This window comes from Rutilus rutilus (assembly GCF_951802725.1).
Source record: "Rutilus rutilus genome assembly, chromosome: 23".
Lineage (NCBI taxonomy): Eukaryota > Metazoa > Chordata > Actinopteri > Cypriniformes > Leuciscidae > Rutilus > Rutilus rutilus.
Window position 1 is genome coordinate 9,220,965 of NC_140233.1, and position 144,179 is coordinate 9,365,143.

Below are 144,179 nucleotides of genomic sequence, written 5' to 3' on the forward strand. Positions count from 1 at the left end.
GAGTAGGAACAGGCTCTTGGCCACAGAAAGTTCAGGGGTTAAAAGTGCATATTTTCTGTTTTTGTTATGCACTTTCAACTACAAAGCCACTAACAGATTCATCTGACTCACAACTGTCTCACCTTTGGGTCAAGGCATGTCCAGATGAGGCCTGTCATGCCCGATGTCTGGCTCTTCAATCTCCCAGAAGCCTCTGTGAGGTCACAGTTTCATTTTAGTTGTCAACTTTGTATTTTCCACCCACTTTTGTTTCTAATTTTAACTGGGATGGAACATCAGTACTTTGCAGAACACCAAGTTCAGTTGAGTCAACAAATGCCCACGCATTTTTATTTTTGCAGGGGGTGCGAAGCTAAACAATGATCCTGAGAAAGTAAAAAGTAAAAAAAAAAAACATACACAGAGACGATTTATTATTCAAAGATAATTCCCCCTTTGTGAGCTTATCCTCAGAGTTTGTCGGGGCACGCTGTGGCCTGCAAAAAAAGATGCATATTTGGAAAGTACAGGGATACAAATGTCAAACGCTGGAGGTGGGGGCGACACAAGCGCTCAGGTCTTTCACTTCAGCAGGAGGGCCCTATGGACATTGAGCACACAATCTGGTCAGAGGGTGGCATCGATCACAGTGACAGTCCCTGCCACTTGTAACGTCGGAAATAACAACTCTTTCAAAACATTGCAGTGGGGGGTCACGGCCCTGTGTCGGACGTGGGAAAGTCATCTTTGACAAGCTCCGGAAAATCTGTTTTGAACACAAAGCCTTCAAAGGGCAATTTGCTTTGATTCTTCCACTTTTTTTTACTTTTTTTTTTTTACTATCTTTAGATTTAATAGACGATCCATTCCTTTCATGGTGTTTTTTATTCCATGTCAGGTGATGGGAGAAGACAAATGGACAGAAGCTTTTCGCTGTATTCTAATATGCCTTCCCATAGATTTTCTTATATGGAGAAATATGAACTGACCCTCACAGACCACAGGCATACAATCTATTGAAAGTCAGCCTTTGTGTGAACAGTGAAAGCTATCCGTACCTTTGTCAGAAAACCTGACTTCAGAGTGAAGACATCAGAGCTTCTGTTCAGTGGCATTGGTAGAGAGAAATATGGTAGAGAGTTTATTAATGATTGTGTCATTTGGAGCGTCTCAAAATTTTCAGAGCAAGTGCCACTTCAGATCAAATCAGAACTCAATTTACGATGTTTGCACATATGGGGCCCTATTTTAATAATCTAAGCACATGGTCTAAACTAAAGCGACCGGCGCCAGGGCGTGTCCGAATCCACTTTTGCTCTGCGCCCTCGGCTCATGGTCTAAAAGAGTTGTCCCTATTCTCTTAATGAGTAATGGGTGTGTTTAACACTCGCACCATGGCGGATTCCCTATTTACATGGTGGAAATTTGCAAGTGGAAAGACTGAAGAATGCGACTCCAGAGAGCAAACGGATATGCTCGTGCTAAAGCAGACCATCTACGGGACAAGCCGGATTCCACCATATCTTTATGTACACAATATTAATCTTTTACATTGTAATCCTTTTATTTTTTATATTTGGCATGTTTGTGTGCTGCTGCACGTCCCTGTGTGTGTAATAAGCAGAGTGTGCACGCGTTGTGGACCCGCACACTTAAAAATATTGCACCATTGACTTTAGACCAGGTTTCAGTTGGTCAGTGACTCTGTCTATTTCAGTTGCTTCGAAATAGCAACGCGCCAACAATGCGCCTGCCCTGAACACACCTCGTTTTCAGACCTGCACGCCCATGGGCGCGCAAATGGGCGCAAATTCATTTGCTATTTAAAAAACTTGGCGCAGGACGTGAAAATGATAACTGCGTCGGGCTGAAACTAGCAAAAAAACACTTGCCTCGCACCTGGCACTGCATCGCGCTGGGTGTATGATAGGGCCCATGAAATGTGTAAAATAAAAGTGCAAATAACAATGACTTTTAAACCAAGAAGCTCTACAATACCTGAAGAAAAGCTATCAAATGGCTGGAAGGATGTGATTTGAAGCCTGCCATCTTTGTTCATGGGCACTCAGTTCTGGATTCAAATGTTCAACCTAAAAATAGTTTAATTATAGTTCAGTCAGGATCACTCTGTTAGATTAAGGTTAGTTGTAGAGGCTCTAAACTATAGTTTATTGGCTGCAGGCTTTGCTCTGAAGGGTTTAGCTTCCAAGCTGTCCACGAGCACTCGCTGAGGTTTGAACCCCCCGACTCCTAAGGCAATTAACCAGAAAATGAATAAGCAACAGTTACATAAATCCACACGGTAGTAATACAAGTAATGGGTTTGCACAAGGTTGAGCAACAATGAGCTGAATAGATAGATCTCTGTGAACAAGCAACTTAACTATCACAAGCTTGCATAAGTAGGAGTTGGGGATGGAGGATGGGTGAACGCATACCTGTCCTACAATTTGCATAAAAATATGTGGATGGAAACATAGCTACTGAGACGCACAAGTACATAAAGAGCAGTCTCTATCAAAAAATACAAGATTTTGACTCTTGGATGTCAGAGGTCACTGCTTAGATGATGAGAACTTCAAATCAGGGAAAAATGTACATGATTTTCATAAGAAATGATGTCCATCTTTCAGCACCAACAAATTGCCATTTTAAAGTTATTCGCCTGCCAGATTGAACATCGGTACTAAATATGCAATCAAAAGTAACACTAATCTATTGAAAGGCTGCAGGAGCTAGCATCAATAGTTCTGTATTACATAAATGCATGTTGACTTGACCCTGCAATGTTGGAGGTGACACGGAGATCATTACATTAGTGGATTAACAGGCCAGGGCTTATCCTCTAGCCCCCTTCACAGGACTCCTGTCATTTAGAGGACGACGCCTCCGAAAACTCATTACCCAATTCAATATGCAAATGATTCGATTTTCACAGAAACCCAGTTTTCCAGGATTACTTTGCCAACCCCCCTGAGGCCTGCGTCTAAGACTCAATTCTGTTGCTCAGCGAATCGATAGCGCCGTGCCAGAGTCAGCACATGTCGGAACTTCTAATGCACCGGGGGAGAGAGCCACCAAAAGTTCTTGCCTTGACGCAAAAGAAACCTGTCACTGCCCTGACTTTATGTGCAGGACTGCATTTACCACAGAGGCTGAACCGGCTGTCCTTAAGCTTCTTGCATCTATGATACATTACAGCCAGATGTCAATTTATGGTTTGGGCCAATTAAATTAAATTGACTGTTGGACACCTGGAGGAATGTTTTTATGTTCTTAGAGAAGCCAAAAGTGCTTTAACACGATGATTATTAATACATGGAAATCAGAAGTAAAAGGGTTTGGCTTCAGGTTGTGAAAGTGAGCAAATAAAGGATGGTCTTTAATTGCTACTACAAAAAGTATATATAGCTATACAGTATATAGAGTACAGCAGTATACAGTATATATAGTATACCTTAATATATACAGTATATATTATTATAAAAAAAAATTGAATAAAATATTTGTTCATATATTGTCCAGTGCATCACAAAAATATTATTTCGCATCACAGAATGTACCTCACCCTTTTCCTGAGAAAGAAAGCATTTTATATTTTGTGTTTTATGTTTCAGGACTGGGAAAACCCACGAGGCAATCAATGTATCTTTCTCTGAGCAGCTAATTTATCTCTGGCAAAACATTCGGGAGATTCCACTGAAACATATGGAGATAGACAGAGGTGGCAGTGACAGATACTATATGGGAACCATTTAGAGCCCAGGAGTTCCCAATGCTTTGTAAATTTGTTTTTACTGTAGGTTTGCTGTTTTGTCCTTGAGATGACAAACATTTTCAGAATGATCCCTTTTAGAGTAAGATCCTACTGTGATGTTCCAAAGAGATTCCCCAAAGAGACAGCTAGTATACTGGGCTCACCTTATAATGGTAGTTTCTCTTCCTTTTAAAACTCAAACCTAACAACAGCAATCCTAATGACATACAATTGTCCATGCGTACTGATAAAAAGGTTTTATCCACACTCTCGCAAACCAAATGGTTCTTTTCAGAATTTTATTAGCACTGTCCTTTAGACCTAGATTGCTTTGATTTGCCAAGCATAATGTGGACTTGTCAATTGTAATGATTGAGACAAGTGTTGTTTACAGGCTGTAACTGTGAACATTTTACCATTATTATGAATCAAAATCCAGTTTATATTGAGAATTCGAGTGAAATCATATCTGTAGGGTTGATAAATATCTCATGCTTCCAAAGGCGAATGTCAATTAAAACATATCTAAAGGGGCCTGAAAACTGGATTTTTCCATAAATCTGTTCTATTTTCAGGCAAAGTTGGCATAATTGTCACGAGCAATTTGCCGCTGCATTGAAACAATATGCAAAATTCTGAAGTCGTCGTTGAAGCAAGACGCATTGTTCAATAAAATCATCAATCGCTATACTCTCTAATTTGCCTGTGATTAAGGAGCAAAATTAATTATCTCATTATAATAGCTGATGATCAACGTCCTAGCAGTAAAACGTCTAATGGCAAAGTGATTACTTGTGACATATTTTCCCATCTGAAGCTATTTGTCCTGTATCCTTTAGAGGGAACGCAAGTGATCAATACCATTTACCATGCAGGTCTGGTTACGCTATGGACCACACACTCATGCTAAAATGCCCGCTAAAGTCCATGCAGATATTTCATTTTCTCATGCCCTTTGTGTAATTTATAATACTCACTTTCTAGACCTAATGTTGTTTGAGAGCCGGGTGGCAAAATAGAGACAAATGGAGGGTTGGGAACATTAAAAGAAACGAATTAATAGCACAGAGGAATTGAAACTTGTAATATTGGGGGTTGAGAGCAAATTTATTATGGCACAAATCTGGGGCAGGGAAGGAGTGCCAAAAGTGAATAGGAATCAAGGAAATAAAGCCTAGGTTCAGCGCTCTCAAGTCAGACGAAACAAAGTGAATACTAATCACCTTGAGTGCCTCTCTGTGTAAATGGGAGCTATAACTCCGGTTTAGTTGCAAGCTGCCTTCTCGTGTTAATTGCTAATTATGTAGAGTTAGCGACAGAGACCCTCCATTTAAGGAAGGTCTGAAAAGACGAGCGAACTTGGTCTGATGAGTACAAATGGCTGCGAATGCCAAGGATTTGTGCTTTTGAATACTAAACCGCAAATATAAAGTAAATGGGTGGATCTTTAATTAGAGAGACTTGAACTATTGAAAAATCTCGTTTCATGTTTCATGTCATGTGAATGTTTTAACACATTAAAAAGTCCATTGGTTATTTGTCATTAAGATTACATGTGTATGATATCAGTCGTGCATGACGGACATTCTACACACGTGTTGATCGTAATGACATTTTTTTATTTTTGGAGAAAAAGTTGAATAACATATTTAACTTTATATAGTTAATACAAATAATATTTATAATAATTAAGTCGTAAAATTAGTGACATTTCTGATGTTTAAACTAGGACTCTCCTCGCCTGGAAGAGATTTACATGATTAAAAATATTTTCTCTCGTTCTAAAATGCTAGGTAATGACAGCATTTCTTTGTTTTAAAAAACTGGACCGGACATGCATATCAAAAACAAATTCTAAGTGGAAATTTGAAACCTCCTCATTTTAACACTTTTCACTTATTATAGAGGGGAACGTTAAAAATTCTGGAGAGGAGACAATCCCTAAAAATAGAAATGTTTGCATATGTAACATTTAAACGTTCTTAAAAATGAGGGGAAAAGTCATTAAAAAGATGCAAAAAGTTATATACAGGCATGGTCAGAATTATTGGCACCCTTGGTAAATATGATCAAAGATGGCTGTAAAAATAAATCTGCATTGTTTATCCTTTTGATCTTGCGCTAAACAATCAAACCTTTCATTGAAGTAAAACAATTGAAAGCGGGGGAAAAATTAACATTATGAAATAAATGTTTTGGCACCCCCTAAAAATATCTCTTTAAAATGCCTGGTGTGACGGTAATGGCAGCATATTTCTAAAATATATATGCAAAATTTGAGCTCTTAGTAAGGTTTTTGTCTCCTAAACTGAGAACTATTTCCCTCTAGGAATAAAGTTACATTCAGCTCCGTTTTGCACATTTTATCATATTTAAATCCATTATGTATAATTCCATGAATTTCCCTGTCAGTCAGAATGGAAAATCAGGACACATGTTCTTTACTGCCGGAGCGCCTTCTTTCGCCATTCTGCAAAATGGGCTAGCAGCTCTTTTCACATTATCTGAGCTTTTTTTGTAACAGTTGAGTAAGTGTTCTCACTTACACGGAGGCCTGGATTCAGCAGTTTTTCCAAATGCCAGGCATAATTTTTTTTTTTTTGTCACAATTTCATATTTGAGGAAATGGCAAGGCTCACACCATGGTACATGCAAGAGAAATATATATGTATGAATGTACAGTATTAACTGGACATTTTCTAAGTGAAAATTAGAAACCTCCTGCTTTTAACACTTACATTTTAGAGGGGAAAGATTCTGGAGAGGAGACAACCCCTAAAAACTGATTTTTTTTTTTTTTTACATATGTAGCATTTAAAACTTTCTTAAAAATGAGGAAAAAGTCATTAAAAAGATGTGAAAGTATATAGTAAACTACCATCTTCTCTAAAAGTAGACTAAAACATTAAGCATTTTGAAAATAATACTATAGGGAACAGAAAAGTTCACCTAATTGAGGAATCACCCAAATATAACCATACCCGAGCAAATGCTGGGATATATTCAATTCCAATCTTTCATTAAACAACCATCTGCAGGAGAAAATGCTGAATAAACAACATAATTGGATCATAACCAGCGTTTATCAGGTTATTTAGTTTTACCGCAATCGTTTCGTGTCATTATCATGGGCTCCGGTGGACTGAAGTTCACTGGAAGGACAAATACCTGAACCACATCTACCGATAGTGAAAGATGGAGACCAATCTTTGAAGAAGCTGTGATGAATAATGTCCTGTTGACTGTGTGGATGGAAAGACAAACACATTGGATTGCAATTAAAACACTATTGATCGTGGTTTCTGTGGGGTCTGGAGGAAAGTCAAGCCGATAAAGGCGTTTCTTAAAAGCTGCTATTAGAATAACAATGTATAATTGTGGATAAGAAATGATCAAATGACTAAATGGATGAAATATCACAATTTACTAATCGATCACAACGCAAAGAGGAACATTTGACAACTGAAAAATGAAAACTGTTATCATATGCTCACTTTCATGTTGTTCTAACGTTTTCTATACAATAGAAGTGAATAGGAACAGACACAGTTGAGCCTAACCTAACCCTAACAATAAAGCATCATTAGATATGGTAAATGTAGTCCTTATGAACCACACTGTATGTGTGATGCACAAACTAAACAGTCTAATAAAGGCTCATTTTCATGTGTATTCTGGAATGTAGTGAACTTGGCGTACAAAACAAACATATCACTCCATCTTCATCCAGCCACATGACAGGTCTTTAAGCAAGCCGCGATAGCTGTGTAACTCAAATATAATTACATTAGCTGAGCCACAGGGACAATCACCGGAACCATGTTTCAGCGGGTTTGTGTAATGAGAAATATTGGAATGTTTACTTAACTTCCTTGATTTGGGCAATGATCACTGACAGCAGCGCTTTAGCACTGTCTGCAGCAAATATGACTAATAGCAGATGCTCTATCTAGCAGATGGAAGCATGATTTAGTTGTGATAAAAAGCTAATTCAGGCTGAAGGTATATGTTTATAAAGTGTTTTTTTAAAGAATTCCCCATCACACAGTGTAAAGATTTTTAAAATTTTATTAGATTACACACCACAGATCATTTTTTTGTTGTTGAGTGAGACACTATTTTGATAGACAGAAGAGCGATACATTTAAAAAATACTTTTTTCAGAGAAACAGTCTATACAAGAAACAGAACAAACATGTAACACATTTATGTAATTTATTATAGGCCTATTGGGCTAGTTCTAGTTCTTGTACCTGTGTTCTTTGTTCCAATTTTCCCGCCACTTGTTAGTTTCCTTGGTTACTGATTGTGTTACGCACCTGTTTCAGTTTCTGTTGATTAGCGTCCTTTGTTTATTTAAGCTTTCAGTTCTCTCAGTTCTTTGTTCGGTGTTAATCGTCTTTTGTGCTTGTGTTGCTAAACCTTTTCAAAGTGATGTCCTGTGTGTTTCTTTATTTGTATTATATAATTAAAGACTTTTTTTGTTTGCTACTCCATCGTTGTGTTCTTTACTACAGCCACTATACCTGACAATACTAATATAATACACAAAAACTAACAGTTTTAAAAGGGGTGTGTAGACTTTATTTCCACTGTGATGTCCGGATAGGATATTTGTTTTAATGACTCTACAAGTTTGATTAAATTTAAAGCATCAAAATATGAGGGAAGAACAAAATTATATATATATATATATATATATATATATATATATATATATATTGACTACAACACGATCAGTTATAAATATTTTGTTGGTTCTCTCATTTTTGCATGTGTTCACAATTTCTTTGTATAACAGCCTGGGCAAAGATTGATTGCGTTATCACAATTAAAACAATTGACCCCAAGCACAACTGCTTACATATTTTTTACATTTTTTTAAATTAGATTTTAATAAAGGTTGAAAATGTAAATTTTCCTGGGCCGGACATTACTGTTAGTCACTAATGTAGATGAAAAATAAACAAAAGACAAAAAAATCCCCCAAAAACTTTCAACTTTTCTTATTCCCTGGAGGGAAACATTGAACCCTCGCACTTCCAATGACACTTCCCCCAAACATACACACCACTGAGCTTTACAAGAGCGGATGCTTGTCGTGGAGGAATGGTCTAAATCTCAGAAGTGAGGAGCGTTCGCCAAGCTCCTGCCATTTCTCATTGATGTGCGAGAAAAGTGTGGACGTGTCATTCCTACCGTACTGACACGAAGGATGTCAGTCCCCTGACACTGAAGTGTGGAGTCATTATTGGAAAGGTCACTCTCCCTCAGATCCGTCTTTAACCTAGACTGTCGACTTCCAATCCTTTAAGCTGTTTGGTTAAAGTTAATTAGTTTGTTTCGGGAATCTAGCTGCTGTCTAGTTTGGTATTTACAGTTTTTCTTTGACGTCTTTTTGAAGTGCTAACCGGCCGTTTCCCTTTTTTACCCTGTCCCTGCAGTGGCATCGTGAAAAGGACATTACATTCCCAAATGGTTTGTCTTTGACTAAGAGGGGCTGACATTTGGCACAATATTAAAAATCCCATAAAATCGACACAGAGTCTTAAATTCTCACTCAAAGTCTTAAATGACTTTTTGGGGGCTGCTGAAGGCGCGATAAAAATCTGGAGCTCATAATCAGAAAATTACCTGATGGACAAGAAATGTCTTTTAGCTTGAATTATCGGCCTCATTTTCATGATGTGACTGCTTATCTGATGCCCCAATGATGCTGACTATAGAGTGCAAACTTCAACTGGAAAAATGTCAATTAAAAAAAGTAGGATGATTTATATGTCATATATATATATATATATATATATATATGACGAACGGACAGACAGACAGACAGACAGACAGATAGATAGATAGATAGATAGATAGATGGATGGATGGATAGATAGACGGATGGATAGATGGATAGATGGATAGATGGATAGATAGATAGATAGATAGATAGATAGATAGATAGATAGATAGATAGATAGATAGATAGATAGATAGATAGATAGATAGATAGATAGATAGATAGATAGATAGATAGATAGATAGATAGATAGATGGATGGATGGATGGATGGATAGACGGATAGATAGATAGATAGATAGATAGATAGATAGATAGATAGATAGATAGATAGATAGATAGATAGATAGATAGATAGATAGATAGATAGATAGATAGATAGATAGATAGATAGACGGATGGACGGATGGACGGATGGATGGATGGATGACGGATGGATAGATAGATAGATAGATAGATAGATAGATAGATAGATAGATAGATAGATAGATAGATAGATAGATAGATAGATAGATAGATAGATAGATAGATAGATAGATAGATAGATAGATAGATAGATAGATAGATAGATAGATAGATAGATAGATAGATAGATAGATAGATAGATGGATAGATAGATAGATAGATAGTTCCCACAGGACAGGGATATGACAAACAATGTTGTTTTGGTGGTGGAACTGTGCTTGCTATTAAATCATAATTTTGCACAACTGTTTGATTTATCGTTTGTTCGGTTGTAAAATAAAAACCAGAAAAAATATTGAGTGAGAGTCAGACATGAAAAAGTATCGATAGTTGTCATTAATTCAGAGAGGAGTTCATCTCAGAGTACTGAGTTTTTCATTACTGTGGTGAGCTTTTACACATCTTACCATTGTGGAGTTCAGACTTGGAGAGCATAAGGAAAGCCGGAAAAAAAGACACAAAAATAAAATAAAGCACTCGTGGGCTGGGATTTGACACTGAAATAATGAACTAATAAACCTTTATTGACTTTGGAGTTCTAAAATGTCAAACATCATGGTTTGTAATGAAACTTATTAGACAGTATAAGTACAGTATGATGTGTCAAACCGCATAATTTAAAATAAAATGAAGGGTGTTGAAAGCTTGACACTTGAGCTGTCTAAAGCAACTAGACTATACAAACATAGGTTAGATCCATACATCTCTTAAAAAATAAAGCCGTATGAGACGTATTTTGAGTGAGGACAGGCAATATGACATATGAGGGGTGTATTTTCATTACGAGTTACTGTAATCTGCAGTCTTCGCAATTGTGACCCGTGCCAAATGCATCATAAGTAATGTGCAAAGCAATCATGCTCTAGGAGCGAGTATGTAAATGGCTTTATAGCTTTACAAAAGATATATTGCTACTGTTCAGCCATGAGGAAAAATTTAATTGTTAAGTAAACAATTACGGAAGTCAGTGTTAACTCAATCTTGAATGTACCTCTCTAGCAAATAGTCACTCATGTGATTTAGTTTAAGGACCCTGAATTTAATTACCACTCTCTGTCCGTTATCTCCATATTTTAATTTAATTAGCAGCCTGCTGAACAAAACCAAAATAAAAAGCACTCAACTCATTAAGAGGGGAACAGCAGTTATATCACAGGAGTATGAGAACGTGCTCCTTCATGTCTCCAGTCAAATTCCCCATTGCTCTTTTTGGAAAAAATGAAGGGGAAAAAAAAACCGTGATGATACCTGCATGATGCATTAGCTTTTATGAAGAGGCCGTGTGCTGTTAAACATTAGGTGTTTGTAAATTTAAATAAAAATGAAGAGAACGATTTGCATGGCTTTTTATGAGCTGAGTGTATTTACTTAAAGGTGAACTAAGTAACTTTTTTTACCTTAACTGAACAGCTTCGGAGTCATTGGAATGGTTATATTACTTATTTCGGGTTGAATGGTGGTCGTTTCGCACCCCCCTGGTGCCCGTGAGCGGAAAATACGCACTTGCAACTTTGGGGCGGCCGGCAAGTCTCGCGTGATATCAGGTCTCGCGATGTAAACAATTGCTTTACGGCCAAAAGAAATCTGCTAAAATGCCGTCATTATTGCGCTCCCTCACGCTGTTCGAACCCGAATGAAGAAGACGTTTTAAAGAATGTCCCATCTGCTTTGATGTCGTTGATCTACTAGCCTCTGGTGTCTGAGAATAGCCAACGAGTTTTTACAACAGTGTTGTCAAATATCTATTCCGAAGCTGTGGGGGGAGCTCTAGAGAGAAACCTGCGAGCAAAAAGCGAGAATACAGCGAAGAAATCCCGAAGTTACTGAATGCAGCTTTAATTAGTCTGAATTTAAATTCTTGACTCAACTTAAAATGTCAAGTTGCCATGACTTAAAATCTGTCATCATTATAACGATTACACATTAAATAACTAAAGTTGCATCAGCTTATAGCTCTATGTAATTTCCCTTTATTTACATGGTTCTAAATTGTTGATGTACTTTTTCATAAAAAAAATAAGCAATACAATTATATAAAATATTTTATAATTTTCCATCCAATAAATAACTATACATATTTCCTTTCTTCCCAAACATTAAATGTACTTTTCAGATTTTTTGATCGGATCGGACCGAACCGTGATGCCAGACAGAAAGATAAATACATGTTAGTTTTGTGATATATAAAAGTTATATATAAAAAGGAATAATAATATTAAAGGTACACTATCCTTATTAAAGAATAAAAATACTATATGTTGTTCACAGCGTGGATTTCCCTGAGCAAATCAAATTGTAGATAATCAAATGTAAAGTCTGGCATGCACAATGGTGGCGCCGGATGTAACAATGTCTCAAGAAGGTAAGTACAAAATTGCATGAAAGTGTGTTCGAAGTCATGTTCAAGTTAGCAAGGGCATCTTATTTTGCCTCATTTGTCGGTGTGTATGTGTGCCGATCTGAGTGGCGTTTGTTTGGGAAATGCTTAATTTATATTTCTCCCACTGCCAAGCAAGCACTTTAGTCAGTGACATGGCAGACCTGTTCCTCCGCTTCCCGCTGACCCTGTCTGCCTTGATCACCGCAGGCTTCCACTGTCTACCTGCTCTGTCTCCTGGGCATGGGCTATTTCAGTTCAGCTGACAGCAAGACCATTCGGCATGGGGTCTCCCTTGAATGTTTGTTTCACAAAACAAGCCTGCCGTTAAAAAACAGAAATCAAGCATAAATCATGATTGATTCAATATGCAAACAATCTGTGAGCAAGCAGGTTACGTACTTGCAGAAATAACTGAGGTATTGGAAACCAATACAGAACCTGGTGTCAACGTTAAAATGCTTTGCCTTTTTTAACACTAGTAAAACTCACCCAAACCCCAACTTACATGGCAAGGATGATGGGGCAGAATCAGGTTGGGCATTTTGTCCGCGTTCCCCTGGAAACAGTGACACAGAATGAGAACAGTGTTCAGAATGCCAGAAGCTTTACCTCCATAATGCACTGCTTTTCTTCACCAAACATACACACCTGCTCAAGAAAAAGAAAAACTTGCCAGGGAAGCTTTCCCAAAACAGCCTTGCTTTCATGCTTTTTCAACTTTATTTCAATTTCAACCCTAGTTTACAATGGTATATGTTGTAAAACTGTTGTTATACAAATGGTAATCAATCCACACACACAAAAAAACATGGTTACTACACTTTTACTATAGTAAAACCATGGTTATTTTTGGTAGGGAAGATGGAGTGTGATTCTATAAGGCTCCGTTCACACTGCAAGCCTCAATTCTGAGTTATTGCTCAGATCTGATTTTTTGTTTGTTTGGCTGTTCCCATTATTATTATTTTTTAAATGTGGCCAGTATCAGATTCAAGTGTGAACCGGTTACGATCCTCAACCCATGCACAAAAGAACAATAACAAAGATGGCACGTCGCAAGTCATACTGAAGTCAGCATGATGTGCCATGGAAACCAGCAAATTTGTGCGCATGCGATAAGTGGGACGCAGACAAGGATGAGGAGAAAGAGAGGAAAGTTTTTCTTGCACAGTTTTGCTTGTGTAGAGCTGTCACTGTAATACCTGCTTCCGAAAAAAACTTAGGCTGCTGACTTGTCTCGCTGCTTTATCAGGCATTGACTTCGCAGGCAAAGTTTGCGCACAAATGCACCTCACAAAATTGATTTCAGACAGACTTAACGGTTTGTCAGGAATGTCAGGAAACATAACGGTTTAATAATCTACAGCAAAACAGAGAGAGCTTTGGTGAGAATTAAGCAAATATTTAATTACTACAATGGTAATAGCAATAGCAATGACATCAGAAAACGTTGGTCAAAAACGTACATTTACACACAAACTGACGACCAGACGCAACTTTCAGACGCCATCTTTGTTTTTTAGCTCAACTGTCACAGATAGGAAAGCACAGGATTGTGGGATATCAAAGGCAGCGAAGGATACATCTATGCTGCCTTCAAAAATCCATCAGATGAAGGTATCTCAGGAGACAGGAAAGTGAAGCTAACATTGGATTTGGATGTGCCTTGATGACTTCCTACATTAGAATGGATCCTCCGAAGGCAGCATTTTGAAGACAGCTCACTTTCTCTCTACTGACTAACTTCACTGCTGTCTTCCATAGTCATATCCATACTTCAAATTCAAATTAACACTGTACATTGGGCTGTATTTTTACAGACTTTCTTAGTGTTTTTCTGTAGCGTCATAATATTTAAATGTTAGACTGCATTGCGCATGCAGCCAAAGTCCCTTTCAGGCAAGTCATTTCACTCGGCGGCCATCTTTGAAACGCCTCTCGGGCAGCTATTTCAGTCATGCAAGTAGAACTCCTATCTATTTGAATGGGGAAACATCAAATTCTCCAAAGCTGTTCGCAAAGCTTATGATTACATTTTTATATTTGAAACAACTGACAACAACTGTCTCATGAAGTCATGACAAAAATACAGCTATATTTTGAAAATAATTTTTCAGGCTGGACCAGCCAATGCGCATGTGCAGTCATGAACGCAAGAGCACAAAACTCAGAACACTGACCTCTACTTTTCTATGGCAACCAGAGCTTCTAATGGCAGCTGCAGTGACGCAACTTCCCCAGTTGGTGATTGGCTCTTTTACTTAGAAGGCGGGACTTATTCCGCCATATTGCATGTTGCACTTTCTCCCATATTAACAAGAGTCAAAAACATCTTTGTTGCAGCTTTATAGTCGAATCAATGTGAAAATGGATTCACTTTAGTGAATCAGTTTTAGACCCTACACATAAATGAATTGGGTTAAAAATATGATTCATTGATTCACGTCTCTACGTAAAAGTCTCTGAAGCTTTTTGCATGTTAAATAGCAAAATATTAACAGTGTTGTCATGATGTAACTAATCAAGTAGTTTTCAGGCTAATTCAGTTTGTGATTTGTGACTGTCATTTACAGTTGTTTTGTGATCTAGTTCAATGTTAACACTTTACAATAAAGTTTCATTTGTTAATATTAGTTAATGTATTAACTGAGATGAACTAACCATGAGCAATCCATTTGTTACTGTCTTTTATAACGTTAGTTAATACAAATACAGCTGTTCATTGTGCATGTTCACTTTTGATTTTAATAATGTATTAGTAAATGTTGAAATTAACATTAACAAAAAATAATAATAAATGCTGTAGTTCATTATTTGTTCATGTTAACTAATGTAATGTAGTTAAGTAATGAAACCTTTTTGCAAAGTATTACCAGTTCAACCGATTCAATGTGAAAAGATATGACTCAGAAGAATGGTTTACATGACAATGATGTACCAAAAACTGAAAAAATGTCCTTTGTGTTTTTCACGTACAGACGACAACATTGTCAAAACGATCCCGTTCTCACAGATCTGCGAAGATTACAAAAACGTTGTGTTATTCATGCTAGGCCAGTAGATGGCGATGTCAAAAGCATCCCTTTTTCGTCACTTTCTGACATTCGTCAATATCCGACGCACAAAGCACCCTTTAGCGTCCATATGAGACGCATAACCCTACCACATACCTAAACCTACCCATAACCGAAGCGTCTCATATTGACGCTAAGGGTGCTTTGTGCGTCGGATATTGACGAACTTTCGAAAGCGTCAGTTACATGACGCCTAAACCTACCCATAACCGAAGCGTCACATATGGACGCTAAAGGGTGCTTTGTGCGTCGGATATTGAAGCATGGTTGAAAGTGACGCTTTGGGGTGAGAATGTGTTGCGAAACACTGACTATAGACTAGAACATATAATATGCATCTACATGACGTCACCGTTTTCACAAATTCGCGATAGTGTAGTTTACACAGAGACGATAACAATATCGTTTTCAAAAACTTGCACTTTGAATCCCGTGTTTAAAGGTTTGTGTTTTCAGGCCCCCAAAGCACTTTTGTCGTGTAAATGAATTATGAACGGTTAAAACACATACAAAGTTTTTAGATGAAAACGGTGTCACATAAACAGCCCCTGATTTGTTCACTATCAAGGGCTTTAAAATTGAGTAACAACTTGTAGAAAGAATTTCCCCCGCAATTTTTCTGCTATTTTTTACAGTCTCATTTCTAAGAAAAAAATAATAATAATCTAAATTAAGAGAAAATCTATGACTTTCCCATTTACTTGATTATGATTACGATGACAGATCAGGCACTTACCGCAGCATACGGTAAACCTGGCAATGAGGCAGGCATGAGACAGGAAAACTTAATTCATAGAGGAGATGGAGTGCAATATCTGTTGCCCTTACATCAACCTGTCAGAGAAACTTAAAGTGATGGACTCTTTATTCTCAAAAAGGCTCTGTTAACTTCAGTCAGCAAATATGGCAGTGACCAGCCTGGCTTTCAGCCTAATGTACCCAACTGTAGTAGATCCCTCCTCCAAATACTTCCAGGCATAAAACCTCCTTCAGCATTATTTATGACCTGCTAACATTATTTACGGTGAAGATTTTTGTGTAAAATGTCTGGATTTTCATAGAAATTATACACTAAAGCCCTTCAAAAACACCTTGAGAGCTTAGAGACACATCAGTGTATCTGCCAACGGCAAATGTCAAATTCACATGAAAAATATAAGAATTCTCAATTTTATGTTTTGACTTTAATCAAGGATGTACTGACTCCATGTGTACTCATAACAAACCAGACGGTGTAGCACTACCTGGCTTGTTTGTTAAAGCGAATGCTTTTAAAGGTGCAAGGCAGCTTCACTTCAAAAGAAAGAGGGAAAAAGTCAGTCCACATTTTATTCCCTCTCAACTGAAGTACAAGTGGGATGGAGTGTGGTCTTTTCTACTCTAGCTATATTTGGTCAATGTTATTAATAAACTTGATTAAGGAGCATCTTGAAACTCGAGTCTGCAAAGAATTGGCCGCCGTTGCATCATCTATATCGAACCAGTAGTAGCTTATATTACCACAGGAGGTATAAATAATGCTTTTGAGAGTATGTGCTTCTTTAGCGACCTGTATTCTACCTTCTGCCGTTTGACTTTCTTTCTTCCGAACACAAAAAGAGATGTTTAGCAGAGTGTTCATGCTGCTTTTTTCCATACAATGAAAGTGAATGGTGACCAGGGGCTGCATTTGTGCTTTAGGCAATTAAGAAAATGGGTGGTAAACTGTGGCAACTGTGATCTCAATAAATAAATAATGACTCTTACATGACACTAGCTAGGGTGCTGGTGTATACATTTGTTAAGCTGCTCTGGAACTGCGCGTTTGAAGGTCACGGTTTAAGAGGTGAATTTTGCTCTTTGGTATCATTCATTAATCTGAGCTGCTACCAAGAAGGAAAATGAATCTTTGTGATAAATGCTAGAAGGGGACGCTCAGGTGTGTGCTGTGACTAGGAAATAAAGCCAGAGGTATATTTTCACACTGATTCCACTGAAAGTTCGGAAGGGGAAAAAAAATAGGAATGTGAATTAAACATGTTGGCCCCTGAACATACAGTGTGTAAATTCTGCAATAAAATGTTACATCCAAAAACAGCTACTCTGATCGCTATTGGGGTTTTTTATTTGGGGAGATGCTGTCTTGGAACACTTTACACTTGTAAAAATGAAGGTTCTTTATGGCATCAGTGGATCCATGAAGAACCTTTAACGTCCATGGAAACTTTTGATTGCACAAACGGTTCTTTATAATTGAAAATGGTTCTTTAGACTGTTCTTCACCAAGAAAAAAAAAGGTTATTTTAAGAAGTGTTCACTAAAAGGTTCTTTGGGGAACCAAAAATGGTTCTTCAATGCCATCACTGTGGAACCCCCCTTTTGGAACCTTGATTTTTAAGAGTGTATCGCTCATGGTTTTCTATATATTTTAAAATGTAATGTATTGTGTTCCTGTGATGGCCAATCTGAATTTTCCGCATTATTACTCCCGTCGTCAGTGTCACATGATCATTTAGAAATCATTCTAATATGCTGATTTTCTGCTCAAGAAATAATTAATAATTAATTTGTGCTGCTCAATATTTTTTTGTAGAAACCATGATATATATTTTTTTCAGGATTCTTTGATGAATTCTTTATGAATAAAAGTATCAATTATTTTGGTTTACACCAAGAGGCAAAGCAGATATCTTGTTTATGCATTCAAATCTAAATGCATTATTATGGAAGACAGTACTGCAAGTTTACTACAATGTCCTGAAAACAAAAACATAGATATACTATAAATAACATTAATAGAAAAACTAATAAATAATAGTGTCAGCAACAGCAATAATACCGCTAGTACAAATTCAGAAGCTGTGTGCACAGTACATGCTGTGGTTTTATCTAAGAGATTTCTGATACACGCATTGTTCCCAGTAGTCTGTAAAAGTAATTTAGAATATGTTAGATCTCCTCCAAACCACACAGATATAGCGTGATATGTTTCATTGTATCGCTTTGTGTTAGCAATTCAATCTTCACCCATTAGACATGAGGAAACATCCCTATTTTGAATTCGTAGGTGTGATTTGAGACGGAGCCAAAGCAGTTGAGCTAAAGAAATTCCTTAGGGGTTAGAGAGGAAACCGGTTAGGAACTGTGGGATCGTGAGTCGCAGCGAGGCCGGTTTATCTCTCGATGTCTGCAGGAGTCATTTGAAACATAGTCGGGGGTGTTTAGTTTTTATCAATAAATGAAATTGTTTACTCTCAGAGTCACACATTAGAGCTTTCTGGCGTCCCGGCTTGTGTAGCTCTCATTCAAAGTGATCTGGGAGAGAGCAGGAAGCAGAAAAGCAAACATTAAAGAGCAAGGCCGTCCAAAGTCATCTTAACGGGTCTTTGAAAGCATCTGGTTGGACATATTTTATTTGAGAGCAAGTAGATTATTTATCAGTGTGAATTGTTCATGAATAAAAGTTATTTTTGCTCGACTGGTAGAGTTGGGTGTAAGCAACACCAAGGTCGTGGGTTTTATTCCCTGCAACACACTTGTGAAAAAAAGTGTGATTTTGTGCATTTATTGGTCATAAAATTAGCTTTAAAGGGTTGATGAACTGAGAAATCAAATTTTCCTTGAGCTTTTGACAAATAAGAGGTCATCATACTAGAATATCCTGTAAGTTTCAGAGCTGAAAACGTCCTTGTTAGTCCAATAAAAGCTTTTATTCACACCAGGCACAGCGAACAACAGGTTTTTCAAAGTGGCCTATATTAATAGCCTATTGCTTATTCATTTTTATGTTTTTGAATGTAAAAACCAAGCGAACGTCATAAGTTGACCTAAATTAAGAAAGCCAGGTCATGACCTCTTTAAAATCTAAGGGGGGAATATTGAAGGTACATCACCATTTAACACATTTGCCATTCATGGAAGAAGCCACTGATGTCTGAAAAACATTCTGCTTGTTTGAAGTCAAAAAAAAAAAGAAAAAAAAAGCACCTGGATGTTACACGGAGCTACTGGCAAAACATTCCAAATTTGAAACCAGTTGAGTTGTTTGGGGAAACACACGCGGCTACAGTATGTGTGGAGAAAAGAAAAGCAGGGGCCATCAAGGTTTGGGGCTGTTTTGTTGCCTCAAGGCCTGGACAACTAACATCAACAAAAATGATTTCTAAAAAATGAGTTTATCATGGTATATTGCAGGAAAAGTAAATCTGTATGCCAGTTGAAGCTCAACAGAGTTTGGGCCAGTGCTGTTGCTGTTAACTAAAACTAAAACAATTAAAAAAAATGTTTTTCCGTTTATAATAAACAAATAAATCAAATTAAATAAAATGAAATATTAAATGAAAACCCTGAATGTTGCCTTTGGGGCCAACTGAAATAAATAAGCTGAAGTTGGAGTACTAAAAGGACTAAACCTGTAATAATAATAATAATAAACAGAAATAGAAATATAAAAAAAATATAAAACTAATAAAAAATGACAAATGCATAGAACAACATCATTCAAACTTAAACAATTTTTTTTAGCTAATTTAAAACATTAATAATAGTATATATAACACTGGGTTGGGACTTTGAATCTATACTGTATATATTGACAAATTGACTGACCTCAAAAGAGCGATTCACAAAGACATTCAATGGACTTTCATAAACCTTTGCTTTTTTTCTTCTACTGTATGTTGCTGCATATATGGAAGAGTGCAATTAAAAAATAAATAAATAAATAAATAAATTACTTGGAAAAATAACTTTTAAAACTATTTAAAATGTCATAGATTATGTTTAAAAAATGTAGGTAAATGTAATAATACACTGTAAAAAATGTCTAACCTCCCTAACTCAAAATTTACTAGTGACTGATAACATCTAAATTTTTCAATTGGCCCAAGTGAAAATCTGTAAATTTATGTTTATAAACTAAAAATTTAGATGTTATCAGTCACTAAAAAATTTTGAGTTAGGGAGGTTAGAATTTTTTTACAGTGTAATAATAATATTTTCGGAAATTTAAATGCAGTACTAACATTATAATGATTATACTTTACAATAATAATAATAAATTCACTGCATAGTAGTTTAACACAATGTAAATGTAAGCAAATGCATAAAACCCCTCTGCACAGAATTTCTATAACCAAAACATTTAAGATTGTCCCTGCCACCAAATCCAACCACATTTGCCTATTTTGCTAATAACGTTCTAATTAATTTCGGATTAATTAACAGTTGAGGAACATATTGGCTCTGTGCGCACAACAATGATATATTAAGTTACTGCAATTACGCGGGGTCCTTGCTGTCCCGTCACATCTGCTCGCGGATCGTCTGATCTAAACATCTTAAGACACTGACAGCTCACAGTGTACAACTTTTGTACTCTTTATCCCAGACTGTGCAAAGGTGTAAAATGACTCATCAAAGACGTCACACCTGTCTTTTTTTTTTGTCTGTCTACCCTTTTTAGAGCTGAACTGCATACAGCCTCCCGCAGACATTCCTGTGGACCGGTTCTCCAGGGAAGCGCATGATACAGGCAAAGTAAAGTTCACAGAAGCCCTAGAGGAGCCACCTGTAGGATGTTTTATGCTAATTCGAGCCATGTCGGACAAACGCTTTCTCTCTCTGCCCTCCTGAGGGAGATGGCAGACATCATCACTGCCTATCACGGGCGCTCTGAGAACTCTTTGCTTTGTGCTGCTGTTGGGCTACTTCTAACACAGCGTGAACCAAATCACAAACCTTTTTTTGCCAGAAATAACTTTTACTGTCATAACTTTTATTGACTGACAGTCTGTCACTCTGTGCATTAGTGGTAGGGATTTTTCAGCGACTCTCATCTGCAGGTTTTACCATTATGCCAGTAGGTGGAGACAGGTGTCTGCGCTTATTCATTGAATCATTAATTCGACCAATTCATTCAAAAACACTGATTCATTCGAGAACAAAACAGCTTACTTTTAAGAGCAAGTCACTGAGTCATTTACTCAACCGGTTGTGTATACCGCTAGATCAAGACAAAGTTAGTTCGCTCAGCAGCCATCTTTGTAGGATCTCCACGCTGCTACTCAGCTAAAAGGAAACTTTGGCCAACGTTCTGGCAAGGGTCTCTTTCAAGTTATGAACACGTTCTTCCATTAGTAACATTAGACTGTTGGTCTTTAATGACGTCCTCAAAACATATAAACAGTTCAAGAAATGAAAGCTTTAGCGTAAGTTCTGTCAGAAAGAAATTGTTATGTCACCTTCTCATCTAACCAATCGGATCTAATACTCATAGTATAGATCGGTACTTACACATGTCCTAGTTCGCAGATGCTGACGCCATCATTCACCTCCATTCTCCCCACCACCACCAGGATGGTCCCTTCCCATACCTCCCGGGGGGTCGACTGCACCCCTGCCTTCATCTTCAGGCAGGATATGCAGATTCCGTTACCCTCGGATTGCGAGCTATACGGACCGGGCCTAGGCCAAAGAACTTTATAAAACAGTATTTGCTTGCTGGGCTGTTAATACATTTATGCTTTGCTATGTGATTTTGCCTCCTGAGTCTTTCTGGTAGCAATGTTTTAGTTGGACATTCATCTAACATGGTTAGCACACAAAAAAGAAATTGCAAAGTGCAATCCGATTCGTGAACAAATACTTTAATGTGCCAGTGCTTTTTATAAAATTCGACCTCACTCGTACGAATTTGTATGATTTTTGCTAAAACTTACATATTTTACGAGTTGCCCAATTCGTATGAATTCATACGAATGACCTACCCCTGACCCCACCCGTAAACCCCGCCCCTACACATCACTGGGGTTTTGACAAACCGTACGAATTGGTCGTGAGATAGCATTGATATATATATATATATATACAGTTGTAATCGAAATTATATGACAACAAGTGAACCGTGAAAAATAAAAATCCCAAAAATATAATAGCCTACATATATATTAAGGGCTGTCAATGTTAACACATGCAATTCATTCAAAATCCTTAAGGCATAGGCTAAATGGATTGTTGTCGTGTAGTAAAATCGTCCTATTATACAGAAGCAGGTGCAGCTGTGTCAGTATAGATCTCAGCTGCATAAGCCATGATATTAATGTAGCACATGTCTGTCTGGATCAGCGAGGCCTCCCAGCGCCATAATCCCTTCATCTGTTCTGAGAACATACCTACTCCCTGAAAACATCATTTCCACCTGAGAGAAGACGCATATAAATTGATAATGGGATTCCACACAGCAAACATGCACTTTATCTCCTTCAATGACGAGCTCCAGCATACGGGAGAACATGGGAACATTCATTATTTCAATGTCCAGCTTGCTAGCGCTTTAGATCCTTATTAATAATACGGGTTAAGAGAGTGCTATATTTCAATTACCCTTCTCATCTGCTCAGTCATAGAGATGTAAACAGTAGGACGCTGTGCAGATCTTTGAGTTCTGTGCAAATGAATAATAGAGTACCCAGAGCGGTATTTTCTGAAAGTAAATGAAAAAATTCAGTCACTTTTAATGTGGCACCTTAGTATTTTTCATAGTTTAAACTGCCTGAGGTTGCCCTCCATTTGACTGTGGTTTAATTTCTTTTTGGATATAATAGCTCAAACATATGCTCATTGTTTGTTCATTATAATTAAGCCTTTTTTGTTGTTTTTCTTTCATTCATTTAAGTTCTCTGGATGCTTCGGCATTTTAATGCTTCATTAGCTAAATGATTGACACCATGGTATTTGAACAGACTGTTTCAGCTAATCCTAGAAGGAATCTTCAGAATGATTCAGACCGGTAACTCCAGTTTGTGATTCTTTTCAGACAGTCATTTGTTTGTTGGATCACTCACATATAAAATAGAGCCCTATGATTCTAAATGATGCTGAAAATACAGATGGAATCACGGAACTCAGTCATTGTTTGGTATTTATTGTCATTAAAGTACTGAACCTCCTAAGTACATCAGAGTACAGCGAGAGTTAATCGAAAGCAAATGAAGCCGTCTGCTCTCTAATCACTCTCACTGTACTTTGATGTCATACACCGATCGCTTCAAGTCAAACACACCTAAATTCTTAAAGTCCCAATGAAATCAAAATGGAAGTTTTTGGGCTTTTAGTATGAATATAGCCTTAAGGTTATCTAAGATAGTGCTCAAAAACAATGACATTAGAAGATATAAGTGTTGAAAATGCACAGTATCTCACTTCTGCCAAATATGGATCAACGATTTTGATGACATCACTCTTCACTTCAGCTTCTCATCAGATTTTCAATTGCTCTCTGGAATCTGAAGCTCCGCCCCCTACGCCATAAAAAGACGCTGAAGCTGCGGCTGAAATCAGTCACTTGTTCACACGATTACTATGTTCTATATGGTGAATGACAGATAGTGCACTATATAGAGGATAGGGAATGATTCAGTGCGGATAGTACCGATCGGATCTTGCGCGCGAGTCGGCACAGACCGTATCAGACCCGTATGTTTTCTACACAGAATGCTATTTTGAAGTGATGGAGCAGATTAGGAGGAGAAATGGTTAGACAGACTAGGAATTAGTAACAGCACTGACGCGTAGAAGAGATAACACAGGTGCCATGCACCAACATAAATTTCACACTCTTCAAACTTTCATATTAGGTTTCAGTTTCATATAGTTTCATATTAAATCTAAAAGGGGAATCTATTAGACTGTGGCTGTCAAATGCGACTTTGCAACAGCTCTGGCCGAGCTGTGATATGAACGAAACGATATTTGCTATTTAAAAAAACGGGAGGAGCTGCTCGATATGTCCCACTCTGTCTTCCTGTTTCAGTGGAAATTATAGTGGCTTTCGCACCAGGTAGGAACTTAGTTCTAGGAGCTAGCCACCAGGGTGGTTCCCCGAGAACTAATGGTTCCCTTAGGAACATTTTCCCGGTTGCATTCGCACCGCCAACTCTGAAGTGACGGAAGCTGCGCTTGTTTTTGTGACTTTTATTTTGACGGCGCGGCGGACCTTTATTTTGACAGCGCTGAGAACGCCAGAGCCTGAGCTCACAGTGCTCGCATTCTTATTAGTTCCTATTGTGCTGGTTTAGACACTACTCTGAAGTAGGAGCTAAATTACCCTCCAAAAGGACTTCCTGGAACTAAAATCGTTCCTAGTTCCTGCGGTGAGAACACGCCAAAATACGGGAACTTCCACCAATAGTTCTAGGAACTATGAAAAGGATCCTCTGGTGCGAAAGCTCCTTATGTCAACACATTGAATAATGCTGTGCATTTCAAGGCACTTCAGTGGGCCTTTATATAATGAATCTTTGTAAAATTAATCTTATGAAAGCATTTTGACTAGTATGCTACAGGGAAGTACAAAAGCACTCTTCATGCAGAGAGTGGTTTAAAGTTCTGAAAAGCGTAGTTTCTCCCATTACAAGGGGAGCCATTCTTTTCTTCATCGTCACTATGATTCTTTATGGAACATTGCAGTATCTTCATTCATTGTTTGGTTTCACCTGTAATAAAGATATTGGATGCTAGCATAGATAGAGTAGGCTCCAAGAACTCACGGCTGGGCCTAGTACCCTTATGGCACTGACCGTATAAAACTAATTAGCTGATGCATTTAATTCCGTCAGAGTCCATGGTGTAATCTATCAAGCTTGGGGGAGACAAACAAAATACACTACTCATGCAAATTAAACTCACAAGAGCTCTGGGCAAATCACTTTATTCTCTTATTCATTTATGTCTTTCCAGCCCCCTATCATGAAAATCTCTTCCTCACTTCGCCGCCTATAATAAGCACAGGGGGAAGGTGCTGATTCAATGCTCTGCAATGAAGAATAGATCAGACATGCTTTGATATTCCCTGTGAAATATATCGACTTTTATGGCCCCCTCAGAGTGAATTCCGTGCCATCTGGTAAATGCAGTCGGCCAGGGTATTCTGTCGCCACGAAGGCAATAAATGCCCCGCTCAGAGTCATGTAATGTAATGTATGAAGTGCAGTTAGTCGTCCTCCTCTCTCGTGTGGCCGTGTGCGGTGTGAAGCTCGTCCTGATTGGTTATCCCGTTGTAATAGGCTAAAATGGAATTTGGCAAAGATTACATACTGTACTAGTTTGCTTGTTTCACAAGTCAAAACAGCATTTGCATAATTGTTGCAGGTTGGGAAATAGCAAAGAAATTGGGATTGAATGATTTTAGGCTGTTTAAATCTTTTTTTTTTTTTGTTGTTGAAATAAATTCATACAAGCTGAATCCATGCTGTTTATGAAGTCTTATCCGTAGGTTTTCAAAAGAAGCCTCCTGGAGATGCACAGCATGTTGGGAGGCTTTCTTAAAGTGGTTGTTTGGTCATGACAGAATATCAGATCCCTTTATTAAAGCAATAAGATATGAAAGTCTAAGTGTTACAGCGATTTTAGTTGAAGTCATAATGACATCAAAATTGACATTTCTTATTTAATATAGATTATTGCAGTATTTATTATAAATGATATATCCCAGCATCATATTGTTATTATTATTTTTAAATTCATGTGCTCTCATAATCTTTGGTTACACTTTATTTTAAGGTGACGTAGTTACATTGTACTTACATAAGTACTGAGTAATAATAATTAACTACATGTACGTATACTTACTATAGAGTTACGGTTAAAGGGTTAGGCTTAGGGTAAGTTACTTGTAATTATGCATAATTTACTGTTATTACTATAGTAAGTACATGTAGTAACGTGTAACTTTGTCACCTTAAAATAAAGTTACCTAATCTTTGTTCAAAATAATAATAATAATAATAATAATATATATATATATATATATATATATATATATATATATATAGTGCTGAAAGCAGTGCTCTATAGTGCTCTAAGTGCTGAAACAAGAGTTTTTACTCTGTGCTGGCATCTTTTTATAATTGCCATGCAACCTATTTAGGTTATTTCATATTAAAAAAAACAAACAAGTAAACTTACAGTCTGGCATTTCTCTAAGCTGACTCATATAAATACACTGAATAATTGTTGACATTTTAAATATAACAGGATATGTTGTCACATTGGGATTCCCATATTGACACTGATTTGAGAATACTTTTTTATTTATATAAAATGCGATCTAAAGTCAAAATAATTAAATATCTTTTTGTAAATATTATGAATATATTTAAAATATGTTAGGCTAACAAGTTTAATCAATAAAACAGTTATGAAACAATTTAATGAAAAAGAAAAAATGGAGAAGTTAGAATGTCAAACAAATGTTTGTTCTTTAACAATTAATAAATTGTCTAAAATTGCAACATATAATATATCTTACTGGTCACTTAGGGTTTTTTTTTTTTTTTTTTTTTTTTTTTTACCCAAAAACTATTAATATGATGTTATAGGAGAAAAAAAAAAGAGCTTTTGCTTAAATGTAATGTTGACAAAACGTTAATTTAATATAAACAGTCTTATTTAATTTTGTAATCTTAATCTAATTATATATATATAAAACAAAAAACACAGTTGTACATAAAACTTTAAGTTAAATGTTATGTACTTAAAAAAATATTGGGGTATATTTTACAAGAAAATAGTGTTTCTGCTTCAAAATGTCATGGTTATTGTAATGTGTACTTGCTGTTTCTTTTTTTTTTTATGTACTATCAATTACTAAGTGAACATTGTTTCAAAGTAAATCCTGCACCAATTTATTTTTTCAACTCCAATTTTTTTTTTCAACAACTACCTGGTCTCTCTTATACAGTAAATCTGTTACATTAACTGACTGCACTGAGCCACAATTTTCAAATATATGGATAGTGTGTGCTGTCGCATGTATTCATCTCTCAAGAGGCGGACAAGATATATCTATCCTTATATCTGTTTACTTTGCAGACGCTGTTTATCTTGTGCACACAGGGGTGTGAAATGTTTACAGGCGAGATAGTACCTGGAGTATGCAGTTAGAAATGTCAGTAAAACGAATAACTTTTCACAACACAGCATATGCATACATATCAATGATTTAACAGAGCCCCCCCCCCAACCTTAAATATTTCAGATGCATAAGGCTGGTGCTTCCTTATACTGTATGTGCCATCGTCAGCGGTGAACATATGGAAAAGGTTATGATATGACCCCAGGCCCAGAGTTTTGAGCTGTGTGAATAAATAATGCAACTCCTTTGGGGAAAACAGAGGAGAAAGCTACATGGCAAAGTCCTGCTTGCTCACCTCCAAAATTTCACATATGGTGTCTCTCACCTAGAAATATGCTGAACTGGACAACGAATTTGTAAATAACGTGCCTGCTTTCTTGGGATGAATCAAACATATTGCACCACATGGAATCGTAACAGTTTTTGCAGCTGGGACAATCTTTTCAGCTGTGAAGGCAGCTGTGGCCCAGTCCAAAACAATATAGAGAGGAGAAGCAAAAAGTAAACAAGGCATGATGGGAAATTATGAAAGCACATTAACAGCAGACTTTAATAATGATGGAGATTAAACCTGTTTATTTATTTATTTATTTATTTGACTGACTGACTGAATGAATGAATGAATGAATGAATGAATGAATGAATGAATGAATGAATGAATGAATATACAGGATTAGGCATGAAAACGAATAAATGAATGAATAAATAAATACATTCATACAAAATATTAAGCATGAAAAACAAAATAAGTAAATAAATATAACATGTTAAATTATTTTGTGGTGTGTTTTAAGATTAAACTTGTGAAAGAGACAGATTTATTTATTATATTTATATGCTTAATCCTATTTATTAATTAAAATGGGAAATAATCCAAAGCGCATGCAGCACACTTTATACAATAATAAAGAGATATGGTATGGGATTAGGCATGAACAATTTATTTATATATTTTTTATGCTAATCCTGTATCTTTATTTATTTAGTCATTCATTCAAACAAACAAATAAATGATTCAGTATTAGGCACGAAAAACTTAAAATAAATAAATACCTTCATTAATTAATTTGTAATATTTTTGCGGTCTGTTGTAAGATTACATATGTAAAAAAAAAAAACACACGTTCATTTAATGTATTTATTTCCTTGCCTTTACTCTCTTTTTTTCTTACTTTCCTTCTTTAAAAACAAACAAACAAACAAATAAATGATGAGAAATAATCAAGAACAAACAGCACACTTTATACAAAGATTCTGAGATACCATATGGGATAAGTCATAAACCTATTTATTTATTAATTTAGTTAGTTAGTTATTTTCATGCTAATCCCGCATGTTTGTATTATTCATTCATTCAAATTAATGAATGAATAATAAAGATATGGAATTAGCATGAAAATAAACAGATAAATAAATAAACAAACAAATACATAAACAAAAACTATTCATAAAATTAATTTATTCAAATGAATGAATGAATGAGGCAGAATAAGGCATGGAAAACAAACAAACTTGTGAAGGAGGCACATTTTCACACATCATTTTGACTTGACATTGAGTTCAGTTCCCAATGTATTATGTCACTGGGGGAAACTTGTCTCCTGTCAGTCAAGACTAAAACTCTGCACCTCTTTTTGGCAGCCAGACAGATATCTCAATTCTCCAAAACGTGGATATAATTTGTGTATACAAATGTCAAAATGTCAATAGATGTAATCCTTTCAAGAGGTGCTGGGGTTTGTTCATTGACGTTTTGGCTGCTTTCCTTAATCCAATACCAGCTGAGTGTTTTTCACAAGGCGCTGTGGGGAAAGGGAGGGCTCTGTTCTGTCCAGATGGCTTTTCTGATGGGATTTCTCTGCCCTGTTGGAAATGATAGTGTTATAGTGTGGATATCATATCAAGTGGACGATGACATTTAACAGTTTCCTACGAAAACCATAGATGGTTCATGAACTATTGTCATTTCATTGTGATGGAAAAGTTGATTACCTCATAAACATTTCTGAATGCCGGTCTTGAAAATGGAAACGATCGTGTTCATTGGCTATTTTATGACTTTTTTTTTCAAAATCATATTATAGTCTACCACAAAAACGTCACTACCATACTTGAACCTACAGGTCACTCACCAATGTGAACAAAAATGGGCTTTTCCTGGTGATTGTATAAGGAACTGCAATGCAACTAGGTTTAGTGTGACACTCACTCTCAGTATGTGAATAAATATATACTATATTAGGAATATAATTCACTGTATTTTTGATCACTTAAATGCAGGCTTCTTTCAAAAACATAACATTTTTGAACGTGTACAGAGTATATTATTTCAGTTGGTTTAGATTAGAGGATTGAATGCATTGACTGAACCGAATAATGCTTTAAAATATCTCTGTATATGCATGCATTATAGAAAGCAAAATGTAAATTATGTATTATAGTATGTAGGCCTATTATATTATGTGCTGTATGTGTGTATTATGTATTATAGAAAGAGGTGTTCTTACACTCCATAGCGACTAAGAAAGTTTTACAGAAGAAAAAGTGAGTGGCGCTGGCATGCTGTTAAGGTGCTGTGGGTGGTTGGCGGATCCGGTTGCTGGGGTGTTCTGGATGGATGCATACTGGCCCAAGTCAAAAGAGTCCACCCCCAAGAATCTTTGATATTTTGACTCGAGTTCCTCCTTCAGTGTCAATCTGTTTGATTTTTCTCTCTCTCCCATTTTCATCACCCGCCAAGCAGAAATCGCTGGAAGTAATAGCACATCCTAGACCATCATGTCTGTAGCGTAAACATTGTGTGGGACGGGTTACATGTCAAAGTTTAACGCTAGTGTTAGGGGTTTGTTCAAATCTCAACCCTAAGTCTGAGCAAATGCAAGCCTTAGCAAAGAGCTCCAGACTAAACAAAATAGGCTACTAGGAGACCTTTGGCTCCTAAAATAAACTGACTTTGTTAGTTGACAAATATACAGTAGCTAGGCTAGTCCAAAAAGTTTCATAAATCAATAATATTAGCCTACAATTTGGACAGGGCTACTAATATGTTGTGAAATATTTGATTGAATAACATTTATTACAATAAAACTCTGTTGTGAACATGTATTTAATCTGAATCTGAAGTCTGAAAGATTAAATCGCATTCAAACAAACCGCTAAATAACAAACAGCTTCGAGGATTGTGAATCTTTTCGATTGAATCATAAAAAAGATCTTCTTCTTCTTCTTCTTCTTGCTTTTTTACGGCGGATCGCAGACAGATATGTGCATTACCGCCACCTATCTAGGAAATGGACCATTGACACAACTATAACCTCTATTTACCCGCACAGAGGCTTCATAGAGTTTCATCCGGCGCTGCGTGTTCAGCTCCTCCGTCTACTCTCAGCCCCCATGACAGGTAGAAGAAGAAAAAAAAGAAAAAAAAGAAAGAAAAAAAACCTAATTTAAATGCGCTTATTTAACCCAGTATTTCCCAAATATTCTACCATTAGATTTATTATACTCCTATCTGACTTTAATACATTTTGAATAGTGAACTTAACTCCTATATTATTTAATTCCTCCTTCAACTCTTTCCTTTCAACATTATATCTCCTACAATGCATTACTACATGCTCAACTGTTTCACTAACTTCACATGCCTCACATAAACCTGTTGGACTCTTACCTATTAAATGCAATGTACTATTCAATCTTGTATGTCCCAATCTTAATCTTGTAATCATATTCTCCTCATACCTACACCTACCTGATACTCTTCCTTTACCCACTATTGGCTCTATTTGATGCATATGTCTACCTTTTATTTCATTATCCCAATATTGCTGCCATATTTTCAGAATATTTTTTTTAATAATTGACTTAATTTCTGATCTACTAAATAAAATCGGTATATCTACTATATCTCGTTCTATTGCCTTTTTTGCTAATGCATCAGCCTCCTCATTACCTCTCAGCCATAAAAAAGATCCGGTTCATAAGAGTCATTTGTTCGCGAATCAAACACCACGGTTCGCGCGGTTGGCGCACGCGAGATGTACGAGATATCTGACGAAACACTGACAGTATATTGTAAACGCAAACAGACTTTTCGAGACTATCACCAATGACAACTAGAGCTGCATCTGAAACCACATTCTTCCTTAGAAGGTGATAAACAGTATGTGACAAAACAAGTGAGTCCGAATTCACAGTAATAGAGTAAAATAAAAGTACCCGGATGACCTACTACTTCCGGCGAGATTCTGAAATGCAGACACTTGAGGCAAGTGACGCTGGTAAGTCACATGATAATGACAACAATGTAATGCGAATGTACTGTCTGGATTTTTTTCCCTCTTCTCTGTATCTCCACATGTTCTTGTTCTCTTGTTTTGTATTATCTCTTTTTTTTTTTGTAGCCCACTGAAATATAATTATGCATAAAAAAAAAAAAAAAAGTATGGATTACATGCTAGCCTACACACATTCCTACTTTTAGGCCTATAGAACATACTTTTTAACGGTCGTGAAGTAATTATTTATTCAAAACAAGTAACTAGGCCTAGTCAAGAGTATGCGATTTTCACTTTTTAGCAGCCTGGAGCTCCAAAGTCTCTGCTAATTAACATAGTGGAGAATTGAACAAATGGGACTATTGATAGGCTAAATGCAAGTTGTGCATTATGTATAAGCAGAGAGAAAGATCTTTGCGTGCTGTACAGAACATTTTGTTGACAAATCAATAAACATGGTGTTGGATGAGGTCAAATGAAGCTTGAAAATTATTAATCACGATTCCCTTTTCTCAGACGTTCAGCGATGATGTTCAAAGAATAGCTCACTTCCTGTTTGCCCAATAGAGTTATTGATTGAGTTTAATTGCTCAATGATCACATCAGCTGTAGAGAGTATGGCGTGATATTTAGTTGTTTATTTTTGATGGTTCACGAGTTGTTTACGATGCCTTCAGAGACTGTTCCATTTATCATTACTCACCATGCAGGCTTGTTTTGCATTGATTTTGATTCTGATTAATTTTGCACGGCTTCGCAGTGGACACCAGACACAGATCGATACGCGTGGCGTTATCTGAAACAGATGCAGCCAGAGATGATTAAGCGCCATTCTCCATCTCGCTGATGGTGTATAATATAATGGCACACTTCCTGTTTTTCCCTCTTCTGATATTGATTAAGCTTAATTATTGAGTGGATGTGAAATAGCGTGAGGACCTTAGAGGTCAAGGGAAGGAAGTCTCCAGCTCTAACACTTAAAGAAAAGAAAACCAGTGATTTACCTATGACAGAAAAGTACTTTACACCAGTGTATACAAGAATATATAAATATATAGACAATAACGGAGGTTACAAGAAGTTTTACTACAAAGCCATTTCTGCCCTGAAAAAGACCTATAAACCTTTATGTTTTGAAATACAAGTCATTTATTTATTTCAAATGGCCTTTTTGATTATTCATCACAAAATGTTTATTTTTGTTATTTGAAGGTTGCATTATTTTTTCAGATTTAAAATCATAAAATATGAAAGTCCATCATAAAAATACAGTTTTTTCACGCAAACCAACATTTTTCCCCTAATAAATTGTAAAAGTTATTGTCAAAAGTGGCCTATATTCTACGGAGACCCTAAAGGGACATGGTGGTGCATGAAGAAAAAAAAAAAAAAAGAAAAAAAAGAGATGGGAGGGAAAAATAATGCCAATACTTTTGGTTTCTCACAAATGTTATGCGTTCCCTCGAGAAACTTTGCGTTCGCTCGCAAAAAAGTTTCTTGATGGAACGCAAATGTTTTTTCGAGGGAACGCAAAAGCATTGACAATTAATCTTTCCTCCATCTCATTTTATTTTCCTCCTCCATCTCTCTTTAGGGGATCCGTAATATTCCAAGTCTTCTAAAGTCATATAGCTTTGTGTGAGAAAAAGATCTAAATTATTCCCTGATCACCATCCTTTGAAAATTGGCAACTCAAGTAGTTTGTTTATTATTTATGGCTGAAAGATTGAATATTAAATCACAATAATGAAGGTCACAACAAGTTTGTTTACTCCAAAGTCATTTCTTTTTTAAAAAAAAACTTTATTTATTTCAAAAGGCCTTTTTTTTAATTAGTCATCATGTAGTGGCTTTGAGTGTTTTTACTATTTCCACTTTAGCTCTAATCTTTCCACTTACGCCATTGATTTAAAGAAGTGAACGTATGCCTTTGGCCTAAAAACGCTTGACGAAATTGAATTAGAGGAAATGCAATTTTCCTAACAAAAGAATTTCAGATTGATTGGCAGGGGAAACATAGGGCCAATATGAGCTCAGATAAAGGAGTGTGTACTTGGCAATGTCCACAACATCATTACTGTAGGACATTGTTACTCCAAGGTCCATAGATCATGTTTTTCAAAGTGTGTTAAGTGTAAACACTCTCCTCATATGTAAAATGTGTGACAATAAATCACAGGAAATGTTAATTTATCAGCATATAAACCCTGTATCTGTAAATGAAAAACAGATATAAAACTGATGCCAAGATATAAAGTGGAAAACTATAATATTTAAAAAGGAATATATGAAACTGTGGTTTCTGAAGAGGGTCCACATTCATGCACGTAGACCTGAACTGAATCGCTACTGAACTCTGGGATGAATGTTCCTAAAACAATCGCTCTGCTTCCCCCATGAGGTTCAAACAAATGCTGTAAGTGCTTAAGTAGAGAGAGAAAAAGCAAATACAGATTTAGAGGTCATGTTTTTGTGAAAATGCTGTTGTGGTTCATCTAAATGTGTAGGCCTATACTTTTTTTTTTTTTTTTTTTTGTGAGGCTCTTTTGCTAAATTTAAACTAGATTCAATTTTTTCTTTTATTTAATAAAAGCTGATATAAACAACACACACCATTATAAAACTTAATAACAAGCTGCATCACAGTTTGTAATGTCTAAGAAGAGGTAATAAAACTCGCCCACCTAAACAATTATCTCTGGATCTTTTAGCGCTGAACAAATTATGCTTTAGAAAGAATTGTCTCTCTCTCTCTCTCTCTCTCATGTTGCATTGGTATTGTATTGTATTGCATTGTATTAAAGTCCGATTCATTTTAGTGAATTGGTTCGTTGGGACGATTAATGTATATGAACGTATAAAAAAGTATTAAACTATCCGAGTCCCTGCATGTATTCTGACTCAGGTAGGTAAATTGGGGTGTTTTTGTTTTATTTAATAACTAGTTGAATATTATCACCATAACTGAGTTCATTCATTAATTCATTCACAAACCCTCACATCTCAATAATCTGTTGTAGTTTTCCAGTCGTACAGTAAAGAGTAGGCGAGGGGAGATGTTACCTCTCTTGACATCCTAATCATGTGCAAAGCTAAAGCTGTCACATGATTTACACAAAACATAGATACGGCAAAAAAATATTGCACCACAACAGTTATCTGGTGAAAGCTGCTCATATGGGCCTGCAGAAATCTATACAGTCTTTTAAAATTCATTGCAGTTTTAACATTTCTGATATATCAATAAAATGGCCCTAAATCCAGCTCCAGGGTTGATAGTTGAGTCAGCTCTTCTTCCCGGCATCTCCGCTCGATCTTGCGAGGGATATTAATCTAGCAACAGGGTCCTTGTGCCCAACCACAGCTGTCTGCCTGTCTGCAATGACTAAATGCTCTTGTGTTGCTAACAGCGGGACCCCCAACAAGAGGCCCCTACACCCCCCGCCCCAGACACACTGATGTTACTCAAACACTCACCTTGAGAGGAGACAAAGGAGGCTTAAAGAACAGTTCACCTAAAACTGTGAAATATTGCTCATGATCTAGTCATTCCATATCCATATGTCTTTTCTTCTGTCATGAAACACAAAAGGAGTTATCTAGGGGAAAAAATACAAGAAATGTAATTATAATTATTAGAGCGGTCACTCAACAAAAATGCTAATTAAACATATTGAATTATTTCCATCATATGCTAAATATTGCATTATTATAATATCATATATAATTCAAATATGCTGATTAATACATAATTCATATTTGCTCAAATATATTATGACATTGTTCATATATAACAAAAAAGCCCAGACAGACTGACTGACTGACAGACTGACTGACTGATTGATTGATTGATTGATTGATAGATTGATAGACAGGCAATACATAGACAAACAGACAGATAGATAGACAGACAGACAGATCGACAGACAGACAGATAGATAGATAGATAGATAGATAGATAGATAGATAGATAGATAGATAGATAGATAGATAGATAGATAGATAGATAGGCGATACATATAGACATAGATAGACAGGCGATACATAGATAGATAGATAGATAGATAGATAGATAGATAGATAGATAGATAGATAGATAGATAGATAGATAGATAGATAGGCGATACATATAGACATAGATAGACAGGCGATACATAGATAGATAGATAGATAGATAGATAGATAGATAGATAGATAGATAGATAGATAGATAGATAGATAGATCGATAGATCGATATTTTAAAATATAAATGGAATTTTATATATATATATATATACTTTTGACTATTTGACAACCTCATAAAGTGGTATATACCAGTTTGTGGATGTCATATAGGCTAATACTTTACATAAAGAAAATAATTATTGAACATTATATAAATCTATTTTGTAAATGGCTGCAAGCTGCATGTGAAGATCTGTCTTCAGATCTCAAACAAAGACTCTATTACCATTATATGATTATTCCATCTTGTAAATTAAAGTGACATGTTTTTTTTTTTATGTTTTTTTATCATGTCTCAATGATCATTTGTCTTCAGGCCCCAGAAGTCACAAAAAGTGCAAGACATTCCTCAGAGCTATGCAAAGAAGTTCTTACTCTAATTTAATTATAGTGTATAGTCGCTGATATTCAGATCATATGCGCGCTGGCAAATGTAACTGACATTTGCACTCCACTAGAGGTCTGTTGCTATGTCAGGTTTCACCAGAGAGCAGATGGCCGCAGATGGTTTGTGGAAGCTCTCTCTTGTGCCCTCGAATTTCCTCTTGATCTGCTCGGCTCCTGGATGGAATCGAGCTGCACAGAAACTGGATTAAGCAAATATGTGTGTTTTCTGTGTTGAAGGAAATTGTTAATCTAAAATCAAGCATCCTTTCAGAAAATGAATCTGGATGATGTTGTCTTACATTCACAGCTTAAATATGGCATGACGGTTTCACTACAGTGTACAGCGGAGGAATACTTCACAGATGCATCCATAAATTTGTATAAAAATAAATAAATCTCATATATCTTTGTAATAACTCATATTCCTGCCTCCCTGTCTTTATTTCTTGGCACAGTTTTCCCCAAACATTCACACATCTGTGCTCACAAATTGCTTCTGTTACTGCCATTATTACAAATAGCCAACTACATTGAAGCAGGATATGAAGTGGAACCAAAAATTTACGACCATGTGACATTCTCAAAGTGAACGCTTTGGGGAATTCGTCACAGTGTACGGAGGCAATAGACTATTTACTGTAGAAGTCATTAAACGAGCTCAAAGCTCTGGGTTTGCCTCATAAAAAGGACATTTATGAAAACCGCTTTGTATTTTCCAGTCACCTAATTACTGTTGTATTATTAACCAGATTCATAAGTTGACACTAAGTTGTCTGGAGAGCTTCAAAAGAAGCATAAAAGGCACACTTCCTACTGGTGTGTCATTAAAGAGGTTTGTTATAAATTGCATGCATTGTTCATATTTAACCCTCTGTTGCACATTGCCTCTGAGAAACAAACCCGTTTTCTTCACTTTGCAAGTACGAGATGCATGCATGATGGCAATAAAAAGGTTAAAAATTAAGGAATGACTTTGAATAAACTAATAACAAGCACATTATTGGTCATGCTGCACCCTTACCTTCTCATATGAAACAACAAAAAACATATATATACAGTGGGGAGAACAAGTATTTGATACACTGCCGATTTTGCAGGTTTTCCCACTTACAAAGCATGTAGAAGTCTGTAATTTTTATCATAGGTACTCTTCAACTGTGAGTGACGGATATCTAAAAAAAAATCCAGAAAATCACATTGTATGATTTTTAAGTCATTAATTTGCATTTTATTGCATGACATAAGTATTTGATACATAAGAAAAGCGGAACTTATTATCTGGTACAGAAACCTTTGTTTGCAATTACAGAGATCATACGTTTCCTGTAGTTCTTGACCAGGTTTGTCCTCCATACAGACCTTCTCCAGATCCTTCAGGTTTCGGGGCTGTCGCTGGGCAATGCGGACTTTCAGCTCCCTCCAAAGATTCTCTATTGGGTTCAGGTCTGGAGACTGGCTAGGCCACTCCAGGACCTTGAGATGCTTCTTACGGAGCCACTCCTTAGTTGCCCTGGCTGTGTGTTTCGGGTCGTTGTCATGCTGGAAGACCCAGCCACGACCCATCTTCAATGCTCTTACTGAGGAAAGGAGGTTGTTGGCCAAGATCTCGCGATACATGGCCCCATCCATCCTCCCCTCAGTACGGTGCAGTCGTCCTGTCCCCTTTGCAGAAAAGCATCCCCAAAGAATGATGTTTCCACCTCCATGCTTCACGGTTGGGATGGTGTTCTTGGGGTTGTACTCATCCTTCTTCTTCCTCCAGACACGGCGAGTGGAGTTTAGACCAAAAAGCTCTATTTTGTCTCATCAGACCACATGACCTCCCATTCCTCCTCTGGATCATCCAGATGGTCATTGGCAAACTTCAGACGGGCCTGGACATGTGCTGGCTTGAGCAGGGGGACCTTGCGTGCGCTGCAGGATTTTAATCCATGACGGCGTAGTGTGTTACTAATGGTTTTCTTTGAGACTGTGGTCCCAGCTCTCTTCAGGTCATTGACCAGGTCCTGCCGTGTAGTTCTGGGCTGATCCCTCACCTTCCTCATGGTCATTGATGCCCCACGAGGTGAGATCTTGTATGGTGCCCCAGACCGAGGGAGATTGACCGTCATCTTGAACTTCTTCCATTTTCTAATAATTGCGCCAACAGTTGTTGCCTTCTCACCAAGCTGCTTGCCTATTGTCCTGTAGCCCATCCCAGCCTTGTGCAGGTCTACAATTTTATCCCTGATGTCCTTACACAGCTCTCTGGTCTTGGCCATTGTGGAGAGGTTGGAGTCTGTTTGATTGAGTGTGTGGACAGGTGTCTTTTATACAGGTAACGAGTTCAAACAGGTGCAGTTAATACAGGTAATGAGTGGAGAGCAGGAGGGCTTCTTAAAGAAAAACTAACAGGTCTTTGAGAGCCGGAATTCTTACTGGTTGGTAGGTGATCAAATACTTATGTCATGCAATAAAATGCAAATTAATTATTTAAAAATCATACAATGTGATTTTGTATATATATATATTACTTTTTTTTTAAGACTTTTATTTTGAAAGACGTGCAAGAACGCTGTTGACTCTTCTGTCAGACACAGTTTAAGAAAAGTCCATATATATACATTTTTTTCATGTCATGATGGGTCTTAAATCTTAAGACTAGAGTGGAAAAAAAGTTTTAAATATTATGGAACCTAAAAAAATTCCCTTCATCTGTATCCGTGGAACTTTCCATGGAATTTAAACATGATCGTGGCTCTGTAGTGTCTGTGTTGCCGATCACAGACTTGGTGACGATCTAAATCGACCAATTACATCCATTCATCCCTTGTTCATCATTCTGTTTGTCTGTCGAATGTTTGCTGACGGATCAGAGCCATGGATCCATTCCAGCGCTTTTCCACATGATTAGATGGAACTAATTATTCTCACATCTCACGCTCAGTCTGGAATAAACTAATTACCCATCTCTTAATGAAGGGAGAAAGGATTCCTGCAAGAACTCCTGCAAACGCCTTTCTGTGCCGCTCTCATTTACAAATATGTAGTTGGAAGTTAATTGGATGTCCAGACGATTGAAAAAAAAAACCCTGCAATAACAGAAAACAAAGCAAAAACACGTATGTAAAAAAAAAAGTGGTGTGTAACATTTGTTTTACCGTAGGGAGCAGCACATTGCTTTTAATTGCTCGCTTGATTAATAGATCTGATTAAACGAGAGCAGTGATTAACGTATGTGACCAGAGGAGAGGAAGCTGATGTAATTATAACACAAATCATTAATGTAAATATGAAAACAGGATTATATCGGTTATCTAATGGGCAGGGATTGCCCACAGCAGCAAATAATATGTGTATAAAATAGCCTACAATCTAGGACCCTTAATCAGTTTCTATATATTGTTCACTTTCATTCAGAAATAGCCATTTTTACATTTGCAAAGGCAACAAAAATGTAAATAAATGCATTAAAATATATTTAACAAAAATAATAATGCATATTCAATATTTAAAATGATTTAACATTTTAAAAAATGTAACACACACACACGTTGTGTTTTCATGTTTTATGGGGACTTAGACATTTGTGACATAGACATTTAGACATTTACTCCCCATAATGTGGGTTTACCACACACACACACACATATTATTATACACACACACACACACGTAATATTACATATTTTTCTCAAAATAAATATTTTTATTTGACATTTAAAATATATCAATATAATATCATAAATCAGACCCCAGTATTTAGTTGACAAACCCTGTACTCCCTGTGGCCAGTCCATTAGGGAGCAAATAAGCCCTGTCTAGTCTTTAGATAAGCCATCAAAGATCTGGGGATGTTCTTTCGGGCTGACAAGGGGATGCTGGTGATTAGGTCACAGGTCGTAGGGGCCAAATATATAGCTACTTTTGCCTGGACATATGTGTCATCCTTTACTCACCATAAATACATAACCATGAGCCACAGTCCCAGGTTTTCCACTCATTACTGTGATGCATTTGTTTCCTGAAGCATTTTAAACCACCTTTAGCAAATACAAACAGACATTTTCCATGAGAGGTATCCGGGGACAATCGTTTTCCTCTTTCCATGTATATATATATATATTTTTTTTTTTTTAACAGTTGCGTTCAGGGCACAATGGGGAGATGAAAGAGAGGATGCAGTGCAGAAGTTCACAGACAGGACTAATACAGAGCAAGAGAGACAGAAACTCAAGGGAAGTGTTCAGAAAACAATAACATGCAAAGTACGCAGGACTACAAAGGGCACACAGCGAATTTTAATCAAAACAAAAACGCTCTGATAATTGCTGCCGAGTGAATTGTGCGGCTCTGTGTGAATGCGCCTGTTGTCTTCGCAAGGATGGTTTTGCTCTCTGCCGCTGCTCGACATTGTTAATGAAATGCAAAGATGTGAATGCTCAAATGTGTCAATCCTTTGCTAGTCAATAAACCTTTGAGCTGAACAACAACCCGGGGGAATAGTGATTAAGCAAGAAATTCTCTAAAACATCTTTTTCCTCGAAGAAGTGAAAATTCTGTCACCATTCACTCACCCTCTTGAAGTTCCAAACCTGAAAGACGTCATTCCTTCTTCTGTGGAACACAAACGTATTATATTCATGAATTAAATATTAACATTGGTATTCAAGCTAAACAGTGTCCTTGCTTATATACTTTTCTAAATGCAGCAACAGACTAAGCTAACAACTAAAAATGGTGGCATTTTGCTATTATGGGTTGGCAGTATAGTTGGCTGTGAACCACCCTTTTGCTCTATAATTAATCTTAAACCAGTTCACCGGAAACTCCGCCCCGCAGCCGATTCTAAAGATTTCATTGGTCGTAAATCACAGGGCTGATGGCCTACACCAAACACTAATCCCTAACCCTACCCTTCAACCTAACCTTAACCAATGAAATTAGCTGTAGGGCGGGATTTACGCTGAACTGGTTTGGGGGGCAAAAAAAAAAAAAAAAAAACACGTGTTAGGGGCCATTTACACCGGTTTCAACTCAAAACGGAAAACTTTTTATGTGACAACAGCGTTTTAGAAAACTATACCGTTATCATCTATTTACTTCTCCGTGTAAACTACAAAAATGTGAATTTGTGAAAACGGTGATGTCAACGGTGATATTACGAGTTCAGTAGTCGCGTAGTGCTTCTTTACAAAGTGACATCGCCATCTACTGGCCTGGCAGCAGTATACAGCGTTTTTAGTCGGGGAGTGTTTTGACAACGTTATCTTCTGTACGCAAAAAACGCGAAGTAAAAACTTTTCTGTTTTTAGTACATCGTTGTGTAAACGTACCATCAAACGGCCAGAGGACAGTTCATCAAGGCTATGACATCAACAAGGGAAATTAACATATGTGAAGCCGGAAAACAAGCATCAAGAAAGGGCTTCAAAATACAGGCCAAAAAAACATGTCCAAATATAATGACATTACATTTTACCATTAGATTTATTTTTATTTTTTTATTCCCCAAATTTGCTATTTGAACATTGTTGTTGAGTACTGTATGAAAAAATTGCTTGTTTTTCATATGTAAGCCGCTTTGAATAAAGCATAGGCCTATGCTAAATGATTAAATACAAATGTGATTAAATGCTTTTTTTTTTTTTTTTTTTTTGCCTAGTGATAAATTGTTGGTAAACACTGATACATGTATAATAAAAATATTGCTAAATTAAATATCAAAACTGGAAAAAAACCACACAAAAAAAGCACAGAAATTTCTTTTTGACATCATTTCTAACAGATGTCCCTTCTCTCCTCTTAAATATTTCAATTAAATTCATTAAAAACAGTCAAGCACAAGTGAAACGAGTAGAGCTTCACCCGCATGTATTTGTCTCTGAGCACAGCACTGGAAAACAGCACTGCCGTGCTCACGGATGAACACAATGAGGCAGCCAGTTAAATTTATTCACACTGCAACATGCACCATGTCCAGCTGCTTTAGATCAACTAAGAACATTTCGTGTGCCTTTTCTCTTATGAAAAATAAGTTTATTCAAGTGTTCTATTAGTGTACTTCTTTTAAACTAAAAATAAGAAAGCATACTTTCAGTCTACATTTTATATACTTCTCAAAAATATTCTTTATTTAGCCTACTTCTCAGAAATATATTTAAAATTACACTTACAGTAAGTGCACTTAACTTATACTGAGAGAAAAGTCCAAGTATATTTGGCCTGTACTTGAACTCAATCTTTTGATCGAGATATACTTAAAAGTATAATTAGGTATTCAAAGTATACTTGGCTTGTAGTTGTGTTAACTCTTTTGATTGAGTAGCCTATTAAATATACTTTTTTTTTAACTTAGTTTTTCATATACAGTCTTATGAAACTTACAGTGTTTGAAAATATTGATTAGAATATTGATATAAGACAGATATGTTTCTAATTCCTTGTATCTGAATTTTTGTGTAGGCTAGTCCACTGGTAGTGTATAGAAATTTACTCTAATTCATAGACAGTAAAAGAAATGGACACAGCGACCCCATTGGATTCAACTGAGAAAAGTGAAGTCAATTAGAAGCACTAACTTCCTGATGGCTGAGCGTACTGCGCAGACTCAAACTGAGCTTGACGACGTAGATGTGACGTGAGCAACCCGTCTGTCTTCTAGTAGCCAAGAGAAATCTGAATCATTCCCTTCCGAAACTTGCAGAGACGGAGAGTGTGAGTAGGAGGTGTCCATGAGCTAGGAGCAGGAGAAACTTTTGCTAAGTATTCTGATTAATTATTTTGTCATTTTGCCTCCACGTCCCCCCGATTGCCCGCGAGCTTCTCCTCCTGTCCATACGGTAATTTACATACTGTGCGACAGAGAGTCGCGTGGTTATGACACAATCGTTAGCCTATTTTTACAAAAACTGCTTCTACGGGGCCATAACGTAAGATGTAATGGAGCCTTTTATACATTTTCGTGTTTCCATAAATAAATAATGGACAAATGGAGTCTTTAAACGCCTCAGATGTAAAGTTATTCGCTGTCAAAGTGACGCCAAAATGAATGGGAGTCAATGGAATGCTAACAGCAGGTGGGGGTCCGCTAATCAATGGCGGCACCCAGGGAAGCTTCAGTGTTTTCTGAAACATTACCCGCCTGCTCTAATTCTACTTTTCCCCACCATTGACTGAATTTTCCAGCTATCCATGTCTTCACTGTTATACGGTAGGGGGCGCTATATGACACATCTTCTAGTACAGAATCTCCGGATCAAAACACAGGAGAAGAAGAAGCTGAAACAAGTGATAGAAGATTGCACACTCAAATGTAAAATAACGTGATCATCAAACATTAAACAGCGTGTAAATCAAAACTGCTTAATGTTTCCAAATTAAATGAAGCGTAACCCATGAAGAGAAAACGGCTGTGAAGCTTTGGGGGTGTTGGACTCGATCTACTCCATCTGTGTTTTGATCATCGTTCTGGATCTGATCAAGGCGTAGTCTTTGACAAAAATTTGATTTTCTGTTGCCTTTCTTTATGAAACTTACTGACATTCAAGTGTTGATTAAAAAAAGGATGCATGGAGCAAATAAAATGTTTTTAAAATCAAAAGTATAGTTAAAGGTATTTTTCAAGTATAAAAAATAATATCTACATTTGAACATAATGCAAAATAATATATAAATAGTAAACTATAAGTATAATATTATGTTCACTTAAAGAAAACTTACAAGTATACTTGCAGTAAAACTACTAAACTAGTAGTTTATTTAGAGTACACTTCAGTGTGTACTTTCATAAACTAAAAAAATTACTACTTGTATTAAAATAGTAAACTAAGTACTACTCTTACACTTATAGTACACTTGAACGTATACTTTTATATACTAAAAGTTGGCCAATTTAGTCCCAAGCAGTATTGAAATAGTACACTTACAAGTTTACTACAAGTACACATTGACATTAGTATGCTTAGTACATAAAGTATACTTAAAAATATAAAAAAGTATACTTCATAAAATTAACTTAAAGTATACTTCTTTTTCGTAAGGATATTCACTCATTTCTAATTCCGTCTACTAACTCAAAACAACAGGTGGAGCCTTTCACACACTAAATACTGAATCAATCATCCACACACAGCAGGCTAATGTTGTTTTGATAAGCACTAATACACACCCAAATATGTTTTTCCAAAGATTAAAGCTGAGGTATGTCATTTAAAATACAGTGTTGCAGTCATCAATATTATTGCTTAAAATTTTACATGTCATTTCAACACAAGACACCTTTCTGGAAAAAAAAAGTAAGGAGACAACAGAGAAAAGACAATGATAGTTTATTTGTAACCTTATCTTGTGTATGAACTACAAACTCTGATTTCTATAATCGAACTCCATCTTTTTTTTTTTTTAAAGGTCATGAAATAATGTTTACATGAAAATCAATCCAGTCGTCTTTTACAGCATATCTCGCTCTCTTTTTTTTTTTTTTTGTTAAATCTTTTAGAACAGGTTGGCACATGTAAAATTAAAATTTAAAAAGTTTTTGTTTTGTTTTTTTGTTTTTATTTTCAAAATGTATTTTTATAGAAATCTACCACTAGAACAGCATTCCCTCTCAGAGACGAAAAGAAAGAAGTTACGTGGAACGGAGAGAAAAGCATCTCGTTCCCTCCTTAACTGAAACCCAAAACACAGATGTGTTCACATGATGGGACATAACAAACATACGAAAAAAAAAAAAAGGTTTAAGACAATGATCCAAATCCTCAAAACAATCAAATAAAATGCAACTGAAAGCAAGACTCAACTCAATGACTTGGTTTACTTTTGTGCTAAACTCCATAGACAATAAGGTTCTTCTTTCGCTGTAATGAACTTATGTTCGGATTGACGTCAATTTCAGTGACAACACAAAATAAAATCAGAAAGACAAGGAAGTGAATTAAGATTCGAAAGAGCAGCATATTCAGATGAAGAACAGTCCTTTTTTTTTTTTTGCACGCTTGGATATCTTGATTAGCAAATGTACCAGATGGCCTTTGCTTCTAATGGGCAGGAGGTACTCTCAAAACTTTTTTTGTAATGAACTGAAATAGCAAAGCTGACAAGCATAATTGCATTAGATATATTAAAATCAGAGTGCATCTGGTATGTGAACAAAATATGATACCAAATAAAATGTTCACCAAATGCCACATGGTATCAGTCGGCATCTACATTAAGAACAGAAAAGCAAGAGAAAAATCGTCCTGTCAGTCCCCTGTGCGTTTTGCATTAATTATGAATGGCCAAAACGAAACGCTACGAATCTGAATAAAATGTCACAGGTTTATTGGTTTACTTCAAATTACCTATAGCCCTCTAGATTGCTTTATAGATTAAATGATGCACTTCAAATGAGTCCACTTTGGCTCTTTCACCCCGCCTCGCTCTCCAATTTGACTCTGAATGCATTTACAGTGTCAAACCAATGTCTGTCGGCTACTCACCGCCCCCACCCACCCTGCCCAAGGTCATTGGTTTCTATAGTGACCATCTCAGGCCATTCTGATTTCATAAATTAATTCATAATCTCAAGTCATCCACCCCTGCAGCCAAAGGCTACAGCATGTCTAAAGCCAAAGATAAATGTATCATTCTCGATCTGTGCCGAAAAATAAATAAAGTGATTGAATATGACTAAGAAGTTTAAAAATAATTGCATAACTGCCTATAAAAAGATTGACAGCGATAGATAGAATATGGAAGGAAAAAAAAATCTAGGAAAAAATAACACAGTCGGTTTACAGAATCTATAAAGACGAACCTGTGGCATCTTTGGAAGCCTTAGATCTTTGCCCTCTTATTTAGGGTTCTATGTCTGGCTTTTAGACCATCCCAGAATGAATTAATTCAACTATATCCATGGACAGCACCAATAAAAAAATGGATTGAAATGGAAATGGTGCTACGTCAGTACCATTTCCATGCTTTCGCCACATTTCCACTCTGTCAACCTTTGAAGAAAGGCCTACAATCTTCGGCCTCCTGCCCATATAGCATTTGAGTCTGCTGCATCTGTGTACGAGTATTGGGAAACTTTAGTAGGGTATCAAGGGTGAACTGCCACAGGAACTCACAATTGCTATGATAAAGAAGATGAAGAAAACAGTTTAATAACATGAAGCTTATTTTAAGCTGGAGATACCTTAAAATGCATTTAAGAGCAAGTGGGCAGTCCCCCAAATGCTAACTTAATCCATAAATCTTCTGGTCCGAGCACAGAAACAATTTGAAATTAATTGCCCTGCATGCATTAAATAGACATGTGCTCCTGACATTTGGCCCGGTTTTAAATGGGGACATGTTTCCAGGGCTCTTTGTTCTAAATTTTAGGCTAGAGAAGCCAGGTATACATCTGCATTTAATTTGTAGCAGCCATCCTTGCTGAAAAATTAGCTGGTTTAAGCTCGTCTCCCAAACTGTCCAATTTAAAAAGCGTCAAAACCCTTTCTAAAACTAGCCAACAGATGAGCCTGACCAGGCTGAGAGACCAACTATGACCAGCAAACCTGCTTAATCTGGTTTAAAAAGCCTATTTTTCAGCAAGGGTAACTGAATAATGTGATATTTTCAAATATCATTAATTAAGGGGAGTCAAAAAAGGAATCATTTAGAATTAACGTGATCAATTTAAACAATTATAGGGTGTAACATTTTCTAATATGACAATCTATAACTTAATATTTTTTTAAAGTATTGACACTAAGTGTGAATCTTAAAGTTTCAGACAGATGGAAAGGTTTCAGATTCAGCTGCAAATGACTTTGAATTGGGTCCTCACATACAGAACAGACTTAAACAGAGTTTAAAAGCAAATTAGTAAACCAACATCTCTTAAAATAACATTTAAAAACATGGAGAAATAATTGCTGGAAAAATAATTGCTGATTACATCTTTTCTTGATTAAACCACAATAGTTATTTTCCTTAAATAAATAACTTCTGTTATGTAAAGACACTTTTGAAACGGTTGACGTACACTCAACTCCCAATGTCCTTTTCTACCTGTCAACATCTTATTCTTATACGTCTTGCATCGGTCTACTGTCTTTGTTTCGACAATCTTCAAAATCGATATGTCACATACTGTTCCTTAAGAGTTTTAGAGGTCTTTTTTTTTCTTCGTTTAATCCCCATTATGAAAAGCAGTTCAGATCTGGGTTTCTTGTACATTGTCTTTTGAGCTGGCCCGAATTAGCAAAGGTTCGTGGGCAGAGCTGTGTATAGAATTGATGGTGGAGGCGTGATTGTACACAGTCTTGTAAGCAGTGTAATGATTCAGGTGCTCATGCTCCAGTGGGGGAAGGGCGAGGTGGCCCTCCATGTTAGGTCCACCCGTCACGCAATCCTCGTCTACGTTGATAATCTCAATGGTTCGTGTCGGTGCGTGGTGGTTTTGCTGGTGATGCTGTTTGCGCATTTTATAAAAGATGATCAGCATGACGGCCGCCATCAGCGTGATGGCCACAAAGCAGCCAATGATGATCTTCGTGGTCTTCATGACCTCATCCAAGGTGTTGAGGGAGCCGTCGATCAGGGCCGTGACAGGGATGGTGTAGGTTTTATCGGTGGCCTTGGTGGACAGTGGCGTCCGTGCTGTGGTGGTGGTGGTAGTAGTGAAGGAAGGTGGTAAAGTCTCCCAAATTCCAGAAGAAGGAGTTGGGGCACCTTTCTGCTGTACTGTTGGGTGGCCCTCATCATGTGACGATTCTGTGGTCTCGACGGTAACTGTAGTGAAATAACTGAAGCTGCTGTTCTCTGTCGAAGACACATTAAGAGTAGCGGAGGCTGTTGTGTTGCCTGCAGAGTTGCTCACCATACAAGTGTATGTTCCAGTGTCCTGCATCGTGACATTGGTAAAGTTTAACGTCCCATCGTTGAGCACGGAAATGCGTATCTTGTATGCCCCGTGCGTCATGATGGACCCATTGGGCGTGATCCAGCTGACTGAGGTCAAAGAATTCGCTCGACATTTCAGTTCTGCTGCCATTCCCTCAGTCACGTTCAGGTCCGCCGGAGGCTCCACGATCACCGGTGCATAACAATGGAAATAGTTCTGGTCGAGTTCGCCGATGTAGCGCCCTTTGTGGCTGGTAGGTGACGCACAGCGGGCACAGCAACTGGTATTGGCCGGCACCATTTCCTTTAGCCACCAACTGAGCCAGAGGATGTCACAGTTGCAGTTCCAGGGGTTGTGGTGCAAATGTACCCTCTCCACGTGGTGTAGTGGGGTGAAGAGGTCATGAGGCAGGAGGGTAAGGTTATTGTGGGCCAAATTGAGCTCCACAAGGGACTGAAGATCATCGAAGGCATTTCTCTCAATAGTCTGGATCTGTGCATGCATCATCCACAGTTTCTGTAAGTGGACAAGGCCTTTGAAAGACCCTGGCCTAATAATAGAGAGCTGGTTTCCTGACATCTCCAACTCATCCAAACGAACAAGAGGAATAAGGTTGGGGATCTCCTTCAAGTTGCACATGCCCAGGTTCAGGTACCGCAGGTTGCTGAGGCCTTCAAAGGCACCTTCTGAAATATAAGTGAGCCTTTTCAGCTCGCCCAAGTCCAGCCTTCGCAGTGATGGTACACGGTTGAAGGCATAAGAGGGTATACTCTCAATAGGGTTATTCCTCAACCAAAGCTCCTTAAGTTTGGACAGGTACTCGAAAGCCCCATTGGGGATTGTGGTTAAACGATTATCGAAGAGCTCCAGAGTGTTGAGGTTGGCCAGCCCGTTAAAAGCTCCGATTTCAATGGTGCGGATATGGTTTTTGCTGAGCTGCAGGATCTCCAGGTGCCTCAGATGCTTGAAGCTGTCAACCCTAATCACCTGGATGAGGTTCTCCTGAAGGTTCAGGTACCTTGTGTTGGTGGAAATACCATCAGGTACATCTCGAAGGGAACGTCGTGTACAGATGACCTTGCTGAACTGGTTGCTACAAGAGCAGACAGAGGGGCAGGTCTGTGCTCGCACCAGGCCAGCCACCACCAGAAGCTGCAGGGCCAGTGACAGCACGAACAATGGGTCGGACAGGGCCCGGTTCCACCTAGGACCTCTCATCGTCTGCTGCATCAGGGAGGAGGTCATCTTGTTTATCATTCATAATTCGCTGACAGGTTCTCCACTCTTTGGGAAGGGTTATATTAGGCCAAACTGCAACAAAAAAAAGAGAGAAACAGAGAAAGAACCATGTAAGGTTTGGAATACTAACTGACTGACACAAATCAATGCTAATACAGATATATACAATAGATAAAACATACAAAAATGTCATAATCTTATTTGGTTTCGGTTGCTTATTTGCACATACTCTTTAGTGCCTGATTCACAAAATTAGCCAAAACCACTGCCATAAAAGCTGTGCTGCAATCAATTTACATGGCGCAAATCTCCACTATAAAGGGATAGTTCACCCAAAAATGAAAATGCTGTCCTCATTTACTCACCCTCATGTTGTTCCAAACCTGTCTGAATTTCTTTCTTCTGCTGAACACAAAAGAAGATATTTTGAAGAAAGTCGGTAACCAAACGACTGATGGACCCCATTGACTTCCATAGTAGGAAAAAAAATACTATGGAAGCCAATGGGGACCAGCAACTGTTTAATTACCAACCTTCTTTAAAATATCTTCTTTTGTGTTCAGCAGAAGAAAGGAAATCATACAGGTTTGGAACAACATGAGGGTGAGTAAATGATGACAGCATTTTCATTTTTGGGTGAACTATCCCTTAAGGGCTTAATAAATAAGTAAATTGGAAAAATAGGGAAAAAATAAATAGCACTGCAATCTTGAGAAAATTCTTTGTCACATTAACACACAAGCACAGGCAAAAGTACAGAGGATCAGCCAGTCGCTGTACTCAATGAAAACAATATCTCTTGTATAGCCACACAAGTCATTTTGCCCAGCGGAAGTGAATCACAGACAAAACATTTTTCACACACACATGCATCGCAGGTGACCTTCAAGAGTGTTTCATATCCATTTCTTTTTTTTTTTCTTTTTTTTTTTTTAGTGCGTGTGGTGTCTGTGAGTTCATGTCTTTGCACGCACACCACTTTCAATCTAAGTCACATAAAGCTGCACCACAATATTGGGTCTGCTTTCTCTGTTTCCCCCTCTCCTCAGTCAGGGAGATATGAGCTGCCTTGTCTGTCTGTGTCACTTTATTTATTCTTGCAGAGGAGGCATAAATAAAAGCACGGCTTCCCACCTACCGATCCTTCAGTCAACCCTACGTATCTAAAGCGAACATGCACTTAAAGACATGCGTGTGACCGGACTGAGAATGAAACCTGGGACAGGAAGTGTGTGGACAGACGCATGTTGCACCCTCTTGTTCCCTCAGCTGAGTATGTGACTCACTTTAGTGTCTATTCTGAAAGGAATTGGTCAGGTCAGCTAGTTTATTAGTCATCAACCAGCTGACTAGTCAGCTGAGTCTAGATTTAGAGAGTCTAGTTTTTTTTCCTCACATTTGTTTTAGCTTTAGCATTTATAGCATTCATTTATATTTGTATTTATGCATTTAGCAGATGCACTCAAGATACTATATATAATCTTTCAGTTCTTACACTCCCTGATAACCAAAGCCATGGCATTAGCATTGCTAGTGGCATGCTAGTTTAAAAACACAATTTCTCTAACGTTAGCATGTGTTTGTTTTGAAAACTTGTATTGAAACCCTGAAACTTTTTTTACTATGTTTATTAGCAGCAACATTTCATAATCAATTCGCCAGTGGGTTGTCTTGAAGAAGCATTATATAATTAGTTGGATTTAGGGTCATGTGTAACTAGGCGAGACTTTTGTAGAGGCGTTTAGATTAGACTCATTCTTGTATTATGTCTGTAGACACTTTGAGCACTAGAAAATCTGCTCACAGTCGGTTTTGTAGGACCTTAAGAAGAACCGTTGAACATGGATGTTCTTCCCTCTGGGCATTACAACACGATGTAGAAAGCATTGCAAAACTGTTTGTACCACTTTTCACTCTCTTGCTCGTCTTTCCTCTTCCTCTCGGCAGGGTGCTGTCTTAACCTAATAATGACTGCCATAACAATCAATTCTTTCATCGCAAATCTACTTGTACTGCTGCCCTGAAGTCTTAGACTGCTGGTGATGATCACACATGAAACTCAACCATGTTATCACTAAACGTTTTGAAGGAGAATGACTTTCAGTAACAATATGCCCATTTTTACTCCATTTAATCGAATTTCATGCACAGATAATTGTAATATATATCTTGTATGTAAATGCTCAATTACAACAAAAGATAAAGCTTTAACATCACAAATCTTAAAAAAAAAAGAAAAAAAAAAGAAAGAAGCCCTGCTGGATTCAAGTGCGGGGTCCGGTTTATCTTCCCTGATTTGATTTTACACTAATAAAATTGCATAACACAATCTAGGTTGCTCCAAGTCGAGAGAGAGAGAAAGAGAGGGGGGCAAACAAAAAAGCACTCTACAAAAATCCTGCTGCTTCTCAAACAATGAGCCTGGCAAAATTGGATTTTGTGTGGGAAGGGAATTAGATGAAAAAATGATAAACAAAAAATAAGATTATGAAATGAATACATTTTTAAACTTCTGGCCCAGTAGCGATGATGAAGCAGGCGGCAAATGCTTCAGCAGGGAGGGAGGTAAAGAAGAGGATCAAGCGGCGGAAGCCTTGAGAGGTGTGAGGTGTAACGAAGTGAATTAATTTTTTCAAATAACATGAAAGTGAATGCCATTGCTGCTGACAACAATGCGGCTGTGTGCTTCTTTACACAGCGCGGGCTAGAAAAGCTTCTGTACTTTCCTTCACACGGCAGGGTGAGCAGGTTGAGGTGAGAACAATTATGGCAATCATACAGTTCTGCACAAAATAATCAAATGTCAAGATGGTGTTCATCTTTGAGGGGAGGAGAGAGATAAGGGAAAGATAAGGGTGGAAGAAGAGAAGAGGAGGTGGTGGTGGAAGGAGAAGAGTGGGGGAAGAAGGAAGGAAAGAGTAAGAGATGGAAGGAGAAATATAATGAGGAAGATGAAAGAGTAGGGAAAAGGGGAAGGTGAAATTAAAAGTAGAAAGGAAGAGAAGGAAGAAGAAAAGGAATTAGATCGACATGAGGAAGTGAAGTAGAAGGAGAGGGAAGGGAAGAAGAAAATAAAAGGTAAATGAAGATGAAGTAGAAGGGAAAGGGGGAAGAAAACTATGAAAAGTGAAAGTCAGGAAGAAGAAAAAGGAAAGAGAAAATAAAAGTGAGGGGGAATGTGAGGAAATTGAAGAAGGACAGAAAAGAAAGAGGAGGAAGAGGGAGTAAACTGGGAGAAAAATGGAAGGAAAAAAAGTGGAAGGAGAGAAGAAAAGGAAGTAATAGAAAGAGAATGGAAGATGAAATAAGTGCACAGGAAGGTTGGGGCAAGGAGAAGAGTAAAGGAGTAGGAAGAAGAGAGAAAGATAAAGTCAAAGGGAAGAGGAAAAAGTAAGTAGGAGGAAAAAAGAGGAAGAAGAAAGGAAGAGGAAGAATGGAAGAGATGAATAGGAGGGAGAGGGCAAAAAAGAAAAGAACAGGAGGAAGCAGAGAGGAAGATGAAGTAAAAGGGAAGAGGAAACTGAGAAAAGGAGTAAGGAGAGAATACGAGGAAGTAGAACGGAAGAGGGAGAATGCAGGGGGAAATTGAAGTGTAAAGGAAGGTGAGGGCAAAAAAAGAGGAAAGAGAAGACAATGAAAGAGCAGGCGAAGAGGGAGACAAAGTAAAAGGGAAGAGGAAAAGGATGCATGGAAGAAGGAAAATAGAACAAGAAGAGAAGATGAGAAAGGAAAGAGGAGGAAAATGTACATGAGAACAGAAAAGAAAGGGAAAGTTAGGAGGAAGACCAATGAGAGGGGAAAAGTAAGTACAAAAAGAATAGAAGAGGAGGATATTTTTGACAAAACAAAGAAAGAAAACATTGCATCGTCATTTGGCAACACACCCAAGCCACAGATGAGGGTAAAGCTGAGCTATGATGAGTAATGCTGTCGTATACCAAACATGTCATATCAAAACTGCTCTATTCAAAACCCCAAAGTATTGAGAAAATTAAAGATTTCCTTTAGATTTTTCAATCGCAGTCAGAGAGAGGCCCTGAGCCAGGTTTCATTTATCTGCAGGCCTGCTAGAGCACAATTCATAGGTATGCTGGATAGCATCAATAAACTATGATAGTTCAGCCATTGCTTTACAAGACTGGGAATTGCATCATATAAATGAAAGCTGGAGTGGAAGTTCTCCACAGGGTCATCCATCTACAGCCAGATGAACAGCTGATGGACTGTAGAATCACCAGTTACCTGCAGCAGCAGTGGTAACCTTCAGGTGTTATGATAAGGCGCGTACAACAGCACACAGCAAAAATATTGAAGTAACACCAAACAAGCAAGAATGCTGTCGTTAATATCGGGTTACATTTTAGACACAAGTCACTGTGTCTATTTTAACTTGGCCAATGAAAATATTTCTAAATACACAGAGTAGAATTGGATGTTTAAATGACATCTAAATTAAAATTTTAAATGAATCTCTAATTTAATTTCTCGACGATTCAATGTTTTGAAGGAATCGATTGAGAATAAGTCAATGACTCACTCAGATGGTCACTTGTTTCATTCCTGAATGAATCAGTGTTCTGTAAGAATTGGATGAGTGAATGCTTCAGTGACTCACTCATGAATAGTAATTAGCTTAATTCCTGAATGAATCAATGTTTTGAAATAACTGGTTGAAAATGATTCTATGCATAACTCAGAGATCACTAGTTTATTCCTGAATGAATCAGTGCTTTTGAATGAATTGGATGAGTAAATGTTTTAGTGACTCACTTATTAAAAGTAATTTAGTTCATTTCTGAATTAATCAGTGTTTTGAAGTTCTGAATATTTCAGTGACTCACTCATAAGGATGGTTGTTTAATTCCTGAATGAATCCATGTTTTTTAACAAATTGGACGAATTAATGCTTTAGCCTTATCCTAATGAGCAATTAGGTGTGTTCGGCTTGAAGTGGCACTGTGCAGATTGATCAGTGTATGAAAAAAAAAAAAAAATGCATAGCCGTCTTTTATGAATTGGATTAATGTTTTGAAGTAATTGAATGAGAAAGATTCAATGACTCACTCAAAGACAGCCACTTTCTTATTCCTGAATATATGAGTGTTTTGAACACATTAGATGAGTGAATGCTTCTATTCTATAAGTCATTTGCTTCATTCCTGAGAGAATCAATGCTTTGACTGAATCATTTTTGTGAATAATTCTCTTGAATCGCTTGTAAAAACAGGCACTTTATTGCCACCTACTGGCATAATGATGCAATTTCAAACACAAGCGGAGTGATGTAAACCGTGTAGTCCACTGCTGTCGGACTGTTATGTGCTCTTGAAAAAGATTCATGGACCAGACTGACTGCTGTATAATTTAAAATACATTCCAGTTAATGTAAACAATACGCATTTGGTAGAAGATAATTTCAAGCTCCCCATAAGGCCATGCACCATGCAAAGAGAGTTTCTCCCTCTCAGTAATCCTGTGAATTCTGCAGCAAGGAGGATCTTGGTTCCACTAAAAAAAAGAGGGATGAAAAGGATGAGTCATGCCAAATCAGTAAAGAGCAACAGTGTTTCATTTATAGGGCATTGCGGAACTGCAGCTCCTTCGAGAACGGGGGAGAAAGACAGAAAAGCGGGAGGGGGGATAACGGCATCCATCACTGTACGCTCATACTCAGGAATGGTACGGAACAAAGTATGTGGGCTCCGTCAGACAGTCGCAACTGGAGGTTACAGCAAGGAAATGGGTTTTGGCAACCGTGGAAACAAAAGCAGACTATCTGTTTGCACCGCGCAAGTCCAGACCCCCGCGGTGGTGGCAGGTGGAAACGCACTGGCAGGGAGAGTGGTGGAAAGGCCCCTACAGAGAAAGACGAGGCAAGCGCTGTCAGGAAAAACTCGCCTGATGAGAAGAAATGGAAAGAGGTGTCTGGATGTACACAATGACAAGATGGCAATACATGAAGGCTGATAGATTAGGGTTATATAAATACTGGTGCTCTTTGAAGAGTTCTACAGAACGACGATCTAATGACATGCGGGATACAAGCAGGTCAGCTGCATTCTGTACAGCAGGGAAATTAAGGGGAGAACAGGGTGCAATAAAATGGTGGAGATTCCATTAAGGCAAATTCTCTCTCTCTCTCTCTCTTTCTTCAATATCATTCCCAACCAGAGGACATTCAGAGCTGGATAAAGTGCATCACATGAAACTGAATGGATTCTTCTAGATGTTATGAATGTGTATTCATTCAATAACAGCCATGGCCAAGACCAGATGATGAATGATTTCATCTAGAGCTTTTTCCACAATGAAGAATCACTTTTATTCTGCACTGTGAAAAGTCATCAATTAACTTAAAGTGAGGAAACCCGTTGGCTTAAAAATTAAGTAAATAAACTTCATGCGTAATTGAAAAAATTAAGCTATGTGGAATTGTCAAGTTCACATAACTTAATTTTTTCAATTTTAAGGCAATGGGTTTCCTTACTTTTTTAAGTTACGTCAATTGATCACTTTTCACAGTGCAGAACAAAAGTGATTCTTTATTGTGGAAAAAGCTCTGGATGTAATCATTCATCATCTGGTCTTAGACATGGCGGTTATTGAACGAATACACATTCATAACATCTAGAAATCCATTCAGTTTCATGTGATGCAATTTATCCAGCTGCGGCACTGAATGTCCTGTGTACAGCAGGAGTGTCGTGCATGAAAGCATCATAAATAAATATTTGGACTGACCAAATTTATGCATGCACAATTGTGCAGCTTAATTATGAATCCCAACACGGTCAATTAGGAAACGTTCAGTCATGGGCAGTCGTGGCCTAATGGTTAGAAAGTCGGACTTGTAACCCGAAGGTTGCGGTATAGATTCTCAATACCAGCAGGAAATTACTGAGGTGCCTTGAGCAAGGCACATAACCACGGGCGCCACGGCAAAAATGGCTGCCCACTGCTCCAGGTGTGTGTGCCCACGGTTCGCAGTGTGTGTTCACTACTGCACTAACTTGGATGGGTTAAATGCAGAGGGCAAATTCTGAGAATGATTTGCCATACTTGGCCTTCACATCATGTCAATTCAATTATGTCAATTCTGACTTTCTTTGATCAACATCTTCATTGGTCCTGGAACCACATTATAATCAAGCAATCAGATTTTGAGTTAAGTTTTGGCCAAATGTTGTTGCGGGACCAACAAAGAACGTTGACCCATAATAATGTCATATTTGGGTAAATCATGTTGTGCGGTGACCATTTCAACAGGCAGAACCTGCAAATAAAAGAGTCAGCACCCATACTCAATTGACCTTACTTAGTCAACACAACACAACTGACTATTTTTGCCTCAACGGCTCCAGCTACAAAACCCGCTAATTTAATTAAGAAGCCATTTTCTATTCTGGATGAGTTAGATTGAAGCATTGTAATTCTGCAACAGAATAGGCACTTCCAAAGTAACAAGTGGCCATCTGGCGTATTCTGTATTCCAGAACTCTTTTCAGACACAGCACTGTTTATGCAAATGAGTTCTGTCTTCTCATTAGCATCTCTGCAAATATATCACTTCCCTCGACACACCCCAGTTCAACTTGCCCTGCCACCCTCCCGGACCCCAGATATCCCTCCAGGACCCCAGATATCCCTCCCACCTTGTTGTCAATGGGCGCAGCAAAGTTTCTGCTCGATGTCTCCTTGGCGACCACTTTTCCAGCTGACACTGATTTACTTCCTGTCCTTGGTTGCCATGCCAACCCCCCTGCAAGGAGGCATGATGGAGACAAATTGTGAACAGAATCGTCCCAATCAACACCGAAGCCTTCTTTTTCAACTAGTTATCTTTCGTAAAGAAGTGTCAAAGGACATTTGTGCTTAACCAACATCATGTTGTTGACATGAAACTGTGACTCTACACGAATCTCATATATAATTTAATGCAGAAATAAAGACATTGAGCTTAACACATGTCAGCTACGTCAGATCTATGAATAGAAACTCTTCACTGCTTTTTCTTGCTACTTAGACGGAAATACACTTCCCTACGTTTTTGGACAATTTTCCTATCCAGACTTATTCTATTCCTGACAAGGAACGAAACCATTCACACCACTAGAGTGTTGCATTGTTAATGCCTTCACAATAAGACTCTCTCCACTAGACTTGATTAAAATGTCAATAAGAGAACCAATCTTCTCTCTGCCAATCCAACAAACAGACAAAGCTCAGCGTCCTGTGGCAATTTATCCATTTCTATTCATATTCAAAAACCCTAGTGGATTCCCAAGTTTGGTGAAATGTATGTTATCTAGAGGAGTGAACCAATGCCCGGTGATTGAAATACATTAAATAAACAGATAAAGCGCAAATCCCACATGACCTTTGCTGTTGGTGGCTGTGTTTTTTTTTATTTAAAAAGACATTACTGTCAGTATTTTTTTAAACTGAAATGGCTGAAGGATATTTGGGGGATGATTTTCTGTGCTTTTTGGAGCAATAAAGAGAGAGAGAGAGAGAGAGAGAGACTCTCAGAGTTGGCACACACACACAGTGAGATTGTATGATGTAAGCTGTTCTTATGTAAAATGCTCCCTAAAAGTCCATTCATGTAAATTGGCTGGTGGAGAGCGGGACATCAGGCTTGATTTGCACAGACGTTCATCCATTTGCCGGAATTATCGTGATTATACAAAGGGCAGGTCTGAGGGGAGACATTGCTCAGGGACTAAATCTAAAGTAACTCCAACGGACCCATTTATTAGACCAGTTAACTAGCCATCTGAATAATTGTGGCCTAGGCGTTTACATCTAATCAAGTCATGCTTTGCAGTAAAAACAAAAAATGTTTAAACATACTTAAAACAAGATACATTTACTCTAGAGGTGAAGTAAGATATTAAGCCTTGCTTTCAGAGAAAATATCTTGATAATACATTTGACAAAGTGATTTCAACAATTTAATGAGGTTCAAGCTTGAAAAAAAAGAGAGAAAATGGTGTGAGAAATATTATAGCTAATTATAAACGATAAAAATGATAAAAAAATATATTCTCTGAAAACAAACATATATTCATATTTCACAACATTTCACAAGATAAAGTAAATTGATCTTGTTTTAAGTATTACATATTTTTACTGCAAAATAAATTATTCATGTTATTCATTATTAATTATACAAATTATATAAAAATACAAATGTTTGCATATTTAACAAAAGGAAATGATAACATAATAACATAATCATAACAGTATACAGACCCTTTCCAAAAAATTAGAATATCATGGAAAAGTTTATTTATTTCCATAATTCCATTCAAAACGTTAAACTTCCATAGATTATAGATTCAGGGCCCACAACTTAAACGATTTCAAGTATTTAGTTGTTTATTTGTACATAATTTGGGCTTCCAGCTCATAAAACCCACGAAAACAGGATTAAATTTTTTTTGAATATTACATGAAATCACACAGTAATTACACAGTGATACCATGGTCATTTAACCAGGTTTTGGTTCTTTTGGCAGTGTGGGCAGGTGCAAATCCTGCTGGAAAATGAAGGAAGCATGAAGTGCTCTGAAAATGTCCTGGTAGACGGCTGCGTTGAGTGGACAGCACAGTGGACCAACACCAGCCGATGACCAACACAGACTGTGGAAACTTCACACTGGACTTCAAGCATCTTGGATTGTGTGCCTCTCCATTGTTCCTCCAGACTCTGGGACCTTGCTTTCCAAATGAGATGCAAAATGTGCTCTCATCAGAAAAGAGGACTTTGGTCCACTGTGCTTTATTAAATCCAGAGTCAACGCAGCCGTCTACCAGGACATTTTCAAAGCACTTCATGCTTCCTTCATTTTCCAGCAGGATTTGCACCTGCCCACACTGCCAAAAGAACCAAAACCTGGTTCAATGACCATGGTATCACTGTGTAATTACTGTGTGATTTCATGTAATATTCAAATTTTTTGAAATCCTGTTTTCGTGGGTTTTATGAGCTGGAAGCCCAAATTATGTACAAATAAACAACTAAATACTTGAAATCGTTTAAGTTGTGGGCCCTGAATCTATAATCTATGGAAGTTTAACGTTTTGAATGGAATTATGGAAATAAATAAACTTTTCCATGATATTCAAATTTTTTCGAAAGGGTCTGTATATATATATATATATATATATATATATATATATACAGCATATATATATATATATATACACAGCATTTACTGTACAACATTATTATTATTATAGTGCTATATTTTGCAATAGGTCACATCTGTACATAATACGGTGTGAATCACCCCTGACCCTTTGACCTAAACATGAACACTGGGCTGGGAGTAGATGTGTGCAGTTAATCATGAGTGACTGACCAATACATCCACAGGGCACCGCATTCACCAAACAATTGAGTCTAAATCATTTCCACGGGCCGGTAGGAGGATGGAGAGGGGTGTGAGGCCTGGCCTAAGGCAACACATTTTACAGACAAATGAGCCGTGCAAATTCCAACCCCACTGTCGCACCGGGAACGTGCTTTGGACCAATGGTCCTGAAGCTGCAAGCTCGCACGTGGGTAGAAAATAGGGCAATTTTACGTTTTGATTCAATTGTGTATAGTTGTGTAATCCAATTAAACAATAAGTCATGAAGAGATGTTAAAATCAACATGAAATAACCCATTTCACTGCCATTTTATTCTCTTGAAGAGAATCAAATTAAGTACAGGACTTCAAATGACTTTTACAAAAAAAAAAAAACTGCTTTTTTATTTTCTTAAATTACTTCCTAGAAAGTCTGCAATACATTACTAGCCTTAAATAATTCATTTAATATATTAATTAAATGTAATATACATATATGCATATATACATATATATATATATATATATATATATATATATATATATATATATATATATATATATATACACACACACACACACACACACACATATATACATATATATATATATATATATATATATATACATATACATATACATATATATGTTCACATAATGTTGTAGTGCAGATGTGTGTGTGTGTGTGTGTGTGTGTGTGTTTAGTGATTACATTAATTTTAATGACTTATTTAATGATTATCTTTTCATGATATATGAAGATAACATATTTTCCAGGAAAGTGTATAACATACAACAGGAGGTGCAAAAACAGTGTCAATTTTAACTTTAACAACCACATTTGACATCGCATCCAGCAGTCGCACTGGAAGTGGTAAATGAAGATGAGCACATTGCATCATGGGATACGGTATCCCCCGCTGACGTCCTCCTCTCTCTCTATCTAAAACAATTACACATTCGGATCCACATATACACCGTCAAAAACACAGAAAACATGACAGGAAATCGTTCCCGCAGATAATCTCCTCACGCATACATACAGACGTGACGTTATCTCCTACATCGCTGCCACCTGGTTTGATGTATTAGTGTAATTAGGCAGAATTGTGTCTGACACACAGATGCCGTATCGATCGGATCTGCCCGCGGGGGGATCGGACCCCGCTGAGGAGATCAGCTCTTACAATCAACGCTAGACATTATTATATGTGTTCGGATGCGAGAAAGTTTGTCGTCATGTAATCCAATTAAACAATACGTCACGAAGAGATGTTACATATAAACACAACACATTTCACTTCCATAACATGTTATATTACGTTATGGATTGATTCTCCAAATAGTATCTGGAGCCTTGGGAAGAAGGTTGTCTTATTGAGGAAGTATTGATGTATGATGAAGTTTCACTTCTGGTGAAGGCATCTGTGCGTTCACAACCGATGTTCCTTTCACAGCTGCGTCTGTTCGGCACCAAGGACGGCGGCCCGCTGCCAACACATGGCTTGGAGGTACGGGCACGCCTGGTGGCGTATCGCGAGGCACAGCTGGAGACCGTCAGAGCTCATCAGGAAGAAAGTTGCCTGCACGGCACTTAAGGGAATTCACAAAAGGCGAATGCTGTTGGCTCCCGCCGTCATTTCAAAGACAACTAAAACAAGACCACGGCTGTGTCCGAAAACTGATAAATGCTGCCTTCGGAGGAAAGCATTCAAAGGTCGGAAGGCATCAAGGGACGTCCGAATGCAATGTTAGTTTCACTTCCTGTCTCTTGAGATACCTTCATCTGATGGATTTTTAAAAGCAGCATAGATGTATCCTTCGCTGCCTTTGATATCCCACAATCCTGTGCTTTCCTATCTGTGACAGTTGAGCTAAAAAACAAAGATGGCGTCTGAAAGTTGCGTCTGGTCGTCAGTTTGTATGTAAATGTACATTTTTGATCAACGTTTTCCGATTATGATGTCATTTCTAGTCATTAAATATTCACTTAGTTTTCACCAAAGCTCTCTCTGTTTTGCTGTAGATTATTAAACGGTTACGCTGCCTCAGAAGTCTGTCTGAAATCCGTTTTGTGAGGTACCTTCGTGTGCAAACTCTGCCTGCAAAGTCATTGGGCCCTATTTTAACGATCTAAGCGCATGGTCTAAAGCGCACGACGCAAGTGCATTTAGTGCGTGTCCGAATCGCTTTTTGCTATTTTAACGACGGGAAAAATGGTTGGCGCACCCGGCGCATGGTCTACAAGGATTGTCCCTATTCTCTTAATGAGTAATGGGTGTGTTTTGGGTGTAACATGCAATAAACCAATCAGATTGTCATTTCCAATTCCCTTTAAAAGCCTGTTGCGCTCGCGCCATGGTGGATTCATTTATATGGCAGGATTTGCAAGCGGAAAGACTGAAGGCTTCTCTAGCAAGGAAACGGATCTGCTCGTGCGCAAGGTTAAAAGTGCGCAAGCAGACCATTTACGGGATAAGGCGGATTCCACCATATATATGTAATAATCTTTTACATTGTAATCCTTTTATTTTTAATATTTGGCATGATTGTGTGCCCTCTGTGTGTAATAAGCAGAGTGTACACGCATTGTGCACCCGCCTATAGGCGCATACTACTAATGCGCCCTTTACATAACAAAGCAAATATTGCGCCATTGACTTTAGACCAGGTTTCAGTTGGTCAATGGCGCAGTCTATTTCTGTTGCCTCAAAATAGCAAGTCTGAACACACCTCGTTTTCAGACCAGCACGCCCATAGGCAAATAGATGGGCGCAAATGCATTTGCTATTTAAACAACTTCAGGACGTGAAAATGATAACTGCGTCGGGCTGAAACTATCAAAAAACACTTGCGCCGGGCCACGCCGCGTGTATGATAGGGCCCATTGGCTGATAAAAGGTCTTCAGACCTTTCAAGGTACAGTGATTGATTTAGTAAAAGAGTACAAATATCTAGGCATCATAGTTGATGATGCCCTATCTTTTAGCTCTCATATCACTCAACTGAAGAATAAACTGAAAATCAAGCTTGGGTTTTATTTCAGGAACAAGTTTTGCTTCTCTTTTAATGTAAAAAAGAAATTAGTCTCTGCTACTTTTCTCCCTGTCCTTGATTACGGTGATGTTGTATATCAGTTTGCACCTTCTTATCTTCTTTCTTCCTTAGATGCCGTTTATCATGGTGCTCTAAGGTTTATATCAAATTGTAAATCTTCAACTCATCATTGCACCTTGTACCACAGAGTAGGTTGGCCTTCTCTGTCTACCAGAAGAAAAATGCACTGGTACTTAATTATTTACAAAGCCATCTTGGGGTTGTTGCCTTCTTATCTTTGTTGTTTTATGCAACAGAAAATTATCAAGAATTATTTTCTTCGTTCGCAAAACTTTTATACTCTTTCTGTTCCTTTTACTCGAACTGAGCTAGGTAAGAAGTCTTTTATGTATGCAGCGCCGTTTGATTGGAATTTCCTCCAATCTAAATTAAAATTAGAAAATCTGCTGACTCTAGACCATTTCAAATCAGTTATCCGGCAAATGGAAGTTGATCTAACAATATGCAACTGCTTTTAAGTGTCTTTAATCTGTTTGTGTGATGTTTATCTGTGATGGAATTGATTGTACTGCTGCACATTTTGGCCAGGATACTCCTGTGAAAGAGATTTTTTATCTCAGAAAGCTTTTTCTGGTTAAATAAAGGTTAAAAAAAATAAAGCAGCGAGACAACAAGTTAAGTTTTCGGACGCAGCCCACGTCACCCGAAGAGTTTTACGTCATCCCGACAACGTGTTTTGCGCCCTTCAATAATAATAATCGCCTGTTTTTCACTAACCATACTACGTTTGTCTTTGTCCCTTGTCGTGCTCCAAGGTTGTCAAGGGGTCGTGGAAGGACTAATGCCTCTTTCAGGATCATAAAGTCAAGTGGCAATTCTGAGCCTCTCAAGTCAGTCTTCTCCAATACACTGTGAACAAATCCATCTGTATTATGTGGACGCCTCAGCGTCTATACTGACATTCTGTCTTCTAATTGAAAACAACAAAAAAAGTCCCTGTTTGGATTTAAATTAAATCCAAACTAATAGTACAAATTTCTAGAATGTCATAAGATCAACACATTGCTGTTTACATATGAAAATGTGTCAGCTACAACAGAGTGAGACTTCTCCTAAAATAATAGAAGTGTCTGAATAAGAGTGTCTTTGTACAACGCGCGAAAAGAATAATAAAAATGAAGGTTGGTTGCATTATACATCTTAAAGTATCTCTTTTCTGCTGCATCAAAAGAAGGAACTCTGTAATTCTTGCACTAAAAACCTCAGGTAGGAGGAGATCGCAGGCGAAATCCCTGCAGGAGTGCGGAGACAAGACATTCTCATGTTACACTACATTTGTTGAATTAATAACAGATAATTTAGCTGCAGGTGCAGGAGCACACTGTGCTCCGTGCGTTAAACTCAGCATCCAGGGTTGCTTTCTTCTCTGATCTGAAATCAGTCTTTGAACGGCTCAGGTTTGCAGAACAAACTCCTGGTTCAGAATAATAACGCCGCTTCTACACAATCTGTTACCGCTGAGCATCACGACTGAAGACAGAACATCAGTGTGTCCTCGACAGGCATCTATACTTCGAGTCCCTGTAAACGAGTAGGTCTTATTTACTGACAGCTTTGTACTTTGCCCTACACAGTGCCCTATGACAACAATATATATTATATATATATATATATATATATATATATATATATATATATTTATAACATCTTTATTAAAGGGATAGTGACCCAAAAATGACATTTCTGTTATTGTGTACTCTTCATGCCTTTCAAAACACTTTTTTCAGTCGAACACTGAAGATGATGTTTTGCGAAATGTCCCAGTTGCCTTTCCATACAATGAAAGTGAATGGGGACGAAGGCTGCAGGTGTTATTTTAGTTTTTATTTTAGCTTTATTAATAGTTTGCAGTTATTTTAAATATTTTTAGTTTTCATGTTAATTTTAGTTTAATAATTAATTATATTAGTTTAATAAATGATGAATCATTTTAGTAATTTTTTATTGGCTTTTGTCAATATATATATATATATTTTTTTTTATATAGCATTTTTTTTTATTTTTTTATTTTTTTCAATTAATCATTTTAAACTTATTTTAGTTTATTGCCAAGGAAACATTGATTTTTTTTTTAAACTAATTATATTTTATTTCAGCTTCATTTCAATTAACAGAAATGTTACTATTTTGTTTTAATAGTTAATGATAATAACCCTGTCTATAACCTTCAAATAAGACACACACACACACACACACACACACACACACACACACACACACACACACACACACACACACACACACACACACACACAAAAAGTATGTTGTAAATAAAACCAATTATCGAACTAGGTTTTTACAAAAAAATACATCAAAATGACACGCTTATTTCATGTTACTTGCCATTTCTTTGTAATTATTTTTAATTGTTTTAATTGCTTCTATGTACATCAATTTTTAAATAATTTCGATATATCTTGCAGCCGTACTGTCATATTCAAACCCCTTTGTACTTCGGACCAGCTTTTATCATTCATACAATCCATCAAAACGAACCTAATGTATGTTATGTAAGCATTTGTCACATGTACAAACGAGCAGACTCAACCATTCAAATTTGTCCTGATCAAATGTCAATATGCATGAGTCAGGACAGACTTTCTGAAGGAGGCAGCGTTGTGTTTGATGCTTCGGATGTTGTGGGCCCTAATCACTGTGGTGTTTAATTTAACAAAGCCACAGAAAAGGCTGAGACAACTAAGGCAAGGGAGCAGTTGCTTTCCAATGTCACCATCTGTTATTTATACAGTTACCGCCTCCTACGGGAGACGGCAAAAGGCCACATATTGCAGAAAAAAACATAAATCTATCACTTCAACTCATTATCTTTTTAATCAGCTGACCCAGGCTCCCCTCTCAGGGGAACAGCACAGCCGGGGTACATTTAGGACAGACCCATAACTCACCCACAGCTCCCCCATCCAAAGAAAAAATAATATTACAGGAGGGTGAACATGAGTGTGGATAGGTGTGTGAGGTTTGACTACACATACCGTACGTCAATCTACGTCCAAAAAGGTTTTTAGATCTATTTATTTACTTTGAAATAAATTTGTTCTCTTTTTTTTTTTTTTTTTTACTTTAAATGATATTTTTGATGGTAAAATGTGCATAAGTACACACACACACTACTGGGGTCGGTAAGATTTTGTTATGTTTTGACTTGTTTTGTTCGACTTTTATGTTCAATGGCTGCATTTATATGAGCAAACAATACCGTACAAAAAAAGTAAAATTGTGAAATATTCTTACAATTTACAATATATTTCTATTTTAATATATTTTAAAATGTAATTTATTCCTGTGATGCAAAGTTGAATTTTCAGCATCATAACTCCAGTCTTCAGTGTCACATGATCCTTCATAAATCATTCTAATATGCTGATTTGCTGCTCAAGAAACACTTCTTCTTTATCAATTTTGAAAACAGTTGTGCGAATTAATATTTTTTGTGGAAACCGTGCGACATTTCTTTTTCCAGGATTCTTTGATGAATAGAAAATAATTGATATTAATGCAGAATTGCATGCATATAATTTACTATTAAAGGAAATCTCAAATGTTTGGTTGACAGTGTTTTCAAAAATATCTCTCACCAAACTTTTTTTTCTTTTTTTTTCGTCGTGTGTTGTTGATTTGCTCTGTTCTGCAAGCCCTTACAATCTATTGCATAGGAAAATCTGCTTAAATATTCCACAAAAACAATTCCACAGGATACGAGCAATTTCACTGCTGATTACGTTCTGAAATGATGCTGGTGAAAACGGCGTAGCTTCGCAAACTACAGTGGTCTAATTTGGTGATTTCAGCACACGATTGGTAAAACAAAAAATCAGACTGCGTTGAGTACTAAAAAAAGTTTGTCAAATCAAAATGTGATGTAGAAAATGTTTACAAAATGAACAAAAGTAAATGTGTGAAAGGCCTGTTAAACTACAACATATTGGCCTGGTTTCACAAACCGGGTTTAGATTAAGCCAGGATTAGGCCTTAGTTCAATTAGGACATTTAAGTAGCTTTTATAAATGTGCCTTTATAAAAACAGTACTAGTGTGCATCTTGAGACAAAACAGTGGCACTGACATATTTTAAGAAATGTCGGTGCAAGTTGCTTTCAGTTAAAACAGCTCAAATATGTATTTTAGTCTGGGACTAGGCTTAAAGGATTAGTTCACTTAAAAATGAAAATTCTGTCAGCATTTATTCACCCTCAAGTTGTTTCAAACCTGTATGAATTTCTTTCTTCCGCTGAAACCAAAAGAAGATATTTTGAAGAATGTCGGTAACCAAACAGTTGATGGGCCCCATTGACTTCCATAGTATTATTATTTTTTTCCTACCATAGAAGTCAATGGGGTCCATCCACTGTTTGGTTACTGCCATTCTTCAAAATGTCTTCCTTTATGTTCAACAGAAGAAAGAAATTCATACAGGTTTGAAACACGAGTAAATGATGACTTGTGAAACCTCGTCTGTGAAACTGGGGCTTTACGATTAGCGGGAGGATTAATTAAAAATATTCTAGGCGTTTCTCAATGTCAAGGAAGGATCCTCGAAAGCCAGAATTTCGAGGATGCTACGTCATCGACATCCGTCGAAGGACTGTTCCAATGTCGAGGATCCTCGGAATTTCCACCAAGGACTGAGTCCTTCGTTCGAAAAATATCCCATATACAGGAAAGGATGCATATGTGTAGCCTTCGCGCTCTTCGCGCTCTCAAATCACCCACAATCCTATGCGCGCAGCTTTGCTATCTTGTTCAAAAAATTCAAAATGTTGGACGTTAATGGAGTCGGAGCGTTAACGGATCAATATGCTTTCAAAAATGTAAATATATTTACGTTACCAAACATTTGTTTTAAAAAATAATTACATCCATTATGTTATGTGTCAAATTGACCCGCACTGTTTAAACACACTTACCAGTCAAATAATCAATATGATTAAAAAGGAGTTTATTGATTTAAAAACGATTATATTGCCTGAGTGAACAGAACTGCGTCCATAGCAACGCTCTGTTTTTCATTTTCACTGACGTAATGACGCACTGACGTGCACTTGCTAGCCTGTTCCATTTACGTGTTTTCCAAATGCTAAAGAGGAGCCTCGCCTAGCCTCTGAAGGAAGTGACTTGGAAGGACCAGTCCTGCCAAGGAAGTATCCTTGACATTGAGAAACACCTATTGTTTGTCTGGGAGTATTAAAAAAACTAAACGACAGACACATGAACTAACTGTAAAACAGTCTTGTTTGATCTCTTCCATCTTCCTCTCCAACGAGACAGTGCTCGCAGTTCCTCCATCAGCTTGTGTATGTCACACAAGATCCCATCTTCAGACGAGGCTCAGTGCCTGATCTCAAATCAGCCAAAGTGTGTTCCTCACAACCTGTTCCTGTACACTCACCTGCCAAGTCTTCCACAGTGCCAGCAGTTTCTGGACATCTTCACGCTCGGTTTCGCTAGCTGGCTTCGCCCTGCGCACACAAAAGAGAAGAACAGCCACGTTACAATTACAAACCACTTGGATGCTGTCGGTTTCTCAGGCTCCAAATGTTCTAAAAGGGAACTGCGGGAAGCCTTAGTTTAAAAACATATGAAACACTTAAAAATAAAGTGCTTTACTGGCATTGATGGTTCCATGAAGAACCTTTTTGTATCCATGGAACCTTTCCAACACACAAAAGGTTCTTTATATTATTAAAATGGCCTTTTTTTTTTTTTTTTGAGGAACCAAAAACCCTTTTGGAACGCTTATTTTTACGAGTGTACCTGTTTTCTGCTGACTTAATTCACACGGTTCAGAATACTATGCGCTTTTTATAAATACTAACATCAGATATTCTCACTTGGTTTCGTTCACAATGACCAGCTAAAATGTTTTCACAGTTTCCTGAACAGAGGAGATGACTCAGACGCCACAGTTGCTAAACAAGCAGAAGCATTTTTGTTTGACCCTCAAGTTTCTCATGTCTAAGTGGTTTTGGTAAGTGTACTTATTTTTTTCCTGTATAGTTTGCAGAGTTATTTTGCTGACCTGATGTTTAACTCTCATTTACAATGTGGGAAACCCAATGAAAAGCGCATTTGCTACCGCAAATTAAAGGGACGGTTCATCTAAAAATGATCATTCTGTTAAATGGAGTGTGCAGGGATGATGTCAAGACCTGGAAGACTAATTCACCACTGGTTCCCTTGAGATTTTCCAATGGGTTTTTATGATGAGGTTTTTCAATTTATGAGCAAACAAAAGTTGGGGAATCCCTGCATTGCATGTAAATAGGAAATGGTATGAAATTGTACATTTACAAAGACAGTAATACGTGGTTAAATGCAGTGTTGGGTGTAATTAATTACATTGTTATCATTGATGTAATTGCATTAAATGCTGTATAGACTATACACCATTTCTATGTAAATAGTGGATTTGATCTGTGCTGCAAGCCCTGCAAATTACTGCATTGGATATTCAGCATAAATATGATAAATGCACAAAACTATATATTTTACAGTCCATGAAAAGCAGCATAAAAGTACAATAAAAGCACCATAACAGGATTTGGAATATGTGCAATAGCTTAACCATTTATGTTGTTAGTTTCTGATCACCTTCAATTCTGAAACATTTCTGAGAGGAAATTTCAAAATGGAGCTTGGCGCATGTCAGTTTACATAGTTTACATCACTTTAAAATGTAACCGCTCCAAATAAATGATTGTAGTTAAACCCAGCAGCAGTGCATATTCAAGCAAACTCAAATTGACTGCACATCAGTATGATCAATATGATTATTATATTTAAAATCCTTCGATCAATATGAATTACAGGCAATTGAGCGTCTGGCCTCAAACACACACACAAACGACTACTATGATTATTAATATGCAAACAAACTTAAATGAAAATAAATATAATGCATGATGCTCTTCTGCAGGCTTTTTTGTCTGCGCAATACAATACAATACAATATGTACTCATCTGCACTAATGCTCGTTTCCTTCTGTCCCAGAAAATGAGGGGGCGTGACATGAGCTATACAACATGCTTTTCAGGAAGTCTTATATAATACAGAGAGAGACTTTGACTAATAATATGGAGAAAAGAGACGCATGATACAAAATTGCACACATAAGAACGGCAAGGCTGAATCTCCCATGAGAACTGTATCTATCTGCAGTCTTCAGAGAGCAGTTCCTCATATTAATAAACACACAAGATTGTTGAATTGGTTTAACTATAAGCCTCAGATGTTCAGAGACAACCTACAATCCAACCATTGACAATCTAATGCATATAAATAATAAAAACAGAATCCACTTTCTCAAACTTGCAAGCTCTAATTTGATTGGATGGAATAATGCCATTTCCAGGAGTTAGAGTGAACTGGTTTTTACCAGTCTACCTGAAAATAAAGTTCTTTTTTACCAGCAGCTACAATGAGATATGAGATATTTCAAATTTAAACTTTAAACGTGGCAGTCAAACAATCTCTCCCTGGCCGAATAGATTTTAGTCAGAGATTTCAATTTCATTTCAACTGTCCAGATCCTCCAAGCCAACTGATACCATAAGCATGCAGTAAACAAAGCAGCTCGAGTCTGTTATATATTTTGTGAGCTTGTCTGTTGTGTTTGTTTGATCGACTCCAGACTTCACTTCACATGTTTTGCAGCCTTTTATGCTAAAAAAGTGACTCCATATTTAAGCTCCTGTTAATGCTTAGACTCTTAATCGCCATCATCAGCGCCACAGTCCAATCACCAATCTCTCTCTCCCCTGACAGAGCTCTAGATCATCTTTTTAGTTTTTTTCCACCTCGTGTGAGGTAGCCACATGTCTTCCTGGCAGGAGGAAAATATATGCTAGCTATAATTAGTATAGCTGGCATACATATTTAAATATGCATACATTAGACAAGGATGTTGCGGGGGAAAATGAAAACCCGAACAGCCTTGTGATCATTTAAAAGCCAAGAAAAGCTTGGGCTAAGAATTTTAAGAAGTGTTCACTTATTAGGATGGATGGATGGATATATAGATTGATAGATAGACACAGGTTGATGGATGGATGGACAGGCACAGGCCGATAAATAGATAGATAGACAGACAGACAGACAATATACATATATGCACATTCTGAACTTTGACCGAGTTTTATGTTCTTAAAGCTACAGTAGCCTATTATCATGGTTACTATTACCAAACCAGTTTGGTTTGAAATGTGCTGGGGACAGAGACGCATTCGGAAGTGCATTTTCAGAAGTGCTGGGTACAATGACGCATTCATTTTTTTTTCTCTCTTTCGCGCAGGTTATGTTTTGAAAGACGATGTCCTGTAGCTCAGGCACGGGCCGTGCTTTTCAACAGGCCCACCCAAAACGAAAAAAAAAAAAAAAAAAAAATACTTTTACTATATTTTAATTTAGTCAATAATCATAAAAAATTGCCAATAAGCTCATAATTTGTGCTAAAATAGTGTTTAGTTTTAAAAACCATTTTAAAAAGCTGGTTATATTTTGATGTTTCTGCGCAAGTTCAGCAGACAGTGAGGTTCGGGTTTGTACCGATCAGAGCTCGTGAGTGGAGAGCGCATTTCTGAATATTCCGCTCCGCTCGTTCATTCCGCAGGGTCGCTCGCTCAACACAGATGTCCTGTTGCCTGGTTCGAAAATATGTGGAATAAGGGCTGCTTCCGACTAAAAGTTTTTTTTTCTAGTCGACTAGTAGGCTAGTTGTTCATTTAAGTCATTCGTGGACAAATCGCCCCTTTATATTAATTGAATTACTTATATAGCCTACAGGATAATGAGCATTTACGTAATATAGCCGCACTCAAGCGCACGACCGCACGCATAAAGCTTGCCACAAAGAACCGGTAAAAGTAATGATTATGAATGCGTCTAAATGTGTCTAAATACGCTGTGAATGTGAATGTGCATTATACGCTGAGTTTCGGTTCATTTATGAGACGAACTCCAGTTCACTCGCCGGCGCCTCCATGTCGTGATTCTGCTATATTTACTTCTTATTTATTAAATCCAGGCAATTGGTTCATGAAACATTGATTAAAATTAAGATATAATTAATACAAAACGAAATTCAATTTAAAGAAAGGCAGCTGTTCTCTTTGAGGTCTCTGTGAAAGTTTTAAAGCAGTCTTTTAGTGCCGCTTTCAGAGCGCTCACGTCCGTACCCGAGAACTGACACGTTGTTTTTTCACTCATAAATGCGAACACGAAAAATAAAATAAAATGAATATTATAATGTTTTTTTGTTGGGTCAGACAATGATTACCAAATTTCTCTCTCATATTGCTCCTCATAACCACTGAAAACGGTCTAAAAAATTGAACCAAAAGTCAAATTAATATGGACGGAAGTTAAAAGTGGTGGGTACAAAATGACTCATGACGAAATCTGGTGGGTACGCGTCCCCCCCGTCCCCCCCGAAATCGACGCCTATGCCTATTATTCATAGCACAATGAACTCTTTAATCTAAGAAGATCAGACCCTTTAACACCAACTCTGAATAAAAGATAAACATATGCTCCATGTTGAAGGAATCAAAACAAATATGCAGCGGAGTTGTGAAGCACAGATTGCCAGTCTGTATCCCACAATCCACCTTCCCTGCCCACACATCCTTTGCCTGCTACCGGCAGCATCAACCCTGACCAAACAATCTATAAATATGTTTCCCATCATGCTCCTGAGGCTGGTTTTGATGCACTCCACTTTGGAGCCCTTTTATCTTTAAACTGCTGCTGTGAGTAGATCAAAACACAACAGTGTTTTGTGAGAGTGCAAATTCAGCAGCGTATTTGCGTTGCTTCCAGCGTAGGTCTTCGGTCAACTTGTTTGATCACCTCTGTTGTCTTGTTTTCCTTCTCTTTCTTTCGCGCTTTGTTGTTCAGTGCAAGCAAGGTCCATCCTTTAGTCCCTGGGGTGCACCTCTGCTTTGATTTGAACCCGTAGGGTCAGGATGCATCACCCTCGAAAAAAAAAAAAAGAGCAAAAAAAAAGCATAAATGCCAATGGCCTAAATCAATGGCCCAGCGGACACACTGGAAACGAATGCAGAGAGAAGCTGAAACCAGCAAGGTTGTTTGGTCCATTTGTCTTCTTTGAATGGTAAATCTATCCGTGTCTGAGCAGAAGGTCCCACAACGAGGAAAAATAACGATGACCCTACGGGAGACATAATGAGGCATCATGTAAAGGTAGAGGAGAGAGAGTGTGAGATTGAGAGAGAAGAAGGAAGTAAGGCCAACCATTAATCATATTTCAGCTCAGTGGGTACCTTGACTTCCATTTAAAGATGCTGTATGATATCTATTTTTGTATAATAAAGCTTGAAAACAACTTTACTTTAATCTGATGCATTTCTGAGTGAAACTGGATATTTGATGAGGGGAAAAAAGTAGGGCGGGACTATTTCATCCATCATTGTATAATAAAAAGTGGGTGTTACTTTCCAGAACGGAGACAGAAGGTTAAAGGGGCGGGGCTGAAAAGTACGAGGAATCGGTGATGTCACCAAAAAAGAAAAAGTCGTTTCAGAGGCAGAACAAATTGTTATATTTTGATGAAAGATTGCAAAGACAAGCTCTCTGGGCCCTATTTTAACGATCTAAGCAAGTGCACTTATCCACTTTTGCAAGTTTTTGATTAGCTTGTCCGGGGGTTTTATTAGGGAAAGTGGACCTCGAGGGGTAGAGTTGGGTCTAGACCATGACCATGAATCAAATTTTGGAATGGTTTTCCACCCCGTCTTTCTTTTATCCTGAGCTAAATTGATATCATTAGATTTTGGCACACATTCGGCTGTTAATGTACTGATAGAACATGCTGATCATTAAAGAATATTAAAAAAGAATTACAAGAAAGCACCCCAGACGTTTTCAATTTGGTCCAATCACATTCACGCTGTGAGGGTTTGAGACTGTAATTAATCTACATTCAGATTTATTTTATTAAGGGTGCTGTAACTGTAATTAATAGAATATCACGCATGCTGTCCTAAATGCTAACTAGAAGTGCTCTAAATTGCTAGAATTACATGGCAGTTTGTAGATTTGCAAGTGTGAGTGCCAAAAGACCAATGTGGGCTGTAAAATGAGGAACGTTAAGAAATATATATAACTATGAAGAACTTTGAAAAGTTCACAATAAAATTATTTGTTCCCTCCTTTTTACTAAATCGTGCGCACAACATAATTTGTACACTAGCTTTACTAAATAGTGTGCACAATATAATTCGCTCCCTCGTTTTACTAAATCATGTGCATTGTATAATAATTCGTTCCCTCGCTTTTCCTAAATTGTGAAAAGTTTCCAAATCAGCATGAAAAAAAGGGGCTTTTTCCAATGACATATCATCACGTTAATGGCCGTGACAGATGGTGTGTGAATACCCTGATCAATACCATTCCAGACCTCTTAACCTTCAGTAGTGCAAAGCAAGACCTGGAGAAAATGAGGCTATTGATCAGGGCAGTAGAGCAGAGTGAACGATGCGCACGGCATGCTAGCAACAGGCTAACTGCTGCATGTGCGCTTACACACAACATATTAACCTGCAGTCACAACCAGTCTTTATCACTGCAAATTTTGCATAGTTTTATAAATCACTTACTGCAAAAAGTAGAGCTGCATTATATATCACAGTAAAATCGATATCATGATATGGCTTAGTGCGAGTCTGCGGTGTAATGAAATAAATATATGCGCTACAGGTTTCAGAGCGAATTATGGCATTTACACACTTAAAGTGTCTCAGAACAGTTTGGCTCAACTACTGTGAAACCAGCAACCAAATGTTTATTAGCTGGCAACCCTTCAAAATAAAAGCTTGATGGGTTACCATTTGAAAATGAATTAATTAAATTGTAAATATATGTAAATATTGGTATTGTAATTTTACAGTAAATTTTTTACTGCTTTTTTTACTCACAATTATTTTACAATACAATAGTGTTATTACAATATTTCTCATTTTGTTTAATATTTTTTATTTAATAAAAATCACAATAAAATCACAATAATTATTTTAAAATCATGTTGAAAAAATTATAAAAAATAAAAAATCCGTAAAATAGCTGAAAAAGTACTGGTAAAAAAAACAGGTTACTACAATTACAGGTAAAAATACAGGTAAACCACCTGTAAAAAATAAATACGGAAAATTCCGTTGAATTAATACAGTACATTGTGCCCTATTTTTACTGATATTTAATTTTTTTTAGAGTATGCTGGTGCTTTTGATTGCTTTTAAACAGAAATAACTGCCCATAACTGATGGTTAAGGATCAGATTTCTCCAAAATAATAGCGTATTGGTGGAAATTATGACGAAATGGCAAGTAACACATTGAATTAATTATGAAATTGAGTAAAAAGACTTGAGTAGTATTTTCTTGTAAACCGTAAATATATATATATATATTTTTTTATTTTATTTACAACTTCAACCAATATTTGTATTACAGTGAAGCTTTTCCTAAATGGTTCAGCCCTAAAATCAATTTGCCATTGAAAAACATTATCAAATTATTATTTTTATTTTCTAATCACATACACTCCCCCAACAAAATCATCCCACTCACTCTAGAATGATTCATTCTTTCCAAATATATACAGTAGCAATTCAAGTCATCTAGTAAAAATTCCTGTATTTCACAATATATTGCAGAAAAAAATTAATATAGCGATTTCATTTTTTTTTTTTTTTCAATATTGTGCAGCCCTATGCAAAAGAACAACTAGCGCTATTACAGATATTTCATTAGCGCCTTTTCAGCAGTGTGGTCTTTGTGCTTGACCCCCCAAAAAAGTGTTAAACTGCAACTATCTTTGTGTTTACTCTACCCTTAAGACCTGTCCTTGATCTACTAGCAAAAAGTGTCTGGATCTCGACTTCCAGCTGCTTTGAGAGCCGATCAGTGCCGTAGCCGGAGAGATTAACAGCTCCTAGAGCATGTAAGCTTCTGTAACCGTACAACTGATGCAGAAGAGCAAACACTGGAGTGAGTTCCTCCACAGGCTCGATCAAGGTATTGCACAAAGTCAGAAAGTTGGCACCTCCGATGAAGAGAGCATTCTGTGTACGCGCGAAACTGACGCTGCAACTCATTTTCTTAAGAGGATTTGGGATATCAGCTAAAAGCAGAGCGCTCATACAGGTATCTGTAGAGTTGATGGCTGAGTTAAGTCGAGGCGTGCTGATGTTGTGCCAAGTGGCAAAATCTACACACTACAATGTTACACAAGTAAAGCTGTTTGGCTGAATCAAATGTGTTAAGTGTCAGATAAATGTTTGCGCTTGCAAATCTCACAAATGCAATGCTAGCTTGATGATAGATCATAGCAAGCGTTTTATTTGGTGTTGCTCTTATATTCTGATTTGTTTAGCTGCTTTATATATTGGAAAGTGAGATGAGATAGTATGAGATTGAGAATCAGAATTTAAAGCAATATTTCACTTTCATTTTAAAATTCTGTCATCGTTTACTCATCCTCATGTCATTGTCATGTCATGTCAACATTTTGGACTTTCTATTTTCTGTGGGAAAATGAAAAAAAAGCACAATACAAATATCCTAAAATGATCCATCTGACTTAATTAAAATGAAATATTACAAATAATCGTTTGTTAATTGAAATAAAGCTGAAATAGAAATTAGAAGGGAAATTTAAACTTAAAAAATTTGAAGTAGCCTACTTAAATGACTAAATCTAAACCTGAAATAAAGCTAAATAGAAAACACTAATAAACGCACGTAACAAAATTACCAAAACTAAAATTAACATTAAAATATTTTTTTATTTCTTGTATATCATTTCTTTGAGAGAGTGATAAAGTTTAAGTTAAGCTGATCATCACAGAAATTTGCATATATGCAAATAAGGTGCGTAAAAACATGCCACATCAGATCTGATGCCAATTACGCCGAAATCTCATTGGTTCTCATGTGTCATCATAACCAATTCCAATGCACCAAATTATAATTATTATTCATAATGCATGTTATTATGCGCATATTTAGATCCCCTAAAATAAGAATTGAGCACTATGGAAAAGGAGATGATTTTCAGTGAATATCGACCTAAATTCCTCATATAAAGCTATTGTATATACATATACAGTATACAAATTGACTACTGTTACAGTGGTGCTTTTTTTGCCATTTTTGGAGTTTGACAACCCCTAGTCACCATTTACTTTGATTGTGTGGAAAAGAGCAGCGTGAACATCCTGCCTGACAGGAGAGAGAATATCACAGGTTCAGAATGAAAAGAGGGAAAATGCATGATGACAGAATTTTCATTTCTGGGTGAACTATCCCTTTAAGCAAATTTAGGAATCAGCTAGAAACAACAACATTTATCCAAAGAACAGTCAGAGGGAGAGGGCGATGTGCACTGCGCTAGTGAGAGTAGCATTTCACATCGGCAAAGCTGAACAATTGCTCATTCGCATTAAATTAACTTGTCAGTTCCTCTATATCATGACTGATACCAGTAACTCACACCATCCGGCTAATTTGTAACACAGATGAAGATAATCATCATCTCTTGTGGTAATGCTGATGAAAATGACAATAATTACGACGAGAGGAGGTGGGGGGGGGGATTGTGGTATTACCATCCGCAGAGCGAAAAAAGGTAAATACACCCCAAAAAATGTGATGACACATCAGAGTGCTCTATAAATCACACACTTCCCTTCTTTATTCTGTTTCCTCTAAAAGGAAAGAGGGGGAAAGTGCCAGGCGATGAGGGGGTGAACACGGCACGCTTCAGTGGCCATGACTGCACTCCCTGGGAAGAAAAGCAGTCTGTCAGGACCATTATTCACGATAAAATGCCTTTTCTGATCTAGGACCAGCCGAACCTATTCTTAAAGGAACAGCCCCAGCTGACATTACGTGCTATCGTAAGCTAAAACCAAAAAGTAGAACACAACTAGAAAATTAATAATAATAATAATTATTATTTAACTGGGAATAACCATCAATTTTCATGACTCCAAAATAAACTAAAATGAAATGAAAATATCAGCAAATTACTTTTAGCTTTGCATACATGATATAATCAACATTAATAAATAAATAAATAAATAAACATTTACAACCCTAATGCATTAAACATGGAAATGCCAGATATCAATAATATTAAGAGTGTTAAAAAAATGCAAAAAATAAATCATCAAAACTAGAACACAGTAAAAATAAATAAATAAAAATAGGAATGGAAACTAGAAAACTGCAAATATAAAATAAAATAAATTAAACAAACAAACAAAACAAAAAACAATAAATAAATAGTAAATTTAAAAAAAATGGAATTAATGGAATGGAATTTAAAACTAGAACTAGAATATATAATAGGAATGGAAATCAAATCTAAAGCTAGAAAAATAAATAAATAGTATAAGAAAATCTCATGGAATGGAAACGAAATCTAAAACTAGAAAGCTGTAAAAAATAAAATAAAATAAATAAACCAAGCAACCAACCAACAAACAAACAAACTGGAACCAAAAGCAAAACTAGAGCACTGAAAACCTAAAACTAAATAAAAATAAAAAAAAAATTAAACAAAAAACTTAAATACAAAGAAAGAAGGAAACAAACCAACAAACTGAAAACAAAAACTAAATTGAAAATAATATATAAATAAAAATGAAAACAATTAAAAAGATAAAATCCCTGCCAGTTCTCCCATTATTCCTGTATAACCATCACAGCATAGACTGTAAAGTCATCATCAATTTTTAAATCTAAAGTAATTTGACTTAAATGTATTATTTATACTGGTTCTCTTTAACAATTTCTATAGATAAACTGACACTTCCGTTATGCCATTTTCCTATGGAAGACTTCAGAGTCAGCCTAGCCTGAATTACCCTGTCCGCTAGCTCCCAGCATTCTCCCACAGCGTCCAATCACAAACCCATCAGAGCAGTAAAGCTTCATGACAACGCAGACACCATCCCCTCCGCCTGTAAACAGTCCAAGTTCACTATCATCTGCACGCGTTCACACACAAGCCGCGGGCCGCACTCCGGGTGATAAAAGAGCAGCAAGAAGATGCCGCGGAATTCTGAGATGGTTCCTGATGGAGACAAAATGAGAGGGTCAGTCTATTCAAGTAAAATTCACTGGGTCCTTCAGCGTTTGCCGGGGAGTTAATCTGATATATGGACATAGGCTGAATCTATTTGCGTAAGAGTCTCTGCCCTTGGCTCATAGATCAGTCAAGCAGCCCTTGCTTGCTCTGTACCTTCTGTAATGGATGACTGCAGAAAGGAGCACTGCAGGTGCACCTTAAGAAACCCTAAACTGGGGAACAAGCCACAGCAGGGAAGTTAGGCCGTGAGGCAGGTTATAAATATTTGCCCAGGCCGTTCTTCTTCCAGTATCAAAGAGCACCTCCTGCAGGGATGAGGAGAAACGGGATACATGTAACTGTAAAATATGACATAACACTTTATTTTACAGTGTCCTTGTTACATGTTACATGTACTAACTATATGCATTATTCCATGCAACTAACCCTAAACCAATCCCTTAACCTAACTCTATAGTAAGTACTATGTTAATCATATTGCTCAGCAATTTCGGAGAGGCTAGCAATAGCGAGCGTGTGATTCCACCCTCCTTTCAAAGCGCCTCCAAAGCCAAACCTTAAAAACACATGAACACGTACAGCAGAGTCTGCAAAGCATCACGAGAGACGGGGTTAAATTACCTTAGGCCTCAAAGCACATAACATTACAATAATAATGAACCAATCAGTGCATTCGGACCGAATGCATTGATTGGACAACCTTTTTTTTTTTTTTTTGGTCCTGAGACTTCCACAGAAAATGTCAATTTTTTATATTTTTATTAAAACACTTCTATTATTGATTGCTTTCAGGATGTGAAGAGTGTTTCAACCTTTTTTTTTTTTTTTTTTTTTTTTTTTTTAATATCACATTTAATCTTAGTCTTAATTCAATTAAACATCAACTTGACATAATGAAATATTGATCAAATTTAATGGATATTGTTGTCAAAAGATTAAAAAAAATAAAATAATTAACAGCTACTGAATTGCTGTCTGCTTCAAAAGATTTCATTTTTATTCAAAAGTTCAATAAAACAAGAAGCTAATATGGAGAAACTTTTTAAAAAAAAAAAATGTTATGCTCACCAAGGCTGCATTTTTTTAACCTAAAAATACAGTTAAAACAATAATATTGTGAAATTTGTTTACAATTTAAAATAGCTGTTTTCTCTTTTAACATGTTTTTAAATATAATGTATTCCTGTGATGGTAAAGCTGAATTTTCAGCATCATTACAACAATCTCCAGTGTCACATGATTCTTCAGAAATCATTCTAATATGCTGATTTGCTGCATATTGTTATATTATCAATGTTGAAAATATGTGTGCTGCTTAATATTTTTGTGGGGAAAATATTGATCCATTTATTACAGGATTCTTAGAGCAGCATTTCCTTGAAATAGAAATATTTTTTGACATTAGAAATGTCATTACTGTCAATTTAAAATTTAAACTAAATTTGGCCAGTTGGTTCATATATTTCCTCTCCACCCCATGAAAATAGTTCTAAGAGAAGCCAAAGAATCAAGCTTGTGTGTCGCCAATCAGCTCTTGACTCCAGATCACTCACATAATCTGGTCTGAAACGTCCTAAACACGGTGATACAAACAGTGTACTGTACTGGAATACATTTCAAACCCAGCCCTCCCAATCCTGACCAGTATGTGTCTGAGAAAGAAAGATGGGTTATGTGTGAGCGACTCTAGATGAGAGTGAGCAAGCAGGGATGAAACAGATATAGAGTGATAGTGGTGTTCAGGAAAGAAGGGTGGCGGAGACCTACTGAAAGAGAGCAGGTCTTTTTTTTTGAGCTGGCTTTCTATGCGAGAGGTTCTGTCTGAAGAGGTTTATTTATTTTTCATCTAGAAATGGAAAGTGAAGAGTGATCTGGAGAGCCCCGGCGGAATTACACTGGAAACTGTTGAGTCGACGGAGTCTCCCGGGATTATTCGTTCCCAGTCTCGGCCGTCTTGATCTCAAGGAGGGAACTGTTGCTCGATGTCTCTCATCCTAAATAGTTGCGCTTTCTTAAAGCCTCCTCAATAGGTGTCCTCCTTCTCATCTCAAACTCAATTATCGCACCAAGTGAAAAGCCCTGGTTCTCCATAATCAATCCACAGTCCCATCAGGCCTCAGGAACATGCGCTCCGTGGGACGGCTCATTATGGACCCACTAGTACACTTCGCCTTATTATGGAAAAGCCGAGATTTTGTTGCCTCCCGCACGGCTCGGTCTCACAGAGCAAATTCTAGTACTTTTCCTGGTTAGTGGCATTAGCTACTGCTAATTCTGTTAGCATGCATCCGAATTACTGTGCATTCTTTCAGTTATGGGGACTTTTATGTCCCACAGGTTGGCTTTTCTTACAGATCGAGTTCTTTATCCTTTATAGGCAACTCTTTATTTCGATGGTCCACTTTAGACATTCTACTGACTATAAGTAACTTTGAAACTACATGTCAAATAACTCGCTTACGAACATGCAAAGTTACGAAAGTCCATCGAAAGTGGACAGATATTCAATCTCAAAATATGATACTGATCAAAATATGACATTAAACATTGAAACTATTAAACATTTATATTGTAATATATATACACACACACAAATACACACAAATATTAAGCAGCACAACTGTTTTTAACATTGATAATAATATTACATGTTTCAAATCAGCATATTAGAATGATTTCTGAAATATCATGTGACCCTGAAGACTGGAGTAATGATGCTGAAAATTCTGCTTTGCCATCACAGGAATACATTACATTTTAACATATTTAAAATTGTAATAATATTTCATGATATTATTCATGAAACATACATGCAGCCTTGGTGAACACAATATACTAGATTTTACTGAACCCAAGCTTTTAGTGTAAACTTTTGGACATTGTTAGTAGACAAACTCAAACTAGTCAGAGTGTTAAAAGCGGTTTTGAATGACTTGATGTTCTACAATTGGCCAGAGTTGAAGAAGATACTCCCAAAAAACAAATGGAAAGTCCATTGAGCAACACCAAGGGGCTTAACTAACTTGCCGTCTTTACTCGCTGCCACTTTTAATGAGCAAAAATGTCAAATTCTTTCACAAGAAAGATTTCATCTGGGAGGTTCTGGAGAGTAGCGGAAAAAGTAATATGCTAAAAATAAGTGGCGCAGCCCTACCCGGCACCGAGGAACTTTCCCTGTAGTAATCAAGCAAGTTCTGAGCTTACGTTTACCGAGGGAGAATAATTAAGGTGACACCGGTGCTGCTTTGGCACATCCTCTTGCAAACTCTCACCTGATGATGGTGTTGGGTCCTTTGCTTTCTGACGGCGCCCGTGGCGACTACGTGTCGACACTCGGGTCCCCTTGCACGTAGCCGCCGGAGCCGAGGGGACTGGGATATGTAACATGACCTCATTTTGCTGGTTCGGCAGTGGATGCGTGGTGCTACACCATGAGGAGCACAGAGCAGGCGGCCTTGATTATTTCCTCAAATAGAAACACGTCCACTGGCTGCTAATCTGCTCGCCAGTGCCAGATAGGGTGCAGGCATTCAGCGCGCAACAATGGAAGTGGGCAAAATCAAAATGTTCACACCTCAATCCCTCCTTTCAAGTTCCTCTTCGAGGAATATTCTGGGGGTAAGTACAAGTTAAGCTTAATAGACAACACTTATTTATTACACATAAATTAATGATAAATATATATATATAAATATATAAATAAATGACAACTCTGGGTGACAGTGAAGCGCTTGCAATGAAAGTAGATGGGGCCAATTTGTTATTTTAGTATTATTTATAAAGTACTATTAACATTTTGAAATAGCTATTACTTTTTTTAAGTTGTAGTAATTTTGTTTAAATTTGTATTAATATTATTAATATTATTACTTTTAAATATATTTTATTCATCTTTTTTTTTTCAAGTTTAATTCTTAAACTTCCATATCAGTTAGTTACCAAGGCAACATTTCTAATTTCTACGTTTTTTTTTTTTATTATCTTATATGCTTTTTTCTATCTAATATATTTACCTATATTTTATTAAGCATTATTGCTAATAATTAAAACACATTTTAAATAGTTTTAGTTAACAATAACACTGTTTGAAAACGTTAAAATTAGTCTTGTCAAATCGATTAATCGCATATAACAAAAAGTCTGCATATATATCTATCTATATATCTATATATCTATATCTATCTATCTATCTATCTATCTATATATATATATATATATATATATATATACACACACATATACACACACATATACACACACACACCCATTATATATTTAAAAACCTTTGTTACATGCGATTAATCGCAATTAATTGATTTGACATACCTAGATACTCACCGTTTCAATATTTTTTCCACAAGACATACAAATATGCATGTTGACACAATTTTTGTGTGATACAATCGCTTACTAGCCTTTTCTGTGTATTGTTTTATGCAATGCTTTTGCATAATGCTTTAAATATTTTATATTTGTATATGTAATATTATTTGAAATAGTATATATAATATAATGTATTAGTTTAATATTCCATTAATTATTTTGAATATTCCCTCCACCTGCCGCCACCCTTCTCCATCCACTCGGCAGAGGGGAACTGCTGAAGAAGCAGTCCATGGCAATTAGGCCTTAGAGTGCACTTTATTTTGGTCCTCACTGCCAAATTAGGTTATATAATAAATGAGAAAGAAAGGCCGAGAGAGAGAAACAGGAAAAACGGCATATAGAGAACAGATGAAGTCTAAATTTAAACCCCACTCAACTTGAGTCACTGCCCCCATTGCTTCGGGCTAGCCGGGGTCTCGTTGTAGTCTTAAAGTTGTTGCAGAGAATACGCTTTCGTAGACATACACCATAAGTCACACGATGCGCCATCTCGCCCTAGACCACCTCTAAGAAAGGATGGGAATTCAGAATGGCCAATAGCTAGCTTCCATGTCATCTTTTTTCCAGCCGACAGACACACTATGAGCTCACACAACACATCTCAAAAGGTGCAGAAATGCCTAGAGTAATTAACAGCAGCATTAACTGAAACCTTCAAAGGTGTGAGCTAAATGCCATAAGCGCAACAATAGAGTGTAATACAAGTAAGAAAGGTGTGACTATATAAACAAAGCTATGAGAAGTATGGTGCAAAAATTTAATGAATGTATTGAAATAAATATTGAAAACAATATTGAAATACTGTGCAATAAACAAGAAGTTAATATTAGTGACTTGCTTTGTTTTTGCTCCATTTCGCCAATGTAAATAGTTCAAAACAAGCCACAGCCCTGTTTTGCGTCTCTGAGCGACACATAGCGGTGTTTCGTTACCGAATGAATAAACTTTTTGAAGGAATCGATTGAATGAAGGATTCAATGACTTACTAATTAAGACTAATTAATGCTTCATTCCTGAATGAACTAGCCATCAGTTGAATCTCAATGACTCACTTATTAAAACTGCCACCTACTGGCGGTTTTAATTTCATATTTAAAGCATCTTTTTATTTAAAAAAAAAAAATCTAATATCAATATTCAACGTTTTATGTTTAAAACAATAAAACATTATTTATGCAGTTGTAACTGCAGGTTAAATGCATTCATTCGCCTCTGAGCTGCATTAAACAGTCAGTGTAAATACATCTAAATTTCACTTCAGATGCAGCTTCTGTGTTTCCTCTGCATTGCAAATATGAATTTTGTTTATACTGATTTCATTTGAGCCATATTGTGTTTTATTATTCCGAATTTAATTTACTGATTAAATGTTAGAATTTTGACACAAAAGCATACATTTAATTAGGTTAGAAAACAATGGCTTTATAAAGGTAAAATGCCCATAAAAGGTAAAAAATCTATTTAAACTTATTGGAAAAGATCATTTCTGAGAACTGACCAGAGAATATGAAGAATATCAAAAACTTCAGGAGTCAGCTGTCCACGGCAGTCCAAGATACCAGCACAAAAACACACTCTGCAAAATATTGTCTAATTATCAGTATCAATAAAATAGCGAGATAGTGTCAATATCGCACACCCCTACCCAAGATAATCATGTTAAAGCATGCTGTAGTTTGTCTGTAGTTTGCCTGCAGCTGTTTATGTGTAAAACGCAAAAGCATAAAGACAGGATTCGGCTTTGAGAAAATACCTCTGAAACATAGAGACGCTGGCCATTGTATCACTTGTGTGGTCAGCAACTCAGCAGAGCCAATCTCGAATTGGATTTGAATAGATTTTGTGTCCGCTTCCCAGAACGCCAGCATTTTCAGTCTCTCTCGTATTTCCCTTCCACCTCTCTATCTCCGTCTCGCAAAGGTATGGCCTCTCCACCATGGTTTGGATATTTGATATAAGTCAATAACAGTTACCCCAACACACCTCACCCTAGAAAGCACTCGCTTTTACATAACTGTTTTAATAATGGAGCAGACGCTCTTGTGCTTTGCCTCTCCAATCGCCCTGTCAGTCCTGCGTGTGACATCGAAACAATAATAAGCAGGTTTGCAGGGTTATTTTTAGAAATCGGGGGAAGTGGGAGACGAGATAAAAACGCAAATGAGTCAGAGACACACACTGCCTCTCCAACATGCTTGCATTCAAGAATGGCATGGCCTAAATCCCAGTCATAGTCTTATCGGAAGTTCGCGTTTGAATCTCGTACAGACTAATGAAATGGAAAGGCAGATCTAACCGAGTGTTCTGATCTCCACTAACGAATACACCATCTGAAACAGAATATCACTCTTCAAATTTTGCTCTTGAAACGCAAGTAATCCTCAGCATCAGAGAAGCTAATCCGAGGACTTTTTGTCAGCTAATTAGACAGGAAGAAATAGGCATTGCACTTCAGGGCAAAGAACTCTCACATGTTAGGAAGAATAAAAGAGCTAGACATGTTGTACATGTTTGGAATCTGTTAGACTCTATCCTGGTCAACAGCCTGAAGCCTTGGCAGAAACATACGATACAGCAAGCAAGTTCAAGTGTGTATCCCTGTAGGGTATCCCGTTACGTTGAATCACAATGGATATCCCATACACAAAAGAATTATATTTGAAATATATTTTCTGGATATGTTTTGGAATATATGCAAATATTTGAAATTGGCCCAATAAATATATTTCATACTTATATTTCATATATTTTTGTTATATTTCAGAATATATTTCAATGTATTTGGAATATATGCCACATATATTTTTGACACTTTTGGGGACCCGTACAGAAAAAAATACATTGAAATATATTCTGAAATATAACAAAAATATATGAAATATAAGTATGAAATATATTTATTGGGCCAATTTCAAATATTTGCATATATTCCAAAACATATCCAGAAAATATATTTCTTTTGTGTATGGGATGTTTGCATGCACACCTTTTGTCCTTCCGATTGATGAATCCAAAAGTATAGTGTTTACATGAACAATAAATAAAGTGATTGGGTTGATGTGCACGTTTATATGTCACAAGCTTGTAATCAGAATGGATTTTTTTTTTGACATGTGCACACTGCACAAATATACAGAATCTTCTGCTGTTTGTGCATACTATTCTTCTCCTAAATTGCTTCTTTGTTTTAAAGAGATTTCCCAGCAAGCAATAGCCGCCATTTCACCATCTAGGGTTAACTATAGACCCGACATACACCAGCTACGAGTAACCCACTTCTAGCCAAAATAACTTGCGAGATGTATGATATTCAATCTTGTAAGCAAAGTCAACAGTCATTCCAAGGTGTTTGGTTTCATTTCTTTGACATGTTCTATTCGTAGCCTGTGCATCTATTCTTGGGCTATGGTTAGACGTCGATTCAATTTTCACTGACAGCCCACATTTTGCCTTGTTTTAGCTTAGACGTCAGGGCTGTGTTTAGATGGCTATTAGACGTCTTTTAAACGCAAAATCGATTGCGTTGATTGGTTGATATTGATCTGTTTCGGGTCCTGATCAGGAGACGACGAGCACATGAACCGTTGTGCCGTGCTGCTTCTATTTATCAAACCAAATTGTGTCTGTGGATGAGAGTATGAAGTGAGGACTGATGGGACGTTGTTCTGCTCCGCTTCACAGACGATGAGTGGTAGGAGAATTTTAGAATAGCACAAGTCATTTATGAAATTTTATTTAACCACCGTAGCTCGTTCCGCGCGTCATACGTCATTACGCCATTGCCACGTGATTGCACATGCGCAGTCCTTTCCAGTTTCGGTTTTCAATCTGATCAAGTGTTTACATGTTCTCTCGATTGGATTAGAAAAGGAATAAACCATCACTTTCAATCTGATCGAAATTTCATTCGGATCAAGCTCAATCCGATCGATTAAAGTGTTTACATGAAGGCTTTTCAGTTCAATTGAGGGGTCAATCCGATTACTAATGGATCATTTAGTTGCATGTAAACATAGCCAGTGTTATCCATAATGCAGTTTTTATGCGTCATAACAAATCTGCTGTGTTGAAACCCAACGATGGTTGGCAGTTCTGATTGGTTTGTGGACATGAGGGAAAAACAATACTAATTGTTACTAATAAAATGCAGTTAAGCATATAATCATGTCTAGTTAGAATAGCGAAATAAATAGGCTTATCAAAATGTAAATGCTTTCCATATCCTTGGTTGTTAATGTAAAAAATAAGCACAGGTGAAATCACCTTTACTATTGTTTGACGTATTTTCACACCAATTTTACTTGATTTATTAGTATGATGACATCACGGTTTTCTCAAGAGCGGCTATACATATAAATGAAACAAAAATTAAACATCACTGAACTGGACTATGACGCTATTTTCTTCTAAATCTGCTGTACAGCAGGAACAAACTTATATTCCTGTTATCACTGTAAAGCTGCTTTGAAACAATCTATATTGTAAAAAGCGCTATATAAATAAAGGTAACTGACTAATATGAATACATTTCAGTACAACTGATTTACAATGGAAAATCTGAGACTTAAAGCAAAACCAGTTGAGAACCACTGACTGATCTATACAAATGCACACAAATATAACAAAAATCATGACAGTTTTGCAGACTTAAGGTCGATTCACACTGCACTGACAGACGCAGACTGTCCTTAAAGTCCCATTCACACCAAGAACGATAACTTTAACGACAACTAAATTAGCATCCATGCAGAAGATGATATCGTTCGGTTTATTCTAAGCGTGCACTGCAGTTTTGTCAACTGTTGCTTTGAATGCTCAAACTCTTTAAAGCAGGACAGATTCTGATTGGCTGTTAATGCTTCCATTGTCCAACAGCTGAAAAAAAAAAAAAATTCTGAAAGTGATTCCAACGATAACCTTCCTCTGCTTCGAAATCGTTATAGCTGTGGTGTGGACTCTGCTATTCTTTTACATTTGGAACGATTTTTAGAACTATATCATTATCATTATAGTCATCGTCCTTGGTGTGAACAGGCCTTAACGATGTACCTGTAATACTAGCTTTTCAAAAATAAAAATCTATATACAAGCAAGGGGAAAAAAATGTCAACATGTTCTATTTCTGGCCTGAGAGAGAGCACTGATCCATGACGTCTCTCCTCCATCAGGCATTCTGTTTGAAAACTAAAAGCACAGCGCCTCCATTTTCCCCAAATAAAACCTTTCTCAAATGTTCTCAAACATTGCTACCCACCTCCCATGCTTGTTTTTATTGTCTTATAAGCATCCGTTTGCTGGTTTTCTCCGTCTGTTGAAGCTGTGGTCCTCTGAGGCAAACGCCACCTCAACACAAGAGTCGCCCGCAGGAGCTGCGACCAGCGAGCGAGACATCCATCAACGCCGGGCCAATTCCCCATATGCATGCGTATAAATTACAGTATACACGCTGCCTCCCTGCTTGGCCTGCAGCTCTGCGGGAGGCATGAGGACGGAGGAGAGAGAGAGAGAGAGAGAGAGAGTGCTTATCTTAATGAAAATGGTGGAACACTGCCCTGATTATAGTTGCACCGAGTGGCCTGAGAAAGACAGAGGGAAGAGGAAGGAGACAGGATCATTGCACAGGAGGCTCTTGGTCATCCTGTCAGTGGTTTTGTGGAAGGGGTGCTTAAGAGCGATGATCGTATTCGAATATTTTATCTTTTGAATTAAACTGTTGAAGCCGTTCAAAACGGTCTGAATCATGTGTCCATGGATCGGACTGTATCTGTCCGAGCGACAACAACAAGGATGGCACGCCGGTTCAGAGAGAGTTTTGAGACGGCTAACGGAACAATTAATGGAACAAGTAATCTTCAACATACAGTAAAAAAAATGTATGGCTTGCAAATGTAAACGTTACATTGTTTTAATGAGAAATCAGCATCTGCAACAACAACGTTATCGAGCTGGCTAACATAGATGACATTTTGTCAAAACTGCAAATATTATGTTATAAATAATACAAATACACTACCGTTCAAAAGTTTGGGTGTCAGTAAGGATGCTTGGTTGGTTGGGGGGGGATTAATACTTCTACAAGGAAGCATTAAATTGATCAAAAGTGACTAAAAACATGTATAATGTTAAAGAGATTTTCATTTAAATGCTGTTCTATTGAACTCTATTCATCAAAGAATGTGGAACAAAAAAGTATTGCGGTTTTCACAAAAATATTTAGCACCACAACATAGTAATATAATAATGAGAAATATTAAGTAATAGCTGCTGAAAATTCAGCTTTGGCATCACAAGAATAAATGAAAAAAAAAGAAGGATGCACTGATATGAAAATTTTGGCCGATACCGATAACCGATAATTCTTTATATTTGAAAGCTGATAACAGATATATTGGCCAATAACTATAAATAACTATAAATCATTTTTTATATCATTTTCAAGTCTCACCATTAAAAGCCATGTCCCAAGCACACAATTATGTCCTCATTATAATTTTATGTAGCCTAAAAAGACTTTACTGTATTTTCTTTTTTAAGTTATTCTAATCATATTTCAAACCATTCAAAACCATCATGGCGAGCAGTGCACGTCTGAAGTGTCTCAGCTGAGGGAAATAATCCATTAATTATCGGCTTTAATATATCGGCCAAATTTTCTTATCAGGCCGATAACGATATGGTGGCCGATATATCGTGCATCCCTAAAAAAAAAAAAGACATTTTAAAATACTTACAAATTTTAAATCGTACTTACTATTTTTGCCTTTAAAAAAAAAAACTAATTTAAAGCAGCCTGGTCGAGCATAATATATTTCTTCCTAAAACACACACACACACACACACACACACACACACACACACACACACACACACATATATATATATGAGAAATATATATGAGAATAATCTCTATCGACTTGTAATAAGCCAAGTTAACAACTCAACCAACTTTTCCATGTCCGACTAACAATAAACTGTGAACTAATTTGCATTTGGAATAAACTGACGATCTAACTGTTTATATGCCACACATATTGTTTGTCTGTAGAAGTCGTTGTGACTACGTTTATGATAATTCTATGGTTCTTTTGCATCATATTTAAAGTACTAATTCTCATTAATTATAAAGAGCGACCAGCACAGTCTTCAAAATGTTCTCTTTTTATGTTCTATGGAAGAAAGTAAGTTAAGCAAAGTTTAGAAAGTAATGAAGTTAAATAATATTAACAGAATTTTCATTTTAAGCTAATTTTTAAAAGCTTGCCATTTTGATTCCTACAATGCAATTTGTAGTATATATATATATTTTTTTTTTCAGAATATGGCAACACCCTACAATCCAGGGTTAAAAAGACGGCATTCTGTTGTGCCCTGACAGTGCACAGCTGCGAGGAGATTCTTCGTTGTTGGGCTGGTGTCCTAGAGGACTGATTAGCCCAAAAGATCTTTATATAGACAGAGAAGGAGGGCGGTACATGGAGAACGAGTGAGAGAGAGAGAGAGAGAGAGAGATGGAAGAGGCAGGGAGGGGTCTTCATTTCAGTCCACAGAGACACTTTACCTCACCGCATCCGAGGAGCGAGCGAGCGTTTAGCAATCTGTCTCATAATTAATCATGCGCCCTAATCAGTCATGGCTGCCGGATCTGCGCGTGATAGATTTTCCACCCGAGTCCCTCGTCACTGCCTCTGAAAAAAACTGCCATCCTCGTTCAACCGGCCTCTTCTTTTCCATGTTATTATGTCTAACAGTTGGGAACCTGATCCTGGATACCATCTTTGGGGACGCTGGTCTAATCCGATTAAAAGTAGGGAGATTAAAACCTGCAATATGTTTGCCGCTGCTTTAAAGATGTCCGTGATGATTCAGAGTAAAAATGTATTACATAGAAATACAGCGGGAAAGAGATGACAAGAATGAGATCCATTCCCTGGAGTCAGTATTGAGAATCTGGTTTGATTTGGTCCTATAAGGTACTTATCAGGTCCAAAGTAAAGTATGAAGTGCACTACTGTACGAATCCGATTAGCTATCTGGAATGGGGATGAGAATGAGAACCCTATACTTGAAAGAAAAAGCATGTGAACACAATAATTGCATAAAGTCATCATGAAACAGAAGTTGTGATAGTCTTCTTCCCTATTGTGATGTATCTGAGTAAATTGGCTTCTCGAATAAAAAAAAATGTAGGGCTGGATTTGACTTTATCCATTGGGAATTGATTGGATGGTTGGATGATTGTGGTTTGCTATTGGTCAATCTCATGTGAGTGAAAGCTTGTCTCGCACCAGTAAACATCATCCGAGAAGAGAAGTCTCTGCAAGAGGGAGGGGAAGTTATTTTGATAAAAGAACATGAGGGCATATGAATTTTCCAGAAAAAGGTTATACTTTATTTTAAGGTGACGTATTTACATTGTACTAAAATAAGTACGGGGTAATATTAATTAACTACATGAACTTACTATAGAGTTACACAAAAACAAATTAATATGAGGTTTCTTTGTATGACACAATCACTTTTTATAATGAACAGATTAAACTTTATATTTACTATCAAATCAGAAAAGTCGTGACGTTTGAGGTTTTGGGCCAGATTTACTAACCGCTTGCGCCAGTGCAAAACCTATTTTAGAGTTAAAAACTACCGTCAGAATTTACTAAAGACACACGCAGTGAAGAATCAGCGCTGAACAGGCATGGACACAGTTATTTTTGCGGCTGACCTTATTGCATATACATTTATGGTAGGAGAGTATTTGGAAACACTTTAGTTTAGGGTCCAATTCTCACTATTAACTATAGTTGCTTATTGGCATGCACATTTCAAGGATACTGGATGTTTATTAGTACTTATAAAGCACATATTAATGCTTTATTCTGCATGACCTTATTCTACACTCCTAATCCTACCCAGTACCTAAACTTAACAACTACCTTACTAACTATTAATAAGCAATAATTAGGAGTTTACTGAGGTAAAAGTCACTGTTAATAGTTAGTTAATATTGAGAATTGGATATTCCCATCAAATGTGCACTTCAGAATCTCGGAGGAAGTAGAAGGTAAACACGGGACTTTTCGCTTCTGTTTTTCGAGTGCTATGTATTCGGACTTACTACGGACTTACTATATAGTAGGGAAACAATATCACTTCTGAGTCAAAAACAGAGATGAACAGAAGCACTTAACGTTTATTTTTCACTGGGAAGATCAAAGATCTTCAGCGCAGAGATAATTCAAATTATAATTCAATATGAACCATCTGAATGAACCAATTCACTAAAATAAATCAGACATCCCAACACTAAACATATGAGGAAAAAGAGGAAAGAAGAGCATGTAAAACTACAACAGAGTTGTTCACGTTCCTCAGCCTCTTGTTGGAAAATGTAGCTAGTTACTGGAAAAGCTACACTTTTATGATATTAACGAGTTACTGTCACACTACTAACACAATGTAGGTATCTTCAATACATTTAGTTACAAACTCTTAAAACATTTGAGTGTATATCTGTCTCTCTGTATACATGTGTCTTTGTTTTTGCATATTAATGTGTGTCAGTCAATATGCAGCTTTCCTCTCATGTCACTGTGCCTGAGGGACAGTGTGGAATAAACTGAGCGGAATGTGACTTTAATTGAACAGGAACTGTGCTGAGCAAAAGGACCGCCTCAGTGGGGGCAGAATGATGTGAGAGAAAAACAGCCAATTACATGACATCCAACACAAGACATACAGATTAGACACAATAATACAGCACTGAAAGGGGTAAAAACAGAATAAAAATAGACAATGTGATCTGGAAATATGTTATAAGAGAGAAAAACAGACAGAAAGAAAGAGAGACATGAACCACAAAAGGAACTAGAATGTTCAGAACGGCACAATTTTATACAATTATTTGTAATGCATTCATTATGCACTGTAATCGTGTGCATAACGACACCTCATGGTGTGCTCTGATGAAAAAGTGTTACCGAAACAAGTATGCAAATTTCAGGTATGCATGGAATACGAAGATGACCTACAACATATATACTAGATAACATTGGCTGTGTTCCAAATCACTCATTCACATTTCCCCACGTTTGACCACTAAAATAGTCCACTTGAAGTGAACGAAAGTGTGCCGGAAAGGCTGCCACTTCTGCGTAGTTTGTGCTTGCTGTTTAATAATCTTTCGAAACTTAGCAAACTGGCAGCTTCAGTAGTAATGAAAATATGTATATTTAACTCTGTCATGGTTATGTACAAACCTTAATTAAACAATGAATGTAATAAATAAATTAAAATATGGTATTACGCTGCACCCACATCGGACTGGTGGTTTGGAAAATGGATGCATGATTCTGTGGGCGCCATCTTCTGGACAGACGCGGGAATCGTTCAGCACGACCCTCACAGTGCATTACGGGTATACCTCTAGCCGTTAAGTGTACATCAGTTGTACACTCGTTATTGCAGCGCTTTATGGGATTGAAAAAGTGCACACGATAACGTCCACTATGGTTTCGGACGCCAGTACTAATGGCTGTTCTCTCAAATAGTGCCCCCTATTTAAGGGTATGGGGATGATTTCGAACATAGCCAATGTGTCTATTGCATCCCTACGGAGCCCTTTGAAGAACATGGCGATGGAAAAAATATATGAAATGGGAGGAAATATTATATTTGAATGCTTTTTGCTTTCCCTCGCAAATGTTTTGTGTTCCCCTGAGAAACCATACATACAACATACATACATACACAACATACATACAACCATACACAAGAGAAGCGTTTTCTTACAAAATATTTGTTCCTCGAGAAACTGTGCGTTTGCTTGCTAAATGTTTGCGTTCTCTGAGTAACTTTACGTTTGCTTGCAAAGCTTTTGAGTTGTTTGCGAGCGAATGTAAATTTTCTTGGGGGGGACGCAAATGTTTTGAAATATATTTTTTTCCTTCCTCCTCTAATTTTTCTCCACCACCATGTCCCTTTATGGGCTCTGTAATATCCCACAATGCAATGCGCATGACTTATGACACCACTCATGAACCATGACATATGAACCGGAGGCAAACTCATCAGATTACTATTGCCCTGGCATATTAACGACATGTAGTAAGTATACTGTATGTGACAACACGGTAGCACACTACTATCTGAATAATAAACTGGAACTGTGTACAGCATACAGTTTCACATGTAATACAACTCACATATAATACATGGAGCTGTAAGCAGTATGCTACTATTACATTCCATACTCAGAGAGAAACTGAGGGTGGAAAGCAATAGAAGGAGAGAAAATTCTAAAGTCTGGAGTCGAGGAAAGAACAGAGATCCTTTTCTTGGCCTGGTCTGAGGCGGCCCAGCATGAAGACGTGTGTTTGCCTGAGTCTAGCAGAGACCCTGAGGTGAGCGTTCCCCCGCTCGTCCTCTCAGACCCGCAGTCGTCCTCCACAGGGAGGTCTTTGAATAGAAAACCTGCCGTTTCCCTCAGTACAAGGGGCTCTTTGATAATGGCACTACGGAAGCCTACAGTGGCCCAAAGGACAAATAGAAACACATGCCAATTATGCTCGTTCATTGACTACAAATGAGACCGGTCAGACTACACTCTGTACTCGTGTATTCAGACTCGCGAAAAAGAGAAGACTCCCCAAAGGTGGAAAGCTACGCATGAGAGAAGCTAAACATGCTGCTTTTGCAATAGCGTTTCCTGAAAAACTTCATGTGCCTTTTGAAAACGAATGATGAAAACAGCAACAGAGAGCCTAAGGGACGTGCAATGTTGTAGCGTTATTGATGCGGAGAAAAACCGGGAGGCTTAGCATCAGATAAAGGACGCTGCTGTGTACTGTACCGAGCAAGGTTCACTGTGTGGTCTTATTATGCACGTATAAGTGTTTATGTGTGTGTGTGTCAGAGACACCCAGCACAGGTCTGTCGACTCAGCGTCTCTGAGGGCAAAGGGCTGTATGGCTCTGGCTTTAACCTCAACCTCCAGGAAAACAACACAACTTTTCCAGCTGACGCATCAGGATGTGGCCCTGCTGTTATGCCACTGTAAATCGATATTCGATAGAGCTGCATGATTTCTATGCATCACAATTTGAATGATGAATATTTAAGAGATTTTGATGAGCAAGGTTCACCCACCTCACCCTTCACCATCAATAAGTTAAGTTGTGCATTTGTTTTCCAACTGGTCCTAGTTTGATCATTTTAGCAAATTCATTTGCTTTTTATCAAATGGCTATACCTAGGTGAGATACACGTTATTAAAAAGATTAAAACGAGGTGGTAAACATGTTTTGTAGTCAAGGTTAACAAAGACAACAAACCAAGAAAATTTTGCATCATGATAATAATGAAAGTTTTCATTCAAATAGATGACAACAATAACACTGCATAATAACAAATCACTAACAAATATTTCAGAAGAAAAATATGGCAATATTACAACTTGCATCTGCACAAAATAACTTGAAGCGACCTTGAATTAAGTTACTTGCTAGCTAGAATGTGTAAATGACCTTTTTTATGAAATGCGTCTAAAAACATGGATAATTAATATCTATAAAGCAAAAAAAATAAAAATCACAACTTTGTTCAATTTTGTACTCTATATGCGTACGTTAATATAATGAATTAATATAATTAATATAAATTGTTTGAATATGTCTTTAATTTTGCACACTTCATAAACGAAATATTATTTTTGCAGAATATAATTGGATGCAATTTTTGTTGAAATTCAAATCTAATCAATATAAAAAAATAAATTAAAAAAATAGAAAAGCTATGACTAAATAAAAAAATTAGATAAAAAAAAGTTAAAACATTTAAGTGAAACAAGCAGAAATTAATATAATCTAATATATGTGAAATGTTTGAATATTGGGTTCAATTTTGCAAATAAATCTACACTGTAATGTAAATAGAAATGTAAACTATATGTTATTTTAGAATGTGAAAAAGTCAAATAAATTAGATGCCATTTAGTCCAAATGAAAAAGTAACGAGTATGACAAAATATTGAGTAAAACAAAAAATGAAAATTTAATTCTATTAAAATGAAGGTTGAAAATGTTAAAGTTTTAACGTTTAATTGGCCACACACTCGCAATCGGCTGTGACTACGACCAAATTCAGTATGACAGCACTCTTGCTCATTTGAGTCCTCAATTGTTGAAACTTTCACCCTTTTTATAGGTAGAAATCAGCATTCTGTAAGCCATATTCTTAGCTTGCTAAGTGAAACCAACACCTCCAGCTGAATGTCTGTGCACTGTGGGGGCTGCTGGGAAGATTTTCAGCTCAGAATAAATGACAGTTGCCTCTGGAAGGTTCGGTCACCAGCACACAAGGAGGAAAAAAGAGCAAGAGTGACTTTAGGGGAGAAAACACTTGTCCCTACAGCAATCAATTAGGGTCAATTTGCATTTCCAACACTTATAGGTAGCGCTTCACACTATTAGAGTAATTTATACAATTTATACGGCTCATTGGCAGATTGATAGCTGCCATTCCTTCACCGTGCATAATGAACGTCTCATCAAAGGGGCTAAAGTCACTGCGCTGGATCTGATGGCGAAGTACCGGCCCACTTTCCGTCTTCATCAAGACTTAATTTGCACTCGCCAAGTCACAGCCCCCAGATAGCTTCTCCTGCCTGATTAAATGCATCATTTGCTTCTCTTGGAGATAAAACAGTTTGGGTTAGTCACCAAACTGGGAAAAGCGGAAGCAACTGAGCAAACCGGGATTACAGAACAGCAGGGGCGAAGTGAGTTGGCTTGTGTTAAAAACAGCTCTGGGATCAGTGAGCCAGATGTTAGCGCTCTATTTGAATATGTTTTGTTTAATGGTTTGTGTGGCAGTTTATGCAGAGGACCATTTTGCAGCCTAGCTTCAGACAGGTGCTAAGGCCTTTTTTCCTTTTCAAGATGTGATTATGCATAATTGATCAGCAGTTTAAAGGTCCCATGGCATGAACATTTCACTTTATGAGGTTTTTTAACATTAATATGAGTTCCCCTAGCCTGCCTATGTTACCCCAGTGGCTAGAAATTGTGATAGGTGTAAACCAAGCCCTGGGTATCCTGCTTCGCCTTTGAGAAAATGAAAGCTCAGATGGGTGAATCTGGAATCTTCCCCTTATGTCGTCATTAGGGGAAAAGTTACCTCCCCTTTCTCTGCTTTGCCCGCAAAGAGAATTTGGTCCGCCCATGAGAAAATGAGCGCGATATTGTTTTTTCCTTGAGAGACATCATGGCTTGCAAACGATGTGTGGGTTATGTGAATTTCTGATGTGTAATTGTTCAAGTTCAGACAGATAATCTTTCTCTCAAAATCTTTCAATACTGTTTATGCATCAGTAAATCAAGCCAGTGACTAAACGATCAACTTCACGTCATTTCTCTTAGTAGGATGAAAACAATCTTATTTAAAAGCGATCAAAGAACAATCCCTTTCCAATCGCCCAAGCTGTCAATCACACAGCGCGAGTTTATCTGGACACTTGCCAAAACTCGTTATGAAATCAATGACGCTGTCACGCTGCACAACGAAGCTCTTACTGTATTTACATCGTGTTTGCATTGGTGAAAGCATTAGTGAGAGTGCAGAAACTGCGTTGCAATGATAAGATCTTCATTCACGCGATCAACAGACTGTCATCAATGCTCATCACTGCAACCTTTTATGTGATGGGAATAGATCTAAATACTTAAAAAACTTCTCACGATTCGTTAATCTCGATAGCTGTAATAGTAAAAACGTTCAATAGCTGTAATTGTAAAAGTATTCGAGAGAGTTCCACATGTAATGCTAGCTATTTCATATGCAAGAACACGCCCCTTAAACAGAGTGTTCAAATCAGAGGCTAAATCAGGCTAGTAAAAAAATATGAAAATTTTTTATCTAAAAAACATACTAACATTATAAGGGCCCTCCAGGAAACATTATAAAATAATAAAATAATCCATGCCATGGGACCTTTAAATAATTTTGCTTCAAAACCCAGATTTTACATTGGGCATCAAGTGTCTTTATAAATGGGGAGGTTCATCCAAAAATGAAAATTCTGTCATCATTTACTCACCCTGATGTTTTTTTTCCTTCTGCGTAACACAAAATAAGATATTTTGCAGAATGCTTTCAAACAGTTTTTGCCCATATAATGAAAGTCAATGGGGTCCAAAACAACAATGATTGGACCCCATTGACTTCCACTGAATGGATTAAAAATACAATAAAAAGAAAAAAAAAATACTCACATATGTTCCACAGAAGAAACAGAAGAAGTCATACAGGTCTGGAATGACATGAGGGTGAACTTTCCTTTTAAAAATCAAACCAAATAATTGTATTATTTGCACTGTATTACTACAACCCTTTTTTTCTGTAATAGATTTATTTTATGTGCATTATTACTTTTCAGATTAAGTAGTCATTCTAAGAATGCCTTGTTCGTTCCGTCTCTCCTGACCCAGGAAAAATCCAGCCATAAATAGATTTCTCTATTCTTATTAATATTTCATCTCAAAATAACTGTCACTCATAACTCATTATAGTCTATGGGTATGGCCTACATTCAGGACGAGTATGAGATCTGGCACTGATCATAGACTGCGCTCACATCAAAATCAAATTGGGGTCATTTGCCTATAAAGGACATGAATCTAGGAATCGCTCTTTATGCATAAATGGCTCCTTAGCCTCTGTCTTCCAACTTGCACATTTGTTTTATCACACTGTACAAATCCCAGAGACTGATACACTCAAAATCAACGAGGCATTAAGCTAAGCGCACACTGCAAGTCGCTCTTTCCTCTTTTCATTCTGTGAAAAAAACAAAAACAAAAAAAAACAGACACATTGAAATAACTGACGCTCTTTTTGCGCAGATGCTACACATTTCAAAAAATCTGGCTAACCAGTTTTCAGGTTTGCATCGTTTCCGACAAGCACAAGACCAATTAAATTGTGAAAGGAAAGAGTGCAAATGGAGGGTCAGGTAGTGGAACCAAAAAAACTAACCAAAAAAACACCAAAATGCTAGCTAGCTACAAGCACACGTCCCTCCAACCACCATCTCACCCATATTTTAAAGCTCTTTTTCCCGCTGTACTATCTAAGAACCATAGTTAGGTAGTGAGGTTGACTAGTTTGAGATATTTCTATTTTTAATTCTGATACTTTTAGCAGTGTAGCTTTTGTTAGCATGCTAATCGTTTGCAGTGGTTTGTACAATAAAATCCTCTCAGAAAAGTTGCATTGGCGTCTTTTAGCTTCCTTACTATAAGTCGACTAGTTGTTTATTGTAGTGTGCACTCCAAAGTCTCTCTCTCTCTCTCTATCTATCTCTCTCTCTCTCTCTCTGGTAAAGATTTGGGTACTAATTAACTGTTTTATCATCTTATACATGTATTTTGTAGCCAATTCATGTGTAACTGTAACCATATACTGTTATTAAACCATTTTAATAATGAATTATGTCTAAACGTTGAAGTGCAAGCTATTCTAATACAATGTAGTCACACTATAGCAATGCTCTCCCACATATTTTGCTATTCTAACTGTGCTTATTTCAGTCGTTGTTATAAGAAGCAGTGGGTGGTACAGTAATAGACAAGTAATGTACAGTTTTACAGTTTCTTTAGTCATTTGGCAATCTTGCAGCCTGAACCACTGTAGTGAAACCACCCATACAAACAACACATTTGCATGTTTAAATTACGTATGTGATTTTGGTTGGGCACATGACTTTAAAGTAAACAAATAAAATGTGATTTTCTTAATAAGTATTTTATTTTGATTGGTTTTATTTTAAAATGATTTATTTACAGTCTAAATTACGGTCCACATCACATTCACAATGATGCTTTTAATCAATTTAATTATATAATAATAATAATAAGACTTATTGTATTTTACACTACAAGCCCAATTCTAATATTTATGACATGTCTATTCACTTTCAAACTTTAAACCATCAAGCTTAACAGGTTTCTAAACACTTCTCTTTACAAGTCTAGTGAAATGCTAAAACTTATATAATGAGGTGAATGTAAAATAATGTGATCAAATGAAAAACTCCATGTTCGCAAACCCACGTTTGGGAAACCTTAAATGTAGAATGCCAAAAAAACTCAACAACTACTTGCCAAAATTATGTTTCAATAACATTTCAAATAAAAAATTACTGACGACAACAGTATTATACAGTTTACTTTGCTGAAATGATGCTAAAATGTCCAGCTAATGAGCACTTATAATGTTTCTAATATCATTTTTATATGTAAGATTTGTGATATCATGCCAAACAATGGTGTCCCCCTGTGGAGAAAGGTCTGGCACACAACACGGGGCACCAACATATGCTTCCGCCCCGGCATCATCCACCCCCTTCACACTCCTTCGTTCATCCAGCAAAGATAGGAGGTATGATGGTGGACAGTGGTAGAAAATGGAACAGAATCATTGTGGGACAGAAAGAGATATGTGCCAACAAGGAATCGCGGGACAGTCGAAAACAAAAGGATGCAGAGCAGCAATGAAGAGGGAAACATGATGAGCGATGACAGGCCAAACCAGGCGAAAGGGAGGAGAGGAAGTGTGAAAGACAGGAAAGGAGAGAGAGTGTCAAGGTGAGAAGGAAAGAGAATTGGACACAGTGGAGGGTGTCCACAGTTGTAACACATCATATCTCACTCTACATCTCAACAGCTTCCTAAGGCCCAAGGGTACTAAGCCAAAGAGGTGTGGGGGTTTTCGGTTAAGAGAGAAAGAGAGCGAACAAGAAAGATACGGGACCTCGTATCATGGAGCGGTCAACAGTTAGCATAGCAAGAAGAGATACCACTGATTATTTTCAACCTAATACCTACAGTAGTAATATCAAGTCCAATTTCACAGAATTGCAAAACTAGTAAATACTGTTATCAAACAGGTTTCTTGTACATCATCCTGCCTGTTATTGGTCAAACAAACAAATAGCCCCACCCCCAAACTCACGCTATTGGTTGAGCCAGTGCTGCTACTGTGTTTGAATGCTTGGGATATGCTCTAACTAACAGTAGCAATCAAATATATAGCTTATTTTCTTTTGAATATAATATATACCAAGTAATATAAAGTTAAATTTCACAGATATTGATAACTCCTAAAATTGAAAATTGAAATAAAGTTGGTAATAGATATTTAATTCAACTAAGCTGTCAAGAAGTTTAAGCTTACCTAAAAAAAAATAATAATAAAAAAAAAAGCTTTCTGCGGAATTAGCATCATCATACAAAATGCTAGATTGTATTCAAACTCCAGCTGCCTGTCATTGGTTACACAAACAGATAGCCCCACCCCAAACTCATGCTATTGGTTGAGCCAGTGCAGCTATGTTGGACTACACAAACTAATATTAGTAATAAGCGATATCAATTACCTTATTTTTAAACTTATACCAATTAATAGTGCTAACTCAAAAAATGGAAAAAAAAATATATAATTTCTAAAATAAAGGGGGTTATTATAGATATTTTACTAATTATATCTCATTACATTATATGAATTCCATAATTTTAACATTTACAGGTAAAAACGGTAAACTATTATGAATAACTATTCCAAAATCAGGCATCAAACAACTTTTAATGTAAATTTACAACATCACACATAGCCATTTTAATAATTGTATATTATTATTATTCACATTTACCTTGAGTGATTGCAGTCTTTCAGCATTTGTTTTACTTTAAACCTTATTTTTATCCTAATATATGACATCTGAGATGGAACCAAAGGTTCGACTTTTTCTTCGTTTTAAATAAAGCGCACTGATAAATTGTGCAAAACGACAGTGTGTTTCTATTCAAGTCTCTGACATTCCAAGTCTATGATGGCATTTAGAAATAAACTAGACCATGTGACAGAATATGAATAATGTCTGGTCTAATCTTCACATGCATACATGCACACACTCACACTTCACCACAAAACCCTTCTCTCTCTGCATGACCACCAGGAGAACAAGACTCTAGAGAAGCAGAAATTAAATTAGATTAAATTAGACGGCTATCTATTAAACTGGCACAAATAGATCTCCTCAATGCGATTATAAAAGCCCTGACTTATGTATGCTAGCCCGCTAGCGCAATCATTACATCATAATCTAGCATACACAGTACACACATCTGACTGGGTCTTTTTAGATCAATTTTATGCTTTGCTTACGAGTTTATCTGATGCATATTAATCAGTCAGGAGAGCAGATTTTGGCAACAGACTCTGTTTTCCCTTTCAAATTTCTACTTGGAAACTTTTGCCTATTAGCATTCACATGTGAGCATCTAATTCAGCCTGGAGCAGATGATGTATGCTAGGCTAATGTTAACGTCTGAATATCCGAACACGCTTCGCTGTGCTGGGGTGATGGAGCGCTGTGGCTAAGGGGCTCGCTGTTTTTCCAACTCTATAAAATGCGAAGGGAATCGTCCTTTCCGGGTCTAAATGACACCAGCTGTGCTTTAATGGACCTGAATGGACACATCTCAGGTGCGGTGGGATGCTGTTATTGCCTGGAGCTCTGTTTCTGGCTGGATGGATGCCTTTATCTTTAAGCCCATATAAAAACATCAGGGGTAGATGGTAATCGTATTGCAGCATCAGGAGGATAGCCTGAAAGTTTAAGTCAATGTAATTCAATCAAAATGTCATGAACCTTCCGTACTGTATATCTCAAAAGAGGTGAGGAAATGCAATAAACCATTTCACAAAGGACTAGCGGTCGACCGATATGGTTTTTGTCAATGGCGATACGAGTATATGGAGACCCAGGAGGCTTATTTAAGGATCTACTATTGTTTACATTTTTTTAATTTAGTAAAAAATGTAGCCTAACACTGAATGTGAAAAGTTAAACTTGTACAATTTGCAAAAGAGTTTTTGGATGGGAAACTTGTTTATTAATTATCCAAGTGGAAACGGTTATTGGCTGAAGTGATGATTTCACAAATCACGGTCAGTACTTCAAAAAGTCTCCTGTGTAGGCCTACATTTACAAATACACACATCTGCAAACTTTAAAACCAAAGTCTCAGGGCAAGCGGGGATTTGTCGAGACCTGATGTGAACTCACTTGACTCACCTAGTTGATAGAGAATAACTGTTGTCATCATGGCCTGAGTTGCCTTCTCGCTGCTTTCATCTCTGTTTACTACACAAACTATTCTCTGAACTCAACCAAACAAATTGTGGGCAGAAACATACAGCAGCTTTTCTGAGTCTTGAAGTCTTCAGATGGCTTTCAGGAAAAACATTGGCTGCTCTGAATAATTCCCTGCTCATATTGACAGCAGGGACGGACTGGGGCTAAAAAACAGCCCTGGACTTTCTCCCAAATAGGCCCATCATCCGGCCATCCGCCTCTAGCCGTGTGCAACAGACATTAGCAAGGATGTCCTGATACTATGCCACAATACTGTAGCCTATCAGACAAGGTATTCACAGCAAGTAACATCTCAAAACAATGATGATAATTGGGGTTGTGTTTATTAATGAAGCCTCAGCCTTCAAATAAAAACAAAAAATGTACAATGCCATAACATACCAATAATGAAATGTCACTGGCTACAGAAACCCCAAATTACACAAACTTGTAATTATAAAACATATAGTTACTATATACCAGGGTCCAACCTTTTTGTGTGCGAGGGCTACCTCAAGGTATAATATAATCTAGAAGGGATGAGGCAAAAGTGCAAATGTTTAGTTGCACCGGCACGAAAAAAGGTAGCAAAATGATACCATTTAGTCGAGGTCTGGAGCCGATTTACAGTGGAGCGCTATTGGCAAGTTGGGGCTATTTACAGTTATAGAATGTGTTTAGCGGGCAACTCACATGTACCACGTCGGAGACCACTGCTATATAGCCTACTATAACTTTACTATTCAAATATAATGTAAGCAAATTTAAAAGTGCAGTATAGGTAGCCTAAGCCTTATAAAACTAACTTTCTGTCAGTGGCAAGTAGGCCGACTCTTCTTCCTCAGTTTTAATTTTTTTTTACAAGTAGCGTATAAGTGATCGTATTAGTGCCCCTGCTGTTGGCTGTTCATATTGCTTTATTACACTTTTTTTGTGTCGATCCGACGGCCCTCGGTTGGACGGCCGTTCTGGACTTTTCCAGAACGCACAGATTGTCAGTCCGTCCCTGATTGACAGTGATTTTAGGTTGCTAACTCAGTGAACTTTTGGTTACTAGTGGGCGTTCTACTAGTGAGAGTCCTGACATTACTGTTGTGCTGCGTAACTGGATTTAGCTGAAATATTATATGTAATTCTATCTGTCCATCTGCCAAATCATCTTTCTATCCATCTTTTAATGTCTATCTGGTTTGTGTATCTATTCACATCTATCTACCCATCAATGTGTCTCTCTCTCCATCTGTCCATCCATCCGTTTGTCCATCCATCCATCCATCCATCCGTCCATCCATCTGTCCATCCATCCATCCATCCATCCATCCATCCGTCCGTCCGTCCGTCCGTCCATCCATCCGTCCGTCCGTCCGTCCATCCGTCCATCCATCCATCCATCCATCCGTCCGTCCATCCATCCATCCATCCGTCCATCCGTCCGTCCATCCATCCATCCATCCATCCATCCATCCATCCATCCATCCATCCATCCATTAAATCCGTCCGTCCATCCATCCATCCGTCCATCCATCCATCCATCTGTCCATCCATCCATCCATCCATTGAATCCGTCCGTCCATCCATCCATCCGTTTGTCCATCCATCCTTCATCTGTTTGTCTGTATATCCATCTATGTATCATTCAGTTTGTACATCTAATCATATGTCTCTCTACCCATCTATCTGTCTATCCATCCATCCATGATTTCTGCCTGTAAAGTCCATAAACCTTCTCAGAACTTTCAAATAAGGCTTTGTCAAGCAAATATGCAAAGTTTTCTAATTAAAAGTACAGTCATATGAAATTAACTTCCTAACATTCCAATTCACAGTTCTGCTTCATGTTTAGTAAGCCAACTCAGATTCAGGAATCGAATTGGAAATCAAAAGCCATTCTCAGTTGAATTCTGAATGGTTTCAGGTCAACCTGTCGCTACAAATATCTTTGAATGTCCTTTAACTTTTGGTACTGGTTCGGGAAGAGCCTGACGCTTACACCACTCTATTAAGAATCCTCAGTCGATCAGTTTCACAGCCACACCTTAAAGAGCTACGACAACCGTTTACGGCTCTCATGCGGAATGATGTACTCACGTTTAAAGTGTATCAAAACCAAGACAGGCTTGGCGGTGTCCGTAAGAGCCTCTCTATATGTAAATAACCAAAGCCGGCGTCGGTGCACGGCAAAAAAAAAAAAAAAAAACTTGTCTTATTCAGCGGCAGAGGGCTGCACAAGCTGATCCAGTCATTATTTGAGGCAGAGAGCTTTTCTGCACAAGCCCTTTGTGAGAGGAAATTGCATTAATGAACTCTGATAAGAACAATCAACTCCAGCGGCTCTTATTTTATTCTGCTCGCTCAAATAACCTATTAAATGTAGATTCTCCCAGGCTTCATTCATTAACAATCCCCTCTCTCCCTCTTTCTCTCCTATGACGGGAGGACAACTGAACCTCACCTCAGTTAAACAGGTGCTTTAGTAGCAGAGGAACCAGGTGAGCGGCAATCCGTCACCTCTGCTGCCGGCTTTAACCTTTCAATTTAGCAGCAGAATTAATATGGCCAGTTCCGCACCGCCTTGAACAGATGCCTCACAGGTGCAACCCAGAAAGGGAGACTGTCCCAGGCACAGTTTGTGCACTCACATTCATGGACACACCTGTAGTGCACGCCGTTGGCCACAGGTACAGCTGCAGGGCTCCACAGAGGTCGCTGACGTCAGCTCGGACGTGACTCAAGTTACAGGCTGATTCAGGTCATTTTCTTTTAGCTGAGCTTAGATTTGGGTTGGGTGGGGGAGTTCACCACTCATTATTGAGTCATGAGGCCTGTTTTAGCTATGTTTTTTAAGGACATGGTGCCTTTGCCACAGATCTGAGGACGGCTGACTGGAGCAGGGGTTTTGGATGCCATGAACTCCCAAACAAGATGATTTTATCTATGAAGGAGTCTCCAATTTTCTGAAATAATAATAGGCAGCTATATATTTTCATGTGTAAAGACTAGTGCTGTCAAATTGATCAATTAATCGATTACAAAATAAAAGTTTGTGTTTATATAGGCCTAATATATGTGTTTGTGTACATATATGCATACATACATACATACATACACACACAGACATATATATATACACACACATACACACACACACTCACACATATATATATATTAGGGGTTGCACGATACTGATTTCTACTAGTCGATTTCTTATCAAAACAATACTCGAGTAACTCAACTACATGCTACTGTAAATTAAATGATACTGTTATTAATTCATAGCCTAATGCAACAATTACATAAGTAAACTCTCAAAACATTAATTATGATATTACATATTTTAATTTTCATGTAACAGAGAAAAGCCAAATAAATACCCGTTCTTGCCTTTCATTTCAGATGCAATGCTCGCTTTTAGAGAGTTGTATTTGTGGCCAATTATTTTCCAGAGTGTAGCATTCAATGGAACGGTGTATACTGGGTTCAAAGAAGTTGATAAATCCCCTGAATTCCTCTCCTGAAACTGCAGAGAGTGGTCTTATATCCTTCTCTATAAAATCCACAAGTAAACCTGTTATTACCTGTCTTCTCCTCTCTGTAATCGGGCTTTTACAGAATTCATCAATGTTTGTTTGATGCGTGGTGTGCATCTCACTAACATTTGCCTTTGTTGTTGGATGTTTCAATCGTAGGTAGTTGTGCATAGCTGTCGTACTGCTGTTGTATTTTAAAGTAGTCTTACAGAGGTGGCAAATTACGATATTTTTGTCATCCTTGATGAAATACTTCCACACATCTGATGTGTGGTGTCTGTTGGTGACGTTCGCCATTTTGAATTCATTTATGGCTAATGCACACTTGAGTAGTCTATTGTTTCTGACAGTTAGTGGAGCGGCTAAGTGATATAATCGTTCAGTTTATGATACAAGCGTGAAAATTGGCATGAGCAGTCTCCATGGGTCACTTGACAAGAAAATTGTCCGAGCCACTTGAAATATCAAGATTTTTCATTTTTCAAGTTGGCCGACACCTTAGTGGAGCAGTTAAGTGATATAGTGGTTTATTTAGTGATACAAGCATGAAAATTGGCATGAGCAGTCTCTGATGGTCACTAGACAATAAGCCACCCACAGCTACTTGAAATTTCAAGATGGCGGCCATTTTTCAAGATGGCCACCACCTTAGTGGAGCAATTAGGCTCATGGCAATTTTCATGCTTGTATCACCAACTAAATTATTTCTTAAGCCTAATTGCTCCACTAAGGTGGTGGCCATCTTGAAAAATGGCCGCCATCTTGAAATTTCAAGTGGCTCGGACAATTTCCTTGTCAAGTGACCTATGGAGACTGGTCATGCCAATTTTCACGCTTGTATCATAAACTGAACGATTCTGCCAAACATAAGCACTTAGCCGCTCCACTAAGTGTCGTGGTTGAAGTAGTTCTACTAATCGACTAGTCTATGCAAGCCCTAATATATATATATATATATATATATATATATATATATATATACACACACACATACATACACATACACATACACATACATACATACACATACATATATCTATCTATATATACACGTATATTATATTAACACAAACTTTTGTTAAAAGTGATTAATCACAATTAATTGATTTGACAGCACCAGTAAAGACCCATTTTACACTGTGAAAAATGAATATAGGTTTAAATATATGTCAATTATTTATTATCAATTAGATGTACCTTCATAACTCTAATAACTATATGTTAGTTGTCAATAAAATACAGTCTTGAGGAATGAAACCTTAAAAACATATATATATATATAATGTTTACCATCATTTATATATGCACTGTATATACTTATATAGGAAAAATGTATTTCATAATATTTTTTTTTCCATTAGAATAATTTTATATAGAATACCTTAATTTTAGTATATATATATATATACTTTTTTTGAACCCATCCACTGTGTGTGTGGGGGTAACGGTGTCTATCCAACACGTCAACATGGCCGTTTTATGATGTCGGGCAGATTATTCCAGAAGACTGATGGGGCGAGGCAGATTGCTGATTGATTAGGGCATCGACTGGGGGAATGTGCTGCGCTCATCCCGTAGGAGGGGTTGTGGATGAGACACCACTCGAGAAAAACACACACGCTCACACTTCAAGACACTCAGGTCAAAGAGAAGAAGATTAATGGAAGGTCAATGTAACTGTGCGAAAGGGGCTGGGGTGAAACGTACATGCAGCAAAAATGTACAGAACACATCTGCTAAAGGGATCACCCAAAAATGAAAAGTCTGTCATCATTTACTCACCTCATGTCGTTCCAATCTTTCCGATTACTTACTTTCTTCCGTGGAACACAAAGGGAGATGTTTTAAATCCTGATTTTCATGCAATTACTTTCAGTTTCAAACTTCAAAAGGGGCACAAGAGCATTATTAAAGTTGTCTACATGACTCACTCTTATGAAGCCCTACGATTGCTAAGTGTGGTACAGTAAATAGACTGAACATCTTGAGATCCGCTTCACTTTCCGTGCTCTGTTTCTGAGGAAAGTACAAGTAGTGCTGTCTAATTGGTGAACTAATCATTCTTTTGAGTCCGATCTTTTCAATGAATCAGTTGATCCATTTGAATGATTCATTCACAAATCACACCAATCTGGACTTAAAGTGATAGTTCACTCAAAAATGCACATTTTGGGCCCTATTTTAACGATCTGAAACACAAGTGTCAAAGCGCAAAGCCCAGGTAACTTTGTGGGCGGGTCTCGGCGCTGTTGCTATTTTCCCGGCGGGATAAATGACTCTTGCGCCGGGCGCAAATCTAAAAGGGGTTGGTCTGAAGTAGCTTCATTATTCATAGGTGTGGTTTGGGCGTAACGTGAAATAAACCAATCAGAGCATCATCTCACATTCCCTTTAAGAGCAGACGCACTTTTTCCTTGGCGTATTGCTATTATAACGGCGGATTTGCCAGGCGCGCGTCAAGAGCGGTTCACAGCCGAGGAGACCAACGCTCTCGTCACGGCCGTAAAAGAGAGAGAAGTGACATTGGGGATGGGAGAAACACACCCAAATTAGCTTCGGTTAAACAGGCATATAATAATGTGGGTAAATGTGTAAGCTAGATGTATGCTTTTATAATAAATTATTATATTTATTATAAATTGTCTATCTATCTATCTATCTATCTATCTATCTATCTATCTATCTATCTATCTATCTATCTATCTATCTATCTATCGTTTGTAATAATATGATTTGCAAAAATGAAAACTGCTGCTTCTGTGTAGATTAGAGAATCACAGTGTATGAGCGTTGTGCACTCTATACATTATGGTCAAGCATGCGCCCTTAAAATAGCATAATGAACAACGCGCAACGCGCCACTGACTTTAGACTAGGTTTTTTCTGGCCAGTGGCGCAATTGTTTTATGGAACAGTAAAATAGCACCAGGGAACGTTTGCGCCGGAACACGCCTCCTTTTTTGCGCTGAACCGCCTAGGGAGCGCAAGTTCATTCCCTAGTTTAGCGACGTGCTTCTGTGGAGGGAAAAGCGCGCTTTGCGCGGGTGCAAAATAGGAATGAAACATGCGTCGGTGTACAAAGTCAATTGCGCTGGGTGCAAGATAGGGCCCTGAGTCATCACTTACTCACCCTTAAGTTGTTCCAAAACTGTATGAGTTTCTCTGTTGAACACAAAAGAAGATATTTTGAAGAATGTTGGTAACCGGACAGTTGACAGTAGCCATTGACTTCCTAAGGAACAAAATGGGGACCAAAAACTGTCCGGTTGTCAACATTCTTCAAAATATCTTCTTTTGTGTTCAACAGAACAAAGAAGCTCATACAGGTTTGGAACAACATGAGGGTGAGTAAATGATGACAGTTTTGTTATTTTGGTGTGAACTATCCCTTTAAGGATAACCTCTAAAATGCAGCTTAACTCAAAATCCTGAAGAGAGAGTTTTAGAAGACTTGAAATGATTGTTTAAAAGCTCTTAGATGTGTTATTGTGTTATATATGGCCATATCCTCTCTCTGAAGCAAGGTCGACCGGCCCATTTGCTCGCACCAGTGCAGTGAATACAAAATACAGAGCATTTGCTGACGGCTGAATTCTGACATAGAAAACCCACTTGCTTTAAGACAGGAAAAAAAAATAATACAAAAACATCAATTCAATGTCATCCTCGCCACAACTCCAGCCCATCAATCAATACACACTACCTACATAACCTCCCGTACGTGGCCTTGGAGTTTGACTCCCGGGAAAGAAATCTCTATGCTGTGACATGGAAGATTTAGACAATGGAGAGCGAGGTAGCGCATCAAGCAGGGTTCTCTCGTCATTTAATCTGCCTTTCACACTAAACCAAATCCCCCTGGGAGAAATTGTACCTCGGGATGCAAAAAAAAAAAAAAACATTTGATAGATGGGTTGGATTATTGATAGCAGTCTCCAGCAGTTTAAGAAATGAATGCTAATTCACGCCCAAGCTGGGTTTTACACTAATCTCTCTGATTTCAAAGTGTTTATTGGGTATAGCAAACGGTGCAAATCGCAGAACTGACGGATAAAGCTTGGGAATCACGGGGTGTTAGGGAAATGCTGTACACATTTGGGGTTGGGCAAAATTCACAATTGAAGAACTGGCTCCCTTGCAATTCACGAGTTTGAATTTGAACTGAATTTGCTACATTTCAGAGGAAGTTGATTTGGAATTTGAATTGGAATGACAGGAAGAAACATTTACTGAACTATAACTCAAAGAAACATAATATATAGAGAGAGAGAATTTATTCACCCCCATGCCATCCAAGATGTTCATGTCTTTCTTTCTTCAGTCGAAAATAAATTAAGGTTTTTGAGGAAAACATTCCAGGACTTCAACGGGGACCAACAGGTTCAAGGTCCAAATAGCAGTTTCAATGGAGCTCCAAAGGGCTCTACACGATCCCAGCTGAGGAATAAGGGTCTCATCTGGCGGAAAAATCTGTCATTTTCGGAAAGAAATAAACATTTAAATACTTTTTAACCACAAATGCTCGTCTTGCACTGTGTCTGCGATACGCGTCCATGACTTCATGGATTACGTAATCACGTTGGAAAGGTCACGTGAAAAACGTAGGCAGAAAAGGCAACGCTATCTCACGACCAATTCGTACGAATTCGTACGAATGATAAAAAGTTGGCTAATTCGTACTAATTCGTACGACCTCACTCGTACGAATTTGTACGATTTGTCTAAACCCACGTGATGGGTAGGTTTAGAGGCGGGATCAGGGGTAGGTCATTCGTATGAATTCATACGAATTGGCCAATTCGTAAAATATGTACGATTTTGCAAAAATCGTACTAATTCGTACGAGTCAGGTCGTATGAATTCGTACGAATAAACCACCTCGTAGAATTTGTACGTTTTCCCGTGAGATCGGGCTCGAAAAGGTAGGGTAAGGCGAAAAACTCGTCCAACTGCGGAATTGTACGACATCGTTGTTTTACCTTTTTTTTTGTAAAGGGCGTTTGACTTAGTCTTTGCACGTTTGCTTTGTAAACACTGGGTCAGTACTTCCACTATACGTCACGCATGACCTTTCCAACGTGAAAACGCATCGCAGAGCTAGTGCAAAAAGAGCATTTGTGGTTAAAAAGTATATAAATGTTTATTTTTTTTTAGAAAATGGCAGATCGTTTGGCCAAATAAAACCCTTATTCCTCGGCTGGGATCGTGTAGAGCCCTTTGAAGCTGCATTGAAACTGCAATTTGGACCTTCAACCCGTTGTTCCCCGTTGAGGTCCTGGAATGTTTTCCTCAAAAAACGTAATTTCTTTTCGACTGAAGAAAGAAAGACATGAGCATCTTGGATGACATGGGGGTGAGTAAATAATCAGGAAATTTTAAATCTGGAGTGAACTAATCCTTTAAATTGATCAAAAGTTTCCATCCCTCACAGAAAGATTTGTTTTCTATCCATCCATCCATCCATCTATCTATCCCTGTCGCTTTTTGTGCCTTTCTAGTTGAAAATTACAGTTATATGAACGTCTTTGAATTTAAAATTCTTTCAAAATTTACTTCATTGCATTCAGATTCTAAAATCTAAATTCTATTTAGAATCAGAAATACAAAAAGCATTTTCAATTCAGTTCTGAATTACACCCAATCCTGGTACACGTAATATACGTTACATCTCTAGAGCTTTACTTATTTATTTATTTTTATTCTGAAGTTTTGTTCATTAAATCTTCCTACAAAGGTGATTCTCAATGGAAAAGGACAAAGAGAGAGACTAGATTTACATCTCAAGGAAGTGGCTTTATTTTAACCATGATTAATCCCTGTTCATGCATCACTTTGTAGAAGCCACCCAAGAGACTCATGGGATATTACGACTGTCACACTCGAACAGTAAAATAAACAAGCCCTGAGTTGCACACGTTTCCAGAAATCCATCAGCGCACCCCATAAATACTACCGATATGAAACCCAGATTTCTTTTGGGGCTTGAAAAACAATGTCATTCATCAATTACGTGACGACATAACCGGTTAAATAAATCTCAAAAATCTCGGCAGAGGCAATTCCACAAATCATTTACAATGCGAAGCTCGATCTTAATGCTGGACAATAAATGTATTGAAATCTGCATTTTATGACTGACCTAAAATAAATAAATAAATAAAAACTCGATAAACGGACGTTCTACCTTTCTCGGCGGTTCCCATGCCGGGATAAGCGATTTGAAAAGTTTGGAAGATGTACGGAGTGAGAAATGGAGCGTCTCCGCAGAAACATGAATCACGATGCATCATTCACCAACAAACAAATGTCATCTCTCCACCCAACCCGGCAGCTTCATCATGCTAAAGCTCCTGACAGCAAAGGAACATAAAATGAGCGGCCCAATTCGTCTCCCCAAGGCAACATCACTCCATCATTCCTCTACTACTTTTTTTTTTCTCCCTCCATCAAGTGCCTGGAAGAGAGCGAAAAAAAAAATCCTTTGTTCACCTCAGGGAATAGGGGCAGGTACCTGAAGGTGCGAATGCGATGAAGGCTTTGTTTATATTCGGTTGTTAACAAGACAAACATTGGCGCTGTTTACGGCAACTTACTATTCTTACTCCCTGTGTCATTATTTGGTTTGACACTCTGGATCTGGAATAATCTAAATATAGTTCTGCACGTTCATTTTCAACACCATTTCTCCTACTCATGATCCGATTCACACGTAACACACGTACACGAAAATCCTGTCAAAATGTACTCTCCTTCATGTTGTTCCAAACCTGTATGACTTACTTATGTGGAATTTAAGAAAATAAAATATTTTTGAATAAGATATATTAAAGAATACTGCAACTGTTTATTTTACAGCCATGCTCCCAATGTACATACAATGTACTTATTATAGTAATTGCAATAACTAGGCAATAACTAGGTACTAACCCTGAACCTACTAACGTTAACACATTTAGTTACCTTACTGTATATTACCCAGTGTTTTCTTAGGCAAGTACACTGTAAGTGCACCTACTGCAAAATAAAGTGCAATCCTGTTGTCTATACAATGGAAGTCAATGGGGTCCAAACAGCGTATGGACCAAAAAAGATTTTTTTATGCATTTGAAAGAAGTCTCTTATGACAACCAAGGCTGCATTTATTTGATAAAAAAAAAAAAAAAAAACTGTAATAATGTGAAATATTATTACTATTTAAAATAACTGATTTGTATTTAAATATGTTACATTTATCTCTGTAATTGCAATTTGGTGATTTGGTGCTCAAGAAACATTTCTTATTATTATTATCAGTATTATGTTGAAAACAGTTGTTCTGCTTATTATTTTTGTGGAAACCATGATATATATATATATATATATATATATATATATATATATATATATTTTTTTTTTTTTTAAGGATTCTTTGATGAACAGAAAGTTCAAAAGAACAAAATTGATTTGAAATAGAAATATTTTGTAACAAAGTAAAAGTCTTTACTGTCAAGTAAAGTTTCTTTATTAGTTTTCTAAATTAGTTTCTTTAAAAAAATAATAATAATAATTGTCTTTTCATGGAAAAATAACATCATACAGGTTTGGAATGACATAAAGGTGAGTAAATGATGCCATTTTGTACAAGTCTACAACCTCCTGTATACATAACATCTATGTATATAACAGCTCAGCAAAAGGGTCTTGTGTTAACGCAGGCCTCTAAGCTTCGGATCGGGCGTCCGGCCAACAGGAAGCTCTCCCAAAGGGTGACGGTGAGTGGGCGGCCATGCACTGCCTGCTTCGAAGGGACAAAATGGAGTTCGTCAGACAGATGGATATAATTCAGTCATTACACGCACGGCCTCCAATTCATTCCACTTGGCTTTCAGAAAAACGTTGAACTTCACCTCGTGACCTAAAACATCAAGCAGAGCTAGAGCTTCACATTCTTGATCTTAAAAAGGGAACGGAAAGATGAAAGTCTAGTCAGTATACATCGAGCTTAAGAGGAGATTTGGTTCATGAGAAGAAACATAATAAGAAGACTGCAGTTTGAAGATGCTCTATGCACTATATGAGCTAGTGTCTTCAGAACAAGTAAGCACAGAACACAGTCAAAGATTGCCAGACTTCTGCTTTCAAGGTCATCCTGGTCAGCTCCTTCAGATCATACATTCACAAAGCATATGTTGGCTGTAGCCTCATTTATCACTTCCTTTTCAATCCAATACATATCAACTGGGAAGCAAAACGTCCTGAACTGATCTGAATTAAGACCGTTTCATGGATTGCTCTGGCTATTCATTACAAATTAAAAAGTAGAACTTCTCTGCCAAGGTTTTATTGACTTGTTACACATGATAATTAAGTCAAAAAGAAAAACGCCAGTACCTGTGGTACAAGGCACAGATAATCGTTTTCCTCGGGTAGAGAGGACAGTTAATTATGAATGACAGCTATGACCTCAGAATATGCCGCATGGCTAATCTAGGCACGTTTGTTCAAGTCTATCCGCTTAAAATGGATCTCCTCGATATTATCCTGATGTAGATGCTTTCCTTTCTTGCAAGAATGTAATCCACACATCAATATGGTTGGCTTGTATGGTTGATTATATATATATATATATATATATATATATATATTGTGATTGTGATTTTTTTCACAAGGCAGAGCAACATAAGGCAGTAGGAAGCAGAGAAACACAAACAGAAGAGTGTTTATGCGGTTTTCTGGCAGGGATTTCAGCACCGCGGACAGCTCCCAGAGAAAGGCCAAACTCTTCAGCCCTGAATCATATAATGTCTATTCTATGGCCTGTTCATAAAGCACTGTAGATGCACATATACAAGCTATATGAGTGAATGACATTTATAGACATTTAATTTGTTTTAATCTATACTAAACAATGTTACCATTAGCATAACTTGTCAATTATATATATATATATATAAAAGGCTACAGTAAAACTTAACTAAATAATCGTATTTTTATGCTCAGACTATATACAATAGAATATTACAAAAAGGGTTTTTCATAAGTAAAAAGTATGAATTTTATCCCTGTAATTTAAAGAGAAAATCTGCTAGACAATGTGTATACTTTTACAGTCCAATATTAAAATACAATAAAAACAATATAACAACAAACAATACTGTTATGAGTTTAAATTATGCCATGTATTGTTTTTATTGTATTTATTGTATTTAAACTGTTACAGGTGGCGTAGTTACATTGTACTTACTCATAAGTACCGAGTAATATTAATTAACTAGTACTGTACTTACCACAGAGTTGCGGTTAGGGTTTGGTTTAGGGTAGGTTACTTGTAATTATGCATAATTTACTGTTATTACTATAGTAAGCACACGTAGTAGTAACGTCTAACTACGTCACCTTAAAATAAAGTGTTACCTTATATATATGCACAAACGAGTCGGACCAATCAGCAAGCAAAGCAGCAACAGCCCGCATTTCTGCCTCCAGTGCCCGACAGTGCTTTCTGCACTATAACCCTCAATCTGATCGAGTCTAATCTGATAACCATCTGAATAACTGTTCATTTTGATTCCTAGCCTACATCAATAATTGTAAATAATAATATGATCCAAATCATTCCTAAAAACGGATATGGCATCACATTCAGACTGAATGAATGGAAGAATTAATGAATGAAAGAAAGATTCGACCGCAAAGGTGGAACACTGTGCAGTTGTCAATAGCGCACACATTTATCACACACTCACGCACGAGCGCGCGCGCACACACACATACACACACGAGAGATATCAAGAGAGTGCGGGGGGGAGCTCACAGCCGGTGAGAGAACGCTTCTGTGGGTACATGTATGAATATATACTGAAATACTGTTCAAATTACCTTTTTAATCACCACATTGTCCGTTGTATGTTAAGTGCCCTTAAATGTTAAGCCTACTGTAGGCTATAAGGACGCTATTGTTTTAAAAACACTTAACGTTTATGGCAACCAGAAACATTTGGTGTCAGAAAGACGTCAAAGTGTCCAGTGATGCAAATATCAAAACATGAATGACTTACTTTCTCAATCGGTGAGGTTCAAATCACCGTTCCGTTCGCGTCCAAAGCACGAAAATCAATCCGCAATTCTCAAGGAACGTAGCGCGGTGCGAATGAAATGTTCTTCAGCGTGTACTTTGGACTATCCAAGCTATCCAAGAGCAGTTTTACAAGCTTCTATGAGAAGAAATTCGCTCCAGTATATCCATTCGGTCTTCCTGTCAATGCCATCATATGGTCGAGTGCCTCTAGAGCAAATATCTCGATGCTTTCTTGCCCTGCATCATCAAAATCCGGAGTACCAAGTCTTTTCCTGCTGATAAATCAGTTAATTCGTCGTCTCCCTGGTTCTGCGTGTCATTCTTGGCGTTCAGCACCACAGATTTGGGGTTTCACATTCAGCCAATACGCATAGATGGGTTTTATCCCTGAGATGGACCATTCCCTGCATCTTCTTCATCTCAATCTTCAGCAGCCCATAAACGCAGACAGCTGATGTTCTTATTCCACAGTCATGGTTTTAAAACGGAACTTTTCTTCCCCCTTTACGCACCCGATCTGATTAGATTTCTACTCACAGCCCAGTGCGGATTTCAAGATGCTTATTTCCTTGAAATGTGATTATGTCTTGCGAGAGAAAGCCTCGTGCGTTGGCAAACGCAAATATTCGTGCATCACATCATATCCAAGAAACTCAGCATCATCTGGAAAGGAAAAAAAGAACACAATCTTCCGAGTTTCTTTTTCTCTTCAGAAAAGTGGATGAAAATGCGCCAAATGTGAGTCAAATCATCCCTTTCTTAGTTAGTTGATTGGTTAATATAGCCTACAGTCGTAGTTCCTTTTCAGATGCGCATAAACTTGTCAGAGACGAGGTATTCATCAAAAGCTACATCTCAACTCCGACGAAAAGCAATCCACTGACGCGACGAAAATCCACGCGAATGATGCTGCGCTCCGCGCCGAGCCGTATTACGATCGGGGAACAGCTACAAGTGAGTCACTCCGCGAGCAGGAACATCTAAAGAGGTGAGACTCGTCGAATACGTCGAGATCTCTTCGGTGAATGAAGTTCTAGTGTGAAGTACTAGTGTGCTACCCAGACGTGTCCAATGACGCGCGGCTCTCGGTGGGCATCGGCTCAGCGCACTCCGCTGGTGACACCAAGAATCTTCTAACGCGTATTGATGTAGCCCTCAGCACAAAGTCTCACTCTTCTGACTGTCCTCACTGGCGTCTTCTTGGATGCGTAAAAGTCAATGGTCCTATAATCTTTTTCCATCTTACGAATGATTGGTCGAGTGCAATAACCCTGAACGCTATAGATTATATGATGAGGGGGTGTGCGCGCGTTCGGACAGGTCTGTATAGAGCCTGTTTGACGCACACATGTGCGTGTGTGATTGTGTATAGCCTGGGTACTAAGTGTGAGTGTTTGATGCGCTGCTTCTTCCTGTCTAGTGCAGAAGGGACACGACTGCCATCTACCGACTCTCCGTCCCCTGTCTAGACGCTGCACTCTGCCTTACGACCACTTGAGCAAAAAAAAAAAAAGAAAAAAAAAGAAGGGAACCTGGTGCGTGAAAGCAAGCATGTAATTTTCAAACCGCAGATCATATGCGCGTTCTAGTGACCAGCACACGCCTCCGACGGTTATGAAGTCAGTAATATATGCGGTACGCATGGCAAACCATATAGAAGGATTTCCAATCTCAAAAATAGCTAAAGACGAAGAACGTTAATTTGGACATAGGTGGGAGTGCATTGTAAAAAAGAAAGAAAGAAAGAAAGAAAGAAAGAAAGAAAGAAAGAAAGAAAGAAAGAAAGAAATGTAATATCTTATCTTTGAATTAATTTATTTTTGGAGAAAAAGAAGTATAGCTCTCAAAACTCATTCAACAGGGTAGAAATGACAGAAACAAAATGGTCACAAGTTAAATGGATGGGAAATAAGATGTTTTAATGGCAAAAGATAAAAATAACATAAAATACTGCATAAATCTTATTTTTTGTAAAAAAAAAAAAAAAAAAGTAGATTCCTTCTTCATTCTAGAAGACAATTTCAGACAACACTTAGAGGCTTTTGCATCTGAACTCTTCATACATACATACATACATATTCCGCTTATGCGGATATTTTTTCCATAAAAAACAAACAAACAAACAAACAAATATATATATACACACACACACATACATACATACATCTTCCGCTTATATATATATATATATATATTTTTTTTATTTTTATTTTATTTCATTGTAACAAAATAGCAATTTTTTAAATACAACAATTTGCACATGGAGCCGCATTGAGATGCCCATATATCTGGGACTGAACCCTAAAGGATCTTAAAAGATAAAAATAACAAAAGAAACTTAGTTAATAATTCGAATCTAAAATCATTGTAACGTCACCAGCTGGAGTGCCCTTGAGAGCCACCGGAGGGCACTCCACATCAGACTATTGTCATTCCCTCACAAACTACATTTCCCATAACTCACTGCCCGGACTCTTCATCCATTATCACATTCACCTGTTTCTCATTATCTTGTTTAGCTCACCCCATATGAGCCTGGTTTTCTCATTCATTATCTGCGAAGTCTTGTTTAGTGTCACACTGCAATTCCAAGCATTCTCCTGGTTTTCGATCTTCTGTCTGGTTTTCGATCTTCTGTCTGGTTTTCTTGGTTTCCTCTGTTTTTGCCTGTGCCCCTTTGACCATGTTATTGTTTGGACTGATTACCCGGTGTTTATGACCTTTGCCTGTTTTCGACTACAATTGTGGATTACCCTTTCAATAAAACTGCATTTGGATCCTCAAACTTCGTTTCTCGGAGCAGTTTGTGACAATCATATTGAGATATATTTAATACATCTTGAATCAGAGGCACGCAAACTTTGGAAAAAGAATAATTTTGGCACGTATAGGTATTATTCTATGAAATTGTTTTGATGAAGGGAAATGTTTATTTGTTCTTCAGACTTCCTCTTTAAAAGAAAAAAAGCATCAGCTGTGTGCAAAGTGACCGACATTTGTTTTTTGACCTCTGAAAATGTGTACAATTTACTCATGGAGCCACATTGAGATCCCATATCTTTGGAATTGAATCGTCTTAAAAATAATGACAGACAAAAGGAAAGTTTGTTAAGAACCAGAATATAAAAGGATAGATAATCCTCTTGAGTTACAGTCATGCAAACTTGGGGGATTTTTTTGAAAAGTTTAATAAAGTAATAAAAAATCTATATATTTTTTTCTCTTTTGCTTAAGATCAAAACTAATGTAGTGATTCATCTTAACAATGGCTGTGCTAGTGAAAGGCTTAGTACTCATTAGTAAGGGTTTTCTTAAATCCCTATGAAGAAAAATAATGGGGAAAATACTTCCATAAAAAATGGCCGGTGTGCTCTTTTGCTAGTTGGCATCATCCTAAAATGCATTTTATAGGACACACCAAAATTTGGATACACCCCAATGAATATTTTGGTCTGTTTCCCGAGAAGAGAAAGAAAGTCCATTTTAAATGCATATATCTGCTTTTAGGAGCATATACAGGTGACGTCAAAGCGAATAATCAAAAACTCATATTTTTAAGTTATTTTCAAATATATATCAGCCTCAGACCGTAGGCTGAACGTCTAAGCAGAAGGCACACAAAATGGGAAACACTTCGGGAGAGGTGTGTGTCCGTTTTAAACGGTCCGCCTGGAAACAAAGCCATAATGAAGCCAAACCCCCTCATGGAAAAATAAACTGTTAGACAATGAGCGCTTATCAGGATCAATATGAAGTTCACAGAACCATTGTTGCAGTAAAACTGCACAACACGCCGGTCTGATGTTGTGGGGACATCGACTTTACATTTTCACACCCCTAAACTGTGAATGGTTGCTTCCGTCGGTCTGAAGGTCTGGCTACGCAAGACTAGAGTACATCATGATTTGCATGTAAAAAAAAAAAAAAGACTTCCTTCCAAACTTTTTGTGAGTGAAATTTTAAGAACCGTTTTCTCATTCCTTAAGCGGAACATGCTTGTCAGCATCCCGTCACGTCCTCACGCTTCACGGACATCTCGTCATTTATCTGTCCGCGCGCCTGTCCACCTGTCCGTCAAACGCAGCCAAATCAGCTAAATATGGGTGAAGATCAGCTCCTCCTCTCCTGCTGTCTGATTGAGTCATTCTAATTGTTTGACATTAAAGGGCAGGTGCTTTTCTTTGACTGACAGTCCGGTTTCCATCGCTATTCACACAAGCAAACGCATATGAGGCCCACTTAACAATGGCTTTAACATCATCTAACATTTCTCAATGCATCTCTGAAACATAAATACATTATCTGACAGTCCCTGGTTGAATTATATACCCACAGCAACATGATGGCAAGGTAGCCTTGTTATGACAGGCTTATCTAATGGTCCAGATTTAAAGCTTTCATTTTACAGCTCTCCGATGATTCTCCTGCGACCACTACGTTTCACTTAGGATGTTATTTGCTCTGTGGGAACCATCTGAATGACCATAACATCTATCTTAATGCAACCATTCATTTTTCTACAGGGACACCAGAGGAAGAGGTGATTGACGGAACATCTCTATAGCAAAGTGCTTTCAATTTACTCCGAAACAGGTTGAGCTTAGAGAAGAAGCTGAATTAAATTAAAGCATGCCGTTACCTCTCACTGGATGTAATGGTAAAGAAGACACAATGTCAATGCTTGTCCTTTATGCATGTTAACACACAACAAGACCTTAGGTATGTTGCATCCACTATCACATAAAACATCTGGAGAAAAAAAATAGTGGTTCTGTTTGCTAGCACATTGCTACACAGTTCCTGGAGTTTTAAAGGTGGTTGATGGCTGCAGTAAAACTATTCTGCATAGAATATTTTACAAAACGAAGTTCAATTCCAGTGCCAATTTCACTGTCTTGGCTGCAGAATGCACTCTAATAATTCAAATGAAATAATTCAACATTAAATAACAGCTACTAAGTGGTAAATTCATTCATTTATCATTTACAAAAATACTATAAAATGAAAATACTCATTGTCAGATGCACAACTAGTCTACAGTGATTTACTTAGCTAGTGTTTGATTCACTAAAAAGAACAGGCTCATAAGAATCATTCGCTCGGGAATCGATTGGGAATGCAATCTAATAATTCAAATAAAATAAAAATGTGGTAAGGTATTAAATCCATTCATTTAGCATTTACAATAATACTACAAAATTCACAATGTGTATTTTTAGCTAGCCTACACATTGTCACTACTTGAATCACTAAAAAGAATTGGTTCGTAAGAGTCATTTGGGAAACAATCAGACTACACTGGTCGCACTGTTTGTCGGTAGAATCGGCACAGAAGAGTCATTTGTTTGGGAATCGAACTAAACAAGAGAATGATGTTGCATCTTCTCAATAATTAAAGTGCGGTCAGTGGTCACATTTACCTTTGCTCGGTGGAATCTTGTTGGTGAAATTCGGTCATTTCAATAGGAATTGAAAAGATTGGGAGTTTCGCAACAAAGCTCCCCATGTAGATTCTGCTCCTTGTTCAAGTTAGTCACACAAATTTGATGAACAGAAAGCTGCTTAGTTGGCTTGACCTCTTTTTGAGCGATGCTATACATACAACTGATGATTTTTATTCCCTGTGAAATTTTAATGTGAACATGACCGCACCTTTAAGCAGCATCTTTTATTATTATTATCATTATTAAGGTAACACTTTACAATAAGGTTTCATTTGTTAACAATATTAACTACATTAGTTTGCATGGGCTAAGAATGAACAATACTTTTACATCATTTATTAATCTTGGATAATGTTAATTTCACATGTACAAACAGTAGTATTTTTAACTAATGCTAACAAGGATTAATACTTTAACAAATGTATTGCTCATGGTTAAATTAATGGTAGTTAATACATTAACTGATGTTAACAAATGAGACCTTATTGTAAAGTTTCACCTTCTTTTTTATGTATTATGTAAAGCTCTAGACTTTTTGTTATAATACCCTGTCAAAAACGGCCGCTGCAATGTTTGCTACAGTCTTCCATGTACCTCTTAAGAAGTTAGAGTTACCAAGTTATTCTACATTTTAAATGAACCTGTTCTCAGTTCAAATCCCAAAGTCGGAGCAACTCTGAAGCTTGCTTCAGAAAACAAAATCACTGCAAAAATGACTCATCGTGAGTTTAATGCGAAGAGAAAACCTCCAAATAAAACACACCCTGAGACTTCCAGCAACGCAGCCTGCAAAAAAAAAAAAAAAAAAAAAAACACAACAAACTTTCTATTTGTCCTGGCTGATGTTGCTGCGTCCTTCAGGAAAAGACCAAAGAGTACAGTTGACTCTGGACGTGAGAGAATAAATCTTTGTCGCCCTTCAGTCCTTGCGTCCTCTCCATCTTATGGGACTTTACAACTAAAGGAGGGTCAAACATCACAGCAAAACAATCACTATGCAGCATAACACATCGAGCACAGGGTAGGGGGTCAATATCACAGACCCTGCAGGACACCTCATTGTTAGGACCTTGTCATTGCCTGACCGTTGAAACATCTGGTTGCGTTTTACATGCAGCAGACTAATCTTTTGTACTTACACCACAAACAGAAAACACAGATACGATCTAACAGAGTTTGAAGAGGAGAGCAGCTGTGTTTTTTTTCTGTCCTGGGGTGAAAAAGCGGCTTGCAGCTGAATTAAACATGTGAGGGAAGTGGGATAATGCAATATCCATGTTGCATGCGTCAAAACGGATACATTTCCTTTATATTGCAAGCACCACTGATACAAGGCTTCTGTCATCATTCTCGAAGGTTGTAAGAACACATCATCATGATACTTGCCAAAGCAGACAGCTTCATTCGGCATAAAAGCATCACCATATGGAATCTGCTACAGAATTCCATAGAATTCCAATGCACATCATTCCACATGCTATTCCACACATCCTTGTGTGTTTATCAAATGTTTTATCGAAATATTCTATTCTTTTCAAACTTCAGCCAATGCACAACATCAAACAATTACCTGCTCTTTCAAGGGTGCAAATTATTCTTAGCTATAATTAGTATATATAAAAAAAATAGTAGACTTTCAAGTAGACTTTACAAAAAGTATTTTATTTGATTCAACAGAATTTATTACACAAACTTTTAGCCTTTATTTTTTTTTACTGAAGCTGCATCTGAATTGGTATTTAGATATATTTACGGACCGTTTATTGCATTTACATGGATTACAATTTATTAATGGCATGAGATTAACGGGTTTTAAATGGGTATTAAAGGGATTGTTCCCCCAAAAATGAAACTTCTGTCATCATTTGCTCGCCCTCATGTCGTTTCAAACTTGTATGACTTTCTTTCTTCTGTGAAACATAAAAGAAGATCATTTGAGAAATGTCTCAGTATTTTTTGTTCATACAATGGAAGTCAATGGTAACCAAAACAGTTTGGTTACCAACATTCTTCAAAATAACTTTTTTTTTTTATGTTTCACAAAAGAAAGAAAGTCATACAAGTTTGAAACAACATGAGGATGAGTAAATGATGACAAAATTTCCACTTTTGGGTGAACTAACCCTTTAATGGTTTTATATTTTAATGTCTCGGTTACTTACGTAACCCTTGTTTTCATTCTGTCAGTCGTGTTCAAAGTATGACCCCTAATTCCATCACTCAACATAATGGCGAACGTGACTGACAGAAAGGGAACATCTTGGTTACTTATGTAACCCTCTTTCCCTGATGGAGGGAACGGCGACGTTATGTTGAGTGACTACATTAGGGGTCAAACTTGGGAGCCCCAATGTCAACATAACGTTAATCATGACTGACAAAAAGGATACATATACATATAAAAAACTTAAATTGCCAGTAGGTGGTGTTAAATGTCTAAATGGGTAAGTCATTGAGTCATTCATTCATTTGATCCGATCAAATGGCTGATTCATTCAGGAATTAAGTAAATGGCTCTCTTTATGAATAGGCCATTGAATCATTGGTTCACCCATTTAGTTGAAAACGAAATAATGCTATTAATAAAAACAGCACTCGTGGGATTTTGCACTAATTACTAGTGTGATTGCTTAATCACATGATAAATATGAGACAAAAACTCATACAGGGTCATTTTTGCCACTGACCGCATTCTATAGGCTCCATCATGCAGTGAGTTGTTCATGTTCGTCAAATATTGACTATATGAAATGTAAGATGACCTATAGGTCCGTGCTGGGGCGGGTGCTTTAAATGCGTTAAATCATTTAACACAATATTTTTCCATGTTTAATTATTTAAATTAACAACCCTAACACACACACACACACACACACACTAATATGCACTGAAAATGTATAAATAATCAGCAGATTCTGTTTGGGCCTGTTCATTAGTACCAGCAAGGCTTTTTTGATCAAAGTATTGAAGATTCACTGTCATCGCAGCTGTGAAACGACACATTACTAATCACAGTTATTAATCACTCCAAAAAGCGTGACTCACAAAAGCATGTGTCACAAATAATAATTCACCAATTTCCCTAATTAAGATGAGTCTTCTTGCACCTCTCACCTCTTCTGTGTGATTTTGGGTTTGGCACAGTCAATAGGTTTCCTGGAAAATAATGGAATGATATGAACACCTCAGCGGCATCCATGATATTTGCACCAGTTCAGCAAATTTCACAGACTTGCTAATTAGAAGCATCGATGTGTTTGCTGCCCTGTTTAATCTCCACTTTGATCCAGTCTAATCTCTCATCGTACTCATTATCCAAGGGTTCTTCTGGCCTGGAGGGTCTGCAATCGAAGAGCACACTCCTGATTTTCAACACAGACTGGATGTGGACTTTATTTCTTTATTACAGCCCTTCATCAGGGTACATCTGAATAATTAGCAGGCTCCGCCTCTTATCGGTGTCTCTGTACTAGACTGGGGCCACTAGGGCGAAGAGATTGATAAGGACATTACTGAGAGCTTTCACCCAAAAATAATTCATCCCAACATTAAAATTCTTCCATATAAGACACACATAGTTTGGACCACTTTTATGGTGTTGTTTTTGTTTCAATGGGGGCTTTCGCACAAGAGGAACCTTTTCATAGTTCCTCGAACTATTGGCGGAAGCACCCGTTTTTTGGAGTGTTCGCACCGCAAGAACTAGAAACTTTTAGTTCCAGGACCTCCTTTTGGACTAATTGAACTCATTTAGCTCCTACTTCAGAGTAGGTTCTAAACCAGCACTATAGAAACTACCAGTGACGTTAGTGTACACTGATTGGCTGAACACACGCAAAACACCAGTACCCGCCATAAAAAAAAGAAAAGCTGTGTAAACACAGATTATAGCCTATATATTTACTCCAGAAACTAACTCCACGAATATGAAGCCTAGCGCAAGTTCTGCCAGGAAGACTCAATCGTTCACGTCACTTATTACCTTCTCATCTATCCAATCATATCCTAATAGCCCAGTATAAAAGGGTGGCACTTACACATGTCTGAGTTCGCAGATGCTGTTGCTTCAACCACCTCCATCCTCCCCAACCACCACCAAGATGGGACCTTTCCTCCATCCCCCCCAACACCACTATGTTGGGTCCTCCCCTCCATCCTCCCCAACACCTCCAGACGGGCTCTCCCCTCCATCCTGAAGACGCCAGGATGTCCTCTTCCTCCTTCCACCCCACCACCACCAGATGGCCCCCTTCCTTACTTCGCAGGGGTGGGCTGCGCCCCTGCCTTCGTCTTCAGGCAGGATATGCAGATTCCGTACCCTCGGAATGCGAGTTACGGACGGGGCCTACGCCAAAGAACTTGACTGTTTGCTGAGCTCTTAAATAAATGTTCATCGTCACAGTATTAATTCTCCCGAGTCTTTCTGGTAGAAATGGAAAACAGTGATAGATGGGCCTCTTACGCTAAGGAAAATATCCAATGCAACTTTAAGGGGACCAAGCAAAACATGATTATGTATTTCCACTCAGCTAGCAACACTGGACATCAACCGCACGGCATAGGCGAACACCTTTTCATATACAGTCTACTTTCTATGTATAACAGTTCTATCTATAATAACGTTTTATACAGGACTGTTAGACAGATCGTAAACGAATGATCACAGAGAATGCGAGCACTGTGTACTCAGGTTCTGGCTGGCATTCTCAGCGCCGTCAAAATAAAGGTCCACCACACCGTCAAAATAAAAGTCACAACAATCAGTGTGGCTTACGTCACTTCAGAGTTCCTAATGGCGGTGCAAATGCAACCAGGAAAATGTTCCTAGGGGAACCATTAGTTCTCGGGGAACCAGTTCCTAGAACTATCTGATGCGAAAGCCCCTTTTAACACCATCAACAGAAGTTGTAGCATAATGAAGAAAACAAGAAATCTGGTCTGGCTATGCAAGACTAGAGTTCGTTTGGAAGTGGACCGGGACTCATCTTTTCAGGGGTCTTGGTCCACTTGTTTGGTGCACACCATGATTCGAATGGCATTCACACTTATTCAAATGAATCACACTAACAGAGCAATCACACCAGAGTTTATTTGAATCTAAACCAAATCTGCCTAGTGTGAACACATCCTAAGATTTTTTTTTTTTAAACAAACAGCTAAAGTCCATTTCAGACTGAAATATCCCTTTAAAACAGCACATCAATGTATAGATCTGGCAAGGGAAGACTCTGCATTAGCGTTAAAGGTTCTCTCCTGCTGGGCCGATGACATTCTAAGTTGCATCTTAATTAGTGTTATGAACCTGCACAGTAGTACACACAGCAGATAAATGAAAAGGTAACACAACATGCCTCTTTGGATCTTGTCACTGCAAAGGATCTCGACGATGAAGGAGGGCTTTTTTTCTACTTAAGTTTGGAGTAGGGGCGTCGTTTTCTGACAAGAAAAAACATATAATGGACTAAAAGAGCTTCCAGGCGTATTTTAAACTACCTAATGGTTGCATATCACTGTTTACTACCGCCTGATTATGGAATAAATAACCACAAAAACAGGCGCACTGTTCATTTCAAAGGCTGGTGAATGGAAACATGGAAAGAAAAATACCAATGCTTCCCACTCTTAAACGTTCAAAAGTGTCTCTTTAAAATGACGAAGATGAATACAAATTAAACATTCAGTTTTTAATGGTGTGAATCTCAATGCTTTAGATTATACCAATTTAAAAAAAGAAAAAAGTAAATAGATGCTATAATTGTAGGATCAAAAGGACCATGCACTTGCATGTGCCTCTTTAGATTTTAGGCAAGTGGATTTTAAATGCCAATTTTGAACTACTTTAGTTTGGGATTTGAACACTAGTTCTTTCTCACAAAACAAAATGCCTTGTTGATGTCAGAAGTCAGAGGAGAATGGCCAGACTGGTTGGAGCCAATAGAAAGGTGACAGTAACTCAAATAAGCACTCGTTACAACCGAGGTCTGCTGAAGAGCATTTCTGAACGCACAACACATCAAATCTTGAAGCAGATGAGCTGCAGCAGCAGAAGACACACCGGATGACACTCCTGTCAGCTAAGAACAGGAAACTAAGGCTACAATTCACACGGGATCACCAAATTGGACAACAGATTGGAAAAACATTGCCTGGTCTGCTGAGTCTCGATTTCTGCTGAGACGTTCAGATGGTAGGGTCAGAATTTGGCGTAAACAGCATGAAAGCATGGATCCATCTGGCCTTGTATCAGCGGTTCAGGCTGCTGGTGGTGTAATGGTGTGGGGGGAATTTTCTTGGCACACTTTGGGTCCCTTAGTACCAACTGAGCATTGTTTAAACATCTGAGTATTGTTGCTGACCATGTCCATCCCTTTACGACCACAGTGCATCGTCTTCTAATGGCTACTTCCAGCAGGATAACACACCATGTCACAAAGCTCAAATCATCTCAAACTGGTTTCTTGAAAATGACAATTAGTTCACTACACTCAAATGGCCTCCACAGTCACCAGATCTCAATCCAATAGAGCAGCTTTGGGATGTGGTGAAATGAAGGATTCGATGTGCAGCCGACAAACCTGCAGCAACTGTGTGATACTATCATGTCAATATGGACCAAAATAGTGCAGAGTGCGGAATGAGGAATGTTTCCAGCACCTCGTTGAATCTATGCCATGAAGAATTAAGGCAGTTCTGAAGGCATAAATGGGGTCCAACATGGAACAAGCAAGGTGTACCTAATAAAGTGGCCAGTGAGTATATATATATATATATATATATATATATGTATCATCCTTCTTTCCTAAATAGAGTAAACTTGACATTATTGATCAGCACAACACATTTTACAGAAATAAAAGACTACAAGGTGTAATTACTGTCCGCAGATGAAGAGCCATTATGACTAACCCCAGACAACAGCTGCATTAGACAGGAGCTTGTTTTTATCCATCATCAAAGTGTTTAAATAACCCTTAGATGTAATTCGCTGAGGAATGAATCTACCAAGCCTGCAATTATTGTTCATCTTATTCTGTTTTATTAAAAAAAAAGCACCATCCGCACTGCACATTCACAATTTTGTTTCATAAATTTGACTTAATATCTCATAATTACACACTGCCTTAAAAGACCATGCTGCAGATTTAATTGACTACATTGAGGCAGAGAACATTTCAATCCGAGATGCAAAAAAAAAAAAAAAAAAGAAGAAGGAAAAAAAAAGGATAAGATGTGATTGTGCTCTTCCGAGAGTGACTCTTGCCAAAAAGCACAACCTTGGTAACCCAAATGCAGACTTTAAATGGTATAATAGACTTTATGGTATTTAAGATCATGGGGGCGGTCAGGGGTCATGCACTATGATTTGTAAGTGTCTTTCCAAATAAAATGTGATGGAAGAACCATAATAAATGTTTAATCATATATCAAGACTTTTGACCCCTTCATAATGTTCTCTCACCACCCCACCCCCACACCCACCCCCACCCACACCCTGCTGTTTCTTGTAATATCTTTATATGCCTCTGCAGGTGCCTTAAACATAAAAAAAATAAAATAATGTTAGACCTCAGCAGGCTTCCTCCCTCAAGAAACAGCTTGCACGTGGAGATAACAAATTCCTAGCTGGATCAGTTGCAGTTCACACAAAGCAGACAGATATCAATTCGGTACATCAAAATCAGCTCCCAGATAAAAATATGGATTCAAGTTTGAGTTGATAGTTAAATACAGTGAGATTTAGATGCTTTACATTTTAAATAAATGCGCTTTTTCCGGAGTCAACACTTGGAGATAATTTAGCACAATTTCAAATGGAAGCCCAATTTAAATGCACAAGTATCAGCTTGATTCTTCAAAATATGATTTTAAATGCTATTTTTCTCCTTTAACACATAATTGTCGAGGTTTAATTGAGAGGTCGTATCAAATTTGGCACTCGTTTTATTCGTCACCTCTGAGGTAATGTGCTGAAAATAAGATTTAAATTACGAACAGCGCTGGCAGATTCTCTTGAAGACATCATATTGCCACCAAGCAGCAAACAAGACAGGTTTTATGTGAAAGATGACTGTTGTCATGGTAAACTATATAAGGCAACACAAAGGTCAGGAAAGAGTATAGTCGTTGGTTACTCACTGTCTTTAGTCACTTATCTGCCATAAGTTAAACAAACAATAGAAACATTTAGGACTGTAAAATACTTGGGTTCCCAAAAAACTATAGTGTAAAAAATAAATACATAGTCGGCAAGTAGCTGTATTATTGTAGCTGTGTTATTGTACATTTCTTGTAAATTATTATTTATTGGTTATCAAATCAAATATCAAGAAACAAAAGAACAAACTAACTCAACTGTCATAAATGTGTTCCATATGTTCAATACGTTCAATATTCCAGGTGTTTTGAAATCATTCAGTAAATTCACACCATTTAAATAAGCCTACTAAAGATCAAGCGTAGCAGGTCACGTTAGTCAAGCTCGCATCAGCTGACCCTCAGCTGATCCACATCTACCTATAGGAATACGACGCCTATCACCATATACATATATAAGCTCCTTCAGTGTTATCAGCAGCTATATCGCGTTTCACAGGAGCTAATACCCTCCTCCATCCCCAGCTCCTTCTCTCGCCCAGTCAGGATTTGGCATTCTGATTCCCCTTGAATCAGAATAAATTCTCGAATTATGTTGTACTTTAAAATCTTGAATTAAATATATTTGCAAACGTTCATGTTGGTTCTGTTCTGTTTACCCCAAGGGTGGTTGCTGCTCTCCCTGCTCTTATCCATGCTAGGCTGCATGGATGCGCAGGGAGTTCTCGCCCAGAACGGAACCATACCGCCAATCCAAACTGTATGCTAATTGTCAATCGTATTTGACGGTAGTGGTCCTGACAGAATTAGTTCACTCTGCGGCCATTTATTTTCACTTATTTAGAATTGAGCTCGCCGAAACGAGTCGTCAGCAATTCTAGTCTCACTTCCTATTACACACCTATGTAACAAATTTGCATAACGCCAGCCAACAGTCTTCATTGGCTGCCTGTAAACGACGTCTATTGTCCCGCCCTCAAACACTGTAGTTGTAGCTGAGGCTTGGAGTTTGGTTCGTGTTATCAACATGTCGAGAAGACTCTGTTTACAGTGCTGTAAATCCACTTTTCATGCACTTCCAAAGGATGAGGACTCGAGCTTGTATTGATAAGGAAAAACCACACCATTGTTCGTATCACTGTGCATCAAGCGCTGAGGAAGCATCCAAAGCTGAAATTCAGATATGGTAACAGGTGCTTCATTTCCGACGCGCGCTAAAAGTGGTAGACTGGGCCGTCTGACCAATCAGAGCAGAGGAAGCTCTCAGAAAGGAGGGGTTTAGAGAGTCGACTCTTTAAATTGAGGTGATGTGCAATGTATATTATGAGAAAATTAACGCTTTCCCCGCCAGCGTTTTTGGAAAAAGTTTCCAGCCATCGCCAGCATTTTTTTTATCATTTTCACAAAAGTTTCATGGCCCCCAGAATATTCAGTTACATTAAAAAGCAACATTTAGAGAAAAAGCTGAGAAAAACGTGTTTTTGTCAAAGACTACATCCTGATCGGATTCAGAACGATGATCAAAACAACGAGTCCATCAACACCCCCAAAGCTTCACAGTCCTTTAGCTATTCCCGGGTCAACATTTCATTCAGTAACATTAGGCAGTTTTGATTTATATGCTGGTTTATATGCTGTTTAAAGACTAACAGAGGCACTTTAACATTAGAACAAGGTTAGGAACAAGTTCATGTGCATTAGTGAATTATGCTGGAATTTTTCACGAGACGTTCTCCAGTGCATCCAAATATGAAATAATTGTTCACTGTTTGAAATACAGCATTATTATATGGTAAATTATTTATAAATGATTTGCGGTGTAGATTTAAGCAAGCATCAGACCACTGCAATTAACTCTATGTAACAAGCAATAACCTGGTGTGTATAAAGGCCTCAAGGTAATAGCCTAAGCAATCCATCTAGTGAGCAAATCCAAGCCACAGCCTCTATCCACATAATGAGCGAATAATGCCGCCATCGTTTTGACAACACCGGAAAGCAAATTGAAGAAGGCAAAGGAGGGCATTTTGGCATACAGAAAAAAAGGCCAGGCGGGTGGCTAGATGAATTGCTTGTTAAATAAGAAATTCCACAGAGTGACATCGGTTTAAAAGGCTCATAACAGCCTCGCAGTATTATCCGCCGCAAGCTTGTGAAAAACAATCTTCGCAGGACACACTCCAATCGTGATGGCTCTCTGTATGGCATCGTTTCTTTGGCCAAGGTTTCTTAAATCATAAAAGAATTGTTTTACTCTTCGCTTTCCCATCAAGGACTCTCCTCTCCCTGCATCCTTTTGCAATTAAATTGCGAGTGGGACTTTTATCGATCCAGTCCCATGGCAGGGCCATATATTGTTGTGTAAAGACTGAAGTTGTGCCGGAACAGAAAGACATGACAGCCGTGGAGGGACGCTCGAATTTTTGGCAAGTGAAAAACATGCATATATTACAATGCACAAACCGAGCCATCGCAAGGGAAACCAGCCGAATTCTTCACGTTAACATCAGCTAGTGTGGCAGAATGCAACGGTATCTATACAAACACATGAAATCCTGTTTGAAAAATACAGTAGAGCAACAATTACACAAGGGACTGGCATTCATGTGCAGAGAGGAAGGGTTGGAAACGCAGAAATAGCTGGAAGGCATATTCTCTATTTGAGTCAGCGTAAGAGGTTCCTTCTCTGCACTATGAGAATATAAATAACAGCAGAGAGGAAATACACAAAGAAACCTGCTGGCAAAAAGGCACTTGATCTCTGCCAGTGCATATAAATACACAAACTAAAATGCAAAAAAAAAAAGTTAGCTATAAGAATATGATTTTCAATGCTCAAAGACCGTTTTGCTCAATGGAAGAGGAGATGTGGTCAGACCGACTGAGAAAAAAAACACTGTGAAAATGCATTTCGTGGAAGAACAGAGTGAAAAATCGAGCTGGTGGGGAGGAGAGCGGGTGAAACGACCCTGTTGACCATCAAGCAGTTTTAACCGCATTTGCGGCCCTGTGTGATTTAAAGCAACGGTTATGCCAGCTACTGCTGTTGGTCTCTTAAAAACACCAGCGTGCCATTCATGCCAGCGTTGAGTGGAGACAAATGAGTAAATGATGATGCAGTTAACCTTGATTTGGGTGTAAACATACCAGATTTGGAATACGGAACATTCCCACAAACACTTGCCTTGTGTGGTGAAATCAACAATCTATTATGGATTTGCTCCTGAAAAGACAAATGCTGTGGGGTTGACTGTGAATTTTACAATCGGGGATTCATTTTTGGTTACACTTTATTTCGATAGTCCATTTTAAGCAGCATTCCACAGCAGGAACGTTCCCCAGGAACCAGGAACTTTGGGGTGGTAGTCGGTGTGTTTCAACCACAAGAACCAGGGCCTAAACGAATTTTAATATACACTGTCAGAAATAGGGGTACAGTAGGAGTCCATTTCTGTCCCCCAAGGTACAATCTACACTAACGTACCCCATAGGGCTTATTATTGGACCTCAAGGTACATATATGTACCTTTTTGAGGGTCAAAAAGCATTAAAAGTTACATATATGTACCGTTTATTTTAAAGGTTAAGGTACAATATTGTACCCTTGAGGGTACAGCCCCAGTGACAAGCCATTGTACCCCTAAAGGTACAATTATGTATTTTATTTTCTGAGAGTGTATATATATTATATATATATATATTTTTTTTTTTTAAGATTTCCCCCTCAGAAAGTCCCTGCTGGCAAGGTAATACTTTTTCAAAGTTCAGGAACTTTCGGCAGGGGGGACTTGGGAGCTGAACATGCTGATTGGTTGAGTTCACGCAGCATTTTGATTGGTTGACTCCACACAGCATTTTATTTCAACCACCATTTTTAAAAGTCTGTCGCAGTGCGTGCTGTAAGAGTTGTCATCAACAATGGAGTTTAAAAAATCCAACCGACGATGAGGTTCAGGGTTTATTAAGCTTAAATTTAAGAGGATAAAATCCAGAGGGAACTGGAAAGTAGTGCGCAGTCTTACGTCACCGGACTAATTTGCCTAATCTTCACAGTAATTTAGACTGTGATGGAAACGCAAACAGCAACAGGTCTGGGGGACAAAAAAGTTCTTGGGACAAATTGTTCCGGGTAATTTCGGTGGAAATGCGGCTTTAGACATTCTACTAAAAGCCCTGAAATACTCATTGCGAAGTTCTTTTTCTGTCCTTTGCTTATGGGTAAAAAGAAGTTCAAATACGTATCCAGTGGTATACTGTAAGTGAACATCCCGAGGCTGCCCACACTGCTGAGATATTACAAATGGTGAAATTACACACTTTTCCTTTGGTTCTTTCCCGCACATAGTCTACAAGCTAATAATAAAGTATATAGCATATATAGCAGTACATGACTAATGTCTACTGCTGAGATACTGAAGTAATTGAAATTCTGCACTTCTAACTAAAATGTTCCAGTCAATCAAACATTTTTTTATTAAATAAGATAATACGGCAGCAGGTTGCAGTTACTTCCTAACAGCTGCCATTGAGATGAATGGGAAGCAAAATAGCTTTCTCCAGAAATTAGACCTTTTTGGATGAAACTTTAATTCAGAGCCAAACAAGAAGACACCATTTTAAGATGTTTGTGCGATACTGACTAGAAAAATCACTGTAGGTTCATCATCGTTATGTCATGTAGCGAAGTCTGCTAAATTAGCTGAAATGTCCCTAAAAGCTATAAAATTTGATAGACTCCTTCTTAGACACATCTAGTGATTTATGTGCTCTTAATGTACTGATGCAGAAAAGGTGCTCACTGGCATTTTTAGATTGGCAGGAACGATTAATCTGCGAGCCGAGCACCTCCTCAGGATGTGCGCGCATTAATTCGCAAACAGACTCTGTAAAATGAGTCAGAAATCCATGTTATTTTGGTGGGGACATTGTTTGGCTAATTGATCTACGTCTTTATTCCTTTCTTTAACTGCACTAGAAGAAGGTCAAGCGGCATAATAAGGCTAGAACTGGTGCCTTTTGTGCTGCAGTACAATGTGGCTCATTGCGAATGTTGGTTTCTTGGGAGTGATTCTATCAGAGTGAAACTGAATGAGACTTGGAGGCGTTCTATCTCAGCAGAATGAGATCAAGAATGTGGAGACAGGAAGGGTGTCCGCGGCAGAGTGTGGGAATCTGAACATTTGCTGTCGTATTCCAGACATTTCATTGTGACATCTAGTTGCACACATTGTAGAATAACATTACAAAAGTTTTACATTTAAAATACACTTATTATGTCGCATTGTAGCTCTGGCTTCCAATGTCCTCTGGACAAAGTAATGTAACACACGGCTACAAAACTGTCACACAAGAAACCTAATTAATGGGTCATTCTATGAAATGGATGTCTATTCTGGCTTGGAAATACAAAACTACAATCAATCAATCAATAAATAATGTCCTTAATTTGTCTTTAGCGACTTCAGTTCATGTAAGGATTATCATGCCACTATGAAATAATAATACACACACACACACATACACACACACATATATACATTATATATATATATACATACATATAAACCTGTTCTGATCAATTCATGCCCCTACTTTTCCCCTTTTAAAGAACAAATACTAGCTTTTATTTCCATTAATTCTGCAATTATATGGTGCACATTACAGAAAAAAAAAGATAATATGATTATATAACGATATTATGATGATGATACATAAAAAAAAAAAAAAACAGTTCACTTTTTCTGAAAGGATAATGATGGCAATATGACAAAGTCAGTTTTATAATAAATTATATTGTCAATACAGTTTTATATACACAGTTATATATTAGTGAGACTGAAATAGAATATGACCAGATGTGTGTTGATTGTCAGGAAATACATCTAGGCTATATTAACCAACATGAATGGGAAAGGGAGATGATTTATTTGGCGCTGACACATTTTGTTCACAATAGCTATATTTCCATCCACCTATTTTTATGCAAATTTTTGGATATAAAAAAAAAAAAACACTGGAAACACCAAGGTGCGCAAAAATTCTAAAAATGCACATTAAAAATGCACGTGTTTATTTGAGATGGATCATTTTTCATCCGGTAAGAAGACATGCACATACACTATGATAAAAACACATTTACAGAATAAATCCCGTGACTTTATAAAAGCACGTGACTTTGCCTCAACAGAGGATGTGATTGGATAACTGGACAGACCAGTGGACCAATTTCATCGCACAGCATCTCAAATGTTGATTTGGTCAATCTGAAATGCCTGAGCCATTAAAATAATCTGTTATAATTACCTTCCAGAACTGTCTTTGGATGGCAACATAGCTTGTGTTTAGTCTACTGCATTTTTGCAATGAACAGTAAAACTAAAGATTTTTGCCTCACATATGCCCACAAGCAAATGGCATGAAGTAACTGCATCAGACAGAGAACTGACGTCTTATATCAGAACGTCCGAATCTTACTCAAACTGTCAATGCTCGCACATCAGATCAATACAGAAGTCCTCCAGCAATGTTGCAACTCTTTAATCTCATCTGATTTGCCACTGTTTCTTTTCACACATGATTCACACCTAAAACAAGGTTGTTTGCGCTATTGCGGCACATAGCTTCCAGGAATACAACTTTACAGACTTCATAAAATCCATGCAAACTTCAGCAAGCAGTTGGCTTGGCGGTTGGGAAAAATATAAAACCTAATTAACCTGCTTAAGCCTCGTCTACAGCACCTGATGTTGAAGCTCTAGCTCTTGGTTTTTGATAATCCTCCCTGGTTCCCTCAGAGTCCGGAGTGGCACGCTGAGCCGTATCCGTTTTACCCAGCAGGAATCATCACACTTTATCCACTTTACTCTCAATGTGGACCCAGTAGGAAACCAACTTACATCAACCTCTTGCAGATGAACGGCTTAAGACATCAAGTTTCCATCTGTTTCTCTTAATGTGCTGAAAACAGGCAATGCAATCAGTTCACTCAGTATGCTGTACCTCTAGAAACTAAAGAACTTTCTGACAAACTTTCCAGCCTAGCAAGTGTATGCAGAGAAAATGATTTCACATAGAGCGCAGAAGCTTTTGATTTATAGCCTTTTGTTGAATTGCAATTGAATCTTTCGTTTATTGTACTTTCCCTTCTTGCATTTCTCTCAAATTGACACTGGGGTCTGGAAATTGCAAGATATGTCTACGTTGTCTGCTTTGCCACAAAGAGCAAAGTACACAGATAAAAACAAAGTTCATGGGAAGCTCTTAGATTTTGTAGCACTCAGGAGAACAACTTGGAGATTTTTCACCTCTTTTAACTGAATTCAAAATTGCGGATTTACCTGCGGTTGCCGGCTTCGTGTTATATTCTTTCAAGTTTTGCTTCGAAACAGTCTCCTTTGTTTTTTTCCAGCTCTGTTTCTCTTTAAGTAAAAGTCTGTAGCGGGGATCTCAGAGTGATGTGATCATTCTCTAGCCCTAGAGGCCTAGCGTACCACCAGCAGGGTCAACGTTTTTGCTCTAAAAAAGGTTTTGACTGGTTGTCGTAGCAAGTCAATCTTGATGTGTGTTTTTTGTTCTTTGCTCTGGTTTTGATAGGATAGAGAGATAAATAAACCATGCAATTAATCACCCGTGTTTGCTACCCCTACAGCAAGATGCCACAAGTCCGCCTACTCATTCTGAGGGCTTATGAGTACTGAATATATAATAATATATATATATATATTTGTGTGTGTGTGTGTGTGTGTGTATGTATATATCTATTTATATAAGGGGAAAAAAGGGATACTGTCTCCGCTATCTCATCCTGTTAAAATCACCCACTTTACTACATGGTTCATCACTCTTGGAGAAAGTTGCTGATCTGTGAGGATGAGCAGTGAACGTTCACACAGTTTTTGGGTTGGAATAAATGGACAAATTTTGTAAAGTGTTGCACGTTGTATTTTATCTGAAGAAATCACTGCATAATATAGGCTACAACAAAAATGTTGAATGCTAATATTTGCAATCAAAAGCAAAACAGCAAATTCTCACTATGGACATAACATTAAAGTAGGCACTAGCACACGCACAAGTGTTGCCAGTCAACCCACAGTTAAACACAGCTGCTGTCACAATTGTTTAATATTTAAAAAAAAATCTTTATAAATTAATAAAATACAATAAAAAACTTACATTTTAGATTCATTCCTGATTATTATTGCATTCTCTGCCAATGAAAATAGTCTCCAAGATGTGTTTTGTACAAATCGGTTGAATAAACGCTTCAGGTCGATTCACTCATGAATCAATTTATCGCCACCTACTGGCATCTGAAAAATGTAAACATTTTGCGTACTTATCATACCATTTATTTAAGATGTATGCCGTATAACGTGTGTCCAAATGTCCATATGTGTTTTTAAAAATATGTTGGAAAAAGTCACTCGTCATTGTCATAGTTTCAGTCAGAGTGAACTAAAGCAAGTGATTCACTACTAGCCAGCTATCAATTTTTGGTTCCCAGAACGGTCTTTTATTAGGTTTGTTTTTGATTAGCCATGTTTTCGTAACGGAAATAGAAAGATATTTTTCTAACTTTACCTTTACTTTCCCCTAACGTTATTCTAACATTATGTTAACGTTGCTCTAGCATTATTTAAAATTTGCTGTAACGTTATTCTAACGTTCCCAGAACGTTTCCCTAACCACTTTACTCCGATATTGGTGGTATGGAAGTAGAAGTGGATGTATGGACAGTTTGGACACCTATAATCATCATTATTATTATTAAAACCATATCTTGTGTTTATTTATTGTTTAATTCATACAAAATAACGCACATCAATCATCATAATTATGGAAGACAGCGCATGCTGGAGAAGCGCGTGCAGATCAGAGGTGATTTCTGTGCTTTTCACATTATGCTTAACCCTGGCTTAATATTGTAGCTGTAAAGCTGGATTTATCTGATCATTATAAATGCTGTTTTAAACTAATTACAGAGTTCTATATGGGTCATTACACAAAAACATCTGGACAAATTTTTATTTTTTTTTATTAAATCATAACCTAAAATAATGTTTCCCCTTCACCCCCAATTTTGGCAAGTGCTGCATACATGAAATGCCCAAAATAAAAAGGTTACTGCTCATAAGTAATTCTGAATAGAAACATAACACACATACATTTAGAAAGCCAACACTTGAGAGTTTATAGTTCAAGTCTCAAAATTAACCAGACTGTTATTAATATTGAGATATATAAGCTCAAACATATTTTGAACTAAAATAATCTGGGATCACCTGTGATCCCTGACAGGTAAAGGGTTAAAGAACATAATGAAGTAATAAAGAACGTTTCCAAATTGTTATTTTTAGGTTATTTAAAAATAATCACCCTGCAAAGTTCTGGGAACGTTATTTTATGGCTAAAAATAACCATTAGGAAACGTTCTTTATCAGTTATTTTTAGGTTATTTAAAAATAACTTGCAACATTCTGGGAACGTTATTTTATGGTTGCAAAAAAAAATAAAACCTAAAAATAACAATCTTAGAACGTTATTATTTGGTTCTCAAAACGGGAACCAAATGTTAGGGGAACGTAAGGGTTAGTTGCAGACGTGAACAAAGTTTAAACTTCTCTCGGTTTGTCATTTAAAACTCTGCTATTTAGCACACTAAACACAAACCACAAATTTGTTTCGTGTCATTTTGGTTCATGGCATAGCTATAACCTGCTGTTTTGTAGTCTTTGGAGACGCAACAAAAGCACCATAATTGATTTTCATAAACCTCTCAAACACTAACCTCAAAACGAACAGATTTCAGAGAACAGATTATCTCAAACAATAAACTATGCGAAATAGGTGAACTCAATCCTCAACGTAAAGTGCAGAAAACCGTTTTACTGTTTATGCCACATTAATCAGGGCAAGTATTATTCGAGAATTTAGTGATTATCCACATTGTTGTTGTTCTTTTTTTTTTAACAGGCCTTTAATTGCCATAATAAACACCCCCCACATGTACAGTAGTCCTCTGGGTTAAATGTTTCACCCAAGGCCTGCTGTGGGCAATAGAAATGCAGGGCCAGGACAGATATAACTTTTAAGTTAACATCACAGGTGGCCTGCTGGGCTTTGAACCCACAACCCTGCAGATGCCAACGAGGACCCATTGCCAAAGGCAACATGACAGTTTTATTTGAGACAGGGTCTGATTAAAAAGTAGCCTACTTAAATAAGTATAATGATTTAATGGTTTGATGGTAGTAAGCACATTTTCAAATAAAACTTTTAAAGAAATATTACATCAAAAAAATTAAATTCTGTCATCGTTCACTGACCCTTATGTCCTTCCAAGACTGTTTTTCTTCTGTAAAACTCAAAAGAAGCCTCATTTTGGAGACCGTGAACAGGAACTGAACTTATCAAGCCTCAAAAAAGGACCAAATCTATCATAAAAGTGGTTCTGTAATGACAACTCCCTGAGTGTTTGGCATGGTTATGCGTATGACAATGTTGATATTTTTGGTCTTGGCAATAGATCTGCTACTATTGCTGCTGCTTTTATTGCTGCTGCTGTACAATATAGTATACATGAATTACCCGTAGCAGATCTATGCAGGTGGAGCTGGGGAAGGTGGACGGTTTTCTAAAATTTGCTAAGGCAAATGCTAACCAAGTATTTGAAGGTTGAGCATGCGAGCTCAATGGCTACTGATACAGCAGGAACCAATCAGCTGTGCCCTATAGAGAATGATCTGATTGAGTTAAGGACCGATTAGCCTGTGCCATCTAGAATTTAATTACTGAACTTTGCATTTAAGCTTAAACAAATGTTGCTGGTGAACTATGGCTGTATATTAGCCTGGAAATCCAGACCCAAATCCGAAAGATTAAGGGTCTGGCATTGAGTAATGAAAATCGCCCAACTCGAAGGGCGGCACCAAGCATGCATTTGAAAATCTCACTGCACGCAATTGGATAACACTACGACCAATCACAACAAGCTCCATACGCTTAGCTACCAGCGGAGCTAACTGGTAGATTAGACTTTTGCCGTATCCGGTCGGCAAAACAGCAAAACCGTCCTTCTTGCAAAGGAACGATTCGAGCGCCGTCTTCTGTTCCTCTTATAGATAAAAAGCCAAGTCTAACTCGTTCATTGTAGCAGCCAAAGCCGTTTCAAACAACTGGTGGTCATCCATAGCCATCTTGCAATGTTTACTAATGACTTCGACGTCGCAGCGCTGTCGTCATCTCGCCTCTGGCCCGCCTCTATCAGATACACCGATGTGATTGGTGCAGCTCGGCTATAAGGGCATAGTTAATGAGCATCACTACTCAATGCCAGAGTAAACTCGCTGAGCAAATTCAAATTGTGCTTTTGCGAGAATTCTGGATTTCCAGGGCAGCTATATATTGTTCTACTAGCCAAACCAGGACTAAACAACAACCATCTGTGAAAATGTATGCTGGTCTAAGCTGGTAGAGAGTTAAAGCTATTTGAGAGAAACAAGAGATCTTATAATAGCACCTGGAAAGCTGTCTGAGAAATCAAAGGAGTGAATGGATAGCAGCGCTGAGCTTGATTAAAATGCTCAGGGTGAACCGTGGCAACCATTGCTCAGAATCTGTCACGATTTAGAAGGTGTGAAGGAAGTGTGAGGTGCACTCTGAGAGTCATCGCTGGCCTGTATGACACTCAGATAACCTAGCGGAGAGGGATCGGTCATGGGCCATGGGTCCTTATCAAACGTAGCATAAATATCAGGCTTGAGTATCCTAAAAGCCTCTGAGTTGAAAGGAGCTCAAGGTCACACATCTTTTCCCCTGCACTGCAGTAGCCATTCAACCAGGCATCCCAAGATACAACCCGACAGATACCCCATTGAGTGAGTAACGGTTCTGATGCTGATATTACCTTGATTCTTGACTCTGGTATTTACATGTTAATCTGTTCAATGATAATATTAATAAATCAAATATATATACTGTATGTGATATATTTTAAAAGCTACATTTTCAGTACAGTATCACATGTTCCTTCAGAAATCATTCTAATATGCTAATTTGGAGCTATATCCATAATTATGCATAAGCCTTTCAAAATAAACTAAAGCATATAGTACAAAAAAAAAAAAAAAAGAAAAAGGTATTTGACTTGGACATATGGCAAAATGCTAAGAGTTGACACTTCACTTGGGCTCTGCATCAGAGATTTATAAACATGTCTGGGTCAAAAGTACCCATTCTCCATCATAGCCTTGGGAGCCGAATAATGAAAAGAACTGAAATAACATGGAGGATTCCTATCTGCCCATTTCTGCATACTAAAATCTTTGTGAAAGTTAAGGAGAAACAGATATTGGTCTGAAAACCTATGTTGTTGTGATGGCACATTTGATTCACACGCACGGTCTAAACATCCACCTACACACACGTGAATATGTGGTTTTGTGGTTTGTTTCGATTTATTTCGCTTTCTCGTAGTTTCCTGTTTACGCTGAGGGGAAAGGGGAATGATGATTCCAACAGATAATGACTTAATGGCCTGAGGCATTCTCACAAAACTGGCGCAAAGTGTGTGGATGTGTATGTACGTGCATGTTTGTGTGTGTCAAGTCTGGCCACACAAATCAATACCGTCAAATGGCACCCTGCAGATCTCTGATAATTACAGAGCAGGATGTGGGAAAGGAGAGCTTAAAGGGATAGTTCAGCCAAAAAATGAAAATTCTGCTTTACAAACCAATGGAAACTTGTTTCCGTCACGGATTAGAAAATAAAAAAAGGTAATTGCGACATTTATTTTACAATTCATACTCTTTTTATCACAGTTGCAACTTTACATCACACAATTCTGAGGTGGGAAACTTGCAATTGCGAGAAATAAAGTCAGAATTGTGAGATATAAATTTGCTATTGCGAGAGAAAAAAATCTTTATTCTGGATTGGCAGAAACAAGCTTCCATACAAACATGTACAACTTTTCTTCTGCCTTGAAGCTCAAAAAGGGAATTTATGAAGAAAAATGACAACATTAAAATAATAAAAAATGTGCAAATGTTCAAATCATCTGAAGTCATATGATTTCTTTGTGCGATTATAGTATTAAATAAGTTTAATATTGACTATTTGTCAGCACAGCATGAACAAATTATTGACTTACTGTATCGATACATCAGTCAGAATTGTAGATTACAACAAAGGTAACCTAAAGTAAATGAGCATGAATAAATAAATACTGACAATACTTATACGTTTACAAACATCTTTAATATTGACCGATAACTAATATGGTACCGATATATTTTGCATCCCTATTCATTATACTGAAGATTGTGACATCAGCCCTGCACAGCCATGAAGCATTAGCAATGTCCAATTCATGAACGAATCACTCTTTTGAATAAAATCTTATCAAATAAATCAATTCCACAAAGTCAGTCTGAATGATTTGTTCACTAAACAGACTTATCTTATAATTGAGTTCAAGGACTCACTGACTCAATTCAATCGCACTATAGTTAACAGCTCACCTAAGTAATTCTTATTATTTATTTATTT

The 144,179-nt window shown here is 37.5% G+C and overlaps 1 protein-coding gene across 6 annotated transcripts; it reads right to left on the minus strand.

Annotated features, from left to right (window-relative positions):
- Positions 1 to 46,335: 46,335 nt before the first annotated feature.
- Positions 46,336 to 118,441, minus strand: lrrc4ca (leucine rich repeat containing 4C-a). Of its 6 annotated transcripts, XM_084397823.1 has the most exons (4): positions 79,080 to 79,264; positions 78,703 to 78,911; positions 68,205 to 68,274; positions 46,343 to 49,395 (listed from the first exon to the last, which is right to left on the minus strand). In XM_084397823.1, exon 4 carries the CDS (start codon positions 49,339 to 49,341, stop codon positions 47,395 to 47,397), a length of 1,947 nt encoding a protein of 648 aa, XP_084253949.1. In that variant the 5' UTR covers positions 49,342 to 49,395; positions 68,205 to 68,274; positions 78,703 to 78,911; positions 79,080 to 79,264; the 3' UTR covers positions 46,343 to 47,394. The 6 variants fall into 6 exon arrangements, 4 of the variants coding, with proteins under 4 accessions (XP_084253948.1, XP_084253949.1, XP_084253947.1 ...); XM_084397822.1 differs by lacking the exons at positions 78,703 to 78,911; positions 79,080 to 79,264 and adding an exon at positions 85,066 to 85,393 and having other exon boundaries at positions 46,336 to 49,395; XM_084397821.1 differs by lacking the exons at positions 78,703 to 78,911; positions 79,080 to 79,264 and adding an exon at positions 117,068 to 118,441.
- Positions 118,442 to 144,179: the final 25,738 nt, after the last annotated feature.

Bases quoted from the DNA above. Each gene is read 5' to 3' on its own strand.
- lrrc4ca (XM_084397822.1), bottom strand. From the start codon at position 49,341: ATGATAAACAAGATGACCTCCTCCCTGATGCAGCAGACGATGAGAGGT.